The sequence below is a fragment of the Lissotriton helveticus genome, chromosome 3_2 (genome assembly GCF_964261635.1).
Source record: "Lissotriton helveticus chromosome 3_2, aLisHel1.1, whole genome shotgun sequence".
Taxonomy (NCBI): domain Eukaryota; kingdom Metazoa; phylum Chordata; class Amphibia; order Caudata; family Salamandridae; genus Lissotriton; species Lissotriton helveticus.
Window position 1 is genome coordinate 81,351,417 of NC_136062.1, and position 144,179 is coordinate 81,495,595.

Genomic DNA, 144,179 nt, shown 5'->3' on the forward strand with positions numbered 1-144,179 from the left:
CCAATATAACTTGAGTCAAGGGCCAAAGGGACACGGCCCAGCCCAGCCTCTTCTGGTCGCAGACGGGCACGCCCGGGCGCGTCTCACACTCTGGGAGCCTGCCAGTGTTTTTATGCACCCCCGGGTGCTCTGGTGCTTTGCTGACACCTCCAGGCACAAAGGCACTTGGGGGTTGCAGTCCGCGGTCCCCGCGGCGTGGCAGAGTGCTGCTGTAAAGGCTCCTGCACTACAGGAGCCTGCCAGTGTTTTTATATGCCCCCGGGCGCTCTGGTGCTTTGCTGGTGCCTCCGGGCGAAAAGGCACTTGGCGGTTGTAGTCCCTGGTCCCCGCGGCGGTGGCAAAGTGCTGCTGTAGAGGCTCCCCTTGTCACGTAATTGAATCGATGTCATAAGTTGTACAAATCAAAGTTTGTTGACATAAAAAGTTTATTATTGTAAATTTGTATGCTGAATATAAGTGGTATCTGTGATAAATTAACTCTGCACTGTTAATACAATGATGAATGCTAAACATCCATCTAAGTTGTGTAAATGTCTGGTGTTTAACCTGCTAGGCCTTGGACTGGTCAATTTCACATTTCTAACCTCTAAAGTGTTATGTTGATTTGTTGGTACACTTCATGTATAGTTCCTAATTTTTACATTTCAGGGCATTCTCTTACCTGCTTTATTAAGTAATTTTGTATGAAATTGAAACTGTTTGTGTAAAGAATTACTACACCGCTAAAATGTATTACCATGAAATTGATGATTTCCTTTTCCCTTTTAGGATGTAACATTTTTGGCTTACAACTCATTGTATGTGTAATCCACACGTTTACAATGTATTCACATTTTTACATCCATAATAGGTCCAAAAGACAGAGAACAATTCCCACCATTTGCCACTCAGGAAACCTACCCTCCAGCCCATAATCAAGCATCCAGGGATGACTACACTCTTACAAGTCTGGATGAAGAGGAGAAGCCTGGTCATTTGGTCTGCCTGGGCCAGTGAGTCTCTGTTAGACTTGGCATATTTTGGCGTGTTTTGCCTGTCTTTTTGCTTTCTGATCTCCTGGTTTTTACTCTGTTTTTGCTGGTTTAGTGTCTCTGCACACTTTCTCACTGCTGTACAGTGTTAAATTGCAAAAGCCCCAGTTGTAAATTATGTTATGGATTGGTGTTTCCATGATTGGCATATTTGACATACTGGTGAGGTCCTAGCAAAGGGTACTGAGAGTGCCAGGGCTGGTAAATCAAATGCTTGCAGCACTGGTTCTGCCACCCACAGATATAGCCCTGAAAGGGTAACTCAGACCTGCCACCGCTGAGTCTGTGCGCAGTTTGTAACTGCAGTGCACCCACCTGCCAGGCCCCAGCCTTCCCTTTTTCTACATGTCAGTCACCCCTAAGGTAGGCCCAAAGGACACCTGTGCTACGCAAACAAATGATGGATGGAATGCTAAATGAATCATACATTCACCCCCAGTCAAGAGATCTGGGTTAAATCCATCATTCTTTTGCTCACTTTGCCACCCCAGTTTAGACCCAGCCATATGCAAATCAGTCTTGACCCTGTGCCTCATGGGAGCAGTCCAGACCGAACTGCCAAGCCATGTCCTCCCTGGACCGGAAACAAGCACCCTGGGACCGGTTACAGGGTATTACCCTTCATCAGCCAGGCTAGCTTGAATCCAGTGGCACAGTGAGCAAGGGACTCACGTCTGGGCATACCCATCCCACTTAGGGCGAAAAGTGCTATGCAAGCAAATGACGGACGGAATCCTGAATGAATCATACATTCATCCCCAGTCAAGAGATCTGGGTTAAATCCATTGTTCTTTTGCTCAGCAAGCCACCCCAGTTTAGACCCAGCCATATGCAAATCAGTCTTGACCCTGTGCCTCTTGGGAACAGTCCAGAGTGAACTGCCAAGCCTGGTCCTCACTGGACCGGAAACAAGCATCCTGGGACCGGTTTCAGGATATTACCGTTCATCAGCCAGGCTAGCTTTTATCCAGTGGCACAGTGAGCAAGGGACCCACGTCTGGGCATACCCTTCCCAATTAGGGCAAAAAGTGCTACGCAAACAAATGATGGACGGAATGCTGAATGAATCATACATTCACCCCAGTCAAGAGATCTGGGTTAAATCCATTGACAGGGTGCTGTCTGTGTATGTTGAAGGTAGGACATGTACTGGTGTGTGTGACATGCCCTGGTGGTGAATTACAGTGTATTTCGTTGTTCACCATTACAAGTTGGCCTGTTCCCATTGGACAGAATGGGGAGTTTGGTCATATCATCTTATAAACATAGTTACGCCTGGGAACAAGGTAGAAAATTAAAGTTTAGTATGTCTGGACTCAGAAAGTTACAATGCAGCTTTTAGTAAAGGTGATTTTTACATTCTGTGTTTGAAAATACCACTTTTAGAAAGTAGATATTTTCCTGCTTATCCATCCGTTGTTCCTCTGCTAGGATGTGTATTGACTGTCTGGCTTTGGAGTGACAGGGCTTGGGGAGGCGCATTCTCTCAGAAGGCCACCTGGGGGGGTTGATGTGTGTCCTGCCTTTCCTGAATGAGTCAGGACTAAGGCCTCTCCCCTATTACGGAACCTACATTGGCTCCCTATAAAAGAGAGGGTAGAGTTTAAGAGTCTATGCACGGCCCATAAGGCAATTTATGGCCATGCTCCTGTATATGTCAGAGACCGGTTGGAAGTGTATAGTCCAAATAGGAAACTTAGATCCTCTGATTCTCAGCTGCTGGCCTGCCCTCAGTACAAACTGGTAACCAAGGGAGGGAGAACATTCTCTGTGTTGGTCCCTCAACTATGGAACAAGCTGCCTGAGGGACTGCGCAGAGAGGTGAATCTCCTGCGGTTCAGAAAGTGTCTAAAGACATTACTGTTTGGGAGGGCCCTGGTCGCAATGTAGGCTGGCTGCTGTACTACCTTCTTGTGGGACACATAGTTATTGTATGAATTCCATCGATTTCCGAGCGCCTAGAGACCTGTAGGTGATTGGCGCGATACAAATCCAATATAACAATAACAATAACAAGTCAGGGCTGTTGTGAATAGGCCTGAGCTGCATTCAGAGTAGTGGGAGAAGTTTTCACTAGCACCTGAATTTGCCTGGTCTGCATTTAGAGTAGTGGGAGGAGATTTCCCTTGCACCTAAATAGGCCCTGTCTGCCTTGGACAATGCTGTCCCCACCCCCTGCCAGGAAGCTGGGCGAGAGGACAGAACCGGTTTGGACTAAGCACAGGCACTCTCGGCCTGAGAGGACAAAGGATTTTGAGGTATAAATATTGATGTCCAGACCCCAGAACTTCAGAACTCTTTTGGACCAAGGAGACTGACAAGAAGAAGAAGAAGAGCCGGCGAAGCTGTGAGGAGGAACTACCACTTTGCTGTGTGCTTTGCTGTGTTGGGCTGCATTGGCTGCTTCTGTCTTGGGCAGGGAAATGACTGGACTTTCTGCAATCTCTTTTTGTGACTTTCTCCAAGGGCTAGAGGTAGAGTTTTCCCCCTGTTCAAGAAGTCTCAGGACAGCAAAGACTTCAAGTTCATCTGCCCTCAGCACCGGGGACTGTGTGTTTTGTGCTGCAACAGAAGAAAAAGCAACCTTCTGCCGTCTACGACACCGCTGTCAATGGCGATGTCAACTCTGTGTCCTGAAGGCACTGCCGCAATGCCGCACCACAACCCTGGTCTCACCAACGCCACCTTCTAATGCCGCAGTCGAGCCGCTGCTTGCACCGCGACCTGTGGGCACCGCACTCCGCACCACCTTGCTTGACATCGTCGCCTTGGTATCCCCGCCGCCGACGCTCCATGCCGACATCAACGCCGCTGCTTGCACCGTAGTTCAAGAGCACCGCTCGTAAGTTACACGGAGCACCATCTTCATCACACACTGCAGCCTTGGCCTACCGACGCCAGTGCCATCGACTCCAGTTCATCAGCTGATGACAGCGCTTCAGCAACGACGCCGCTGTTACTTCCACTGTGACCTACCAACACTGCGACGAGCACCGCATCACTTTGCACCCCAGCCCTGGTCTCTCTGACGCTGCTGGATGACCATCACGAGCTGCTGCCTGCACTGCGACAAGAGGGCACTGCACGCCGCACCGCTACACTTCGGACCACAGCACCTAATGCCTGCTGATGCCAGGGAACCTGACTTCAACTGCGAGGACTTCGATCTACAACTCTTGTGACTTCAAGGGCCCGACGACTCCTGCACCGACCTCCGGAACCGACGCCTACGGACACCGTGCTATTGGAGCTCAAAGAGAGGTCGCCGATGCCCTGCATTTCTAAAGGTATCGTTTTGCGGGACTGCCCAACACCGTACCTGGCCCGCGAGGCCACTTTTAGCCAGTTCACAACGCTGTGATAACTCCAGGTGGAGCTACTGACTTCAAGGAACATTGGGGCATATTACCAACGATTAGCGATATTTATCGCTAACGAGGCTTAGCAACGAATTTTTTAACGCTAAGCATCGCCGGAAATTATCGCAAAGATAACTTGCTATTAGCAAGGTTTATCTCAGAAGTGATAAAAATCCTCGCGCTAACTGCCAAATGAGAGATTATCGCTGGAAAACCAACGATAATCTCTCGAAGTTTGGAGTTAGCTTGATGATAGGGGCTCACAAACTTAGCCATGATATCCACCTTCCATAGGATATCATGGCTAAGTCAGGAAAATACCAGGTGTAAAAAAAGCAGTGCTAACCGCAGTTAGCACTGCTTTTTTTTACAGGGTTAGCGAAATCCTTGATAATAGGAGAAATGTCGCTTAACAACATTTCTCCTATTATTTTTCTCTGGAACGCCCCCTTTGCATCTCATTAGAGATGCAAGGGGAAGCGTAGAGAAAAAGGGTGCTAACATGCGAATTTGCATGTTAGCACCCTGTTGCTGATAGGGAGATAATTTTATCTCCGCTTTCTTGGCTTTTAAAGCCAAAAAAGCGGAGATAAATCCCTTGATAATATGCCCCTTTTTTAAAGTTTATTGGGATAACTGAAGATTTCTAAAGACTGTATTATGGATTTTTTTGTTTTTGGTCTTTTCTTAAGTATATAAAAATATTGGATATTTTTCTAAACTGGTGTGGTGTCCTTTTGTAGTGCTTAAACTGTGTTACTGTTGGTTATGTGCAAAAGCTATACACAATGCCCCTAAGATAAGCCTGACTGCTCGTGCCAAGCTACCAAGGGGGTGAGCAGGGGTTATTTTAGGAGTGTAACTCCCTTATCCTGACCAGAAGAAAGGGTCTCTACTTGGACAAAGGTGCAAACCCTTGTCAACTAGAGACCCCCATTTTTAACAGTCTCACTTCGTGCAAACCTACAACTCCCACCCCAGCTGTTACACCTCAGCTCACTGATACTGCCACTTCCTATGTCCATTGCAACACCACGCTGATCTTGTGCCCCCTGTACCCCTAGTCCTGGTTGCTGTTGAGACAACACCACCATCTATAGTTCAGCCAGGAAACAGTGGGATGAGGCACACTGGGTCAAGGCCACAGGGTAGTGCGGGTAGGGGTCGTGGGAGGGACACTGCGGGCCAGCATAGTGAGGCCACTGGGTTGACTGTCATCTAGGCCACCCTCAACCGAGTCTTGGGATCCCCCCAACAGTCCCAAGACATAATGGGCCAGGTACTCACCGAGCCCCGGGACATGAAGCAGTTACAGAGGGAGCACAATATACAGATGGAGAATCTCAACTACAATTTGGGCTCCCTGACTAGGGTTCTGCATGACATTCACAGACATATGTGCCGGGCTTTTCCAGCAACATCTACCCCTTTCTGTGGTCCTATAACATCTGGTCAAAGTACATTTGCCGCAGCCACGGAAAGGGAGGCCGTGCCACAAGTAGAAACAATGGCATCCACCCCAGTCCCTACAACTGTGGATCCCTCCCACAGAAGGGGACAGTCATCCAGACTAACAGCAGGGCAAGATGGCAAGACCTTTAGCACCACCAGCAATAGACGCTGAACCTACTTTCCTCTGGTGCTTGAGTACCATTCACTATTTGGAATATTTTCTGGACACATTTACCTTTCTGATGCCAGTTGTATTTTGGACATTATACTTCAAACAATTTGGCTCTTCAAGAATGTTTTCATTCAGCATGAATGTAAGAATTAATTTATTTTTTGGTTTGCTTTTTCATTCTCATCTTGTTTTAGTTCATTAGATTTTGTTTAATAAAATCATGACTCACAAAGTCAAAGACTTGTGTTGCATTTATCAATTCAATTAATTGATTTGTTTCCTCCATCATACATTTACAATTTCAAAAAGCAAATGATTAAGTAATCATAAATGGATAGCAAGTAGGTAATGTTTCTCCCAAGTTCTCAACCATGGCAACAAAATTCAAATATCAATAACTCATCAACTGGTAATTTATCACATTTGTTAAAGGTTTGTTTGTCAACATGTTCACTAGCATCACAATCCATACATGACACAAATACTCAGTACTATTTTCACATCCCCAATACTAGACCATGACAATATGTAAGTAGGGGATAGAACAAAAACATCCCAATTCAATAGGCAAATCATTATTCAATAATAATAGCAATGGTCAAAATCATGCAGGACTACATTTGGTAGACACTGTATCATTCCAATACACTGTACCAGTATCTGGGAGAATGTCTCAACCAATTTTTCAGTGGTGCGCTACAGGAGTATGTCCTACAATAATGAGACCCATCAACAGCTTCATATACATTACACTGAATGAGGGTTTAGGCAATGTGAAGGGGTTTTAGTATGCTTTGGCTCCACTACCACAGATGGTTTGAGCAACTGATAGCACACATGTTTACTTAGTGGCAACACACGATAGTATATGAATCCAATGCAATTTTCAAAACTTCCATACAATAACTGTGCAAGTTGTCTTGATACAAGATATATAACCCAATGTCTGGGTCTGTCTTTCCCAGGATGAACTCATGGTACCTTTGTACTTCAAAACAGCACCATATAACTGCAAATGTCACAACTTTGAAATGTCTAATTGAATATTGACATGGTGAAGATACCTAAAACAGATTAAAACAAAAAGATGACTTATGAAACATAATAAAATAGACACATTACAAAGTAATCTTTTTGAGGCTACATTTTCAAAAACACAATCAGAGACAAACAATGAAATTGAACACAAAAGTCAGTGTGCCGAATCTTTGATCAACAAAGATCTGTGGCCTTGCTTTCCCTAAACTTGCCCTTCCTAAAAAATGTCCAGCACATACTTTTTTTCCTCCTTACATCAATAGTTGGTTTAACAGTTAATATGATGATATGTAAGGAGATACTTATTCTCATGTGAAGAAGTTGTCACTGACATCCTGATGTAAATCAACTACTTCCTCCTCATCACTATCATTTTCATTTGGCATTTCAGGATCCTCACCCAGTGGCTCTGCAGGGTCACCATCCTCTGCGATGCAAGGGATGTTCTGTCGCAGGGCTATGTTGTGCAGCATGCAGCAGACAATGGTGATTTGGCACACCTTATCAGGTGAGTAGTGGAGGGCTCCACCAGTCTTGTCCAGACAGTAAATCTGGACTTTCAGACACCCTAAAGCTTGTGCCACCGGCCTCTGTGTTCTTCCATGGGTCTCATTGAATCGTACTTCCCCTGGTGTTTTTGGATTCCTCAGCAGTGCTAACAACCATGGTTGGTTAGGATAAACTGAGTCTCCTAAATGGAAAAAACGTAATGAGCCAAGATAAGTAACACCATTTCAGATCATTCACCTTGAAATTACCCAAACAATATTATGTTAGATTGTACTTATCAACAAGCCAGGCCCTCTCACGTCCAAGTTGTGACAGTTGCAGGGGTATGCTGCTTTTCCATAGTACAAAGGAATCATGGGCTACTCCAGGGAAACTAGCACAGGCACTTGCGATGTACAAATCAGCTAAGTAGACAACTTGCACAATGACTGAATAGAAGCGATACTGATTCTGATAGACTTGTTTCCTGGCATATGGTGGCACTAAGGCAATATGTGTGCCATCAATTGCTTCAACCACGTGTGGTAGGTGACCCAAACCAAACCATAGTGATCGCCCTTCACATTAACAAAATCCTCATGTTGTGGAAACTGGATGAAGCTGGTGATGTCTCTCAACATTGACCAAAGAAGGTCTTGTAGCACATCACTGAAAGTTGTTTGTGATATTCCAGCAGATACTGCCACAGTGTATTGGAATAACCCAGTGGCCACAAAATGAAGTACTTCCATGAGTTTGACAATTGGTGTAATAGATGTGGGATTTCTGCTGCGAGGCAGAAGATCTGGCTCCAGCTGATGACATAACTCAAGTATATCTTTTCTATTCAATCTGAACTTTTTGACAATGTCCCCTTCTTCCATGGTGGCAAAGTCTGGAAATGGCGGTACACTTGGTTCTGCAATCTCCTACTCTCCCATGGTTAAATGTATGCATTGAAAGAATTGTGAAAAGTTTTAGACATTTTTCACAGAAATTATTAATACAAATGTAATGGTGTGCTAAAAATATATATGGTTTCACTACATATTTTTAATCTAACATTTTGTTTGGCATATTTAATTTCACAAATGTCATTTTTTAGCTGTCAATATTTTAAATATGAAAGAATGTGTAAATAAAACATTCAGAATGTATTATTTACACATTCTTTTTTAAAAAACAATTTCAACCAAAATACCATCAGCGGTAGTGTAAACAACACCGTGCAAATATCACATTTAACCACAGTAATGCTCTACATATAAATGTTTTTTTTAAATACATGAGTGTCCTTCAAAGTTTGAATATGTAAATAAACTAGCCACCATTTTGAGTGGAGGTATCTCACTAAACAGTCACAAACACACTATTTGACGTTCTAAAATGGCAGACGTCTGACCTTGCCATCAGGACATTTATAATCAGACGTCAGCGGTGGAAGTTGACCGTGTAGTGGGTTTAAACTGCATGATGGACATAGCCATAGGCAACGTACGATGGCCAATTGACAACCGCACACATTACGTACATGTACGCGGCGGTTTAAAAAAGCTCACTTGCCTCCTAACACTGTCATCAACATCATCTCCAATTTTGCTGCTTTTTGTGACCTCTAGGTGCAACAATGCCATGTTTTGCAGGTGAGAGGGCCCCTGCATTCTTGCCAGAGGAGATGGAGTTGCTGTCAAAGGAGTTCTTGTCCCTGCATGGCCAGCTCTATGACTCACCAGAGGAACAAGTACATGTTTGAAATGTATATGTGAATCTGTCTAACTGTTTTATTTCCATGAACACAGGCTACAATGTCCCTTTGGGTTCCCTAGTCAAATGTAGTGGTTGATGAGAAGTGTCATATATTGTGTTCCTTACATAGGACAATGATGTTGGGGATTTGTTAACACTTTACAATGTGAAAAAACAACAACAGTAGTATGTGTTGTGTGTTTAATGCTCTAGATTGTATTTGGTGTGCATGTAGAGATATATCCATGTATATTGTAATTGTAATTGTATTTATATATTGCTTCCTACCCCTGACGAGGCGTCAAATCACTTTTTGGCGAGTAGCTCGCTACTCTGAGCCAGAAAGGATTAGAGATTAAATATGACTTAAATTGAGTGGTGCACATGTGAGTCTGTTAGTTGGATGGAGTGTGATAATGGAGAGTATGAAGAGGGAAGAGTCTAGAAAGTGTTTGTTTGGGAGATCATAGTAGTAAGATGAGGTTTGGGATGCCTAAAGGAGAGATGGAGGAGGGAAGTCTCTCTACAAAGTGATTAGGTAGATCACAGTAGTAAAACAAGGTTTGGGTTGAGTCAAAAAGGGATTCATGATTGAACAATTTAGAGTGATTTGTTTTGTGAGATCACAATAGCAAATTGAGGCTAGGAGTGAGACAAGGAGGGGTAGAGGAGGCAAGAGCCCAGAAGGGGTTATTTTGGGGATCATAGTAGTAGAATGAGGTTTGGGATGAGTCAAGAAGTGGAGGTGGATGATATATTGAGAGAGGTAGGATGAGACAGAGAAGTGCATTTGAGAGAGTGAATGTTTTTTCTGTTTTTATAATTTTTTCTACATTAGGAATAAAGCAACAAACACACAGTTTCATGATCACACAAAAAGGGTATACATGTATAAGGAAGACAACACATAGAGATTCAAAGTCGTATTGCATAAACTCAGACCTCCAAGTGCTGCACTTGAAGCTAATTCATCTATGCATTTTTATAACATTGTTTTAAATTAGTTTTATTTTAATTGTATCGTTTCCTCAACACCTCAACAGTGAAGCACCTGCAGACAAAATATCCACGAAAATATTTGCATACTGTGACAGACAAACAGAACAGAGACCCACAAGCATCCAATAAAACAACTCATATGAAAACTATGCAGTGGCCCACAAACACATCAAGCATAGAATTATCGATTGTCAAGCAGACCCAAAGAACATCTATATATTTCAAAAACTATAGCCATTATACACATTTGCACAAAAAAATACACAGATTTAGATACATATATATATAATCAAATGCCGTATGTCTCAAAGACTTGTGCACCTGTAAGTCAGATGTATCCAGTGCCTAGTCTTTTGACAATGTCTTCATCAAGATGAATGATCTGTGGAGGCCAAATGACACCTCCATAATATAGTCTACGCGAGGAGACGTGGCCTTCTTATTGCAAGATATTGCTGGCCCGGGCTTCGGCAGTGGCTAAGCTTAATATTGCATGGAGTTGGGGAGCCATCTCTCCCTCGCTGGATAGAGGACTGGGAAGTGGATCTTGATAGGTGTCAGCAAGTGGAGCACACAGTCCATCTCAGCAGGGGTTGCTTTGTAAATGGGAATAGGTGTGGGGGATGGCAGAGCTACAGGGGTATTTGCCTGGCCATGGAGTTGTGGATGTTAAAGTTGTACCATCCTTGTGACCTAGTTATGTTTGGTGGGAACTGGCCATGGATTACTTACTGACTATATATAGAGTTAGTGCTTTTGGCCTGATGTCTTACACTATTGTGTTCTGTCTTGTCTAAATCAGTACTGCCGATTGGGCACCTGTTGAATAAAAAAGAGTTTGCAAAATAAAAACTAACAATAGATAGTAATTCTCTCCTGAATCTTTAGGGAGAAAGTGCACTATTGGCAAAAAGATGTCACAAGAAATCAAACAAAGATTGTGTCTGAGAAAGAGAAATGATGTGGGAAAAGGCGGGCCAATCAGTGATTTCCCAGCCAAATTTCCACTTATATTCAGGGATACTCACTGTGAAGAACATCTTGCTATTGCATACATGCCATAAGCTAGGTAGGGCAGACAACCAAGAGATGGCATCTACCAATGTTACTGGGTTGAACATTGCTATGAGAAGCAAGAATAATTTGCTTACCTGTACCATTAGTTCTCCACCATGAGCACCGTTACTACATTCCTAAAAATTAAAGATCTGTTCATACCCGCGGTGGACTTGTGGGTTTGGGATGTTTCGGAGTGGTCATTGGCTGAGGAAATACTTCTCTGATGTAGACGTGCAGATGGCAAATTGCAAACAGACCTGGAAGTATGGGGTGATTTGTGCAACAATTTTCTGGGTGTGCAGGGTACAGACAGCGACTCATCTTTATCTATTGGAGATGGACTAGTACACACTGTGCAGAATGTCTCGGGAATGCATTGTACCCTGATTTATGTCCAATGTGTTACTATTATTATGTACTGCATTACAACTGGATTTGTAACTCTGGTGTGCACAAAATGTACTGCTCAAGTTATCTACATGCAACCCATTTTTGACAATGCTAGCGTTGTTGCTTGTTCTTGGTAAAATGATAAATGAAGTTTAAACATCAACAAAAACTGAACAAACAGGCGTGAGAGAATTCAGTCTGTGATGCATGATTTACAAATAGGTGATGTTGCAGATACGTTTTCCTAGCACAGAAAGAGTAGGAACCTCTGGTTGTCATAAAGAGAGCACAGGGTGTTCCCGCCTCATCTAATGAGGCCTTTAGTGCAGGCTCTCTCTTGGCCTATGTCCAGGTACTCAATGAGATCATTTTTGTTACACAAGGGAACCCAAGGAAGCAATATGCTAGGGACCTTGGGGAATTATATCTTTTTACAGGACAATGGTCCCTAGACAGGAGGAATTTTTAAAAGGATAAATATAGACTAGATAGGCACTATATTCATTGTCCAGCCAGACAGTTTTATTTTCTGATAAACAATTTATACAAAAGAATCTAGTGTGATAACAGCAGGACACCAGCCGATGTCCAACTAACACACTTAGGAAAAGGACAAACAAAGAATATTGGAGGCAATTTAGACAGTCTGTGTAGTACAATACACAGTCAGACAATATTAATTGCACACTATTGCTAGCGTCAAATAGCACAATTCGTACACATATAGTGTGACAAGGTCGACGACGTTTCGAACCTATAGCTTATTCTAGGTTCATCTTCAGGACATCAAATGTATGCCTACTTATTTAAAAAGTCACAATCAACTTTTTAGCCCTTACTATGGGCGACAATTGCCACAGCATATATTAATACAACAAAGCAAAAGAAAAAAGGGGGAACAAACAAAATACACAGATTAGGGCATTTCTTCAATAAGAGACATGATCACACAATCAAAGTATAACAGATGTTGGTTACACCAAATATGACCCGTATAGAACCAAAACATTCAGATGTGCCAGATTCAATTCAACATTCAAAATTGTGAGCATTAATCAAGAGTAAGATAAAAATTACAATTGGGTCAAAGGACAACAAGTGACATAACGGCGCAAATTGTGCCCAGTGAGATTCGGTTGCCATAGTGATGTGACCCCAAGCGGAAAAGGAGAAGTGGCCAGCAAGTGATTTCTAGAGAAGTTATCCCTACACCATAAAAGCCAGCACCTAAAAATAATAAAATCAGATGCAGCATGGGAGTGAGTGTACCTGCAAGGCTGGTATGAAGGCCAAATGCCTGGGTATTATGGAAATGGTACACCTAAACCATAAAAGTCAGTGATTAGCAAGAGATTAGCAAGAAATAAAACAATAGCCACACCGCTAATGAGAAGAATGCAAAAGCCGATTTCCGCTTACCGAATGTACAGCAGGACTACCGCAACTAATTGGAAGAAATGCTGGAAAGAAACCAATACCGTAATTACTGAGTCGTAATTACAAGAATTAATGGAAGTACGGATGGGTCGGGAAGGGACTGACTAAACAGCGGCACGCTCTTACCGTCAAGTTGCTTAGAACGGGCCGTCAATGCGATCCGCGATCCAGGGGAAATTGCCCACACTGCCATGAAGACCGATAACCAGGAAGTAAGGGTAGCGGGGTCATGTGACCACAAATTGTCCATTCTCGCGCCTGTATTTTAGAACAGTCAGTGAGCATAGGCATATAGTAGTATTGCAGACACCAAGCATTCATCCAGCCAATTGTTAAATACGTGCGGCCATATTACAACTCGCACGTTCTTACGATGGTTAGTATTCAGTGATTAATTAAGGCCACATACTGTAAGAACTACAATAAGGGAATTTACATCAGACCAGTGCATCGAAGTTAAAGCCCGGCGGCGGCCAAGTGGTGACAGGAAGTCCAACCAATACTAATGGGGCAGACATTTTGGAAGGGTCGAGAATTAAGACAAATTACATACACAAGAACGTGTCAATAAAAATGTGGAAAAAATTAAATAGTGCACACCTCGTAATAGTGTACAATAAAACCATTAGCAATTAGTTCATTCATATAAAACCAATCAGTTAATTAAGCACAAAAATGTACGGTTCTTTCAGGATGATGGACAAAGTGCAACATATAGCTTTTGGTGAGGACTAGGACTACATAATTACCATCAATCAATTCCTTAGTTGAAACACAGTTTTAGAGCAAAGAACAATAATAATACAAATAATAATACCGAACCAGTATATACAGAATCCAGCATTATTACAAGATTGTGCAGCACACAATATTCCAATGTTTTCCAATGTGTAATTCATAATAATGAAGTCCAGTCCTCGGCCCGGTTGAGCCCATTATGAATACTTTTGGTTTTGAGTATCCAGTGGAGTTCTTCCTTGTTTAGAAGTTGTTGCACATTGGCCCCTCTTGGAGGTATTTTGATTATGGTGATGATAGTCCATTTGAAATCCAATTCTGTGTGAGCTTGTGCATTAAAATGGTCAACCAGTGGCGCGTTGGGCGTCTTTCAATGCTGTTTGCAGACGGTAAAGCAGCATGCTATGTTCAACAACGAGGTCACCACTCGAAAGAGATTACTCAATTGGTATAAGTTAGGTCTACTCTCTAAAGATGAGTTTAGATTTCTGAATGTTGAAAATCCCATTGTTCCATTCTTGTATTTTCTTCCTAAAATACATAAGTTGACATCCCCTGTACCTGGGCGCCCGATCGTCTCGGCTATTGGTAGTATCAATGAAACGATTTCCAAATATGTTGACTTTTTTCGACAACCCCATATGATTTCTTTACCCTCGTATCTTAGAGATACCACAGATTTTCTAAACAAGGTGAAAAATGTATGCTGGCATTCTGACTTTATATTTCTGGTTATGGACATTGAGTCATTGTATACCTCGATTAATCATTCACAGGGGTTGCATGCTGCAGAGTATTATTTGAATAAACGTGACATCAGGTTTCGGGGACACAACACAATGTTGTTGGAAATGATACGGATTTGTTTGACCTCAAACTATTTCAAATTCCAAGGCAATATTTACCAACAACTGCACGGTGTAGCAATGCGTTCGTGCTTCTCCCCCAGCTACTCATGTTTACATGCTGGCTGGTGGGAGGAGCGCGTGCTCAGAGTCACACACGCCAGATGGCTGCCACACATTTCCCACTACTGGCGCTACATTGACGATGTGTGTATTTTTTGGAATGGGACTGTAGCGGAGGCTTTGTCTTTTGTCAATGAAATCAATACTAATGACTTAAACTTAAAATTCACAGCATCTATTAACAATGAGGTAGCAGAATTTTTGGATGTACAATTGTATGTGGAGAACGCTGAGTTAAAAACTAAACTTTTCCGAAAATCCACCGCAGGAAATTCCATACTGCATGCCCATAGTGCGCATCCTATCCACACTATTAATAGCATCCCTTACGGCGAATTCATCCGAATTCGTCGTATTTGTAGTGATGAAACAGCTGCCAAAACTTGCTTAGATTCCTCTGTACAGAGATTTCTCAGGAGGGGATACTCCAAGAAAATATTGGAGCAGGCCCTTGCTAAAGCGAAGTCTCTTGACAGAAACACTCTGTTAGAACCCAAATCTACCAATTTGGTTCATCGAACTGATTGCTCTGTTAGACTAATTACCACCTTTAGTTCGCTGGAGAGAGCAATCAGACGGATCATTTGTTCTGAATGGCCGATTGTCCTCACTGATAATATTTTTAGTCCAATTCTTCCAAATCTGCCATCTATTACATTTAGAAGAGCACCCTCAATGCGTGATGCACTAGACAGACCAATGCCGGAAGTTCTGCCTAAAAAATCTTGGCTCCATAAGACTGTTTTTTTTAAATGCACTTCTTGTCGTGCATGTACTTTTGCTTGTAATTCAACACACTACACATCAGCTTTTAGTGACATCAAAATTCCGATAAAAGAACATTTGACTTGCAGGTCAGACTTTGCGGTCTATAAACTCAAATGCACCTGCAATTTGGAATATATTGGGAGCACCAAGCTCCCTGTGCATAAACGTATTTTACAGCACATACGTGCAATTGTGAACAGTAACAGTGACTATCCTGTCGCAAGACACTTTAAGGCTGTTCATAATAACCGGTTGAAAGATCTAGAGTATACTGTCTTATGCTCAATACCAGTCCCCGGCCGGGGCGGTGATCGTGAGCATCTGTTAAGACAAAAAGAATCACATTTCATTCTTCTACTCGACACCAGAGCTCCCAATGGTCTAAATCTTACAGAAGATTTAAATGTCTTTCTATAATTCATCTAACTTCATCAACAAGAGAGTAAGGGCCGGAAGAAAACACTCTCATGCCCCTCATAAATCCATATATCAAACAACAAGAGAGTGTTAAAACGAGTAACAAACACAGTAGGTAAACAAATTTCTGTTCAGGACGCTACTAAACCCCAGAAAAGGTAGTTGTTTGCAGTAGGAAAAATAGAGTGCACGTGCTCAAAGATCTAGCTAAAAGAACCCTCAGGCTCCAATGGAACATTGGTAGCCAGTTGTCTTCATTGGGTCCTCTTCAGTAGCTAGAGAAATGAAAGTGAGTTAAAAAGAGTGTGGACCACTTCTCAAAATTACTTTAATAAGAGGGTGGCTCTAACTCTCTCTAGTATTTTTTACTATTTCTTCTCCTTCACTTGTTGAATTGGACTAAATGGTTCATTGAACAAACCTTTTTCTAGTCCAGAAAAATTATCACGTTTTTCACTCACTGTTTTTAAGAGAGTTAGAGCCACCCTCTTATTAAAGTAATTTTGAGAAGTGGTCCACACTCTTTTTAACTCACTTTCATTTCTCTAGCTACTGAAGAGGACCCAATGAAGACAACTGGCTACCAATGTTCCATTGGAGCCTGAGGGTTCTTTTAGCTAGATCTTTGAGCACGTGCACTCTATTTTTCCTACTGCAAACAACTACCTTTTCTGGGGTTTAGTAGCGTCCTGAACAGAAATTTGTTTACCTACTGTGTTTGTTACTCGTTTTAACACTCTCTTGTTGTTTGATATATAATTCATCTAAGACTATAATCTATGGGCACCTTAATCAAATCTGTGTTAAAAATACTTCTTTAAAAACCGCAATAGGTCGCTTGTTTATGAAATTCATAACTGTTATTCTATTTTTATGACTTTTGTTATCGTGGTTTTAAATTGGGTTCTTTTATCTATTTCCATTCTAAAATTTGAATTGTTTGATGCAATCAACTGCACTCCTTCTTTACAGTGTTCAAAACTATGCAATTCATTGTAAATCTATAAAATTGACAACATGAAGGTTCCTTTTTTCTGAGATTCTCTGCTGCTATTCTCGATGATTGTTTTTTAATAACACTTTGGTTATTCATGATTTAGCACGTTTAAACTACGTTCTTTTAATATATGTATTTTTTGTTTAATTGTAGGCCATATGTTTGCAACATGATTTTCTACTGCCAAACTACAATATCTATTCTAAAGAAAATTCCCCTTTGGACTACATTGAATTTGGATAATAATTAAAGTTATTGATGATGGACATTTCTAATGTAGATAAGATTTGAACATTTATTAATTTTTTGCTCATTTTTTGGCACCTTAGTATAATGTATTTTGATTAAGACACTTGTCGGTTATATCTTCTATTTTTATTTTTATATGAGTCATGAATTTTGTGTGGAGATACTATACATAATGTTGTTTAAATGAAATTAATTCAGGATGGACGTTTCCGATTGTGGATAAAACTTAGACACTTGTCGATTTTTGGCCTATTCTTTGCACTTGACTCTATAATGAATTTTGATTAAGGCACTTGCCGATCATTTTGTACATCTATAGGTGCTATGAGAGAGAGAAATTAACTTTTTTCTGTATATAATGTACATATTTGAACCAAATTCACTTTCTAAATGTCTTTTGATATTAAGTTAACAATTGTTTAACACTTAAGTACATAAGGGAGAAATGTTTTAGGCATTATAGTACTGTGACTGATGCAATATGGCGTTTATTTTAGTCTTTTCTTTAATTCTATTCCTGCACTTTCTTTTTCTAAATCGAATCACCTGTGCACTTATTATAAATTGTGGTTACTTTCCGGTGCGCGTTATGTGAACAAGCTCCTTTTAGGAGTGAAACGCGTCATGGACGACACCATGTCTTTTTATTTCATCTGTGTGGAATAAATACTTACTTTTCACTGGAAAACATCGTTGCAGCTTTTTTTGCCTAATTTAAAGAAACGTCACGGCAAGAGGTCCTTACCTGATGTATTTCACCGTGGATTGGTGAAACAGGAACATTGTTGTATATATATATATATATATATATATATATATATATATATATATAGATATATATCTATATATATCTATATATATATATATATATATATATATATATATATATATAGATATATATATATATATATATGCCAGGGAAGGTCCTTTCATTGAAAAGAACGGAGAAACACCACGGGGTACTGTGAGAAGGAGCTTTATTACTTGAGAAAGGGCATGACGCGTTTCGGCATTTTGCCTTTATCAAATGCCAGCTCTCACCCCAACTTAGCAGCAGTCCATTTGAATACCCCCAGTCGCTCCGCCTTTCATGGTCATCCTGATTGGTCAGCTGGAGTCACGTACAGACCTGTAGTTTATGTGGTAAACCACAGATCCCAGCATGCACTGCCACTGCATGCGAGGTAAGTGTTCCTCCCAACAACGGTGTAGTCCGTAATTATCAGGTTTTTACAGGAGCGCTGTTAGGGGCTGTAGCTATCAGGCTAATTTAAACGAAGCTTCCCTCCCGAGTCCCCAAAACGCCTCAAACCACACGAGTCCGCTCCTGGAAGTGGCCTGGAAAACTCGAATGCAGTGAATGAGATTCCTTTGTGAAGTCACAAACCGCAATCTGCAGCGGCCAAGTAACGAGGGCGGGTGTGGTTGGTCAGAGATTTTCACTACCGTGAAAGAAAAAAGTTGCAGAAGCTGTCCGGTTTGCTCTTTCCCTTTGCTGAGACGGGTTTCTCCCATGCGCGCCCGGGACTTGCGCGCAGAAAAGGCCAGGGAAGGTCCTTTCATTGAAAAGAACGGAGAAACACCATGGGGTACTGTGAGAAGGAGCTTTATTACTCGAGCAAGGGCATGATGCGTTTCGGCATTTTGCCTTTATCAAATGCCAGCTCTCACCCCAACATAGCAGCTGTCCATTTGAATACCCCCAGTCGCTCCGCCTTTCATGGTCATCCTGATTGGTCAGCTGGAGTCACGTACAGACCTGTAGTTTAGGTGGTAAACCACAGATCCCAGCATGCACTGCCACTGCATGCGAGGTAAGTGTTCCTCCCAACAACGGTGTAGTCCGTAATTATCAGGTTTTTACAAGAGCGCTGTTAAGGGCTGTAGCTGTCAGGGTAATTGAAACAAATCTTCCCTCCCGAGTCCCCAAAACGCCTCAAACCACACGAGTCCGCTCCTGGAAGTGGCCTGGAAAACTCGAATGCAGTGAATGAGATTCCTTTGTGAAGTCACAAACCGCAATCTGCAGCGGCCAAGTATATATATATATATATATATATATATATATATATATATATATATATATATATATATATATTACCTACTGGCGATAGCCAGTAGGTATATATAGTTAGGATTTTTTTCCTATGGGATTTTTGAAAATTCTATGTCGAATAACTTTGGCGTTTGAGGACAGAATTGGCTGAAATTTTCAGGAAAATGGAACATTTTGTTTCTGAGCAGCCCCTGAAAATTTGGGGGGGTTTCGTCAAGGGGGGGCCGAGAAAAAAGGGGGGTCCCAAAACGTGTTTTTCCCATGCAATTTTCCATAGGGCGGTTGGCCTCACTTTTAGCCTGAACGGCTCAATGGATTTACACCAAACTTGGCAAAATTGTAGGGACTGGTAGCTCGATGTGCCTTTGCTATGTCTCAAGATATAGGCTCCAGTGGTTTTTACGAAAATTAACTTTGAAAAATATATATTGGGCTACATTGGGCTATATATATGTTGGAGCCCAAATGTAGCCCAATGTAGCCCAATGTAGCCCAATGTAGCCCAAAGATGGCCACCAGAGACAAAAAAAACAAATGTAGCCCAAATATCAGCCAGATGTAGCCCAACTATAGCCCAATGACAGAATGTCCCAGAGTGTTCTAAAGAACAACTAGAGTGCTAACAGTCCTACTTATTACAAAGGTATGGCACACCTGAAGCCATCTTGATTGGAATAAAGTGGTAACTCTTAAAACATTTAATTTAAAAATGAACAAAATGAGGGGGTTCATTTTGCCATAGAAAGTATGATTAGCGAATATATGACGAAATCCCGCATACCATCAGTCCGCAAAAAAAATCCCGCATGTACTATTAGGCCGCAAATTAAAATAACGAAAACTTTTAGAACGAATATGCCTTTAGCATACACTAAACAACTAAACTACCCTAAACCCTAAAACACTACCCCCAGCATGACCCTACACTACACAAACAGTACAACACTACCCTAAACCCTAAAACACTACCCCCAGCATGACCCTACACTACACAAACACTACAACACTACCCTAAACCCTAAAACACTACCCCCAGCATGACCCTACACTACGCAAGCACTACAACACTACCCAAAACCCTAAAACACTACACCCCAGCATGACCCTACACTACGCAAACACTACAACACTACCCTAAACCCTAAACACTACCCCCAGCATGACCCTACACTACACAAACACTACAACACAACCCTAAACCCTAAAACACTACCCCCAGCATGACCCTACACTACGCAAACACTACAACACAACCCTAAACCCTAAAACACTACCCCCAGCATGACCCTACACTACGCAAACACTACAACACTACCCTAAACCCTAAAACACTACCCCCAGCATGACCCTACACTACGCAAACACTACAACACTACCCAAAACCCTAAAACACTACACCCCAGCATGACCCTACACTACGCAAACACTACAACACTACCCTAAACCCTAAAACACTACCCCCAGCATGACCCTACACTACGCAAACACTACAACACTACCCAAAACCCTAAAACACTACACCCCAGCATGACCCTACACTATGCAAACACTACAACACTACCCTAAACCCTAAAACACTACCCCCAGCATGACCCTACACTACGCAAACACTACAACACTACCCTAAACCCTAAAACACTACCCCCAGCATGACCCTACACTACGCAAACACTACAACACTACCCTAAACCCTAAAACACTACCCCCAGCATGACCCTACACTACGCAAACACTACAACACTACCCTAAACCCTAAAACACTACCCCCAGCATGACCCTACACTACGCAAACACTACAACACTACCCAAAACCCTAAAACACTACCCCCAGCATGACCCTACACTACAACACTGCCCAAAACCCTAAAACACTACACCCCAGCATGACCCTACACTACGCAAACACTACAACACTACCCAAAACCCTAAAACACTACACCCCAGCATGACCCTACACTACGCAAACACTACAACACTACCCAAAACCCTAAAACACTACCCCCAGCATGACCCTACACTACGCAAACACTACAACACTACCCTAAACCCTAAAATACTACACCCCAGCATGACCCTACACTACGCAAACACTACAACACTACCCAAAACCCTAAAACACTACCCCCAGCATGACCCTACACTACGCAAACACTACAACACTATCCTAAACCCTAAAACACTACGCCCAGCATGACCCTACACTACGCAAACACTACCCTAAACCCTAAAACACTAGCCCCAGCATGACCCTACACTACGCAAACACTACAACACTACCCTAAACCCTAAAACACTACCCCCAGCATGACCCTACACTACGCAAACACTACAACACTACCCTAAACCCTAAAACACTACCCCCAGCATGACCCTACACTACGCAAACACTACAACACTACCCTAAACCCTAAAACACTACCCCCAGCATGACCCTACACTACGCAAACACTACAACACTACCCTAAACCCTAAAACACTACCCCCAGCATGACCCTACACTACGCAAACACTACAACACTACCCTAAACCCTAAAACACTACCCCCAGCATGACCCTACACTACGCAAACACTACAACACTACCCAAAACCCTAAAACACTACCCCCAGCATGACCCTACACTACGCAAACACTACAACACTACCCAAAACCCTAAAACACTACCCCCCAGCATGACCCTACACTACGCAAACACTACAACACTACCCAAAACCCTAAAACACTACCCCCAGCATGACCCTACACTACGCAAACACTACAACACTACCCAAAACCCTAAAACACTACCCCCAGCATGACCCTACACTACACAAACACTACAACACTACCCAAAACCCTTAAACACTACACCCCAGCATGACCCTACACTACGCAAACACTACAACACTACCCAAAACCCTAAAACACTACACCCCAGCATGACCCTACACTACGCAAACACTACAACACTACCCAAAACCCTAAAACACTACCCCCAGCATGACCCTACACTACGCAAACACTACAACACTACCCTAAACCCTAAAATACTACACCCCAGCATGACCCTACACTACGCAAACACTACAACACTACCCAAAACCCTAAAACACTACCCCCAGCATGACCCTACACTACGCAAACACTACAACACTATCCTAAACCCTAAAACACTACGCCCAGCATGACCCTACACTACGCAAACACTACAACACTACCCTAAACCCTAAAACACTACCCCCAGCATGACCCTACACTACGCAAACACTACAACACAACCCTAAACCCTAAAACACTACCCCCAGCCTGACCCTACACTAAACAACCACCACAACTCTACACTACACTAACACAACACTACACTACACAACACTACACTACACTACACAATCACTAACCCACGAAAAAATTAACACAAACCCACTTACCTCTCTCGTCATCGTGGTTTTCACAACGCAAATGCATTTACCATACATGCCTTTAAAACGTAATTCTTTGTAAAGGCATGCGCGATAAATGCACATGCGTTTTGAAAAAATGCGGGATAATGGTATGCGAGGTCAATGACCTTGCGGGATAATGGTATGCGGACTGAAAGTCTGCGGGATAAAAAATGCGGGAAAATGTCTGCAAACCATGATTAGCAGCAGACTTCCCTGGTGAGCACTAGCTTTACTACAGTGATCTAATGAGCAACTAGAGTGCTAACATTCAGAATTTATGGCAAATGTGTGACACATCTGAATGCCTTCTTGATAGAACCAAAGTAAACAAGCATTGAAAATGCAATAGATCTCGCCCTCGTTTAAGTTAAAGCCATTCTGTTTGTAATGAGGTGGCTTTTTAGCTTTGCTTTTATTAGTGTTTTTAAAACTTTCATGTAAATAACATGCATATGTATGCATATATGTATATGTATGCATGCATTTATATTTATATAGATATGCAGATTATATATGTTTATATATGTATATAACCTACTGGCGATAGCCAGTGGGTATATATAGTTAGGATTTTTTCTCTATGGGATTTCTGAAAATTCTATGTCTAATAACTTTGGCGTTTGTGGACGGAATTGGCTGACATTTTCAGGAAAATGCCACATTTTGTTTCTGAGCAGCCCCTGAAAATTCGGGGGGGTTTCATCAAGGGGGGTGGAGTTCTGGACTTTTTGGTTCCGTCCAGAGGTGTCAGGGAAAACACCCGAAGACCCCGGAGTTCAACCTGTCTCGGTGCACAAACAAACAGAAACACGGGCTTCTCGATGGTGGCGTCAAAGACCAAAGGTTTATTACTGCAGGGACACAGAAGTCACAGAAACTGCACACGGGCAGTGTCTAGGAGCCTGTTCAATTTGTACAAAGAGGGTTGTTCCTTATATACTAAATATTCTGCTCGGGGCAAATTCTTTACATGTTACCACAGTTCTAAACATTCGTGTCTTAAACAATAAATATTTGGCGTTGCACAGGAATCGTCAACAGTATCTGATGTCAAAACATTACGAATGAGGGGTTCCCACTATTCCATCATAATCCCATGTCAATTTCTCATTCAAGACCCGGACCGCCTCATCGTAAATTTCGTTACCTCCCCCTAATAAAGGCCCAGAAGGAAAGGAGCAGAGCCAGGTGCAGAAGATAGAAAGACAGGATAAGAGATGTTTGTGGGTCGTAAATGGGCACGGTTACCAGCTTCGGCCGCCTAATCACGATCAGGCCAACGAACACAAGAACCAGTATAGCAGGACTGGCCTCAGGCTGGGGAGGCAGTTCTTGCCGAGTCATGCTGCCACAGCGTTGCTGGCCTAAGGTGCACGTGTCCCTTGCAAGGTGAATCGCCGGCTAAAGCCTACGTGTCCTTAGATGAAAAGGAGGTCATTGCGTGTCCATTGACTATGTGAGGGCAAGGAATACAAAATGGCTTCCGTGTTCTAAGATGGATGCCATGGGTAGAACAGAAATGTGTTTGTAACTGGAGTGCTCTTGCTCGTAGCATAGCGAAAACACCAGGATATACTAAATGGATCATTTGCGGTTCACTGATACCAAAATTATGTATTTACGACAATGTTACAAACACGAGTAAAATCGTCACGGAACCTCAGGGGGCCGAGAAAAAAGGGGGGTCCCAAAACGCGTTTTTCCCATTCATTTTTCCATAGGGCGGTTGGACTCACTTTTAGCTCGAACGGCTGAATAGATTTACATGAAACTTGGCAAAATTGTAGATATGGTTTGCCCGACGTGCCTTTGCTATGTCTCAACATATGTGCTCCAGTGGATTTTGAGAAATTAACGTTTAAAAAAATATATATATCTGTGACAGCGCTCCGGTTAGCGCCCCGGTTCGCGTACCTGGCGCGTAACGGAACTTCGCGAAGCGAAGCTGATTGGCTCTCCGGTGTCTGTCAACATTCTAAACAGTCCAGAGCGGCCGCCATCTTGTCTCTCGGTACGATCGAGAGACAAGATGTGGTGAAAAACGAAGGGGGAAATGAAGGAAAGGGGGCAAGGTAGACCACTCCTGACCCCCTAGGATTGATGAGGGGGATATTAAAGTGCCCCGCGGGGCAAAAAATTAAAAAAAAATTTTTTTGCGATTTTACGCCGTAGAGGCGCGTCCCGGTACCCGAACCGGGCAGCTCACCGGGCAGCTAACCGGGCAGCTAACCGGCAGCGTAGCTGTCAACATTGTAAACAGTCCGGAGCGGCCGCCATCTTGTCTCTCGGTAGGTTCGAGAGACAAGATGTGGTGAAAAAAGAAGGGGGAAATGAAGGAAAGGGGGCAAGGTAAACCCCTCCTGACCCCCTAGGATTGATGAGGGGGATATTAAAGTCCCCCGCGATTTTTCGCGGTAGAGGCGCTTCCCGGTACGCGAACCGGGCAGCTAACCGGCAGCGTAGCGGGAGTCCGCCATCTTGTGTTTTTGGAGCGTCCGGGTCGCGTACCGGGTAGCGTCCCGGTAAGCGTAACAAGGGGAAAACCAAGAGAAACGGTAAAAAAAAAATTAAGGGAATAGATTTCCAGCAAACTTGGCAAAATTGTAGGGACTGTTTGTTTGATGTGCCTTTGCAAGGCCTCAAGATATGTGCACGTGTGGATTTTGTCTAATTAAGGTTAAAAAAAATATATATATCTGTAAGTGTGCTCCGGCACGCTTACGTTACGGGTTTTGTTTGCGCTGCAGAGCCGATACGTCACGGTTATGCGACGCGTCATGAGGCGTCTCACGTGGCTACGTGATACGTCACGTAATAAAGAATATATTTTACAGCTATAGATATTAGCTTTTAAAAAACCAATGAAATTCACTGAAAAAACCATAGGTTATAGACCATATATAGTTAGGAATTTGCATTTACAAAACCTTGAAAATTCACTGAAAAAACCATAGGTTAGAGACCATATATAGTTAGCTGGACATTTTATTGACATAAAACCAATGAAATTCCATATATAGTTAGTTGCACTAACTATATATCGCGCACCCGCAATCCACTGCTGATGATGTCACATATTACATCATTCATGACATGGTCAGTGACATCACTGATGACATCACTGATGACATCTCAAATGACATCTCAAATGACATCACTGATGACATCATGACACACCAATACCAGTTACTACATACGCACTCACTGATTCCTACGTCTACACACACATTCACTCATTCACCCATACAATCACTCATACATACAGTCACTCATTATTACAACACTATCATATGCACTCATACACCTATGCAGACACTCACACACTGCCACTCATCCATGGAGTTACTCACACACCTAGTCAGTCCTGTAAAGGATCAATCACACTTCCATTTCCTCATCTATACAGTTAAACACAGAACACCATACTTCAGTGACATCACTGATGACATCACTGATGACATCTCAAATGACATCACTGATGACATCTCAAATGACATCACTGATGACATCATGACACACCAATACCAGTTACTACATACGCACTCACTGATTCCTACGTCTACACACACATTCACTCATTCACCCATACAATCACTCATACATACAGTCACTCATTATTACAACACTATCATATGCACTCATACACCTAGTCAGTCCTGTGAAGAATCAATCACACTTCGATTTCCTCATCTATACAGTTAAACACAGAACACCATACTTTTCACACATATACTAACACATACTTACTCTCTTATACAATCACTGATACAAGTACACATTGATATGCACAGAGTCACACACCTCCCAGCCAGCCACACACACACTCAGTCTTCCATACATCCACTCATTCTTCAATATGTAAAACATATTTAAACTTTACAAAAACACACAGACACTAGATGATGTCATCAGTGATGTCATTTGAGATGTCATCAGTGATGTCATCAGTGATGTCATTTGAGATGTCATCAGTGATGTCATCAGTGATGTCACTGACCATGTCATGAATGATGTAATATGTGACATCATCAGCAGTGGATTGCGGGTGCGCGATATATAGTTAGTGCAACTAACTATATATGGAATTTCATTGGTTTTATGTCAATAAAATGTCCAGCTAACTATATATGGTCTCTAAGCTATGGTTTTTTCAGTGAATATATATATATATATTCACGCTCCAAGATTGTCCACCTTATGAGTAGCACGCGAGCAGCAGCTTTATTTATGTGTAGGTGAGGACGGGGATCCGCTCGTAGACGCCGCTCCGTAATGGATCTGCCCGACGCGTTTCGAAGCTCCATCTGCTTCTCTTCAGGGGCTTTAACGGAAGCGGTGTGCGCACCCGTTACACTTCTCCAATTTCATATAACTCACCCGCCAATGGGAGGCTCCAATGAGACTTCTGGGAAGTGTAGTGCGGAAAGCACACAATCAAGTCCTGTATGGACTCCACGAGTGGGCCCGTCCTCGATCCCATGTACGGCTGCTACTTCACTGCCGTGACCCCCACGTTAACGGGGTGGTGCATACTCTGCGGCTGGACTGCCGCATATAGATTCACGCTCCAAGGTTGTCCACCTTATGAGTAGCATGCGAGCAGCAGCTTTATTTATGTGTAGGTGAGGACGGGGATCCGCTCGTAGACGCCGCTCCGTAATGGATCTGCCCGACGCGTTTCGAAGCTCCATCTGCTTCTCTTCAGGGGCTTTAACGGAAGCGGTGTGCGCACCCGTTACACTTCTCCAATTTCATATAACTCACCCGCCAATGGGAGGCCCAGTGTGGGCCCTTTGCGGACTTTCAAAGGGGTGTGGCTCCAGGTTCTGTCGTGTAGTGTGCGGTGTCAAGATGTATGTCTGGTAGGTGTGAGTGATGAACAAAAACAATACTAATACGAAACACAAATCAAAACTGTTGACAACGTTCCTGGCCCTCTCTTCCCAACTTCCCCCAACCCTATACTTCTGGAACTAAAGCATCTGTCGCCCTATAAACTAGCAAGTAACAGGCTAAACTAGAATACTTACTCCCATGAGTTGCATGGAGGACCCCTCCTCTTATGTCAGAAAGTACATACAGTATTGGCAGATTACTCTGATTTTATATTTCAGTGGTATATGAATGCCTGGACTCGATGGAATGAGTCCTCTTGGGTTTGCTGTTTTGCACTCCGATAGTGTTCATATCGCTGGGCTACAGGAAAAGTAAGAGACTATAGGTGCCAAGTCCAGAGTTCTAGGAGGGCTGCGATCAAGGGACAAATTGTCAATGGATCCTGTCCGCTGCCGAAGTGGGGAGCCTGTCGGCTGATGGTGTCTGCGGGTTCCCGAGCAGCTAAGCTCGGTGATTAAGAGGCTTTTTTGCGGCCTCCACGGCCTTTGCGTGACTGCATACTTCTCCTGCGCTGTTTAAGAGGTAACGGTCATGGGGCCCAAGACCCGGAAGGCACGGGCAGAGAGTTGGGACGGACCCCGAGGTGTCGCTCCTCAGTCAGCCAGGTCCAGGCAGATTGTGGAGATTCAAAGAAGAGCACTCTGTCCTGAAAGACAACACGGAGACGGGCTAGGAAAAGCAGTCTATATTGAAGAGTGTGCAGCTTCTGTTTGACATATGTGCAGGGTCGTCTCTGGGTCTGAACATCCTTAGTATAGTCCGGAAAGACCATTATATTGTGGTTTTGAAAGGTCGGAGTGCCCAAGATCTGCGCCTCTCTCAGGACGGCATCTCTGTACCTGAAGTTGAGGACCCTGGCGATGATAGACCAGTGTGGAGTGCCAAGAGGTGACTTCGGTGTGAGGGAGAGGTGGGTTCGCTCGATGGCAAAGCAGGCCGACAGTGCGTTGTTGGGCATCCACGATACTATCCATTTCTCAACGAAGGTTTCCATTTGACCCTGCTCAATCCCCTCCGGAAAACCCACCATGCGAAGATTGTTGCACCATGACCGATTTTCGGCATCCTCAGCTCGTCTGTGCAGGGCTTTGGTGTGGGTCTGCAGGTGGGCCATCTGTTCTTTTAGTTGGTGAACATCATCTTTGACTGTGGAGAGGTGGGATGCCACCTCTGAGATGTGGGCCGTGGAATTGCACAGGTCCTGACGGATGAGGGCCATGTGTACTAAGACCTCGCTGATCTTACACTCCACCGAGGCCTGGGACGTGCTGATCGCTTGTAGGATCGCCGTAAGGCAGCTTCCAGGGAGGGAAGGGCCCCAGCAGAACCCTCCATAGGGCCAGTCTCGACCGTGGTGAATTAACCCATTTTGGTTTGCGTTTGTGCGGAGAGCGCATTGGGGCCTCGATCCTTCCCCATAGTGGTTGGTGAAGGATTCGTCAACAGGAAGGGTGATGGTGAGTCTTGAGAAGAGTTCGGGAAGCCAGGGGATTGGGGGTCAGCCCTCGTTCCATTCTTAAGAAGCCGCAAAGAGTGGAATTAGGCCTGATGCTTCATGTTCAGGCAGCAGAGTTTTGCATTCCCTGTGTAGTCCCTGCTCCCGTAGGCAACAGCAACTAGAATGAGCCCAGGGGGAGGAAGTCAGCCCATCGCCCGCCAACAAGCGTGCTGGGTCAGGGATGCCTCTACGTGGATTTAAGTGGTCCCGCTTGAGTCCCAAGGTGGGAGCAGAGCCGGACCTTCAAAATGGGGCCAACCTCAGATCTGCCAGACGGCGGTGGTATGGGTCCACAGCGGGGTATCAGGATACAGTGGCGTCCACCTTGCAGTAGGGTAAGCCCAGGGGGGTCGTCCGTGGATCAAGAATGGGTGGAAGATACGTCTCTTGAAGTCACCTCATGGACACCTCTCCCAGAAAAAAGCCCAGGGACCCAGCTCACTTCAGTGGCCCCTCAGGGAGTCAGTGTCTCTAGTCCGGGTAGTGGGTGTTTTAAAGCCTGGAGGCCCCTTCGATAGTCAGTCACTGCGGACCTGTGAGTGGTGTCTCATTGCAGGAGGAGGAGGAATGCAGCCGTTATCGCATTAGAAGGCTGTGAGAGGCAGGGCTTGACTTGTGGGCCGCGCCTGTAGGGACAGCCAATCCAGGATTGCCACAGATCCCTCAGACCGTCCTAGGCCTCAACCATTTCCCACAGAAACAGGAGGTGTTGGGTTGAAAAACAGCCAGCGCATCCTCCAGGCCAGCTGGACAAATGAAGGAGGTGAGACAGGAGGAGGTGTGGTTCAATGGAGGTGAAACATCTCCCAGGGTCCCGCTCAGTCTCAGCCCAAGGCCTCAAGCGAGGGCAGGTCTAGAGGGCCGCAGCGTTCAGAAGCCCTCAGAGAGCCCCAGTCCCGGGAAATCAGGCAGCCAAGAAGGGTAATTCCTGGGGTTGGAGGCCCCTGCAGGATCACAAGTCCCGGAGTTGCCGGAAACAGGGGGCACTCACCTTCACCCGGGAAGGTTGATGAAATGCAGAGCCTGGCTTGTGGGTCGGTGGGCCAAATCAGGCCCAGGCAGGTCACTGTCACCTCAGGGCCGCTCCGCCAGCATCGCAGGCGTGGCACAGGGTTGCATTGTGTCGTCGCTCTGCGGGTGGATCTCCACGGATGAGTTGGCAGTTTTCCCCCCTTGAGGCCTAGGATTCGGATCTTTTCCCCACCGTGGGCCAATGCGTTGGCTCCGGGAGGAGGAAGAGGCCGCCAGATGTCCGGAGGTCAGGCGTGGATCCTCTCGGTGTCAGGGATTGTCTGGAATCTTCAGGTAGTTATCTCTCTGCCCCGGTCACTTTACTGTGGGTTACTTCCACCCTCCTGGGGGCCTCTAGGATGCTGGGCCAGATCCGCCATGTTGTGTGGCCACGCTGCAGTCTGCAAGGTGAGATGGCGGTGATCTGCGATAGGCGGATGCCACAGGGTCTTTCCTTACCTCAAGGTGAGGTAGCCGTCGCAGGAGAAGGGTATTGTTCTCCGGGGATAGAAATGGGTCGCCGATGGCTGCGGGATTCGGAGCGGATGACAGAGGGTTCCGGAGCACTCTTAGAGTGCGACTGCCATCTTGACACTCCAAGCCACACCCCCGGAAGTTAAATATTTTTATTTTCAAAAGCCAACTTACAACTATTCCACACCTGCAAAAGCTGTAGATGGCAATTTTATACTAGATTACTACAGTTGTTTCTGAATGTATGTAATAAACAAAAAGTGAATCCATTACTATTTCTATTTTTTTGTGTCTCTGAGACATAAGTAACATTTCTGTTACAGTGCTATGTCATCATTTAGAACATTTACAGTTCAAGATAATCATATGGTAGTAGTCATCATGAAAAACTGGGGAAAAGCAAATCTATTTGATTGTGAAAAAAAACATGAATGCTGTGCATGTCCAACTGTTCTCATATCTATCTAAATAATGTGATATATGTGAAAACATAGAAGACATCAATAATTATAGTAGATTACTAAAAATGCCCTCAACCATGTCAGGCCACATAGTAACATATCTACTTAGTTATGTATATGCAACTCAAAAGTACCTTTGTAGCTTTATGACAAAGGTAACTTTGCAAGTTAGAATTCTTCTTGTAAACTAAGAAGTTAACTGCCTTGTAAATGTTTTTGGTAGTCTGTGAGTATTCTGTCCAACATGTATTGTTCTTTAAGTAGACTGTGTAGAGTCCTGATGCTTCAGTCTCTCCATGATGAAAAGTTATAACACTAGCAGTGTAAGTGTGTCCTGCAATACACAAATAGATGTTTTTGTTATTGAGAGTACATATTTGTATCATCAAAATGGGATCTTTGGTTACCATTGTTAAAGTAAGTGTGGAGATAAGTTCTGATTTACAGTTTGGACGTAAGTTTTTTTGAACAGCTTTACATATTAAATTCTTAAATGCAATTGATTTGCAATCCTATAATGGTTGATAAAACATCTCTTGCGGGGTCCCCCACGGCTCCGCACTGTCCCCTCTCCTCTTTAATATATACCTACAGCCTCTGGTGGCAGCGCTAGCCAAAATGGACTGCCGAGTATTCAACTATGCGGATGACACCCCACTCATCATGAGGATCGATAAAAAACCAACCCCTGGAGCGATTTGTTCTGGCCCCAAGAGTTGGGGGCCACTCCCAGCCCAGCACCCGTTGTGAAAAGCTTGGGCGTTAAGAACGACTCTGCGGTCTCTATGACCAATCAAGTCAATTCTGTGGTCGGAACATGTACAGGTCTTCTAAGACAGCTGAGGAAACTGGTTCCTCTTCTCTCAGTCTCGTCATTGAAAACTATTGTATCAGCTACTATTGTCTCGAGACTTGACTACGGCAACGTGCTTTATGTCGGGCTCCCCCAGAAACTCACTAACAAATTGCAGGTGGTGCTGAATGATGCAGCCAGGCTGATCTTCAGGCTGCCCAGAAGAACTCACGCCACTTCCTTGCTGCGCAAGTTGCTCTAGCTGCCTATCAAGCAAAGAGCGAAGTTTAAGGGACTGTGCATTACCCACAAAGCTCTACATGGACAAGCCCCATGGTACATAAAAGAACGCCACTCAAATATGTGCTAGGGCGCGCGCTGCGCTCAGCAGAAGCCGGCCGGCTGAGATGCCCACGATGTAACACCACATCCAAAGGGGGGCGAACGTTCTTGGTCCTTCTGCCACAACTTTGGAACCAGTTTTCCGTCACTCTCCGTAAAGAACCCAGTCTTCTTCACTTTCGGAAACAGCTAAAAACTATTATTTTTAGGGAAGCATTAGATACGGCCTAGGACCTTTCGGTACCATAGAGACAATTCCGCCTTTACTTCTTCCAAAGCGCTAAGAGACCTGCCAGTATCAACACGCTATACAAGAGCAAATTAACATGACATATTCAAACCTTTCAAATTCTGTAACAGTGGAGTGTGATTGTAGGCAATGGAAGCATTCATATTCCTCAAGAGTAGCTTAGACCAAAGAGGTTGGGACTCGGGTGAATCCCATTAGCTATTATTTCTAGAACAGCCATACAGAACTTTTGAGCATCTTGTTGTTCATTAATAGAAAATCTGAAACTCACCTCTACACACATGTACCACATCCGTAATGCCAACCATAGAGTAGCATATGTGGTTGTCTGACAGAATTTGTTGATAAAGATTTATCAAGTTGTTTCAGAAATGACGATCTACATGCTAGTTTATTTTTTCTTTGACAGATGGTAAGTAGAAAAGGAGATTAACAATGACATTTCTATAGCAATTGATACCATTGTGATTTTGAAACGGAAATTTCCATTTCTTTCGCTTATTTTTTTAGGTTATTCCAATCCATCTATGTAATTCTAGTTTGATCTAATTTTTCTTTGAAAAGACATTCTAAGGATGGTCATCATTGAAGATCCTGCTGGGAATATGGCGGCCAGCTAGGAAGCCGGTCGCGGGTCGAGCTCCACTGACCTTATTTCGTACCTGAACTCCAGCTGGTGTGATGAAGTTCGGTAGCTGCAGTTAGTCGGCGTTGTGGTTTTGTACCTTTTGGAGTGCTGTTTCATCTGCCTTAGCCGGGTTTTCCTCCGGTCAGCTCCGCACAGTGAGTCATCCGTACTACGTTTCGAGGCAGCCTGTCGCGGTAGTCCAGTGGATTCTTGGGGCGGTCCGCGGCTGCGAGCTGCGGGGGCGGGTCTGCGCGGTGCTACTCGCTCCAGGTCCACTCCTGAAGCTGGAGGTGGAGATCGTAAGCTGGAGAAGCTTGTTGACTCCCGTCCGGGGGCAGTGACACGGTCCTGGATTTCTCTCACCCGCCAGTCAGTCTTTCTTTTTTCTTTTTTTCCAGACTCAGCGAGGCTAACGAGCGGTGAGCATTTTCACTACGTACAGACTATTGGGAATCTCACTGTTGGGACTGTTGGGAAGCTGGGAAGTTTTGGCTTTGGACTGCCCCTGAGCAAGGTACAGGAGTTTCTTTACCTGGGGTTTGTAGTTTAAAGTGTAGTTACCCCCCTTATTATGCCTGGTAGTTGTTTGACCCCGCTCTCTTATTCTTTCTGCCCCCTGGTACCGGATGTGTGGTGGACCAGCCTTTGCCCTTCTTAGAGCGGCTGGAGTGCTTGGTGCACCTCGCCGAGCCCGGCCCCGCTCGTCCAAGTTGACCCCTTTCATACCGGATTGGCCCAGGAAGGGCTTGCACACACTATGCATGTTGTCTATCAGTAAGTGCGCAGAGGACAAACTGGTCCCATACGGAGGTGTGCTCTGGGCCCCTGGCTATTTGGAAACGTTGTTGCCTGGACATATGCCACCATCCCATTGAGGTAAAGGCAGATGAACTAAGGTATGACTCAGTCTCCAGGAGCAGATGTAGGTCTAAGGAGTTATTCTCTGCAGTGTGGGGGAAAGAAACAGCCAGATAAAGGAGACCCCCGTGTGCAACAGAATGTAATCCGTAGTCTTGGTACTAGTTTAACTTTTGACAGTGAGACTCTCTCAGGAAAAAGATACAAACTAAGTTCTAGCACTATTTTAGGGAAGGAACTCCCTCCATGGGGGCGTGGCTTGGCCAGCTGCAAGATGGTTGCACTTTAAGTGAGCTCTGCAGGCCAAACTAATAATCCGACATCATCCTGCAGACGACAGCACTGACACTGCCAACAACTAGTGTTTCCCGATCGGGCATTACCTGATGTGTCAATTGGTACCTCTCCTGTTCCCTGGCGACCTGTGCTGGCCGAGATCTGCTGCCCGTTCGCCATGCTGGGCCCACTCCTAAAGGTAGGCCCGGCCCATCTCTTCCTGAAATCTGGCTGGACGCTTGGGGGATTCACACCGCCTGGAGGACGCCAGAGTTCCGCTGCGGCTGTTCGTGACGGGGTTGGGGGTCCGCGAGCTGACCGCCCAGTCCGAACGTTATGCGACTCCAGCGCCATAGCACTCCCCTTCTGGCGCCTTCCCTGCTGCCACTGGAGCCTGGTGACGGGAGCGGTGTACCCCCGCGCATCCCCACCGCGACAGCCTCGGATCGGCGCGTGCTCCTGGCCACTACCCTGCCGAGCGGTGCGGGGCGCCCTGAGAGTGCCCGCGTCCCGGCCGCCACTTCCAGCCGCACGATGAGCCTTGGTCTCGCCTCCCACGGCACCTGGTATCGGACGCCCACCCTGCTCCTTGGCTTTGCCGGTCCCTGGACCCCAGCGACGGCTGCTTCCAACTTATGGCTGGACGTTGACTGCCGTGGACTGGGATGGGTTTCCTATGGGTGATCTGCTTACAGCCGCTGAGTTCGGCAGGAAGCCCTGAACCTTCACCCACTCCCTTCTGCCACTCTCCGAAGCCCGCCACGTCTTCGCAGCATCACCTTCGCCTCCTGTGCCCGGTGCTACCACCGTTCTTCAGACATGCCTGTCCCTGGGCCGCGGCGGCTGCTGCCCCCTCCTTGTAGGCTTGCTCTTCCCCACAGTCCGGACCTGCTTTGGCCCCGGGGCCTGACTTGCACAAGCTGACTTGGGCTCTGGCCAGGCCCCTGGTCGGCCATTTTGCACTCTGTAATTTCACCCTTGCAGTGCTACATTGCAGCGTTTCCTGGCACGTTTGGGAAATCTGACGGCTCTCCTCACCTCGGGCATCCTGGCGGTGGCGGCTCCTTGATCATTGCCTGGGCCTTAATTGGCGCACAGACTTCTCACCTGCATTCACGCTGCAGCCTGTCGCCGGCCCAGCCCTGCCGCCTTCGGCCCAGTGGAACCGACCCCACGCTGTGCAACTGACCTCCTCCATTGTGGCCCCGTGGGCTCCCTTGATATCCTCTCTGCCTCTGGACTAAGGTGCCTTGCTATTCCTGTGTCTCTCTGCTGTACTGCCACCCAAGTGCCCGTGCCATCGACTACTCCCCTTTGATGCCCTACTGCACTCACTACCTGTAGAGGTCAGCCGCAGTGGTTTCCTGGTGCTGGAGTTTCTGCTCTCTTCTACTTTGACATGCGGTGGTGGGGTGGCCCACCCGCTGTGTCCTTGGCCGCTGCCCCTCTTGTCTGCTATTCCGCCCTTTGGTTCCCTGGTGACACCTTCCGCCTGAGTCTGACAACCATGGGGAGGACTGATCCTAAGCTGCCCAAAATCGCCTTTGACCAGCGCAGATCGACTCGCCAGAACCGTGTGGCACCGGACGGACGGGGGCGACCCTGCGGCTAACATGACCTCAAGGCGATTATGCTTGATGTTAAGTCCGCGATCACCAGAATCGCTGCCCAGCTCGACCAACTCTCTGCACACCTGGACTCGGTCAAGGCACGTGTGGACTCTCACGACAATCGCACCCTTCACGCTGCGTCTAGGATATCTCACAGTGACACGATCATCAGAAATTATTGCAGATGGACAAAATGCTGGACATTATCCGAAATAAAAACAAGGATTTGGAGGCGCGTTCACGTCGGAGTAATCTCCGCATTACGGGAGTTCCAGAATCCACCAATATATCCTGTATGGAGGGTTTCGTGGAGCAGCTTGTCAGGGAACTTTTCGGTGACTTTCTCCTCCTTTGTCTTTATTGTGGAACGCGCCCATCGTTCTCTCGGTCCACGTCCTGGTCCCGGATTACCTCCTCGACCCATCATTGCAAAAATTTTAAATTTCAGAGATTGGGACGCCATCCTTCGTGCAGCACATGACAAGGGCAAAATTAATCATCAAGGACATCCACTCTCATTTTACTCTGACTATACTCTAGCTGTCCAAGCTGCTCACCGCAAATTCCTCCCAGCTAAGCGGATCCTCCAAAAACATGATGTTGCTTACTCATTGGCCTACCCAGCAAAACTGAGAGTCCAACAGGGTGCAAAAACGCTCATGTTTCCTGACCCCAGAGACGCCCTTGAATTTGCCAGGAAACTTGATAAATCGTCCCGCTCTTCACCATCTGGCTCTCAGCTCCCTACAGTCGACCACCTCAGTGATAATGATTGAGCTGTTGTGATTTATTGGTTAATTCTGACCTGAATGCTGTCTGTTGTCCTCACAGCTTGGCCACCCTGCTTTACTGCAGGGGAGTATGCTGAGCTCTGATGGTGCCCTCACAGGATAATTCCCTTTCCTAACGTTGTTTTTCTTCTTCCAAGTTGCGGGTTCCTGGTGTGAGTAGGGGAGGTATCTCAGCCTGATTAGGGGTTTGGAGTGGGTGTGGGGGTGGCGGGTTTTTTGGTAACGTTTTTGGGTCGCAAGGGTGGGGTGGTTGGGAGGATCGGGTTTTTTTGGGAATGTGGTCAACTGCACTTTGTCTGTTACTGACTTGCCAGACACTGGTTTCCAGATTGCATTTGGTGCAGCGGGTTGGGTTGGGTTGTTGTGGGGGGTTTTGTAGGTTTTCCTATTATTTTATGGGGACTTTTTTGTTTCTGTAACCTCATCTGCCGTCTCTCATCAGAATGCATCATTTCACCATTAAACATGTTAAATGCACCATGACTGTTCATGACATCCTCCTCTTCCTGAATGGTACTGCTTTTCCTCCCCTTTTTATTATCTGCACACTGGAGGTTCCCCCTATGGCTGGGCCTTTCGAGAATTGCAGGCTACCGGCTGGTCCCACTATATGCTTCAGATGTCTGCCCCGTTCTCCTCCTGGTCAGGCCTTGCTTGCCCCAGCGCATTCACCGGCTCTTTCTGCTGTCTGGCCTCTTGCTCGGCGTCCCATGTTTCCCTAGTTATAGAATTACATGACTGACACCATATGTTGGACCTGGAATATCGGTGGTCTAAATGATCACTGTAAAGCCAGGCTCATTCATTCTCACTTGCATCGGCACAAGGTTGACATTTGCCTCTTGTAGGAAACCCACCTGCTGCCTGTGACTTCCACCAGACTCCAGTCGGGGCACTAGGGTGAATCGCACTCTTCTTTTTATTCCTCTTACTCTAGGGGTGTGTCCATTTTGATACTCTGGGGGCTCCCCTGGCACACTACTCAGGTTCTTAAGGATCCTGATGGATGGTATGTGATTTTGCATGGTTCCCTACTGTCCCAACCCATGACGATTTCTGCTGTGTACGTCCCTAATTCGGACAACACCGATCTCTTCACTCATATATGGCACCTCATCTCTTCCCTGGGCCCGGCTGCCCTTCTCTGGGGGGACGAGGGGATTTTAATGTTACACTTTCTGCTGTTTTATTTATTTATTTTAGTAGTTTTGTATAGCGCTCGCTGGACCAAAGGGTATTAGAGCGCATCACAGCATATACAATAATGAACAGATATGTGATACAGGGGAGTGGGGGATCATGGGGGTTAGGGCAGGCGGGGGACTGGCATATGGCCGCATGGTAGACGAGCACAGGGTAGGATCTGATATTCATCCATACATAATCGGTAATCGAAAAGTTTATTCATAGAAGGATTTCTTGAACTGCGCCAGAAGGTAGGATCTGATAATCTGATAATCAAAAAGTTTATACACAAAAGGATTTCTTGAACTGCGTCAGAAGGTAGGATCTGATGATAAACCATACATAATCGGCAATCAAAATGTTTATACACAGAAGGATTTCTTGAGCTGTGACCATGTTGTCAGTCTCGAGTATTAGTAAAGATGGAGTGTCGGTTGGAGGACTATCCAGGGTCTGTGAGTTCCCTTGAGGGCGGTTGAGGAAGAGGGCTTGAGTAGGCTCTCGACGTTTTGGACACGAGGGGATTGTTCTGATGTGGGGTGGGATGGAGTTACAGATCTTATGTGCTTTTCCAGCAAACGATTTGGCTGTGGTTCTGTGCTTGCGAGTTTTTGGCTGGATGAGCAGTAGAGAGCTGGAGCTCCTGAGGTTTCTGGACTGGCCTGCCCTTTTGAGTTTGGTGGCCAGATATTCTGGTTTACCTGTATGCAGGGCTTTGTGCGTGAGGCAGGCTGTTCTAAAGCTGGCTCGCAACTCCACTGGGAGCCATCTGAGTTCTCTGAGGGCTGGAGAGATGTGCTCGAATTTCTTAGTTCCAGGTGACCATTCTTGCTGCTGCGTTGAGTGTAGTCTTCAAGGGGGCAAGGTGGGCTTTTGCTGTCCCCGTCAAGGTAGCGATCCTGTAGTCTATTCTGGAGAGGACTAATGCTTGGGTGGCTTGTTGGAGGTCCTTGGGTGGGAGGAAGGGTTTTATTTTGCATAGTAATTTTAGGTTGAGAAAGGCACTTTTTTGCGGATCTTGCGATGTGTTTCTTCATGTACAGTTTTGGGTCTAGGGTGATCCCTAGAGATTTCACTGAGTCTGCCAAGAAGAGGTTACCATTGAGGGCATCATTGGCTTTGAGCCATTCTTTGATTTGTGGGTTATCATCTTTGTTGGACATGATTAGTATTTCTGGTTTTTCTTGGTTCAGTTTCAAGTGCTTCGGTCCATAATCACTGACGACTCGTTATCTGATGCCTGGCGTCAGATGTGACCCGAGGCCCGTGAGGGTACTTGCGTCACCGGTGCTTGGGGCTGATGGTCCTGTATTGATTTTTGGATTACATCGTTGGATGTCCTGTCTTGGCTAACCTCCGCTACTCATATGGCACGCACTTTCTCAGATCATGCGCCAGTCCAGGTTTGTCTTTGTCTTCCTCTCTCCCCACGGCATGCTTTCACATGGCAGCTTCCTCCAAACGCTCTCCCACGATTCCGTCTTCCCTGACGAGATCCAAACAGAGATTACCAACTACTTTGATTTAAATGTCGGGTCTGTGGACTCAGCGTCCATCCTATGGGAAGGCTTTAAGCCAGTAATATGTGGCGAGTGTATGTCTAAACAAGCTGGTGTCCTTCGTTCCATCCGCGCTACATTGGACAAACTAGAATTGGAGATTAACGCTTTGGACACCGCTTATGCGGCCCACCCCAGGTCGGAGACCCTGGCGCGTTTGCGTGAAAAGCATACTGAATTTGCTGAGGAGGCCGATAGGGAACTCTCCCTTCTTGGCAGAGAGGCCCGAGCTCATCGCTTTGGAGAGGGCGATAGGCCTGGTGAGACCCTGGCCAACCTCTTGCGCCCCCGTGCTGCGTCGTATGTTGCAGCTCTCCGAGATGGTGGCCCCACTAGAACCACCTCCCCGGATGAAATCAAGACCCGGTTTATGGATTACTATTCGCAACTCAACACCGCCCTCTCCCCTCCCTCTCGTGAGGCCTTGAAACAATATTTTGATACCCTTGAGTTCGTTTGGCTAGAGGACTACCATCGTAAATTCTTAGATGAGCCCTTCTCTAAGGACGAGATACTCGCTGCAATAAATAGTTTACCTAGTGATAAGGCCCCAGGTCTTGACGGCCTACCTGCCTCGTTTTATAAGACTTCTGCTTCGCTTCTTGTGCCACATCGGGCGGCCATGTATAACGATTCCTTTGACAATGGCCTTTTCCCGCAGTCCCTCCGCGAGGCGATGATAAAGCTACTACTCAAGCCGGACAAACAAGCTGACTGCCGCGACTCTTCTCGCCCCCTTTCTCTAATTAATATAGATAATACGATTTTTGCAAAGCTTTTGGTTCCCATCTCCTCCTTATGCCCCTCATCGCCCTTCCCGATCAGTTCAGTTTCATCCCTGGCCCTGCCACCTCGCATAACCTTCAGACTTTTTTTTCAGTCCTTCATCAAATTAACCCTAGCCTCCCCGCTGTGGCCGCCCTGCTCGATGCCACCAAGGCATTTGATACACTGGAGAGTCCTTTTCTATTTTTTCTTCTACCGCGCCTTGGTTTTAGTAACATTTTCATCCGTAATATATCTCTCCTCTACACTCGCCCCTCCGCTCGTCTTTGGATCAATGGTCAGGAATCAGTTCCTATTCTGATTGAACGCAGCACCTGGCAGGGATGCCCGCTCTCCCCTATGCTCTTTGCCATTGCGATGGAGCCTCTCGCGGCCAGACTCCGGCAACATCACACTCAGAAGGGTATCGGCTTTTCTGTCCATGCCCTCTTGGTCTCCATGTATGCCGATGATATTACGTTGTACGTCCGGCACCCCCAAGACAACCTCAGCCCCCTGGTGCATGAAATAATACGAATTTGTGGGTGGTCCGGCATACAGGTGAACTGGAGCAAGTCGATGTTGTTCCCTCTCACTGATGTGATCAAGCCATTCATACCAGATTTTCCTTTTATATGGGCCTCTGGCCCCACCCGTTAACTTGGTGTTTGGCTGAGCAGGGACTTAGATGGCCTCTGGAGGGCTAACTTTGTGCGTGAGGTGGACTGACTCGAGTCTAGAATACCTCATTGGAACCAACTCCCTTTGTCCGTAGCTGGTCGCATAGCAATTGCCAAGATGCTGGTCCTCCTGAAATTCCTTTATCTCTTTCTGAATATCCCCATACCACTCACCGCCCATTTCTTTAGTAGAATTTGTTCTCTGATCATTTCTCCGGTCTGGGCTGGCAAACAGCCCAGGACTGCATATGACATCCTCACTCTCCCCAAGTCGGTTGGCGGCATGGGCGCTCCCAATTTTAAACTTTATGCCAGTTATTTACATTACTGAATTCACCCCACCCCTTATCAGCCGCACGTTGCAGTTGAAGCCGACCTTGCAACTCCTTGGCCGCTGACCACCGCCCTGTTTGCACCGGCGAGTCGCCCACATGCTGAGGTGGACACGATCGAGACCCTGTGCTGGGCCGGGTCGGGACTGTGTCGTCTTTACAATGCTCCGATGCTATCGGCTAAATCTTTGCCGATTATACGTCATCCTACTTTCGCTCCTCTCCAACCAACTGGCATGTCTAAACATGCCGACCGCTTGGGGCTGACAACCTTGTCGTTTCTTTACCCCGGAAACACGTTTTATTCTCTTCCTGTTTCCTCTGGTCCGATGGACACATTGCTATTTGTAAGGAGCTGCCTCCAACGTTCCCCCAACCTCCACCTACAATGCCTGCTCTTGACTTTATATATACATCCCCTACTCACCGCAAGTTGGTAACTAAACTCTACGCCCTTCCGATGTCGACCACCTCCATCTCCACTGATCATGCACGTGCGGCATGAGGTATAGACTTGGGCATGGACATTTCTCAAGCTGATTGGCTTTATTGTTGCAACTAGAAGAAGAAACTATCTCTCAATTATCGTCTTCAGCTCATACATTTCAAATATCTGCATAGGCTATACCGCACCCCTGTTCAGCTACATAAATTGGGACTCATACCTAATGATAGATGCATGTGTTGCTCTGCCCCACCCGCAGATTTTACTCATCTTGCGTGGTTGTGCCCTAAGGTGTCGGATTTCTGGCTGGCAGTTTGTGCCGCCATCTCTGAGATTACCTCTGCTTAGGTTCAGCCCGACACGCCACGGTGCCTGCTGGGCTTTAAGTTTTGCCCGGATGCCTCTTGCTGCCTGATCGCGATGCTGCACGTCCTTGCTCAGCGTAGGGTGGCCATGTGTTAGGGTCGCCGCCCAAGTTCACCCATTGGCTTGAAGATGACTCGAGATGTCAGACCTAGTAATCTGAATTCTGGGACGTTTTGCCTGCGAGATCCCGCCCACCTGACATATGGGGTCCCCTAGTGACATATCTACATTCCCGTCCACATCTGAGCCGAACAGCCTCTCCCGCGCTCCCTGCCGGTACCCCGCCCACGGCAGCCGCTGGCACTGGTCAGTAATTGCCTCCCTCCTTGTCCTCATCGCACCCCCCCCCCCCGACTGAGCCTGCTCCTTTTCCTACAATGCTGTCACCACCCCATTTAGCTATATGATGCTCATTGTGCCATAGCCATGTTGTACAGTATAATGCTTCTGTCTGATTGAGATTTCACTATGTTTATTGTATTCTGTGAATAGTCTGCTATGTACGATGCTCTGATCTGATGTAAAAGTGTATTTTGATTATGCTGAATTTGTCAATAAATGGTCTTGAAGAAAAGAAAAAAAAAGGATCTCCCTCCTCACCAAACTATACTCCCTAGTCAAGTTTTAGAAGCCGTTCCAAGCGAGCACAGACTTAGGAAACTGCCGGATAAGGCAGGGAAACTGACCCCCATAAGGTGAGGAAGAAGAAATCTAACCTGCCTCCAGCAAGGTTGACTCCATCACTCAGGACCTACTTTAAATTGAACATGCAGAATAATAGGGAAACTGTAAAGCAGGGAGTATCCTCGGCACAGAACATTACGCCAGCAGATTCTGCCATCACACTGTCAAATAGATTCTCTATTCTTTCTGAGCAAGCTCTCTAGCTGAGGTAAACCCGCAGCAGGATGGTCCCTATACAGGGAACGAAACCACAGACAGGGTGCAGGTGATAACAACACAGGGCTCGGATTCAATTCAGGAGATGTTGACCCAGCTCTCCCTGGAGATCACGGAACGTTTTTCCATTTCAGTAGTAAAACAGAAAAGGATACAAGATACATGTACTAATCTAGAGGAGAGCATCTCTGCACTAACATATCATATGGAGGAGCTAGAGAATAAAATAGGAGAGCTTAGAATGGAGGTTAAGGGGAACACTCTAGAAGTGAGTAGGCTAAAGGAAAAGGAGAAAGACCACTCGGAAAGACTGGAGAGACTTGAAATAATTCCAGAAGGAACAATATCAGGATTCTGGATCTAGCAGAAGGAATGGAAGGGTATAGCATTAAGACCTTTGTTATAGAGATCCTGACTAAAGCATTCACCCAGGTTGCCTCAGCATCCATCTGGGAGTCTGACATTCAACGGGTCCATAGAGACCCATTTAATCTAAATCCAGGACGGAAGAAGCCCAGGAAAATCTTGGTGCATATTCAATCATATACTCTCAAGGAACAATTACTTGGGGCTACTCTGAAGGTCAAAACTATCCAGATAAAAGGCGCATCTTGCAGAATAAGATCAGATATCTTTCATATCACAGAGGATAGAAGGTGGGAATTAGGCAAATGGATAGATTTCTTAAAAGTGCTAAGCGCGCAAGTCCAGTTACGGTTTCGGGCACTTCTGAAGGTCATGTTGGATAATAAGATGTACAATTTTAGATCACCAGAAGAAGTGGACAGTTTTTTGACTCATAAGAAATCAGCAGCTAGCTGAAATTGAAGTATATGGTTCGTGAAGGGAGTTAAGTTGGTATATCTTTCTTACATTTAGTTTTTTCTTTTTTTGAGGTTAGTGGGGTCTGGCCCAAAAAGGCAAATTATTATTTGCCAATGAATGGTCAGGGAGGGTTCCCAAGGGCGGGGAGGGAGGGCAGGGGTGTCTTTCATGTGGGCAGGTGGGGACCATTGGGAAAAAATAAAAAATAAAAAATTCCAAATAGGACCTCATGTGACTTAATGTTTACCTGCAGAAGTAGTTTGGGGTAGAACCAGGAATATGAAAGTGGGTAGATCTGGGTTAGGGGGAGGTGAGTCCCTTGAGATTTTATATTGGAATGTGAATGGTCTGAGAGTCAAGAGAAGGTAACACTTGGTCTTGCAACATCTTAAGGATAATCCAGCCAATATTCTCATGCTTCAAGAGACACATTTGCTGCTATCAGAATGCAAGGCTTTGTTTCGGAAGCTAAGATGGGTTGAGAGGGTTGTAGCCTCCGACCAACAATGTTGTTCAAAGGGAGTGGTTATAATCTTTAAAACAAACGCAGGAGTGGAGCATATTAAGTCAAAGATAGATGACTGAGGACGGTGGGTAATAGCTGAGGAGAGGTACCAAGGTACCAGATATACTTTAGCTAATTATTATGGTCCCAATAAGGACGATACTGATCCACTGAATAATCTATGTTTAGCCTTGGCAGATTTTGAAGCTCCCCTGATCCTAGGTGGTGACTTCAACGTCTTGCTTAATAATAAACTAGATAGATCTTCCCCTAGAACACAGATTGTGGTACCACGTGTTAAAGCTTATTTAGCCAGAATGCTAAACAATTTCAATCTCTGTGATGTTTGGCAGAAAGAAAATGGGTGAGATGAGGGAATATTCTTTTTATAGTAAATAAAATCGTCATTATTCCAGAATTGATTATATATTTATTGATCTCTCGGAGTTAAAAACAGTAAGGTTAATAGAATATCTACCGATGCACATTTCGGATGATGGTGCTATTGCCTTAAAGTTAGAACTTCCCTCTTAGCCGATCTTGAGGAGGTAAACCTTTCTTAGGAGATTTATTTTGCAACCTTTGACCCCCGATACACTAAAGAGAGAAACTGCTACCTTCTTTCATTATAACCTAGATTCGGCCCCACTGTATATAGTGTGGGATGCCTTTAATGCCTGGCTGAGGTGAACATTAAAGGGTGCGGTTGCACGTTGGGCTAGATCGGAAAAAAATTAGATCATAGATTTAGGGAAAGAACTAGCACTTGCAGAGTCAGCTTTAAAAAGGGGGCAGGTGGCTGATGGGGAGAAAGAAACTCTACTAGCAAGGGTCGAAGATCTACAGTTGAAGTTTAGGCTCAAAACTGAAGCAATTATGCACCAAAAGTGGGAAGCAAGTAAAATGAGAGATTTTGACCAGGGTGAGAACTGTAGTAAACTACTCACCATGAAAAGTAGAGTTGATAGATCCCGTAATTACATCAGTAAGATTGTGGTTGGGTGCAAAATGGTGCAGGAAAAGAGGGATATTGAATAAGATTTTGTGGAATTCTTTCAAGGCTTATATAGCGAGGAGTTAATGGTCGAGGATTAGGTTATAGATCAGTGGCTTTCTGAGAAACAACTACCAAAATTGAATTTGGCTAACCAAAAAATACTCACCCAAGATATAGATGGAAGTGAAATGCTTGCAGTTTTAAATAAAGCTAAGAAAGGGAAGCATCAGGACCCGATGAAATCCCAATAGAGGTCTATACGTCAATATCTGATGAAATTATTCAGATCTGGCTGAGACTGTTTAATGAAATTCTTCTCTGCCGGATTCATGGAGTGAGGCTATTATCACCCTTATTTTGAAGCTTGGGAAGGACCCAACTCAGTGTCAATCCTATTGCCCCATATCATTACTAAACTGTGATTATAAAATCTTTGCAGGCATATTGAATGCTCGGTTCAGTAAGATAGTGTACTGTCAATAATCCAGCAAGATCAAAAAGGTTTCCTCCCGGGCAGGCAGATGCTGGACTTGGTTTACTCCCTAATAGGCTGGGTCGATCTGGCAACAACGCAAGGGGTTCCTCTCTCTATCATTACTATCGGCGCAGCAAAAGCCTTCGACCAAGTCAATTGGCATTACCTAAATAATACCTTGAAGGCTTTTGGTTTCGGAGACATTTTTAGGGAAGTCACTAAAAAAATATATAAAAACCCACAGGCCCAGATCTTGGTTAATGGAAGTCTTACTGCGGCAGTAACAATTCAGCGAGGCACGAGGCAAGGGTGTCCATTTTCCCCTATTCTTTTTGATCTGTATACCGAGACATTGGCCCAAAGTTTAAGGCAGAATGATAACATTTCCCCCTTTATAGTTCATGGGTTTACTAGGAAGGTAGCATTGTATGCGGACAACCTCATTTTATTGTCCTCAAACGTTAACCCCACGTTATCTGAGTTATTGGTTGAAGTTCAGGCTTTTGGCAAAATGTCTGGATATCAAGTCAATAGTGCCAAGTCTGAGATTATGGCTTGGAATATTCCAGCTTAGGGGTTGAGGCTTGCTAAGGAACTAAGATACCTGGAAGTAATAATAACTCAGGACATAGGAAAGATCCCTTAAATAAACCTAGAGAAAGTTTCTAAGGAGGTGGAGATTTTATTGATGAGATGGCAGAGTTTGCCTTTATCCCATTATGGGCGAGTCAATCTGATTAAAATGTGTGTCCTGCCCAAGTATGCCTACCTTTTAAACAATATACCCTTGGAATTTGATAAAAGTGATCTTCTTAAAATGCAGGGTAGGATCTCCTCATTTATCTGGGCAGCTAAAGGGATCAGGCTGTCCTGGAAGAAACTAAGGCGGAAATTATCACAGGGAGGTATGGGTCTGCCGGATCTTCAGTTGTATTGCTGGGCATACCAATTAAAAGACTGCAGAATGTTACTTTTAAAGCCAGACAGCTCCCTGATTGGCAGTATGTACAAAGCTATGCTTTTAGACCTAGATGAGGTAGACTTCATGTACAAATTTGGTGCCCCCAAATATTTTAAAAAGGTTAGGATGAAGACTGTATCTCTGGCGGCTAAGGTATGGTCAGAGTGCTGGGTTTTTCTGGGACTGTCCTATTACAGTGAATGGGCTCCAGTGTGGAACTCCCCAGGAACCCCAGAATGCCTCTTAGACGCTTTAGCTCAGCCATTAAAGGAGGCCGGAGTCTCACATTGGAAGGACATAGCAGTAAATGCTACCCCTGTGAAGTCTGGAGGATCCTTACTAGTGGAACTCTCTCCAGATGTAAGTACTATCAAATCTCCTCATGGTGTAAGAGCCAATGATGGTCTACCCCTGAGGATACCACCATGGAAGATGAGTTACAAGACCCAACTGTTAAAAAAAGGAAGTAGGACTGTGGTACCACTACCTTCTTGCTTCAGTGGATAGAAAAATGGAGAGTCCATATCTGGTCTGGGAGAGGTCCTTGCCAAATGAAGATCTGGAAAGTTTATGGCAAGTATCCTTAGATATTTTATACCCATTGATTAAATCTTCTGCACCCAGGAAGAATCACTTTTTCACACTCCACAGGATATACTGGTCTCCTTTAAAGCTCGCCAAAATAAGGGGAAATGTAGAAGCAATGTGTATGAGATGCGGAGTCCTGAAAGCGGATGACGTTCACATTTTTGTGGCTTGCCCCTTGATTCAAGAATTTTGGGGCAGTGTGGGTAAGACCTTGTCTGATGTTCTTGGCACAGAGATTGAGGTAAGCCCTTCTCTTATCCTTTTTGGTATTGTACTGAAGCCCGAAGGGGTGCTGGGGCTTTCGGGGTTACAAAGTAAATTGGTATTCTACTTGGTTCTTTTAGCAAGAAGGGAGATTTTTAAGTTATGGCGCCAAGCTGTTCCCCCAACATGGAGAGCTTGGTGAAATGCGATACGATATTTCAGATATTTGGACCAAAAGGTTAATCTGAATAGAGATAGATCAGATCTGGGGTTATTATGGAATCTAATAGATTGTACAGATGCTGTTAAAACTATTTTATACTATCCGATGATTATACCTCTTGGTCAGCTCAAAATGTGTGGTTGCGGCTGGGCTTCGCATAAATAACATCAGCTGAGTCTGGACCCCTTAGATAAGAGCAACAGGGATGGAACAGATCGAGAGGTTGTTCCATCTACGGAGGTCATATGAGGATAACAAAAAAAAAATAGAAAAGACATTTTAGGTTTTATCAAAATGGGATATGAGCCAAGATGATGAGCATATCTGTAAATTATTGCATTTGCTGACGCAGCTAATGTCTGCATTGGTTCTTGTTTCATCAAAATCGGTCATATATAGTCAAGTTATTTTTTAACACGAGATAGAACAACATATGTTATTCCCTCTTTGAATACTGTAGAGTCAATGTTAATTAGTATATAATCTAAGCTTAGTCCTAATGATTTTCTGTATTGTTACCACATAAGCCACATAAAGAGGAAACTTATCTCTACAAATATGTAAATCATTCAAAATTTAGAATTTGTTGCACGTCAAGAGATCTGTTTTTGCTGTTTAATGTGGTAAATTTGACCACAATAAGTTCAATGTCTTGTTTCTTTTCAGACATCACTGCATCCAACACAAATCCCATGGCTCCATTTACTAGTCGTTCTTCTACATATAAATTACGATGCAAAATAACACAACAATTTTTACATATCTGTAAATCTTTCTCTAATACCACTGTCTGTGAAACTGATATTGACATGTTTTACAATTTTGTAGCTAAAGGTTTGCTTATAGGTGTGTTTTGTCTGTGATACTCTACTTTATCTTTACAAGGAAGATGTGCAATTTCTTCCTTTTCCAGATGTAGCATTTCATAATTTAACTGAGCACATTCTTCAACAGTTGGCATTAAAGAAACCTCAGGTTGCGATTGTAAAAGAAGATAACTTAAGCAGGGGAATGAAGGTTAGAAAATAATCTATTTATATATCGTTCCATATCATAATCTTTGTTTCGTTTGTCACAATGCCAAGACGAGTGACTTTCAATATTTGGGCACATTATTCATCATTAGCTTGCCTCTTATTCTGTGTTAGTTCTCTAAAACCAAATCATGTGAAAGCCAACCAAATGTTGACATCGCCTACACCTCCCAAACATCTGCGAGTTTGCTGCTTTAAAAGTTTGCTGAAAATCGGTTCACTATTTACAGGTGTTCACTGTAACAAGTCTCCAAAAACAAGACATGTTTTCCACCAAACAGAACATCACTACTTACTGCATACACAAATGAACAACTGCCAACATCAAGTATGAAACCATACTCATTTCATCTACGATGAAGATTTTAATTTTTTTATGACTCTTCAAAGTTCTTGGCATGTAGCAGTATTTAATTTGAAGTATTCCAATGTGTTATCATGCTCCACAGGTAGTAAGAGTAGATGATGTAAGGCAATCCCTTTGATGTTGTGTGCTGCTATGCCAGTATAAGCAGTAACTACACAGTTTGAGGCAGTAACTTTATGCATACAAGCATTTTTAATAAAAAAGCATTTTCCAGTCCCTGCTTGGCTACTCACATATTGTAATGTTGGTTCATAAGTATCAAATTCACATAATACATTTTCATGTTGCAGTCTATGATCTACTATCTGTATTAAGTCTTTGTATATTTGTAGTTGTTCATTGTTTATTTTAGATACTAAGTAATCCAAATTATGTGTGTCCTAAATTGGTAAATTCTACTTTACCATTAAAGAGGATTTATCATTACAATTCCATAGGTAATAAACATGACCGTTCTACCTCCTTCCAATTGGGAAGTACACTGATTAGCTGTAACAAGGAATCCCAAATGTTAACTAATGGGAGGGGTAGTCCACACAGTAGTGAAAAACTAGTTTGGGAGTTTTTCACTACCAGGACATGTAAAACTTAAAGGTACATGTCCTACCTTTTAATTACATAGTGCATTGATTTAAGGGCTACCCAGAGCCTACCTTAGGGGTGACGAATATATCTAAGGGAATCTTTCCCTCCACCTGGAAGAGTGCTTCGCTGTACCATTAATAAAAAGCCAGCTCTAAACCCTTTAGACCCGAACAGCTACATTCCCATATCATGGCTATCCCTACCAGCCAAAATGGTAGAAAAAATCATGAACAAACAATTGTCTAACCACATTTTGCATAATAACTTACTAGATTCTACTCAATTTGGATTCCACAGTGGCCACAGTAGAGAGTCAGCACAGATTAAAGCCACAGAGTAGATTAAAATGGTCCCTTGATCACGAGGTACAGCAGCTCTTATCCACCTAGATCTGTCAACAACCTTTGATACTGCTAATCACAGGCTGCTGACAGATCGGTTGGTCGTGATTGCCGTTACCGGGGTAGCCGTGACCTGCAAAAATAATTTTCCAGGACAGAGACCAGTCAGTGGCACTGGATGATTTGGTGTCCAAGCCTTTCTCACTTCCATGTGGGGTCCCCAGAGGTCTTTGCTCAGTCTGACCTTGCTTAATATCTATGCCACCCCCTTAGCAGAAGTAATTAGATCACATGTATTCTCTTTTGCATCCTATGTTGACGACACTCAAACTGGCCAGGGACGGAAATGAAACAAGATCTAGATTTCATGATTGTATTGTGGCTGCAAGTGTCTGGATGAGTAGGAACTGTTTGAAACTAAACTCAGGAAAAACTGAGGTTTTGCTATTTGGGGCCAGATGTATCAACATACCCTTTTGCGATTTCTTAGTAGCGATTTTTAAGGAATCGCTATTTAGAAATCGCAAAATGGTATGTATGTAGAAATTCGCTATTTTTTTGCGATTTCTTAAAATTACTTAATTGCGATTAGCAAATTGCTAATCGCAATTAAGGAATAATGTCCCATTCATTTTTATGGGCCAGGAGACCCATAGGAATGAATGTGAAATTATTCTCAATTTGCGATTCGCAATTTTCTAATCGCAAATTGAGAATAATTTCAAGGGTGCAGGGGTGTCCAAAGGACACCCTGGTGCACCCCTGAAATAAGCATGGGTGCACATGTGGTGCACATCCATGCCCTAAGGGCATGTATGTGCATCACATGGCACTTTGAAAAATGCTAAAATTGGCATTTTTCAAGAAATTCGCAAATTACCACCAACTTGAAGTTGGTGGTAATTTGCGATTCCTTAGGGACGATAGAATTTTTTTTTGCATCATACATTGCATTTAAGGAATCGCAAATTTTGCGATTCCTTAAATGCAATCGCAAAATAAGGAATCGCAAATTTTGCGATTCCTTATTTTGCACCACATTTTGCTTAATACATTCCATTTAGCAAATTCGCATTCGCAAAGGCCGAAATTCTGTGAATTTCGGCCTTTGCGAATGCAAATTTGCTTGATACATATGGCCCTAGGTTCTCAACCATCCTTTTGGAGGCCACAGGATTTGGGTGTTCTGCCGACACCAGTTACGAAGGCACGGACTTTAGGGGTAGTAATTGATAACAAACGCACTTTTATTGATCAAATAAATGCATTGACATACTCTTCATTTCATAACTTAGGGAGCATAAAAAAGATTTTACCTTTTATCCTTCTAGATCTTCAAAACACGGTAGTCAATTCATTAGTACTTACTAAGATAAACTACTGTAATTGACTGTATCTAAATTTGCATCAGTACTTATTGAATAGTCTGCACACTCTCCAAAATGCTGCAGCACAACGATTATTAAAGATCCCAACATATCAGCTAGTGTCAAAATTGATCAGGAAGTTAAACTGGTTGCGAGTATGACAGAGAATTACTTTAAAAGGTTTTTGCACCATCTGCAAAGCATTACACAACCAAGGTCAAGTGTTTCTTAAAAATAGTTTCAGCTGGTACGTCCCAGGGAGAACACTTCGATCTGCAACAGCTAAATGTGCGGTAGTCCCCAGGTTTAAAAGAAATTCTAGGGGTGGATGTTTTGAAACTGGAGCAGCAAAGGCTTGGAATTCTCTTGCCTTTCAAATTAGAACCATGCCCAATTTATTGATGATTGGGAAGGTTCTGAAAATCTGGTTGTTCAATGCAAATGAGTTTAATTTTTCCGTTTAGTTACTTCTTGATAGTTTCAAAGCTAGTGCCTAGATGCCTTAGGGTAATCGAACGCTTTCATAAATTCCACTAACATAAAAATATAAGGGGAATTTTAGTATTGCCAAGTCGACGTGGCAGTCTAAAATGCATGCACATGTTCTGCAATGGCAGACTTGAGACATGTTTTAAAGGGTTACTTAAGTTGTTGGTCTGTTGTAATGCTTGTGGTCTTCTAAGATTGTTATGTGTTATTTGGTGATTTGCCAGAATCCGCATATCTTACAGCTAATATTAAATTGTCGACTCTTCCTTTCTGTAGAATTGGCCATGGGAATGCAAAGCAATATCTTGACTAATTATATTCATATATTTTCTTATACAGTATTTACTGCACTTGACTGAGATTGAAAGCGTTAAACTTGCTAAAAAAGGTTACTGTTTCGGTCTTTTTTTGGAATGCCACAAGTGACATAACGTTCAATAAGATTTAGAACTGATTCATCACAGTCGTATCCAAACATAGGTGCATGTTTCATCCTCAGAAGCACATGAATGCGTGGTGCACCTCTCGTTTGATACTCTTTTCGCCAAATAAATTCAAGCACTTCTCTAATAGAATTTTTTTTATGGTTAAGTAGTGAAGCATAGTTTGAAATTTGTGGTTGAAATATATGCAAACATTTGCAGGATCCAAAGAACATAATTAAGTGGGTGATTTACAGTTAATGTCTGGAACATTAGCATTTGCTTCAAGAATAAATTGATAAGAAAAGTATGGTTCTGTGCTTGATGTATGTCTCCAAGTTCCCTGAAAAATGTTGGAAAAGTGTAGTCTTGTTAAATTTTTTCTATCGAAGGTTTTGTATTTTATACTTTGAAATTAAATGATCCAGGGTTTTCTCGTCATTCATTATAAAAATGAAGGGTTTTCTTTTCACTGAAATTTCCATTTCTTTCGCTTTCATTTTTTTTTTAGGTTGGTCCAATTCATCTATGTAATTCTAGTTTGATCTAACTTTTCTTTGAAAAGACATTCTATGTTTTATCAACATGGGATACAGGCCAAGATGAGGAGCATATGTGTAAATTATTGCATTCGCTGATGCAGCTACCATCTGCATTAATTCTTGTTTCATCAAAATCGGTCATATATAGTCAAGTTATTTTTTTAACACGAGATAGAGCAACATATGTGTTAGACCTGTCAGCCCTTTGGGTGGTCCCTCCTACCTTTTGTTTTTATGTCCCCTTTCTGCCTCCTACATCTTTTTTCCCCCCTTTTTGTCCATCATATATTTTTTTGTTTTGTTTGGTGATGTCAGTAGGGCTTTGGGCGTCTCAGTAATTTTTACACCTGAAGGGGCACAGGTGTTCTTTTAAAATGGAGGTGGTAGTGAGGTGAACAATTACAAAATGGTGACTGCCAACTGTCAGATAATTTTACCTCAGGGACTGGCCCATAGACTATTGAGAGTGATCTAGAACCTTCTGGCCCATTCTAGTGACCAGGGTCCAGGGGTATATAAGGCCAGAACCTGGGCGGCCATTTTGGTGGTGGTGGTGGTGGTGGTGAAACCTAGAGCTAGCTGGAGTTCAGGCTGTGGTATCAGGGGAATAGGGCGCTTAGGGCTGACTTCTCCTAGGGGTTGCTTCCCTGCTGCTAACCTTGCCCTCTACTTCAAGACCTGACCCTGCCACGCTTTCATCTTGAAGGACTTTGTCCTGTTGATCGTCAACATCAAGGAAGGAGAACTTAACCTATCCTCCTCAAACTTGATCGGAGTAACTGTGGGGCCCAAGCCACTTTATATCAGCTGCACCGCTGCCCGCAAGAGTGTGAACTGACCAGTGGGCCGGCAAAGAAACCAAACCCCCATCATCTCCCTGTGTCCGTCCCAACGACAGTGCCCCTATAGGGGTGATAACCCGGGAAACCTGCCCCGACTTACCAGTGGTGAGGTAAAACGCTTCCTGTGGTTTTATCTCCAGTGCAGAACTACGGAGAGTCGGCCGTGTTGTAAGGGAGGGGGTAGCGTGACTCGCAGCATCCTTAGAGCCCCACAAGAAGAGATAGTCATCAGTGGGAGAGGAGACTCTGTACGGTGGTGAGAAGAGGGAAGCGAACTGGTAGCAGTTCGGCTGCCTGTGACAGCGGAGACTTCGCTGAGAGGGCGGCGCTGCCAGGAAGTGTTTCCCCCGCGGCGCAGGACCAGAGGAGATTGTGAAGGTTTCTCTGAAGGGGCGGCGCCGAGCCTCAGACACTCCTCTCTTGCGCAGCCTCATTAACCCGCGGCTGCTCTGTGGTGAAGAGCGGGCGCATCGGAGGCTAGAGGAGAGCCTTGCGTCGTGGATCAATAGAAGTGTCTCTCTCCCAGTGCAGGCCCAGTAGGTGTTACGGCCTTGCCTGAGGAAAGGGAGGTGTGCGCTTCCAACGTAGCCTGCCGGCTGCCCCAGAATATAGAACCTGAGTCAAGTCACTACAAGTAAGCCGGGATCTGGGGGCTGGGGAAGGATATTAAAGCGGAGGCAACGCCACGAGATTTAGTGAAGGAACCCTACTATGGAAGCTTGAAGGAAACGGATAAATAGACCAGGGGAGCCTGAATGGAAAAGACTGTCTCCCTGGGACTAGTGAGCTGTAATTCGTAGTACTATTGCTGGCACTCACTCAAGTAGACCTGTTGTTAGAACCTCACGGGGGATATACACAAATGATTGATCTTGCTGAAGTTTACTGCATATTCTCATCTGCTTAGGGGTAAATCAAACCAACAATTGTCAATGTAAATTCTGTTCTTACTGTATGGGGAGTGTCAAATGTTCTCCAGGGCTTAAGATTGTTACTCATGCTCCCCTGAATTGAAGTGGGTGTGTACTCACGGCTAAGTGGTAATTTGGGTCGCAAAAGTGCTAACCAGAGTTTAAAGCAATTGTAGGAATACCTGAAGTCTTGTCAATGGAGAATAAGGTTCTTGAACCAAATGCGATAATGGAATCATAATAATTCTGGAGATCAAATGTGGAAGTGCTTGTTTAACTAAAACAACCCCCGTCTGATGGAGGGGAGATCCTATAAAGAGTTTTTTTTATATAAAGCATTCCGTATTTTTCTAATCTGGTGTAGTGTCATTTTTAGTGGATGGGCGCTGAGTTGCTGTGTAAAGTGTGACGCAAACATAACACAAGGGCCTTTGGGATAAGTCTTTCCACTCTGTGCTAGGCTACCCTATGTGGACTGGTAACCCCAGGTCCAACAATATGCTATTCCGTCTTTGAATACTGTAGAGTCAATGTTAATTAGTGCATAATTTAGAGTCAATGTTAATTAGTGCATAATCTAAGCTTAGTCCTAATGATTTTCTGTATTGTTACAGCGTAAGCCACAAAAAGAGGAAACTGTTCTCTACAAATATGTAAATCATTCAGAATTTAGAATCTTGCTGCACGCCAAGAGATCTGTTTTTGCTGTTAATTTGACCACAATAAGTTCAATTTCTTGTTTCTTTACAGACATCACTACATCCAATACAAATCCCATGGCTCCATTTACTAGTCGTTCTTCTACATATAAATTTCGATGAAAATGACACAATTTTTACATGTCTGTAAATCTTTCTCTAAAACCACTGTCTGTGAAACTGATATTGACATGTTTTACAATTTTGTAGCTAAAGTTTTGCTTATAGGTATATTTTGTCTGAGATTCTCTAATTTATCTTCACAAGGAAGATGTGCAATGTCTTCCTTTTCCAGATGTAGCATTTCTATTCTGTGCAAAACGGAAAACATGGATGGCCATTCCACATAATCAAATACCTTTGCTGCGTCAAGTAGTGCTGCAGCTGCCGGCACATCTGGATGTAGTTTTTTTTATTTTTTTTCATTTTATTTTTTATTGCTTTTATGACATAAGAAAAAACATGAACGGTACATTTTCTCAGCATTCAAATACAGATGTACGATACAGTCTCATAAATGACATCCAGCTGGAAGGAAGCGACATGATCAGGTCTACAATAATACATGTAGTGCAATACTTCAAGGGTGGTAACACATGAGCCCAGAGACGATCAATCATTGTATATTATAAAAATGATAAACAATAGTACGGTAACGTACACATAGCATCATGTCTCGAGTGGGTCCAATCCTCAGTACATACCCCCGGGGCAACCTCTCTGTACCCGACATAAGACACAACAAATGAGTAGAAGGGGCCTCCAAGTGTCAGGCCTAATACATCTGGATCTACATATGTAACCCCTTCTAAACGTTATTAAGCTCAGCAGTTGCTTGGTCTTCGGCACTTTTTTGTAAATAAACCTGTAATGGGCCCCAAATATCCTTGGGCCTACTACTAATAGGTTGTAGCTCAGCATAGACCGCAATTTGATCTTGACAGTAAATAACGTCTTTCAACCAGTCCTTACATTTTGGAGCCCTCCCCCTACCCCATCTACATGCAATCTTTCGTTTCGCCAGCAGTAAAACAAGATCAAGAAATTTCCTAGTGGGCCGGTGAGTATGCAGTGTGTACCGTAGGAGCATAATGAGGGGGTCCTTATCCAAGTGCCCCTCAATCATAACTTGCAGTGCAGCGTGTACCTGGGTCCAGTATTCATATACCCCTGGACATTCCCAAGCCAAGTGAAAGAAACCAGCCCCCTCTGCGTGGCATCTTTCGCATTTGTCATTATCAGAAAGGCGGAATCGTAGCTTCCTGGCAGGCGTGTAATAAAACCTCTGCAAGAATTTGTAATGAATTATCTTAAGTCCACAACTAGATGAGATGTTGGCAGTAATGCCACAACAGTAGGTCCATTGCTCGTCCGAGATCTCACTACCCAAATCAGTGCTCCATAACTGACAAACATTGTTCTCCACACTAGTGCGTTGTAGTCTGATAGCATTGTACAGTTTAGAAACTAGATGACTACCGCCCGTCGGCGTTAACATAGTTTGAAGTGGCATCACTATTTCCGGCTCATCCGGATAGTGCGGTAAGATCTCTTTCAGTGCTTGCCTTAATCTTATGTAATAAAAAACCTCTAAAGGTGTATGGTGCATCTCTTGAAACATATGCTCTTGTGTACGAAATTGCCCATTGAAAAACAGGTCTCCCCATGTGGCAATCTTGAGGTGCCTGCACAGCAAGCAGAAGCCTGTTTCCTGCAATAGAGCTATCCGAGGGTGATAGGCAAGCGGCATGCGTGGCGAATACAACAGATCAACATTTAATACCCTGGCTACTCTCCTCCAGGCGTCAATGGTGCAAGTCACCGTAGTATACGGAGTCTCAAGTACATCTATAGAGCCATGAATCAGGCCATGGAGCGGAAGAGGCTTTGCTATCCAATCTTCTACCGCTAATTGCGGCATGAACGGCGTCGGGTGGATCCGGTGATAAGCGTATTGTGCCTGTGCACTCATATAATATATTTCAAAGTCTGGGACATCAAACCCTCCTTTGCTATACGGTTGTGTGATGACGGACCACCTCAACCGCGGTTGTTTGCCACCCCAAAACAATCGGAGGAGTTCCGAACGCAATCTTTTAAAGAAATATGCACCCGGGAAATAAGGAATGTTCTGAAATAGATATAAAAAACGTGGCAGTATGACCATCTTGATGAGAGATGCTCTACCCGCCATAGACAACGGCATCGTCATCCAACATGTAATATTATCTGCCACTTTGGTAATAGCAGTTCCATAGTTCAATCTGAGAGTCTCCTCCCGGTCCAGAGTCACTATAATTCCAAGGTAGCGCAGATCTGAGTCACACCACTCAATCGGGTAATCCAGCGGAAATCGTGTAACCGCTGGCGTGAGTGGAAAGAACAGCGATTTTTTCCAATTAATATGTATACCTGAAAGGCGCCCAAACACCAAGAATTCCTGCAAGATAGGGTTAAGGTTTGCTTGGGGGTTCACGACATACAGGGTCACATCATCCGCATATAGTGACACTCCTATTTGTCGTTGAAAACATTTAAAGGCACTTTCCTTATGTAATTGCCGAATGCGACACGCCAATGGCTAAATCGCTATCGCAAAAAGCAAGGGGGATAGAGGGCACGCCTGCCTAGTGCCCCTTGTGATGGACATCTGCTTAGATAATTCTCCGTTAATTACCACCCTCGCCACAGGTTCAGTATAAAGCAATTTTATCCATTCTATAAACATCTTAGGGAATCCCATCCTATGTAATATGGCGAAGAGGTAGTTCCATTCGACCGAGTCAAACGCTTTAGTAGCATCGAGGAATATTGCAGCTTCCGGCAACTCTGGAGCTATTGTGTGGATTAAAGAAAAAAGAGTGCGTAAGTTATGGTTGGTGGACCTACCAGGGACAAAACCGTCTTGATCCGGCAACACAATTTTCTGCATTATAAGGGTTAAGCGCGTTGCGAGGACTTTTGCCAGTATTTTAGCATCACAATTAATAAGTGAAAGCGGACGATAGGAATCGCACTCCGTAGGGTCTTTGCCAGGTTTCAAGAGCGAAGTTATCACCACCTCCCGCATTGAGCGAGGCAGCACGCCCATCTCTAATGATTCCTCAAATACTTCTTTCAATACTGGTGCTGGAAGCGTGGCTCAGTGGTTAGAGGCGGCAGACCCGGAAGCTGAGATCGACCGTGGACCAGGGTTCGATTCCCCGCCTCGGCGGGTCTCTGGCTCAAAATTCCACGGACTCGACAATTCTTGCTCTGGTGCCTACTCAACTCACGGGGTAACACTCTGCGACTCTGGGCAATAGCTTGCTTAATCTCCACTACGGCCCCTCACGGCGGGATGCCTGGCTTTCACCTTGTGGCCACCCTGCCGGGGTTTCTCACAGGGGAATACCAGGACGGGTTCCCTAAGCAAGCGCCGGGACGCTTACGGGCAGCTGTGCGCTTTACAAGTCCAGCACATTTACATTATGTCAATGTAGCATTTGTAGAACTCGACAGGAAGACCGTCGAGTCCGGTTGCTTTACCATTACTTACGGACATTATTGCGTCCCTTATCTCATCCACTTCTAGTGGGGCACCGAGGAATGATCTGTGGTGATCACTCAGCCAGCACAATGCTATGTCATCTAAGAAATCCCCGTAATTCTCCTCTCCTATTTGTTGAGTGGTATACAACTGTCCATAGTGCTCCAAAAAAGATCCTGTATCCCTCTAGCATCCTGACATCTCCCACCATCTTCGGTGTGTATTTCCAAAATGTGTGTACTACATTGTGGGTGTCTCGTGAGTGTTGCTAATACCTTACCCGGCCTACCCCCTTCACAATACTGTCTCGCAGTCCAGTTTTTTCCCTTAAGCTTTGCTTCCCTGGCAGCCTCCTCTTCATACAGTGACAATTTATCTCTAAACATTTTATGTAAGTCCGCATCTGCGCTTTGCGCCATCTGTAGTTCAAGCCCCTTCAGGTCCATCTCCAGCTTTCTGATAGTATTCTGTATGTCTCTCAGTACACCACAACTCTTAGCTATGCAGCACCCCCTCACCGTGACCCTACAAGCCTCCCAAATCACTTCCACACTATCAACAGATCCCTTTTCCTAGGAAAGAATGCCTCAATCTCCTCACCAAGCTCAGTCTTAAAAACCTGATCCAGTAGTGCCGTAGGTATAAGCCGCCATTGAGGTCGTATTCTACTATACAGCAACCTGAAGCAACACCGGGCAGTGATCCGAATAAGTTCTAGCCAGATGTGTAACTTTACCCAAATCTACAACCAATCCTCGGGACAGTAGAAAATAATCAAGACGAGCCCAGGTATTGGCATATGTCGTAAAATGTGTGCCTTCTTTGCGCATGGGGTGCGCAAACCGCCAGCCATCTATCAATCCACCCTCGTCTATAATTCCAGTCAATACATCCCTGGCATTCCTGTTATAGTGCGCATTTCCATTCGATCTGTCCATGCCCGGTTTTAATGCCACATTAAAATCTCACCCCCAGAGGACGTGCATTGATCCAATGCTGACAACCTTTTCCCACTGTGTAGTGAAAAAATCAGGTGTATCCACATTTGGAGCATAGCAATTAACAACAGTAATCTTGTCGGTGCCAAGTCTGCCCCACAATACCACATAACGACCATCTGCGTCTACCATATCCCCAAGGGCCTGAAAACGGACCGAGTTCCTAATGAGCACCACCGTACCTTTGGCATATGACGAATATGAAGAAAATCTCCTAATCGAGGCCCATCTAGCTGCGAAAGTGGGACTGGAGTGTGGGTGTAAATGCGTCTCCTGTAGCATGGCTATGTGCACACCATGCCTGTTCAAATATGCCAACACATTTCTACATTTTCTGGCGTCATTCAATCCTCGCACATTCCAGGACATCACCGATACCTTCCCCCCATGTTCATCATTCATTATCGTTAATGATCGTATCAAAGCAAAATATTCGCCTAAGGCCTAGCACATAGTCGCTTCCAGCATCAAACACCTGCATAGAGACATGTATCCGCACTTCCACCCACTCAACTGTGTAACTGCCCCCCCGCCCCCCATCCTCCCACTGACAACCCCCAACCTTGTCAGAGCGCCCCCCCCAGTGCCCACCCCCCCATTCCAACAGTCCCCGATCCTTTCCCATTCAGAAAACAACAGAAACCACAACTCAGTGGAGGCCCACCATACTGTAAGCTCCCCCGCCCCCTCCCCATCCCCCCCACTCAGTCAGCCCCAACCTTCCAATAGATTGCATCCCCCCCCCCCAGACCACAACTCCATACAACAGTTTAGCAACTCCCAATCAACTGATCGTAGTAATGGGGATCACCCGTTGGGGGACAGAACTAGTTGGCAACACAACCACCTCCCCTCTCCAAGCCCTATGACCCAGTATATTCCCAGGCCCTATGAGAGAGGGGAAGGTGGGGGCCTGGTTTACATTACCACCGGTATAACCGGAGCCTGCTAGCTGGAATAATCTTCCGAATATCCGACTCTTATCAACATAGACACATCCTTGCCCATCAGCTGTGTGCCCCCTTCGCGGGGGGGGGGGTACCCCCCGGTCAGTCAGCAGAATCTCAGGATTCATCATCATCCTCAGGATGCTGCGCTCCACCCTCTGCACCTCGCTCCGTCGGCCCACGCTTCGCCTGCTTCAGAGATCGTAGATAATCCTCCACCTGTTGCGGATTATTGAAGAATCTCTGTTTCCCTTGATGGGTAATCCGTAGCTTGGCAGGGTATAACAAGGCAATTTGCACCGTCCTCAGCTTCCTCTTCACTTCCAAGAATTTGCGCCGTTCCTCCTGGACCATTTGAGTGAAATCTGGGTATATAGAAAAGGACACTCCATCATAGCTCAGTGTTTGTTTAGTGCGGGCCGCCCGCAATGCCACATCTCGATCTCTCTCTATAGTTCAGTAAGCGTGCAATAATCGACCTGGGCGGCACGCCAGGCTTCGGCACCGGTCCTAGTGAGCGGTGGGCTCGCTCCACTATAAATTGAGTAGAGAATACATCAGCACCAATCGCAGATTTCAGTAGTTTCTCCACATACTCCTCCATACGCCCAGTATTTGTGGACTCCGGCACATCCGTTATGCGTATATTATTGCGCCTACTGCGAGCCTCCAAATCCTCGTTCTTCGCCGCTATGACCCGCAGTAGGTTCTCCATCCTCTGTAGCTGTGTCGTGTGTCCTGTAGTGACATCAGTATTTTCAGAAATCTGACGCTCCGTCTCGACAATGCGTTCTTCATGTTGGTCCATTTTATGCACTATAGCGTCCATTCGGGAGGACATTCTGTCCACCTTGTCCACTACCGTGGCAAAGCCTTGCCTGATTTCCTGTAAGAGCTGCTGGTTATTCAGCTCCGCAGTCGAGGACCCATCAGGCGCCTGGTCAACCCTCTGTGATTGTGCATTGTCCTGACTTGATGTCGAACCCTTTTAAGAATTGTCAAATGTGAGTTTAGGTTGACGGGAGTCCGGACGTCCCATGTCTGCAACCTGACACGTAATAGGCACACAGTAGGCTCCTCGTCCAATCAGCGCAGACCGTGCACTATAGTCACCTCAGAACCCCTACTGGCTAGCGGGCAGCACGATGCAAAGCACTACCCGCGTTCTGCCAACGTCAGAGCCAGCAAGTTCAACTGTAGGGGAAAAAGAGCGAAGAAAAATCGAGTCCGCTGTAAATCCCGGGGCCACAGTTCTGCGCAGCGTGACACAGGTCGAATTTGCCACCTAGGTTGTAAATACGCAAAGGATCTGCGTGTCCCCATGCATTAATCCGTGTAGTCTTCACCACTGCGCCTTGATCATGACCCACCTCAGGCTGGGAGGATGTGAGCACCAATCCACTGCGACCGAACGCCACTGCACATTCCACTATGGCACTCAGCTTAGTGCAATCAATCCATTAGTATCAACATCATGCCACCCACTTGGAGGATCAACCATCAACTTCCTTGTCCTAGTTCGTGGAAAGCAGGTCAGCCCCGCAGCAGTGCAGAAACATGCAGAGTATCGGTGCTCCAGCCAGCGCGCCACATCCACCAGTATACCACCTCTATTGCCAGTCTTATACTGCGCAGCCTGTACCTCTCCGCTGCACAAGCTGGCCCGCAAGGATCTCCGAGGTGCCTCACACCAGGTGGCCTTATATTGGGATCGCCTCCCGGCGCCGTGCACGTCAGCTCACACCCGCGCTTCAGGACCAAAATGGCGCCTTCGGGTCCACCTCAGTATTTCAATTGCGCGTCTCAGCAGGCATCAAGGGCGCCTTCCGCCCAGCGCACACATCGCATCAGCTCCGGGTAGGTGTATAACTAGGAGCGCTGCTCCGGGGCTCCTGGCAGCCCCCAATCGCCGATAGTCTCTACCTCCCACAAGGAGATTGCAGTGTGGGACGGCCCACCACCCACGTGTGCAGCCGCGGTGTTTCCCAGCCGCAATCCCACATCTGGATGTAGTTGATGGAATAGTGCGAAAATAGTTCGCAGTTTGTGTGTTGTTGACCGTGCTGAGATAAATCCAGATTGGTTCGGGAAGACCAACTTCTGCATTAGGGATTGGAGTCGTAATTCTATTATTTTTGCTAATATTTTGGCATCCAGGTTAATGAGAGATAGTGGCCGGTAGGAGTCACATTGAGACGGGCCCTTCTCTGGTTTCAGTAGCGTTATTAAAAGTGCCTCCCATAGTGCTGGCGGTAAGGCCCACTCTTCATATGCCTCTGAGTACATTGCCGTCAAATGGGGTATGAGTAGGTATATATAGGTATATTCTTTATAAAATTCACCTGGTAGGCCGTCGGTCACTGGGGCTTTGTTATTTGGGAGGAAGCTAATAGCTTCTTTTAGAAGAAGGGAGAAGTGTGGCTCAGTGGTTAGAGGCGGCAGACCCGGAAGCTGAGATCGTCCGTGGACCAGGGTTCGATTCCCCGCCTCAGCGGGTCTCGGGCTCTAAAATTCCACGGACTCGATAATTCTCGCTCTGGTGCCTACTCGACTCACGGGGTCACACTCTGCGACTCTGGGCAATAGCTTGCTTAATATCCACTACGGCCCCTCGCGGCGGGATGCCTGGCTTTCACCTTGTGGATACCCTGCCGGGGTATCTTACAGGGGAATACCAGGACGGATTCCCTAAGCAAGCGCTTAGATACCGTGTCAGTGATTTGCGCTATATAAATACATGTACATTTACATACAGTTCGTCTTCAGTTATGGGATGACTGACGTTTTCTCTATGCTCATCTGAGAGCCAAGCTATGGCTATATATTGTTTAGGTACTCATTTATCTCTTCCTCTGAGGTGGACGCCTGTGTAGAATATAGCCGCGAGTAGTATTCCGAAAAACAATCTGTAATAGAGGGTGAGTCATGATGTGTTGTACCCTGCGCGTCCACTATTTGTGTAATATGTGAAGGGGTTGTGTTGTTTGAGTCCTCCCCCTGCTTGAGTGCGGCCTGGGTGTCCCCCCTCTCCATAGTTTCGAGCCGTGTATCTGCATGCGAGATATTTTACCTTGCTGTCTGCAAATTCCTAATACGTATTCAATTTGTGCATATTATTTTTCTAGTGCCTTTATATGCAACTCTACTTTATTTAATTGCTGCTGTATGTCTCTCAATATCCCTGCGTGTTTACCTATGCACAAACCCATAGTTGTCACCTTGAAGGCTTCCCATAGCACTCAGGCACTGTCGACTGTTCCTGCATTATGTACAAAATATTCTGCAATTGCCTGTATGAGCTCCATTCGGAACACCTGGTCGAGCATTGCAGATGTAGTCGCATTGCAGAACTGTCTAGGAGTGTGTGTGGGGAGCGCGATCACCAGGCGGACCAGTGCATGATCTGATAGTGTCTTGGGCAGGTGCTCTACTGACTTCGTCCATGTGCTGAGTGTGCGGGTAGCTACCCAATAGTCTATTCTAGACCATGTGTTATGGGTTGTGGAAACACAGGTTCCCTCTCTGCGCCCAGAGTTTCGCAGTCCCCACGTATCTACCATCCCTCATTCTTTCATACCTTCTCTGAGCGCTCTGGAAGCTTGTTTGCCGTAATTGTCATTGCCCAAGGACCTATCTATTGTTGGATCTAAGCATGTATTGAAGTCATCTCCCCAGAGTATCTCTGCAGGTTCTAGTGTCCGTAGTTTCGCCCAGATTTTTGCAAAAAAAGCAGGATTATCCGTGTTCGGACCATATGTGTCAACTAGAGTTAGTGTGATGCCCCCAAAGTTCCCCTGGACTATGGTGTAACGTCCCTGGCTATCTGTGACTGAATGTAATAGTGTAAATGGGATGCTGCACTTGACTAGTATTACTACTCCTCTAGTGTAGTTCAAGTAAGAGGAAGTTATCCTGGTGGACACCCAGTGCGCACCCATTCATGCTTCTGAATATTGAGTTAGATGGGTTTCTTGTATACAGGCTACATCTACCCCATGCCTGTCGAGATAGGCGAAGACCTTCCGAATTTTCTGCGGATTATTGAGGCCTCGTACATTCCATGTCAGTAATATTAATGGTCTATTATTGTGCATCACTGGGTCTTACGTTTGCTATAATATCAGATTGCATGGTTTTTGTTGAAAGGACCCAGTTGTTACGATGATTTAGTTGTCTGCGTTCGTGCCTTCGACCATTGTTTTTCCCTTTTTTCCCCTTGCCTCCCCCTCCCACTCAGTTGCCCCAATTGCAGCAGAGACATTTCCCATGTACTGGAACCCCTACCCCTCCCAACTGTTCCCAACTAACTTCAAAAACTTGGTGTTGTGTACACATGTGGGTAGAGCCGCCAGCCGACGATGGAGTACTCTGGGAGCCGCAGTGGCCTATATTTGCGTCCGTCTAATAACATTCAATGCTGTCTCTTTGAACTACAAAGATTCCGTTCTGATCTCTATATCCTCAGCTATTGTCCTAGGGTTTACCTTGTATCCATGCGCGTATGAATATCGTTTAAATAAACATTTATTCTGCAGTTACACTCCCGTTATCTGGTGTCATCTTAGTTGCGGTTGTCGCCTAAGACCCAGTTCAGTTCTTTAGGCATTGTCCTCCGGGCTCGATATCTGGTCCTGCTCGTCCACTCCACCTCTCTGTGAGTTCCGTCGTGGTCCCTGCTGTCCTCTTCGCTGCCGTTATTGCATCAGGTTTTTAGGATCATTGAAAATTTTGCTCTTGTCATTGTCCTTGATCCTGAGTCGGGCGGACAGAGCATAGAGTATGGTATTTTTAGGTCTTGCATCTTTTTCTTAGCCATCATAAATTTTGTTCTTGCCTCCAGAACCTGAGGTATAAAATCAAGGTAGATAGAGCCCTCTGCGTTCTCGTGCCTCGAAGTCTGTATTTCCCTTGCACAGCGCAGCGAGCGCAGCGTCATGGTCTCTATAATTTAGCAACTTTTATATGATGCCCTGTGGTCTGACCCCCGGTCGCGGGTAGGGTGCCAGGGATCTGTGCACTCATTCTACTATAAACACCTCCAAGAAGGTCTCTCTGTCCAGCAAGTCTATTAATAACTTTTCAACGTATCATTCCATGTTGCCTGTGTTCATCGTTTCTACAATCCCCATGATTCTTGGTTTATTGCAGGGGGTCTCACCTCCAGATCTTCACTTGGAGTGTTGTCAGTGCTTTTTCCATTTTCTCACACTTGGCATTGAGCTGTTGTTGGGTATCTTCCGTGTCCGAGACTCTGCGCTTCACTGCATCGATGCATTCTGCATGTTTATCCAGACGCTCCGACATCCGGTCTACCCTGTATGTCAACGCATCTATCTTCTCATCAATGGTAGAGAGTGTGGTCTGTATTGCCGTTAGAATTTGTTTTAGGTCACCACTCACCTCCACATCTGGGACTGAGGCGGCGGTGTTCACGGCTTCCTGCACTTCTGTGTGCGACCCCATCGTTTTACATTGGTCGAAGTGCAGCTTGGATTGTAGTTTGTATGATTTCCCCATAGTTGTGGGATGTTGGTCCAGGTAGATTTTGTCTGGAGTTTACACCTCTAAACTGTGGCAGAGCAAGAGTTCACAGTCGCACTCATTGTGTCCTTTACATTTCTCCCCTGTGCTCTCCTTTTCTGTGTATTCCTAGTTTTAGTTATGTGGCCTTATGGGCCTGGTGCCTGCGTTATGTCATGCTCCTTCTCTTCCCCCCCTCTCAGCCACGGCCCACCAGCTCCCCTAGGCCTCCACGGTCTGTGTTTTATTGTATTTTGAACTCCTGGGATGATTGTTCGAAGGGGTGGAGAGGGTGTGGGGGCAACTATGTCTCTCCTGGCGGCGGGCTGGGCACCTTTCTCTCTTTGTTTCCCTCTGTTTCTTTAATATTGGCTTGGCAGGGTGATAGTTTCTTGATTTCTCAACGCCCCGGCGGACTACCTCTGTGCTGCGTCTGCACTCGCCTCTACAATCTACCAGGGTGGCATCCCTGCATTTATTCGTCGCTGCCTCACTCCCTTTGCTGCCAAATACCTCATTAATGTCGGGATTCTGTGCTCAGAGATCAGAGGTATCATCTGGAGTCCATACTATGGGATCAGTGCCTGCTGTTCTTAATTAGTGCCAGTGGTTGCAGGTGGTGGGTGCTGGCTTTATTTGTGGGGAATGCAACTTATTTTTTATTAACCGTTTTAGCCCAGAGCAAGGGTGATAAAGTCAGAAAAGGGAGAAAGACAGAAGTAACGCAAGGTAAGAAAACAGAGACAAGGGGATAAAGCAGGGATGCAAAAGAACCCACAAGTGAGTTAAACAGACAGGAACTACTGGGTGGTGGAAGGGAAAGACATTAGGTGGAATCAATAAGAGGCAGCATTTGTAGTGGGCAACCCCAGCATGTGGGAGAGCTGGCAGCAGGTTTCTACAGGAACTGTTATTTGTTTGTTTGTTTTTGCAGTTTATATAGCGCGAACTCGACCAGAAGGTATCAGGGCGCATTACATGATCACCAATTGCATTACAGACGGACACATTCATTTTGAGATTAAGTGAGTTGTCCAGAATCACAGGAGACTCCGGACAGACTCAACCTGGATGGATCCCCAGCTTCTAAGCCGACTGCTCTAGCCGTTAAGCCACATGGCCTCTCTGGTCCTGTGCACTAATCTTTTTACAGATCTAGACCCTAGGGTGTGAGTGGAGATGGTCAAATGCTTTCCCCATTTGTGAACCAGAGATGTGGGTTGGCATTCTTTAGTTAAAGTTATGTAGGTAGGCTGTTACTTTGACTCTTAACCTGCCAGCTAATAACATATAGATCGGGGGGACTGGAGGGGTGGGGGACTATGGAGAGAATAGCAGCAAATGTAACAGAGGTACCAGGAAAGCAGAAATGGTCAGACAAGACAGGTGGAGTGAGCGATGAGGATGGAGTAACCCCTGCAGTGCCTGTGCTCAGGCCATTCTACCTGACCCCCAAGCAAACCCTGTCTTTGATATTCAGCATGCATTTACAACTGGCAGCCAACACATGGAGGTATAAACTGACTGGGGGTTATTCACATTTGTTAACACATACCCCTAAGACACAAGGCAGACCAGAGAAAGATGCCCGTTCCTCGCCATTTGCCCATGGGCCCAGCACCTGAAGGAAGAACTGTGAAAGAGAGAAGGGTTCGAGCTCCCACTAATCTCAAATACTAGTCCGGGTACAGAGCCCAACAGAGGGATGAGCTGTCTTGGACTGATTAACTTGTGCAGGCCAGTTGGCACGTCATGTCTAATCAAAGAAAGCAGTCACAGATTCCCATAGAACCAAAGTACTAGCCGGCCAGCTGCTTACTCTCCACGAAGTCACCCCTCCTCAGTCCTCCCTTGACCAGTACAGCCATCGCCAAACAGGGACGGGCAAAAAATAACACGAGTACAAAGTAGCCCACAGTTTAGAACTGTGATATTTACATTCTTTACCGAAATATTTTCGGATGCTCTTTTTTTAGCCCATCCCTTAAAGCAAAATTTTCAGACAGTCCAGTCAGTGCAAGTCCCACATATCTGCCCACACAAGACAGGACGCGCAGCTCTACTGGAAATTCCACCGCTCCCACCTAGGAGTTTTATGTATATTTACAAGAATCACCAGGCAAGCAGGGGAGTGCAAAACATAACACGAAAGGAGAGAGAGCTGCTGAGGACATCACCCACATGAGCTTTGCTTTAGGCCAATAATGCTTGAATCGACTGATAAAAATGAACAAAATACGTACGCTTTGAAATGAAAAGGTCGCGGCCAGCATGACTGGAAATGGGGTCGTTGGGGGGGGAAGGAGGTGAGAGTGGTATAATCAAAATAAAATAAAATTCACCATCCCCGGGTGCCCCGCCGCCTCAGCTCTTGGCTGGGTCCCGACTCCCGCCGTCCCACGTTTTCCTGCTGCTTTCCTCAGGAAGCAGCCACCCACAAGCAGCCTCACTCCCCTCCGTCAATCACAATACTGCAATGTGAGTGTTGTGATTGGTGCAGTGCAGGCAGACAGCACCCCAGCTGGGTGCCTAATGGGAGGCTCTTTTCTCTATGTAGGCTGCCTGCAGCCTACATAGAGAAAAGGGAGAGTGCGCATGCCTGCTTTGGTTGGCAATGGGGCCGACCAAATAGTCAAGGCCCACAACAGTGGGCTTGCCGTGCCTCCCCTGCTTTAGAGCACACCCGCCCACCCACCCTCCCACAACCAGGCACTTCTGCTTTCTCGCAGTGCAAGAAGCAGAAACATAAAATGGTAGTTTTACCATTTTATGTTTCTGCTTCTCACGCTGTGAGAAAGCAGTGGGGCAATGCCCCCACACTCCAATGGAGGAGCCGCCACTGACCAATATCCAAGGAATTCCTTTCTCTGCGAATCCCAACTATATCCCAGCAATACTGGGTAGGTATAGTTAGGACCAGTTTTCAATAGGAAAGCTACTAACTTTGGAACTGTTTGACGAATCTTCTTGAAACTTTCCCAAAAAAGTACATCCACCTCAGCTCCTTCCTGGAAAAAGGGTTGGTGCCATTAAATTTTCCACAGCATACTGCAAAACCGGTTTAACAGAATTACACCAAATTTGTCAGAAAGCTAGATCTTGTTCCAGAAAGCATGCAAGCAGTGATTTTGTGTGAATCTGTTTCCGCGTCTTTTGAGAGGTTCCTTGTCATGCACTGCTAATTACTTCACATAGTACATCACGTGTACATTTGTACCCATTCAAGGAGCATTTCTGTGGATGCAGATTTACTACTTTATTGGTAAATTAGTCACTATATATATTTTTAATTTCCACAGAATGAACAAGTTAAAACCTTGGTGAGAAAAAACAACACAGACATAGCCGGCCCAACTCCCAAGACAAGAATGTATTTATTTGGTGAGGGTGTCACACCCAAACACCCCCCTGAACCTACTCTTGTAATGACCTTTCAGAGTCCATGGTTTTATGTGAAAATTATGTACAGAAATACACTATTTGACAACATTTTTTACTAACTTTTCGAGGAGGAGAACCCTCCCAAGCCCGCAGAGAAGAATTTAGGCTGGCTGGTTTCGTCTCTGGAATTCAGTGCATTTATTAGAACTCACCACTTTCAAAGATCACCAGCCGACTCTGTAATGTCTTGTATCACAAGGGTTCGGTTTCTGATGACCATTTGATTTTGAGCCTGCTCATAACTAGGGAAATAACAGAGAGGGATCCACAGAAGGTTTTTGCTGATCTGCTGAAACAAGGCGGTATCCAGGGATCATTGTTTCAACAGGTTTCCCTCTATGCGACCAATAGGTCGGAGCTGCAAATGCATCATCAGATGTTTTTTCATTGATTGCTGTTTTTCAGGTCTAGTTTCAGTAAGTCGGAACCTCTTGACATAGCTTAGGACCATTTGAAATGATTTCACTCCAGAAGGAATGAAACTGCGGGCCATTGGCAGATTTTATTAAAACAAAACTTTTTCCAAATTGACTTGGCATTTGTCAGAACAAATACAATAATGCACACTTGTCTTCAATCTTTATTTATGTTACGCGTCTGGTGAAAAATATGTATTTTATATGTTTAAAGATTCGTATTTTGAACAGCGGTGACTAATCATCACAGAGCAAAGCAGAGGATGTGCTGTGTTCTGTTAAATAAGAGGAGATGTGTCCTCACGGTCCGAGCTGCTGGATTTGAAATTAGGGAACCACATTCAAGTCACAGCTCGGCTCAGCGTCCTGTGATTCTGGGCAAATCGCTCAATTTCCCCGAGACAATAACAAATAATACATATGACCTTGTGTAATGTTTTCTAGGGCTCATCCAATTCGCCCTGATGACTGTTGGCCAATGTCGCCCAATATAAAACTGCAAGTAGAATATATTGAATGCTTGTTAAGATGGTATCTGCCAAACAGGAAAGAATCAACAGCTCCAGAGAGAGAGCGTTTCCAAAACATTGAGGGTGTAAGCTTTTATTTCATGGAAATTGAAAGCCACTACAGAAAATGTCATGGTGGGAAGTGGAAAGTTTCCCAGTGCTTAAATCATTGTGCATGTAGTGGTCTTCACAGAGTGCAATAGAGTGCTGTCACAAGAGTGGGATACAGAGAAGAGGATTATGAGAGGCGCTTGAGGGGGTAGAATTCTCTTCAATTGCCGTCTGATGTCAGTAAGTATTTGTTACATGAGAATTGCATTATAATGCAAATCTGTTTCAGTAGTACTTCTTGCTGTAACTCTACTGTCGTGTAGTCTAGGGGCACGATCGTCAGGAACCACAAGGGACAACACTTGGAGGGTGCAACACTTCTTTATTATACAGGTACGCTCTGCATGGCTCGACACGTCCGTCCTCGTCGTCGTCCTCCTATGTACTGACCACTTCCTGCCCGTCCACAGGAAGTCATGTCCAGTGCCCTGGTCACTGCCCTGTGACCCACAGGGTCCTAGTGTCCTACGTCAGTGGTCACTACACCTCCCCCCTTGTTATCAACAACGTCTTTGTCATACGTACAAATTCTTGGTACATTATCCCGAGAGTAAAAGGGGAAGAAAGTTAGATAGTAGATAGATGAAGAGAGGGAGAGAGAGAGAGAGAGAGAGAGAGAGAGAGAGAGTGAGAGAGAGAGAGAGAGCCTCTACATTTCTTCCAATAGTCTTCTTGTCTTCTTGCACTCTCTTCTTGGTCTTTGTTCTCTGTTCAGTTCTTGTCCTCCGTTCAGGGATGGTGTCTCTCTGCTTGTTCCTTGCTCTCTTTCCTCCACCTTTTGTGATGTTGTCACTTGCTCTTTTTCTTCCACCTTTGGTGATGTAGTCACTTGGTCTTCCTCTTTCACTTTGAGCTCCTTGAAGTGGGAACTGTTTCTTGTTATTCTTTGACGGTCCGAGGCTGCAGTTACCATTGACCCTCTTACGTCAGTCACAACCAACGGATCTTTTGAAAATGGGCTGTCTGACTTCCTTTGCTGTTTCTGCCTCACTACCACTAGATCTCCTGCATTTAGCTGGTGGTCAGATGCATTTCTCCTTTTGTCAGCATACTCTTTCATCTTCTTTTTCGCTTGTTGGTCTCTTTCTGCGATGTCGCTTCTGTTCGGGCTTGCCGTTGTCTCTATTTGTGGTAACCTTGTTTTGCTTGATCTTCCTAGCACCAACTCCGCTGGGCATCTACCGGTGGAGCTGTGAGGGGTGTTCCTATAGTCTCTTAGCACTTGACAAAGTGCTTGTCCAATGGATATCTGCGTCAATTTTGCTCGCTGGATGGCTTTCTTGATAGTCCCCATGAATCGTTCTGCCATTCCGTTGGCCTGTGGCCACAAAGGAGTTATTTTCCGATGCTTGATCCCCAGGTATTCCATGAATCTGCTAAATTCCTCTCCAGAGAATGGAGGGCCATTGTCTGTTTTCAGTGTTTGTGGTGAGCCCCAGGCGGCAAATATGTCATCTAGTACTGGTAACGTTGCACTTGCTGATGTTGACGATACTTCTCTCACTATTGGAAACCTTGAAAATTCGTCAATGATCACTAGCATGTATTTTCCAGTCTCTAAGGGCCCATAAAAGTCTGCTGCCAACTCTGTCCATACTGCTGGTGGCAATTCCGACATCTTCAATGGTGTGGGCTTGGCAGGTGGTCCTGTTACTTGACAGGTATGACAGTGTGATACCTCTTCCTCCACCATGTTGTCCAATCTGGGGACCACACTTTTTCTCTTAACATTCTCTTTGTCGCTACGATGCCTCGATGCGATTCATGAGCTAGCTCAACTGTTCTCCTTCTCAGTCAACCTGGTATTACAATTCTTGAGCCCCTCATCAGGACTCCATTTTCTGTTTCAGACAGCTCTTCGCTTATTTTTTGGAATGCCAGTAGTTCTTCTTTGTTGACTCCTTCTTCTGTAAGGGTGTTACTGTTAATGTGTCTCCATCTCTGCTGCCGCACCACCGCTCCGATTGCCTTCATTGTTGTGTCTCCTTTTGTTTCTCGCTCTAGTTCTTCACTTGTTATTGAGGCCGGAGTGTTCTGTCTCACGATGAAGTTTAGATAGTCTTCTGCCATTGTGGTGCCACCCTTTTGATGGGGAAGAGGGTGTCGTGACATGTAGTCCGCTGGGTTTTGGTCTTTTCCCGGTTTGTGGACAATCTTGAAGTTGTAGTCCATCAGCCTGATCCCCCATCTTTCTATTCTTGGTGGTATTTTGGCGTTTGGGTTTCCGTATATGGTCACAAGTGCTTGGTGATCCGTTACTATCGTGAATGGTTTCCCATATATGAACATGTGATAGTGTTCACATGCCCATACTACTGCCAGACTCTCCTTTTCTGGTTGAGAGTATGCTCTCTCAATGTCCGACAGACTCTTACTTCCGTACGCTACTATCTGTCGAGGTGAGTCATTTCCAGGCTTGTGTTGTGCTAGTATTGCGCCAAGACACCCCGGACTGGCGTCTACTGTCAATTCAGTGCATAAACTCGGGTCGAAATATGCTAGGTGGTCTACAGCAGTTACGGACGCTCGTATCTCTTCAAACGCCTTTTGGCACTCTGTGGTCCATTCAAATGTTTGACCCTGCTTCGTTAATTCTCTCAGTGGCGTGCTCACTGTCGCGAAGTCCCTTATGTACCGCGCGCAGTACCTGGCAAGGCCGAGGAATGAGCGCACATCAGCGACATCCTTTGGTTCTTTTGTTTTTTCCAGGGTGTCTATTTTGCTGCGATCTGGTCTCATCCCTCTTTTCGAAAAGATGTGCCCAAAGAACACTAGCTCTTCTCTTCCCAGTTCACATTTCTTCTCATTTACTGTTAGACCCACCTCTATGAGCTGTGAACACACTTCCCTCAAGGCCTTATCGTGCTCTTCATCTGATTTGCCAAAAACCAAGATATCATCACTGTAGTTCAGACTGTTTTTGATCGGTCTAATGATCTGCCTGATCGTTTCTTGAAATATTTCCGCTGCTGACGATATTCCAAAGCTTAGTCTTTTGTAGCGAAATAGTCCCAGGTGCGTTGAGAAAGTCGTTATGTATCTGGATTGCTGGTCCAACTCCAGTTGGTGGTATCCCTTGCAGAGGTCTAGCTTGGAGAATTTTCTCATTCCCGTCAGGCAGCTTATCATGTCGTCTAGATGCGGCCCTGGATGTCGTTCTCGTTCAATAGCTGTGTTAGGAATTCTCATGTCCACACATATTCTTATTTGTGTGGTGTCCTTTTTTGGTACGGCCACTATCGGGGACACCCATGGTGTTGGCCCTTCCGCTGGTTCAATGATGTCCTGCTCTAGTAGTGCCTTTATTTCTTCCTCCACCTGAGGTTGTAGATGGATGGGCACCCTTCGGTGGTGCTGGGCGATTGGCCTGACTGATTCATTTATGTGCAAAGTTATTTGCCGTCCTTTCAGCTTCCCGAGTCCCGTCGTTAACTGTGGGTATTCTTGTAATATGGTGTCTTTGTCCGACATGTGATACATCATCTTTAGTAGGCCCATCAGTTTTGCTGTTACATTGCTTAAGAGACATGGTGCGGGAATGTCGCCTCGTAGCACGTGTATTTCCTCTGTGACGGTCTTGCCCTTGTGCGTCATGGTGTCCCTGAATTTTCCCATGTTCGTCACTGGCTTCTGTGCACCCCAGGTGAATACTCTTACATTTGATGGCTGTAGCGGTGGTTTCTTCTTCATTTTGTCGTATTCCGTCGCGCACATGATGTTGCACGTGGCCCCACTGTCTAGCACAAATTCTGCTTGGTGAGGTCCTACATCGATGGTCACCCAATCCGTTTTCTTTATTGACTTCCTATCCACCAATCTGATGTGCTCTTCTTTATATCCTTGGTCTGTGGACATGAGGTATAGGCGTTCTACCTTCTCTGTTCTTTCTTCTTCGTCTTCTTCTGACTCCAGTGACGAGCTCCTGGTAGTCGCTTCCATGTGCCGCACGTGCCTGTTTGTAGTCGTTCTTGGCCTCCCTGGTCTTTCTCGTTCATTTTTGAATTTTGTTCCTTGGCACATGGTGGCAAAATGGTTGCTTCTGTTGCATTTCCTGCAGGTTTGGCCAAATGCTGGGCATGGTCCTCGGTGTGGAAATTCCAGGCCACATCTGTAGCATTGGGAACCTTGCCTTTTTGTCGCTTGTTCCTTCGATCCTCTCTTCCAGTTCCCCGACTTGCCTGTGTCTGTCATTCTATGTACTTGTTCTCCTCTTCGGTCCATCTGTTTTGCTTGGACCAATGCCCTTGCTTCTGCTCTTGCCAAATCTAGAATCTTTTCCAGAGTGATGGGTTCTTTTAGTAGCCTTGTGCGAAATTCTGTGTCGCGACAGCCTTCAATTAGTTTGAGGCGCAGGGCCTGTTCATTGTCATAGTTTTCGAACTCGCAATGGGCCACTAGCTTTCTCATCCTTGTTGCAAAATCTTCCATTGACTCTTCCGGCTGTTGAAATGCCATGTTGAAGTTATATCTTTCAAAATCAACGTTCCTTTGAGGGTCGAACTTGGTCGTTAGACATTTTATCAATTTGTCGTACGCACTTGTTTCACTCTTTGGCAGTGTTATGAGGAGGTCCTCCACCTCATCCCCCACTAGATTTAGAAATAGTCCCAGTTTCTTTCCTTCTACTACGTCGGTCGCCTCCATGTATCGCTCAAATTTCACAATCCACTTTTCCCCAACGTATTCCCACTTGTGGTTCAGATACACTGAAAGGCAGCGGTGTGCGATATTGTGCACTCTGCTTTGTCTCCGGCATGTTTGTTCTTTTCCTGCATTGCCTTTATGCTTATTTGCTTCCGTTCTTTTGTTATTTTGTCTTGTTCTGTCTCTTATTTCCTTTCTTTGTTTTGGTTGCCTTTGTACTTATTTATTTCTGTGCTGTTGCTATTTTATTCTTAGTTTTGTCACTTAACAGTGTTAACAGTGTTGTCTTTTATTTCTATCTGTTTCTTGCTGTGGCACTCTTTCTTCTTATTATCTTTTCTTTCTTTGCCTTTGGTGCCTTTGTGCTTATTTATCACAGTGCAGTTATTACTTCATCCTTGTTGGTGCCTTTTATTTTCAGCTCTTTCTGGCTGTGGCACTGTTTCCTTTTATTCTTTCCGATTTGCCTGCCCTTATGATGGCTGCCCTTTTGTTCCCTCTGTATTTCTTTCTGTGTCTGTGGCCGCCCGTGCTCCCGCGAGATTTGGCGATCGAAATCTCACTCTTGCCTGACTTTAAGATGGCCGCCGCATTGCCGTCGCGCTCCTATTGGCTGTCCTGCCTGGTTGGAAGATGGCCGCCGAGATTTCCTTGTTCTCGCGGGACTACGCGCTCAGTTTTCGAGCGCGATCACTTCGCGCTTCGGTCTGGCACCGGCGCTGCTCCTGGGCAGTTCTCCTGGGCAGTTCTTACCGCAATCCTGGGCAATTCCCGTAGGACGCAGATCGCGGTGGGCACCCGTGTAGCTCCTGGCGTCTCCGGTCTCCGTGGCGCAGTCTTGAACTTGCCGCGGTCGCGTGGTGCAGCCGTCCCCCGCCTTCGTCGCCAGATGTCGTGTAGTCTAGGGGCATGATCGTCAGGAACCACAAGGGACAACACTTGGAGGGTGCAACACTTCTTTATTATACAGGTACGCTCTGCATGGCTCGACACGTCCGTCCTCGTCGTCGTCCTCCTATGTACTGACCACTTCCTGCCCGTCCACAGGAAGTCATGTCCAGTGCCCTGGTCACTGCCCTGTGACCCACAGGGTCCAAGTGTCCTACGTCAGTGGTCACTACATCTACTGCAGCACATAGCGCTGGTGTCTATTGAAATTAGAGTCTGGAACATACGGGGGCAGATTTATAAACCCCCTGCGCCACCAGTAAGTCACTTTTTGTGACGTACTGGTGGCACATTTTACTGCTCCATATTTACAAGGACAGGAAAAGCCACCCTGCATTACTATTTCTGTCCTTGTAAATATGGCCCCTTTACACGCTGCACTTTGCGTGAAAGGGGAGGCATAGGGAGGCGCAACGAGGAGAAATTTTAGCATTTCTCCTCTTGTTTTCCCCTTTCAATGCGTGCTGCATTCTGCAGCATGCATTGGAAGAGGAAAATGCCTGTAGTGATTGCACAAAACCAATCTCCCCATGACGCAGGTATCCTTGCACCATGGTGGAAGGTTGCCTGCGGCGGCGCATGGCAGCAGTTTGTGTGGCAGCGCAGGGGAGAGCAGAGGAATGTGACACATTGTTGAAATATGTCGCATTCTGTGCTTTGGAAGTGCTGCAGCGTGGTGCAGCCAAAGGGCTTGCTTTGCCGCGCTGCGGCACTTCCTCGTAAATCTGCCCCACAAGGGCTTATTAATGAGAACCCTGCACCAGTTTTGCATCACCTAAAGTGGTACATGCATGGCGCAGGGCTCGTATAAAGTTTTATGAAGCCACCCAAAGCCTTCCAGCTTGCCTTTTAGTGGCCTCATAAATCATGAGTAAGCCAATGCTGCGTAAATCGCTACATCGCCTTACTCCATGCCAGCGTTGTGTTCCACGGGTGTTGCAGTGTTTCTCACGCAACGCCCATAGAATCTGACGCGCCCCCAGATTTACAAAAACATATAAACCTGGGGAAGCGCCAAATCCATGCACCTCCGAAGTGAGACGTTAACGTGGAGAAATAACTGCATTTCTCCTCGTTTTTATTTATTTCCATGTGTGCTGCACTCTGCTATTGCGAACTATTGCTGTGGTATGTTCATGAAGTCTACTGATCAGGGTAATAATTGCTCCATCAATCCCCATTTCTGACATTATGGGCCATAATTGACTACGATTCACTGTGTCAAAAGCACAGGTTAATTCCATAAAAGCTAAGTGGACACATCCATTAAGGGCCTTCGTGTACTTTTGGTCAATTAATGCCAGATTAAGAGATTGCTCCACGGTTCCGAGCCCTGGTCGGAATCCAAATTGGTAGACTCAAACTAAAAAGGTTGCGGGAACCTGCTTTGGTCTGTTGCTCAGACTCAAATCCATCCTGGGTTTCTTTGATGCCCCTACCAGGGAGATCATCATCCAGGCTCTGAATATGTCAAGACTCGACTACTCCAGTTCATTGTATCTGGGAGTTAACAAGTCTGAAATACAGAGGCTACCGAGAGTCCAGAATGTGGCCGGAAGATCTCTCCTCGGTCTCCTGAATCCATCCTTGCCTCGACTTTATCTATTTTGCATTCAATTGCACCTATTACAGATGTCAAATTGCTCTTAATCGAGTTGCTTTGTACGTCTCCCTTCTCCATTACTGAATCTGAATGATTCCCCTTTCTCTTTCCCATTTTAGGATTACAATAGTTTACAGGGGGTTACAGTAAAGTTGCCTTTCAAGGGGTCCTCCGATAGTGTAGATATCCACTTCACCAAGGCGTTTACAGTCCCAGTATACCTGCAGCCAATATAACTTGAGTCAAGGGCCAAAGGGACACGGCCCAGCCCAGCCTCTTCTGGTCGCAGATGGGCACGCCCGGGCGCGTCTCACACTCTGGGAGCCTGCCAGTGTTTTTATGCACCCCCGGGTGCTCTGGTGCTTTGCTGACACCTCCAGGCACAAAGGCACTTGGGGGTTGCAGTCCGCGGTCCCCGCGGCAGTGGCAGAGTGCTGCTGTAAAGGCTCCCGCGCTACAGGAGCCTGCCAGTGTTTTTATATGCCCCCGGGCGCTCTGGTGCTTTGCTGGTGCCTCCGGGCGAAAAGGCACTTGGCGGTTGTAGTCCCTGGTCCCCGCGGCGGTGGCAAAGTGCTGCTGTAGAGGCTCCCCTTGTCATGTAATTGAATCGATGTCATAAGTTGCACAAATCAAAGTTTGTTGACATAAAAAGTTTATTATTGTAAATTTGTATGCTGAATATAAGTGGTATCTGTGATAAATTAACTCTGCACTGTTAATACAATGATGAATGCTAAACATCCATCTAAGTTGTGTAAATGTCTGGTGTTTAACCTGCTAGGCCTTGGACTGGTCAATTTCACATTTCTAACCTCTAAAGTGTTATGTTGATTTGTTGGTACACTTCATGTATAGTTCCTAATTTTTACATTTCAGGGCATTCTCTTACCTGCTTTATTAAGTAATTTTGTATGAAATTGAAACTGTTTGTGTAAAGAATTACTACACCGCTAAAATGTATTACCATGAAATTGATGATTTCCTTTTCCCTTTTAGGATGTAACATTTTTGGCTTACAACTCATTGTATGTGTAATCCACACGTTTACAATGTATTCACATTTTTACATCCATAATAGGTCCAAAAGACAGAGAACAATTCCCACCATTTGCCACTCAGGAAACCTACCCTCCAGCCCATAATCAAGCATCCAGGGATGACTACACTCTTACAAGTCTGGATGAAGAGGAGAAGCCTGGTCATTTGGTCTGCCTGGGCCAGTGAGTCTCTGTTAGACTTGGCATATTTTGGCGTGTTTTGCCTGTCTTTTTGCTTTCTGATCTCCTGGTTTTTACTCTGTTTTTGCTGGTTTAGTGTCTCTGCACACTTTCTCACTGCTGTACAGTGTTAAATTGCAAAAGCCCCAGTTGTAAATTATGTTATGGATTGGTGTTTCCATGATTGGCATATTTGACATACTGGTGAGGTCCTAGCAAAGGGTACTGAGAGTGCCAGGGCTGGTAAATCAAATGCTTTCAGCACTGGTTCTGCCACCCACAGATATAGCCCTGAAAGGGTAACTCAGACCTGCCACCGCAGAGTCTGTGCGCAGTTTGTAACTGCAGTGCACCCACCTGCCAGGCCCCAGCCTTCCCTTTTTCTACATGTCAGTCACCCCTAAGGTAGGCCCAAAGGACACCTGTGCTACGCAAACAAATGATGGATGGAATGCTAAATGAATCATACATTCACCCCCAGTCAAGAGATCTGGGTTAAATCCATCATTCTTTTGCTCACTTTGCCACCCCAGTTTAGACCCAGCCATATGCAAATCAGTCTTGACCCTGTGCCTCATGGGAGCAGTCCAGACTGAACTGCCAAGCCATGTCCTCCCTGGACCGGAAACAAGCACCCTGGGACCGGTTACAGGGTATTACCCTTCATCAGCCAGGCTAGCTTGAATCCAGTGGCACAGTGAGCAAGGGACTCACGTCTGGGCATACCCATCCCACTAGGGCGAAAAGTGCTATGCAAGCAAATGATGGACGGAATCCTGAATGAATCATACATTCATCCCCAGTCAAGAGATCTGGGTTAAATCCATTGTTCTTTTGCTCAGCAAGCCACCCCAGTTTAGACCCAGCCATATGCAAATCAGTCTTGACCCTGTGCCTCTTGGGAACAGTCCAGAGTGAACTGCCAAGCCTGGTCCTCACTGGACCGGAAACAAGCATCCTGGGACCGGTTTCAGGATATTACCGTTCATCAGCCAGGCTAGCTTGAATCCAGTGGCACAGTGAGCAAGGGACCCACGTCTGGGCATACCCTTCCCAATTAGGGCAAAAAGTGCTACGCAAACAAATGATGGACGGAATGCTGAATGAATCATACATTCACCCCAGTCAAGAGATCTGGGTTAAATCCATTGACAGGGTGCTGTCTGTGTATGTTGAAGGTAGGACATGTACTGGTGTGTGTGACATGCCCTGGTGGTGAATTACAGTGTATTTCGTTGTTCACCATTACAAGTTGGCCTGTTCCCATTGGACAGAATGGGGAGTTTGGTCATATCATCTTATAAACATAGTTACGCCTGGGAACAAGGTAGAAAATTAAAGTTTAGTATGTCTGGACTCAGAAAGTTACAATGCAGCTTTTAGTAAAGGTGATTTTTACATTCTGTGTTTGAAAATACCACTTTTAGAAAGTAGATATTTTCCTGCTTATCCATCCATTGTTCCTCTGCTAGGATGTGTATTGACTGTCTGGCTTTGGAGTGACAGGGCTTGGGGAGGCGCATTCTCTCAGAAGGCCACCTGGGGGGGTTGATGTGTGTCCTGCCTTTCCTGAATGAGTCAGGACTAAGGCCTCTCCCCTATTACGGAACCTACATTGGCTCCCTATAAAAGAGAGGGTAGAGTTTAAGAGTCTATGCACGGCCCATAAGGCAATTTATGGCCATGCTCCTGTATATGTCAGAGACCGGTTGGAAGTGTATAGTCCAAATAGGAAACTTAGATCCTCTGATTCTCAGCTGCTGACCTGCCCTCAGTACAAACTGGTAACCAAGGGAGGGAGAACATTCTCTGTGTTGGTCCCTCAACTATGGAACAAGCTGCCTGAGGGACTGCGCAGAGAGGTGAATCTCCTGCGGTTCAGAAAGTGTCTAAAGACATTACTGTTTGGGAGGGCCCTGGTCGCAATGTAGGCTGGCTGCTGTACTACCTTCTTGTGGGACACATAGTTATTGTATGAATTCCATCGATTTCCGAGCGCCTAGAGACCTGTAGGTGATTGGCGCGATACAAATCCAATATAACAATAACAATAACAAGTCAGGGCTGTTGTGAATAGGCCTGAGCTGCATTCAGAGTAGTGGGAGAAGTTTTCACTAGCACCTGAATTTGCCTGGTCTGCATTTAGAGTAGTGGGAGGAGATTTTCCTTGCACCTAAATAGGCCCTGTCTGCCTTGGACAATGCTGTCCCCACCCCCTGCCAGGAAGCTGGGCGAGAGGACAGAACTGGTTTGGACTAAGCACAGGCACTCTCGGCCTGAGAGGACAAAGGATTTTGAGGTATAAATATTGATGTCCAGACCCCAGAACTTCAGAACTCTTTTGGACCAAGGAGACTGACAAGAAGAAGAAGAAGAGCCGGAGAAGCTGTGAGGAGGAACTACCACTTTGCTGTGTGCTTTGCTGTGTTGGGCTGCATTGGCTGCTTCTGTCTTGGGCAGGGAAATGACTGGACTTTCTGCAATCTCTTTTTGTGACTTTCTCCAAGGGCTAGAGGTAGAGTTTTCCCCCTGTTCAAGAAGTCTCAGGACAGCAAAGACTTCAAGTTCATCTGCCCTCAGCACCGGGGACTGTGTGTTTTGTGCTGCAACAGAAGAAAAAGCAACCTTCTGCCGTCTACGACACCGCTGTCAATCGCGATGTCAACTCTGTGTCCTGAAGGCACTGCCGCAATGCCGCACCACAACCCTGGTCTCACCAACGCCACCTTCTAATGCCGCAGTCGAGCCGCTGCTTGCACCGCGACCTGTGGGCCCCGCACTCCGCACCACCTTGCTTGACATCGTCGCCTTGGTATCCCCGCCGCCGACGCTCCACGCCGACATCAACGCCGCTGCTTGCACCGTAGTTCAACAGCACCGCTCGTAAGTTACACGGAGCACCATCTTCATCACACACTGCAGCCTTGGCCTACCGACGCCAGTGCCATCGACTCCAGTTCATCAGCTGATGACAGCGCTTCAGCAACGACGCCGCTGTTGCTTCCACTGTGACCTACCAACACTGCGACGAGCACCGCATCACTTCGCACCCCAGCCCTGGTCTCTCTGACGCTGCTGGATGACCATCACGAGCCGCTGCCTGCACTGCGACAAGAGGGCACTGCACGCCGCACCGCTACACTTCGGACCACAGCACCTAATGCCTGCTGATGCCAGGGAACCTGACTTCAACTGCGAGGACTTCGATCTACAACTCTTGTGACTTCAAGGGCCCGACGACTCCTGCACCGACCTCCGGAACCGACGCCTACGGACACCGTGCTATTGGAGCTCAAAGAGAGGTCGCCGATGCCCTGCATTTCTAAAGGTATCGTTTTGCGGGACTGCCCAACACCGTACCTGGCCCGCGAGGCCACTTTTAGCCAGTTCACAACGCTGTGATAACTCCAGGTGGAGCTACTGACTTCAAGGAACATTGGGGCATATTACCAACGATTAGCGATATTTATCGCTAACGAGGCTTAGCAACGAATTTTTTAACGCTAAGCATCGCCGGAAATTATCGCAAAGATAACTTGCTATTAGCAAGGTTTATCTCAGAAGTGATAAAAATCCTCGCGCTAACTGCCAAATGAGAGATTATCGCTGGAAAACCAACGATAATCTCTCGAAGTTTGGAGTTAGCTTGATGATAGGGGCTCACAAACTTAGCCATGATATCCACCTTCCATAGGATATCATGGCTAAGTCAGGAAAATACCAGGTGTAAAAAAAGCAGTGCTAACCGCAGTTAGCACTGCTTTTTTTTACAGGGTTAGCGAAATCCTTGATAATAGGAGAAATGTCGCTTAACAACATTTCTCCTATTATTTTTCTCTGGAACGCCCCCTTTGCATCTCATAGGAGATGCAAGGGGAAGCGTAGAGAAAAAGGGTGCTAACATGCGAATTTGCATGTTAGCACCCTGTTGCTGATAGGGAGATAATTTTATCTCCGCTTTCTTGGCTTTTAAAGCCAAAAGAGCGGAGATAAATCCCTTGATAATATGCCCCTTTTTTTTAAAGTTTATTGGGATAACTGAAGATTTCTAAAGACTGTATTATGGATTTTTTTGTTTTTGGTCTTTTCTTAAGTATATAAAAATATTGGATATTTTTCTAAACTGGTGTGGTGTCCTTTTGTAGTGCTTAAACTGTGTTACTGTTGGTTATGTGCAAAAGCTATACACAATGCCTCTAAGATAAGCCTGACTGCTCGTGCCAAGCTACCAAGGGGGTGAGCAGGGGTTATTTTAGGAGTGTAACTCCCTTATCCTGACCAGAAGAAAGGGTCTCTACTTGGACAAAGGTGCAAACCCTTGTCAACTAGAGACCCCCATTTTTAACAGTCTCACTTCGTGCAAACCTACAACTCCCACCCCAGCTGTTACACCTCAGCTCACTGATACTGCCACTTCCTATGTCCATTGCAACACCACGCTGATCTTGTGCCCCCTGTACCCCTAGTCCTGGTTGCTGTTGAGACAACACCACCAACTATAGTTCAGCCAGGAAACAGTGGGATGAGGCACACTGGGTCAAGGCCACAGGGTAGTGCGGGTAGGGGTCGTGGGAGGGACACTGCGGGCCAGCATAGTGAGGCCACTGGGTTGACTGTCATCTAGGCCACCCTCAACCGAGTCTTGGGATCCCCCCAACAGTCCCAAGACATAATGGGCCAGGTACTCACCGAGCCCCGGGACATGAAGCAGTTACAGAGGGAGCACAATATACAGATGGAGAATCTCAACTACAATTTGGGCTCCCTGACTAGGGTTCTGCATGACATTCACAGACATATGTGCCGGGCTTTTCCAGCAACATCTACCCCTTTCTGTGGTCCTATAACATCTGGTCAAAGTACATTTGCCGCAGCCACGGAAAGGGAGGCCGTGCCACAAGTAGAAACAATGGCATCCACCCCAGTCCCTACAACTGTGGATCCCTCCCACAGAAGGGGACAGTCATCCAGACTAACAGCAGGGCAAGATGGCAAGACCTTTAGCACCACCAGCAATAGACGCTGAACCTACTTTCCTCTGGTGCTTGAGTACCATTCACTATTTGGAATATTTTCTGGACACATTTACCTTTCTGATGCCAGTTGTATTTTGGACATTATACTTCAAACAATTTGGCTCTTCAAGAATGTTTTCATTCAGCATGAATGTAAGAATTAATTTATTTTTTGGTTTGCTTTTTCATTCTCATCTTGTTTTAGTTCATTAGATTTTGTTTAATAAAATCATGACTCACAAAGTCAAAGACTTGTGTTGCATTTATCAATTCAATTAATTGATTTGTTTCCTCCATCATACATTTACAATTTCAAAAAGCAAATGATTAAGTAATCATAAATGGATAGCAAGTAGGTAATGTTTCTCCCAAGTTCTCAACCATGGCAACAAAATTCAAATATCAATAACTCATCAACTGGTAATTTATCACATTTGTTAAAGGTTTGTTTGTCAACATGTTCACTAGCATCACAATCCATACATGACACAAATACTCAGTACTATTTTCACATCCCCAATACTAGACCATGACAATATGTAAGTAGGGGATAGAACAAAAACATCCCAATTCAATAGGCAAATCATTATTCAATAATAATAGCAATGGTCAAAATCATGCAGGACTACATTTGGTAGACACTGTATCATTCCAATACACTGTACCAGTATCTGGGAGAATGTCTCAACCAATTTTTCAGTGGTGCGCTACAGGAGTATGTCCTACAATAATGAGACCCATCAACAGCTTCATATACATTACACTGAATGAGGGTTTAGGCAATGTGAAGGGGTTTTAGTATGCTTTGGCTCCACTACCACAGATGGTTTGAGCAACTGATAGCACACATGTTTACTTAGTGGCAACACACGATAGTATATGAATCCAATGCAATTTTCAAAACTTCCATACAATATCTGTGCAAGTTGTCTTGATACAAGATATATAACCCAACGTCTGGGTCTGTCTTTCCCAGGATGAACTCATGGTACCTTTGTACTTCAAAACAGCACCATATACCTGCAAATGTCACAACTTTGAAATGTCTAATTGAATATTGACATGGTGAAGATACCTAAAACAGATTAAAACAAAAAGATGACTTATGAAACATAATAAAATAGACACATTACAAAGTAATCTTTTTGAGGCTACATTTTCAAAAACACAATCAGAGACAAACAATGAAATTGAACACAAAAGTCAGTGTGCCGAATCTTTGATCAACAAAGATCTGTGGCCTTGCTTTCCCTAAACTTGCCCTTCCTAAAAAATGTCCAGCACATACTTTTTTTCCTCCTTACATCAATAGTTGGTTTAACAGTTAATATGATGATATGTAAGGAGATACTTATTCTCATGTGAAGAAGTTGTCACTGACATCCTGATGTAAATCAACTACTTCCTCCTCATCACTATCATTTTCATTTGGCATTTCAGGATCCTCACCCAGTGGCTCTGCAGGGTCACCATCCTCTGTGATGCAAGGGATGTTCTGTCGCAGGGCTATGTTGTGCAGCATGCAGCAGACAATGGTGATTTGGCACACCTTATCAGGTGAGTAGTGGAGGGCTCCACCAGTCTTGTCCAGACAGTAAATCTGGACTTTCAGACACCCTAAAGCTTGTGCCACCGGCCTCTGTGTTCTTCCATGGGTCTCATTGAATCGTACTTCCCCTGGTGTTTTTGGATTCCTCAGCAGTGCTAACAACCATGGTTGGTTAGGATAAACTGAGTCTCCTAAATGGAAAAAACGTAATGAGCCAAGATAAGTAACACCATTTCAGATCATTCACCTTGAAATTACCCAAACAATATTATGTTAGATTGTACTTATCAACAAGCCAGGCCCTCTCACGTCCAAGTTGTGACAGTTGCAGGGGTATGCTGCTTTTCCATAGTGCAAAGGAATCATGGGCTACTCCAGGGAAACTAGCACAGGCACTTGCGATGTACAAATCAGCTAAGTAGACAACTTGCACAATGACTGAATAGAAGCGATACTGATTCCGATAGGCTTGTTTCCTGGCATATGGTGGCACTAAGGCAATATGTGTGCCATCAATTGCTTCAACCACGTGTGGTAGGTGACCCAAACCAAACCATAGTGATCGCCCTTCACATTAACAAAATCCTCATGTTGTGGAAACTGGATGAAGCTGGTGATGTCTCTCAACATTGACCAAAGAAGGTCTTGTAGCACATCACTGAAAGTTGTTTGTGATATTCCAGCAGATACTGCCACAGTGTATTGGAATAACCCAGTGGCCACAAAATGAAGTACTTCCATGAGTTTGACAATTGGTGTAATAGATGTGGGATTTCTGCTGCGAGGCAGAAGATCTGGCTCCAGCTGATGACATAACTCAAGTATATCTTTTCTATTCAATCTGAACTTTTTGACAATGTCCCCTTCTTCCATGGTGGCAAAGTCTGGAAATGGCGGTACACTTGGTTCTGCAATCTCCTACTCTCCCATGGTTAAATGTATGCATTGAAAGAATTGTGAAAAGTTTTAGACATTTTTCACAGAAATTATTAATACAAATGTAATGGTGTGCTAAAAATATATATGGTTTCACTACATATTTTTAATCTAACATTTTGTTTGGCATTTTTATTTCACAAATGTCATTTTTTAGCTGTCAATATTTTAAATATGAAAGAATGTGTAAATAAAACATTCAGAATGTATTATTTACACATTCTTTTTTAAAAAACAATTTCAACCAAAATACCATCAGCGGTAGTGTAAACAACACCGTGCAAATATCACATTTAACCACAGTAATGCTCTACATATAAATGTTTTTTTTAAATACATGAGTGTCCTTCAAAGTTTGAATATGTAAATAAACTAGCCACCATTTTGAGTGGAGGTATCTCACTAAACAGTCACAAACACACTATTTGACGTTCTAAAATGGCAGACGTCTGACCTCGCCATCAGGACATTTGTAATCAGACGTCAGCGGTGGAAGTTGACCGTGTAGTGGGTTTTCAACTGCATGATGGACATAGCCATAGGCAACGTACGATGGCCAATTGACAACCGCACACATTACGTACATGTACGCGGCGGTTTAAAAAAGCTCACTTGCCTCCTAACACTGTCATCAACATCATCTCCAATTTTGCTGCTTTTTGTGACCTCTAGGTGCAACAATGCCATGTTTTGCAGGTGAGAGGGCCCCTGCATTCTTGCCAGAGGAGATGGAGTTGCTGTCAAAGGAGTTCTTGTCCCTGCATGGCCAGCTCTATGACTCACCAGAGGAACAAGTACATGTTTGAAATGTATATGTGAATCTGTCTAACTGTTTTATTTCCATGAACACAGGCTACAATGTCCCTTTGGGTTCCCTAGTGAAATGTAGTGGTTGATGAGAAGTGTCATATATTGTGTTCCTTACATAGGACAATGATGTTGGGGATTTGTTAACACTTTACAATGTGAAAAAACAACAACAGTAGTATGTGTTGTGTGTTTAATGCTCTAGATTGTATTTGGTGTGCATGTAGAGATATATCCATGTATATTGTAATTGTAATTGTATTTATATATTGCTTCCTACCCCTGACGAGGCCTCAAATCACTTTTTGGCGAGTAGCTCGCTACTCTGAGCCAGAAAGGATTAGAGATTAAATATGACTTAAATTGAGTGGTGCACATGTGAGTCTGTTAGTTGGATGGAGTAGGATAATGGAGAGTATGAAGAGGGAAGAGTCTAGAACGTGTTTGTTTGGGAGATCATAGTAGTAAGATGAGGTTTGGGATGCCTAAAGGAGAGATGGAGGAGGGAAGTCTCTCTACAAAGTGATTAGGTAGATCACAGTAGTAAAACAAGGTTTGGGTTGAGTCAAAAAGGGATTCATGATTGAACAATTTAGAGTGATTTGTTTTGTGAGATCACAATAGCAAATTGAGGCTAGGAGTGAGACAAGGAGGGGTAGAGGAGGCAAGAGCCCAGAAGGGGTTATTTTGGGGATCATAGTAGTAGAATGAGGTTTGGGATGAGTCAAGAAGTGGAGGTGGATGATATATTGAGAGAGGTAGGATGAGACAGAGAAGTGCATTTGAGAGAGTGAATGTTTTTTCTGTTTTTATAATTTTTTCTACATTAGGAATAAAGCAACAAACACACAGTTTCATGATCACACAGAAAGGGTATACATGTATAAGGAAGACAACACATAGAGATTCAAAGTCGTATTGCATAAACTCAGACCTCCAAGTGCTGCACTTGAAGCTAATTCATCTATGCATTTTTATAACATTGTTTTAAATTAGTTTTATTTTAATTGTATCGTTTCCTCAACACCTCAACAGTGAAGCACCTGCAGACAAAATATCCACGAAAATATTTGCATACTGTGACAGACAAACAGAACAGAGACCCACAAGCATCCAATAAAACAACTCATATGAAAACTATGCAGTGGCCCACAAACACATCAAGCATAGAATTATCGATTGTCAAGCAGACCCAAAGAACATCTATATATTTCAAAAACTATAGCCATTATACACATTTGCACAAAAAAATACACAGATTTAGATACATATATATATAATCAAATGCCGTATGTCTCAAAGACTTGTGCACCTGTAAGTCAGATGTATCCAGTGCCTAGTCTTTTGACAATGTCTTCATCAAGATGAATGATCTGTGGAGGCCAAATGACACCTCCATAATATAGTCTAGGCGAGGAGACGTGGCCTTCTTATTGCAAGATATTGCTGGCCCGGGCTTCGGCAGTGGCTAAGCTTAATATTGCATGGAGTTGGGGAGCCATCTCTCCCTCGCTGGATAGAGGACTGGGAAGCGGATCTTGATAGGTGTCAGCAAGTGGAGCACACAGTCCATCTCAGCAGGGGTTGCTTTGTAAATGGGAATAGGTGTGGGGGATGGCAGAGCTACAGGGGTATTTGCCTGGCCATGGAGTTGTGGATGTTAAAGTTGTACCATCCTTGTGACCTAGTTATGTTTGGTGGGAACTGGCCATGGATTACTTACTGACTATATATAGAGTTAGTGCTTTTGGCCTGATGTCTTACACTATTGTGTTCTGTCTTGTCTAAATCAGTACTGCCGATTGGGCACCTGTTGAATAAAAAAGAGTTTGCAAAATAAAAACTAACAATAGATAGTAATTCTCTCCTGAATCTTTAGGGAGAAAGTGCACTATTGGCAAAAAGATGTCACAAGAAATCAAACAAAGATTTTGTCTGAGAAAGAGAAATGATGTGGGAAAAGGCGGGCCAATCAGTGATTTCCCAGCCAAATTTCCACTTATATTCAGGGATACTCACTGTGAAGAACATCTTGCTATTGCATACATGCCATAAGCTAGGTAGGGCAGACAACCAAGAGATGGCATCTACCAATATTACTGGGTTGAACATTGCTATGAGAAGCAAGAATAATTTGCTTACCTGTACCATTAGTTCTCCACCATGAGCACCGTTACTACATTCCTAAAAATTAAAGATCTGTTCATACCCGCGGTGGACTTGTGGGTTTGGGATGTTTCGGAGTGGTCATTGGCTGAGGAAATACTTCTCTGATGTAGACGTGCAGATGGCAAATTGCAAACAGACCTGGAAGTATGGGGTGATTTGTGCAACAATTTTCTGGGTGTGCAGGGTACAGACAGCGACTCATCTTTATCTATTGGAGATTGACTAGTACACACTGTGCAGAATGTCTCGGGAATGCATTGTACCCTGATTTATGTCCAATGTGTTACTATTATTATGTACTGCATTACAACTGGATTTGTAACTCTGGTGTGCACAAAATGTACTGCTCAAGTTATCTACATGCAACCCATTTTTGACAATGCTAGCGTTGTTGCTTGTTCTTGGTAAAATGATAAATGAAGTTTAAACATCAACAAAAACTGAACAAACCGGCGTGAGAGAATTCAGTCTGTGATGCATGATTTACAAATAGGTGATGTTGCAGATACGTTTTCCTAGCACAGAAAGAGTAGGAACCTCTGGTTGTCATAAAGAGAGCACAGGGTGTTCCCGCCTCATCTAATGAGGCCTTTAGTGCAGGCTCTCTCTTGGCCTATGTCCAGGTACTCAATGAGATCATTTTTGTTACACAAGGGAACCCAAGGAAGCAATAAGCTAGGGACCTTGGGGAATTATATCTTTTTACAGGACAATGGTCCCTAGACAGGAGGAATTTTTAAAAGGATAAATATAGACTAGATAGGCACTATATTCATTGTCCAGCCAGACAGTTTTATTTTCTGATAAACAATTTATACAAAAGAATCTAGTGTGATAACAGCAGGACACCAGCCGATGTCCAACTAACACACTTAGGAAAAGGACAAACAAAGAATATTGGAGGCAATTTAGACAGTCTGTGTAGTACAATACACAGTCAGACAATATTAATTGCACACTATTGCTAGCGTCAAATAGCACAATTCGTACACATATAGTGTGACAAGGTCGATGACGTTTCGAACCTATAGCTTATTCTAGGTTCATCTTCAGGACATCAAATGTATGCCTACTTATTTAAAAAGTCACAATCAACTTTTTAGCCCTTACTATGGGCGACAATTGCCACAGCATATATTAATACAACAAAGCAAAAGAAAAAAGGGGGAACAAACAAAATACACAGATTAGGGCATTTCTTCAATAAGAGACATGATCACACAATCAAAGTATAACAGATGTTGGTTACACCAAATATGACCCGTATAGAACCAAAACATTCAGATGTGCCAGATTCAATTCAACATTCAAAATTGTGAGCATTAATCAAGAGTAAGATAAAAATTACAATTGGGTCAAAGGACAACAAGTGACATAACGGCGCAAATTGTGCCCAGTGAGATTCGGTTGCCATAGTGATGTGACCCCAAGCGGAAAAGGAGAAGTGGCCAGCAAGTGATTTCTAGAGAAGTTATCCCTACACCATAAAAGCCAGCACCTAAAAATAATAAAATCAGATGCAGCATGGGAGTGAGTGTACCTGCAAGGCTGGTATGAAGGCCAAATGCCTGGGTATTATGGAAATGGTACACCTAAACCATAAAAGTCAGTGATTAGCAAGAGATTAGCAAGAAATAAAACAATAGCCACACCGCTAATGAGAAGAATGCAAAAGCCGATTTCCGCTTACCGAATGTACAGCAGGACTACCGCAACTAATTGGAAGAAATGCTGGAAAGAAACCAATACCGTAATTACTGAGTCGTAATTACAAGAATTAATGGAAGTACGGATGGGTCGGGAAGGGACTGACTAAACAGCGGCACGCTCTTACCGTCAAGTTGCTTAGAACGGGCCGTCAATGCGATCCGCGATCCAGGGGAAATTGCCCACACTGCCATGAAGACCGATAACCAGGAAGTAAGGGTAGTGGGGTCATGTGACCACAAATTGTCCATTCTCGCGCCTGTATTTTAGAACAGTCAGTGAGCATAGGCATATAGTAGTATTGCAGACACCAAGCATTCATCCAGCCAATTGTTAAATACGTGCGGCCATATTACAACTCGCACGTTCTTACGATGGTTAGTATTCAGTGATTAATTAAGGCCACATACTCTAAGAACTACAATAAGGGAATTTACATCAGACCAGTGCATCGAAGTTAAAGCCCGGCGGCGGCCAAGTGGTGACAGGAAGTCCAACCAATACTAATGGGGCAGACATTTTGGAAGGGTCGAGAATTAAGACAGATTACATACACAAGAACGTGTCAATAAAAATGTGGAAAATTAAATAGTGCACACCTCGTAATAGTGTACAATAAAACCATTAGCAATTAGTTCATTCATATAAAACCTATCAGTTAATTAAGCACAAAAATGTACGGTTCTTTCAGGATGATGGACAAAGTGCAACATATAGCTTTTGGTGAGGACTAGGACTACATAATTACCATCAATCAATTCCTTAGTTGAAACACAGTTTTAGAGCAAAGAACAATAATAATACAAATAATAATACCGAACAAGTATATACAGAATCCAGCATTATTACAAGATTGCGCAGCACACAATATTCCAATGTTTTCCAATGTGTAATTCATAATAATGAAGTCCAGTCCTCGGACCGGTTGAGCCCATTATGAATACTTTTGGTTTTGAGTATCCAGTGGAGTTCTTCCTTGTTTAGAAGTTGTTGCACATTGGCCCCTCTTGGAGGTATTTTGATTATGGTGATGATAGTCCATTTGAAATCCAATTCTGTGTGAGCTTGTGCATTAAATGGTCAACCAGTGGCGCGTTGGGCGTCTTTCAATGCTGTTTGCAGACGGTAAAGCAGCATGCTATGTTCAACAACGAGGTCACCACTCGAAAGAGATTACTCAATTGGTATAAGTTAGGTCTACTCTCTAAAGATGAGTTTAGATTTCTGAATGTTGAAAATCCCATTGTTCCATTCTTGTATTTTCTTCCTAAAATACATAAGTTGACATCCCCTGTACCTGGGCGCCCGATCGTCTCGGCTATTGGTAGTATCAATGAAACGATTTCCAAATATGTTGACTTTTTTCGACAACCCCATATGATTTCTTTACCCTCGTATCTTAGAGATACCACAGATTTTCTAAACAAGGTGAAAAATGTATGCTGGCATTCTGACTTTATATTTCAGGTTATGGACATTGAGTCATTGTATACCTCGATTAATCATTCACAGGGGTTGCATGCTGCAGAGTATTATTTGAATAAACGTGACATCAGGTTTCGGGGACACAACACAATGTTGTTGGAAATGATACGGATTTGTTTGACCTCAAACTATTTCAAATTCCAAGGCAATATTTACCAACAACTGCACGGTGTAGCAATGCGTTCGTGCTTCTCCCCCAGCTACTCATGTTTACATGCTGGCTGGTGGGAGGAGCGCATGCTCAGAGTCACACACGCCAGATGGCTGCCACACATTTCCCACTACTGGCGCTACATTGACGATGTGTGTATTTTTTGGAATGGGACTGTAGCGGAGGCTTTGTCTTTTGTCAATGAAATCAATACTAATGACTTAAACTTAAAATTCACAGCATCTATTAACAATGAGGTAGCAGAATTTTTGGATGTACAATTGTATGTGGAGAACGCTGAGTTAAAAACTAAACTTTTCCGAAAATCCACCGCAGGAAATTCCATACTGCATGCCCATAGTGCGCATCCTATCCACACTATTAATAGCATCCCTTACGGCGAATTCATCCGAATTCGTCGTATTTGTAGTGATGAAACAGCTGCCAAAACTTGCTTAGATTCCTCTGTACAGAGATTTCTCAGGAGGGGATACTCCAAGAAAATATTGGAGCAGGCCCTTGCTAAAGCGAAGTCTCTTGACAGAAACACTCTGTTAGAACCCAAATCTACCAATTTGGTTCATCGAACTGATTGCTCTGTTAGACTAATTACCACCTTTAGTTCGCTGGAGAGAGCAATCAGACGGATCATTTGTTCTGAATGGCCGATTGTCCTCACTGATAATATTTTTAGTCCAATTCTTCCAAATCTGCCATCTATTACATTTAGAAGAGCACCCTCAATGCGTGATGCACTAGACAGACCAATGCCGGAAGTTCTGCCTAAAAAATCTTGGCTCCATAAGACTGTTTTTTTTAAATGCACTTCTTGTCGTGCATGTACTTTTGCTTGTAATTCAACACACTACACATCAGCTTTTAGCGACATCAAAATTCCGATAAAAGAACATTTGACTTGCAGGTCAGACTTTGCGGTCTATAAACTCAAATGCACCTGCAATTTGGAATATATTGGGAGCACCAAGCTCCCTGTGCATAAACGTATTTTACAGCACATACGTGCAATTGTGAACAGTAACAGTGACTATCCTGTCGCAAGACACTTTAAGGCTGTTCATAATAACCGGTTGAAAGATCTAGAGTATACTGTCTTATGCTCAATACCAGTCCCCGGCCGGGGCGGTGATTGTGAGCATCTGTTAAGACAAAAAGAATCACATTTCATTCTTCTACTCGACACCAGAGCTCCCAATGGTCTAAATCTTACAGAAGATTTAAATGTCTTTCTATAATTCATCTAAGACTATAATCTATGGGCACCTTAATCAAATCTGTGTTAAAAATACTTCTTTAAAAACCGCAATAGGTCGCTTGTATATGAAATTCATAACTGTTATTCTATTTTTATGACTTTTGTTATCGTGGTTTTAAATTGGGTTCTTTTATCTATTTCCATTCTAAAATTTGAATTGTTTGATGCAATCAACTGCACTCCTTCTTTACAGTGTTCAAAACTATGCAATTCATTGTAAATCTATAAAATTGACAACATGAAGGTTCCTTTTTTCTGAGATTCTCTGCTGCTATTCTCGATGATTGTTTTTTAATAACACTTTGGTTATTCATGATTTAGCACGTTTAAACTACGTTCTTTTAATATATGTATTTTTTGTTTAATTGTAGGCCATATGTTTGCAACATGATTTTCTACTGCCAAACTACAATATCTATTCTAAAGAAAATTCCCCTTTGGACTACATTGAATTTGGATAATAATTAAAGTTATTGATGATGGACATTTCTAATGTAGATAAGATTTGAACATTTATTAATTTTTTGCTCATTTTTTGGCACCTTAGTATAATGTATTTTGATTAAGACACTTGTCGGTTATATCTTCTATTTTTATTTTTATATGAGTCATGAATTTTGTGTGGAGATACTATACATAATGTTGTTTAAATGAAATTAATTCAGGATGGACGTTTCCGATTGTGGATAAAACTTAGACACTTGTCGATTTTTGGCCTATTCTTTGCACTTGACTCTATAATGAATTTTGATTAAGGCACTTGCCGATCATTTTGTACATCTATAGGTGCTATGAGAGAGAGAAATTAACTTTTTTCTGTATATAATGTACATATTTGAACCAAATTCACTTTCTAAATGTCTTTTGATATTAAGTTAACAATTGTTTAACACTTTAGTACATAAGGGAGAAATGTTTTAGGCATTATAGTACTGTGACTGATGCAATATGGCGTTTATTTTAGTCTTTTCTTTATTTCTATTCCTGCACTTTCTTTTTCTAAATCGAATCACCTGTGCACTTATTATAAATTGTGGTTACTTTCCGGTGCGCGTTATGTGAACAAGCTCCTTTTAGGAGTGAAACGCGTCATGGACGACACCATGTCTTTTTATTTCATCTGTGTGGAATAAATACTTACTTTTCACTGGAAAACATCGTTGCAGCTTTTTTTGCCTAATTTAAAGAAACGTCACGGCAAGAGGTCCTTACCTGATGTATTTCACCGTGGATTGGTGAAACAGGAACATTGTTGTGTGTATATATATATATATATATATATCTATATATATATCTATATATATATATATATATATATATATATATATATATATATATATGTATATATATATATAGATATATATATATATATATATATATATATCTATATATATGCCAGGGAAGGTCCTTTCATTGAAAAGAACGGAGAAACACCACGGGGTACTGTGAGAAGGAGCTTTATTACTTGAGCAAGGGCATGACGCGTTTCGGCATTTTGCCTTTATCAAATGCCAGCTCTCACCCCAACTTAGCAGCAGTCCATTTGAATACCCCCAGTCGCTCCGCCTTTCATGGTCATCCTGATTGGTCAGCTGGAGTCACGTACAGACCTGTAGTTTATGTGGTAAACCACAGATCCCAGCATGCACTGCCACTGCATGCGAGGTAAGTGTTCCTCCCAACAACGGTGTAGTCCGTAATTATCAGGTTTTTACAGGAGCGCTGTTAGGGGCTGTAGCTATCAGGCTAATTTAAACGAAGCTTCCCTCCCGAGTCCCCAAAACGCCTCAAACCACACGAGTCCGCTCCTGGAAGTGGCCTGGAAAACTCGAATGCAGGGAATGAGATTCCTTTGTGAAGTCACAAACCGCAATCTGCAGCGGCCAAGTAACGAGGGCGGGTGTGGTTGGTCAGAGATTTTCACTACCGTGAAAGAAAAAAGTTGCAGAAGCTGTCCGGTTTGCTGAGACGGGTTTCTCCCATGCGCGCCCAGGACTTGCGCGCAGAAAAGGCCAGGGTAGGTCCTTTCATTGAAAAGAACGGAGAAACACCATGGGGTACTGTGAGAAGGAGCTTTATTACTCGAGCAAGGGCATGATGCGTTTCGGCATTTTGCCTTTATCAAATGCCAGCTCTCACCCCAACATAGCAGCTGTCCATTTGAATACCCCCAGTCGCTCCGCCTTTCATGGTCATCCTGATTGGTCAGCTGGAGTCACGTACAGACCTGTAGTTTAGGTGGTAAACCACAGATCCCAGCATGCACTGCCACTGCATGCGAGGTAAGTGTTCCTCCCAACAACGGTGTAGTCCGTAATTATCAGGTTTTTACAAGAGCGCTGTTAAGGGCTGTAGCTGTCAGGGTAATTGAAACAAATCTTCCCTCCCGAGTCCCCAAAACGCCTCAAACCACACGAGTCCGCTCCTGGAAGTGGCCTGGAAAACTCGAATGCAGTGAATGAGATTCCTTTGTGAAGTCACAAACCGCAATCTGCAGCGGCCAAATATATATATATATATATATATATATATATATATATATATATATATATATATATATATATATATATATATATATATATATATATATATATATATATATGCTCCAAGATTGTCCACCTTATGAGTAGCACGCGAGCAGCAGCTTTAATTATGTGTAGGTGAGGACGGGGATCCGCTCGTAGACGCCGCTCCGTAATGGATCTGCCCGACGCATTTCGAAGCTCCATCTGCTTCTCTTCAGGGGCTTTAACGGAAGCGGTGTGCGCACCCGTTACACTTCTCCAATTTCATATAACTCACCCGCCAATGGGAGGCTCCAATGAGACTTCTGGGAAGTGTAGTGCGGAAAGCACACAATCAAGTCCTGTATGGACTCCACGAGTGGGCCCGTCCTCGATCCCATGTACAAGAAGCAGATGGAGCTTCGAAACGCGTCGGGCAGATCCATTACGGAGCGGCGTCTACGAGCGGATCCCCGTCCTCACCTACACATAAATAAAGCTGCTGCTCGCGTGCTACTCATAAGGTGGACAACCTTGGAGCGTGAATATATATATATATACAAATATATCCAAAACAAACACCAGTTCCCTTAGAGAAACCAAACACCGACACCGACCGAACGTTTATTCGCTAAGTTGCTGTCCTGTTGGGCGTTTCGACAGGATCCCCTGTCTGTTCACACTCCTCTATGCATATATATATATATATGTATGTGTGTTTTCTGTACAAACCACATCAAAATGATGTTTGCTATGTGTATCATCCCACAAACCACTCAGCCTACATTAGGGGGCTCCAAATAGTTGATTGGGAGCTACCAGTAGCTGCCAGACCCCTTCACAGTAGCACACCGCCTTGAGGTCAGTTAATAGATGGGCACATGGTCAATTTTTCATATCAGAGGTAATGGAATGCCGTGTTAATTTGAAATTATGATCATCAGGCTGCAGATAGCAGGGCCTGACAATGAGCAGTGATCAGTCAGAAACATGGGCCACACTGGGGCTGAGTCACAGCGTTAAACAACTGAAGCATAGGTATGAGTTATATCTGTCATAAAAATATTTCCTTGTCAACTCAAATTTGGAGGTGTGCGCACGATTATGCCCCAGAATGCTTTTAAATAGATGAGAATTGAAATAGAGAGTTGCCTAATTTCTTGAGCTAACGCTTAATTTAATTTTACTCCCATTTCAAAGGATTTAATTTCCAAACTGCAAGCCCCATACTCCCAGTGACCAGTAAACGACAAACGGCGTGTCCTTTCTACAAGTACATACTACACGTACTCTGTCACAGGTACAATTATATGCCATTCATGTGTACACATGTTTATACATCCCCAAAGAGCACGCTCTCCCTGAAACACATGGCAGCTCTTTCATAGTACCCTCAGTCATCGTATGTAGTTCAAACCATAGTATCTGACTGTATGGACTTTAGGCATCAAGTCAATGAAGCTGGCCATGGGGGTGTCTGGTAACAATGCAGAACTTGTTTAGCCTTCAGCAGTTCACAATATTTTGCACTGACCAAAAGTAGTTCACAGCACAGAAAATGTAGGTGCTCCCTTGGGTAGATGATGTCACTGCCCTGGATTTGGGAGTTTAGAGCATGACAAGGAATGAGGTATTTAACAGGGTTCTACAGAAGTGTGTACTAAAATATTTGTTCTGATCAGCATGTGAAAATACACAAGTTGTATGGTAACTGATGAGCCATGCTTGTGATAGATGTAGTAGAATTGTGTTACATCAATACAGACAAACAAAAAGTCACAAAACCATATATTTTTTTTTTAATTTCTTGTATCCACACGGGCCAATGCCAATCAGAAGTGGGATATCTGGAAAGCCACCACCAGGATGTTGCAGACCCGGGGGGATCTACAAGCTGTGCAGGCTCCATTGCAGGAAGAGGTGGGAGGACCTACGACGCTGGACCAGAATATCAGCCCAAGTCCATCTCAGGCAGTCATCCTCTGCACCCTGACCCTCCTAATGGCCCACATTTTTGCTGTTTGCCTATCCACAGCTTGATGGGCAGTTGAGAGCCCAACATCAGCATGAAGGGGGTAAATTCTTATTTGAGTTTCACATGTTACATGACTTGTTACAGCCAGGATTTTTCCCATCAACATTAAGGTTGACCCACGTCCAAAGCACAAGGAGAGTTCTTGAAGGTGTGCGCTTTGCACAATGGGTATGATGATGCGCTTTGTGTATTAATTTATTGGAAAGGTTCCCACCTGATTCCTGCTCACTACCAAAGGGCTGTTCTGAGCAGGCACATGGCTGCCTAAACAACACATATACATCAGGTTGTTTGATGTCTTGAGGGAAAGTTGTACTAAACAGGCCACTAGTCTTTGTTGTGTCAGGTGTGATGCTCTTCAACTATTGTGGATAATGTAATTGTACACCAATTACATGTGACATAGCTTACAATGCACTTATGATATAGTGGGTGTTCCATACGTCACATTGGTATGTTGGGATTTTACACAAACAAGAGTGAGCATGTGAGGCAGCATCACTAGTCACATCAGAATTAATGGCTACATTTTGGAGTCTACACATATTCCGATTGTGTTTAGCATCAGATAGACTGTTTTATACATGTTTAAAGTGACAGATTTGCATGATGTCTTACTCCTTTACAAATGTGTATGTAAGCCAGTGTGTTTTTGTACAAATACTTGTGATAGGCATACACTTATTGTAGAAATACAAACAGGAATGTATACACAATAGTAACAGAGTAACACATACTCCAAACCCTTTTTTTAATGTCCTTTGTTATGGCCAAATGAGAACTCAATGATGGAGAAAAATTGGATACTTGAAGGAATTTTGTCAGATTGCATGTTCAGTCACATATATGTTGGATTATCCCACGTTGAAGATTTAAAATCAGGCCCAACTTGTGACTAGTTTGTAAAATAGTGAAATGCATCGAGGTTTGAATTGAATTTGAATCTTTGACGTAGGTTTCATATCTGAATCATTGTATGTCATATTTATTGTGATGTGTTACCACTTTTTGCCTAAGGTGAAAGCTGCTATATCTTATTCAACAGTTTCATAAAGGTGAGACAACCTAGAAATAATTTATGATATTTTGGAGTCAGATATGAATAAGTAGCTGCTCTGTACTAAAGCGGATTAGAAATGTATTAAGCCCTATGTATATTCCTACGCTATTTGAGTAATTTTTAATCCACAATAAGAATATGTCTAACTTTCTTCAAAAGCTTATGTAAATACATAGTGCGTGATTCATTGCTAACCTACTTCAGGACTGAAACCATATAATATGCTGTACATTTGTACTATACTTGAATTACTCGAGGTAAGTGTTACCATTGTGAAATGGCCAAACAAAGGAGACAGGATTTCTGTTTCTACAGATATTGGTACAACATTGCAGTATTTGTTGACACACCTGGATTCATATTTTACTTGTGGTGTATGTCATTAATGCAGCTTTTTCGACCTGGTACACAAAGTGTCTAAAGGTATGTTCAGTGTGTACTCTTCTTTGTGACTTACAAAAATATGAAATGTCCCTAGAAAAACATAAAATGTCCCTAAACACGCTATAATTCAACGTTAGAATGGTGTACTCTGACAACTATTATCAGGCCACCAACCTGCAACACAATCTAAAGCAGTAACAGTACGTCAGTGGAGCACAGTAAAACAACCCAAAAAAACAATGTTATATTAAAAAAATATAGTATTTTTATTTTGACAATTGTAAAAAGTGGGATTAACCTCCACAGTTTAAAAACAATATACAGTACATATTCAGAAAACAGAAGGTCGACGCAGCGTTTTGGTGAGTTTTCGATATATTATTCTCTTTCCATGTGTTCTGCATTGTGAAGCACACATGTAAAGAGAAAAAAGCCTCCCAGGGCCTTCCTGCACAAAAACAATCCTGCCAAAAAGACACGCACCCTTGCACCATGGTGTAAGGGTGCCTGCATTGGCACTAGGCTGCTGAAATGGCACAAGCGCAGGGGGAATGGACAGGAATGCACCATGTTGGATAAATACCGCGCACTGCTGCTCTTTCAGTTTGATGTAGGCAGTGCAGCAAGGTGACTTACACTGCCGTACGCCAAAACCCCATAACGAGGCACTATATTAATTATGGTGGGCAATGGGTATTACTGAATTTCTGAACATTACAACTGACCATTTTGTTGTGGCACAATCTTGAATCTGGTTGAGTACCAGCATGGTTTATGCTTTTAGGATACAGTGTCGTTTAGGTATGGCGTTTGATACTGCTTTAGCTGTGTGAGGTAGACTATAGTGTTTTTTTTATCAATATATATAATATGCATACAAGTGCACACATTATGAGTGGTGCACTCATTTGCAATATATACAGGAATTATGAGTTCCGTACATATAGAAGTTAGCAGTTTGGCTGCTAACACTGCACTCCTGCAGTTTCCCCTTGATAAATTTCAGCACAAAAAACACCTAATAATGACCGGGACATGGAAATTTTGGAGTGTTATACACCAAAATCCACCCGTCAGTGTCATGTATTGGAGACAAACTCATGACTGGATATCATCTGGTCCGATAAATATTAAACCAGAGACTAGGCCACTAGTAATTAGGGCTCATTAGGGTTCTTCATCTGCTGGGGTATTCATCTGCCATCAGCATTTTACTTCCATCCAATACAGCATACAGCATGGGCCAATGGGTCAGACCACTTCAGCCATTAGCGTTCCTCACTGTGAGTGAAGGCATTTTGCTTTTGCACATGTGTACTTCCTCAAAAACATAGTCCCCTTCTACAGGGAGGGCAGAGGGTCATTTGGGAAAACAAAAATGATATAACTTTCTGTAATCATACTGTATTTTTTGGGGATTGTGGTAAGAAAAAGGTTGTACTTTTCCTAAACTGGCTGCACTTTTTTCATACAGCTCACAGCACCTATGGAAGCACAATGTTGCGCTATAACCATGTCGGAGCCTACCTGCTAACTTCTTGTTTCCTTCTCTGGCAATACGCTGCATACATGGAGCATGGGGTCCTTACAAGTGAATCAGTGGGCACCTGCAAAAAGGTGTCTCAGTGGCAGGGGTTATGCAGCTCGAGCTGCCCTGAAGAGACTTGAGGCATGCGTTGTATATGTGGAATCTTGAGATATTGTACATATATAAACACAAACAAGCATTTGCAATCCAATCGGTCTCGCATTTGTGAAAATTAGAGCTATTGCCGTTTTAAATGATAACGTTTTTTACTTACGGTTTGTCTGCAGTGGAGTGATTATTTAAAAAACGAAAGTAAGAGCTATTGGCATTGTAAATGTAAATATTTTTTTTACCTATGTATTGTGGAGTGGATGTATGTGGTATGCAGTGGCACCATGTAGATAGTAATTATGTGCTATTGAGTGTTTTGGAATTATGTGGAGTGGGATTGTGTGTTTTAGAGACTAAATATGTGGTATGGTATTTTAAATTGTGGAGTGTTATGTAGTGGAGTTTATGTTCTATGCTGTTGAATTTTGTGGTGTAATGTGGAATTAAGTGGTGTGGATTGTATGTATGTGGTGTGTTATGTAATTGTGTTGTTGATTTGTACCATGTGGTTTCTTGTTGAATTATGTGGTGTGGAATGGAAATGTGTTGAGTTGATTTGTCGGGAACTGTGTGCCACTTAGTGAAATGTTGCTGATTGGCATTATTTTAGCTTGGTGTGGAGTTTGTTTGTGTAGCAGTTCTGACTGGTCTGTTCGCATGGGGAGCTGGGCCAAGACTCATTTGCATATGGCTGGGTCCAAACTGGGGTGGCATGATGAGCAGAAGAACGGTGGATTAAACCCAGATCTTTGTGACTGGGGGTGAATGTTTGCATTGTTCAGCATTCTGTCCATCATTTGTTCTTTTTGCTTTTGCCGCCCTAAGTGGGAAGGGTATGCCCAAACATGGTTCTCGTGCTCACTGCACCACTGGATTCAAGCTAGCCTGGCTGATGAGGGGTGATGCCCCGAAACCTGTCCCAGTATGCTTGTTTCCATTCTAGGAAGGACCTGGCTTGACAGTTCGGGCTGGACTGTTCCAATGAGGAGCAGAGTCAGGACTGCTCTGCATATAGCTGGGTCCAAACTGGGATGGCATGGTGAGCAAAAAGTGATGGATTAACCCCAGATCTTTGTGACTGGGGGTGAATGTTTGCATTGTTTTGCCTTCCAACCATCATTTGTTCCTTTTGCGATTATAATTATATGGGATGGTGTGGAGTGTGTTTATGTGGATTGTTGCTATGTGGTATACAATGGGTTTTATGTGTGGTGTATTTATGAAAGACTGGGTTCGACCTCATGTTCACAGCTTCTAATCCCTGCGGGCCCACTCAACCTTACATTCATCTGAGGTCGATGAAATGAGTACCATTGAGTTGGGTAACAAATACATCTGTTATTCAGCGCCTTGAGACCCTTGGGTGATAAGTGCGCTTTACAAATACACATGTTATGTTATGTTATAGGCTGGGTGAAGAAACAGGGTGGAGATATACAAAAGGAGACAGGGCGAGAGTAAGGAGAGAAGAGGAGGGGAAGTGGCATGCCCAGCGCTTCCTGGGGAAGGGCCCAACCTGTACTGAGCAAAGCTCACAAGTTACAGCCCAACTTCATTTTGACTGTGTTCCAAGTCTAGTGAAGGGGAGGGAAATAAAGCACTGCATGAAAAAAAGACAACACTACAGAAGAGAGACACCCAGTACTGCGTAAGAGTGATTATAGTACTGTATGAGTAAGTGAGAACAAAGCATCAACAAATGAGATGATCGCTCAGGAGAGTGACAGTACAGTACAAGAGAGAGATCTACGCTGCGCAGGAGCAACCGTGCACTGCATGAGACACCTTGCACTGCATGAAAGTGTTCTGCACTGCCATACAAACAAAAAACAAGCATTGACAAAGCCAATAGGTTTGACCTATGTGAGATTAATTGCATTTGTCAGTGTATTTTAGACATGTTGCACAGATGAGGTGGCAGCTGTTCAGCCTGGCTTAAAGAAAAGTAAAAAGTGCTTTGATGCGGCCAGCATTGGCTACATAATAGTTCTAATATTTTCTGTAGGTTCAGCCACTTTGCACAGCAACCCATGCTGCTGTTCAACATGTGTAAAAAATCATTTAAATGGTCAATACATCTTGCATAAACGAAACCTATTGGCTTTGCCAATGCTTGTATTTTTTCTAGCTAATCCTTAATCAATGCCAAATATGAAACCTTCAAGGCGTATCGTAGAACAATAACTGTGTCCTCAATCTTAGCAGGGGGCACAATTTAGTGACTACTGGGGAAATGTTTTCATAAGAGACCGGAAGTTAAGCAATCTTTGCAATCTACAGACACGTGTCCCAGAAATACAAGGTTACATCTTACTTTGAGCAGCACACAAGATATGCTGGCTCATTTCATTTCAGTATGCTTTATTTCGACCGAGAGTGGTATAAAAGTAGTACAATACAGATGATAAAAAGAGAAAAAAAAAGATTTAAAATTGAGTGATTGATATAGGAAATCATTACATAAGTCATGGTGTCGGACGAATACAAATGGAACTTTATACAGCATAAAATAAGCGCAAAGGCAATCTAATAAAAATGCATTTGTGTATAAAATGTGTTAAAACCAGATACCATGAACGGTTATGTAAATAAAACACAATGAAGAAAGTGTATGCTGGTTTATAAAAAAGAAGGGATTCATTTTTATACAGTTAAAGAAATATTTATTTTTACTTAGTATCTTTTTGCACGCCTGTTATTTGGGCCACTGCTACAGGTGGCAGAAGGCTCTTCTATAAGATTTCGGGGCAAAATAAACAAATAAAATAATAATTACAGAGTGACTTTCTACTTGCCTTAACTAATCTACTTGCATTTCAATAATTAATGGAACACTACACAGAGTGATTTTGCAGCTTTAACATACCTGAGTCACAGGACCATGAGCTGACAATGGATGGTACCGGATTATATAATGATGGTGATGGGTTACCAAAGCATATTACATTTGTACTGGTTTTCATGGAGTTTTTATTTTATACTGCTATATTTCTAATACCGTGAGACTCCCACCAAGCCAAAGGGGAAGATGCAATCATGTGAATCTATGAAAGATATCAATACTGGAGAACCACAGTGTACAGGTAAGTAACTTGTTTTTTCTCACACAAGTTCTGTAATGCACCTTGCGGTCACTTCAGACCGCATTATCAATGGAGCAGTTCTAATGTAGATTTCCAACAAGAAGTTCCTCGCTGAGGGTACTGAATCAGAAAAACAGATTAGATAAATAAAACAATGAGTAAAAACCACATTACACCCGCCGCAGTTGAATGATTGGGATGGCTGGGGGGGGGGGGCATATGGAAATGGATGTTGGCTGGTGGGGTGGAATGACTTAAGGAGAACAAATTTGCAAAGAATCAATGGAATCTTCACAATGTACACTGGGCTTCCTGGGGGTTCACCGTGACGGGCAGGGGCATGAGAGTAGCATAAAAAGAGTACAGCTCAGAAACTGAGGCAATGGCGTCACTCCGAAATAAAATCAGATATAAAATCCGCTAGTGCACAATGCAGCAGTCATACACTATTATAAGATTCGGGGACCATGTCCCGAAAAGCAGCTTTCTTAAGGTCAAGCAAGGTGTATTTATTTCTATTGCTACATTTGCAGTTACCCAATGGTTAAATTATGCCTACCTACCAAAGGAGTTCTCCCAAACAACTGTTCAAGAATGCCCGCATAATGAAACTGTACGTAGGCGGTGTGCCTCAGCCTTAAATGGAAGGGAGGTATAGGCTGTGCTAGAAATGAGGGTCTCTAATTGGCAGAGGTATGTACCTTTTCCCAAGCAGCTTCTAGTTAGGGTAAGGGGCACACACACTTTAGATAACCCTTTGCTCAACCCTTGGTAGCTTGGCAGGAGCAGGCAGGTTCATCCCAAAGGCAATGAGTAAAGTAGCTGTATTCCAGACACAGTAACACAACACAAATGGACACCACACCAGTTTAGAAAAATAAAATATCTTTATCTAAGCCAAACAAGATCAAAATGAAAAAAATCCAACATACACCTCAAAATAGCACTTAAAAACAGTTGCGCGCAGAAAAAGCACTGGTATAAACAAATAGCTTCACCTGGGTCTATTATGACGCCGTGACAGTCATAAATCCAAAGTACGGTGCCAACAGCGAGGTGCGCAGTGTCGGGCACGGAGTCACATGGTCCCCCAAACAACAGTACGATGGAAAACAAGGTCTATGGACAATACACTGCATCATGGAGTTGAGGCGTTGGTGCTGAGGTCAAGGCCGGTTCCCTGGTTGCCACAGGGGAGGTGAGGCGTTGTGTCCATGAGGAGGCGGCATGTCGAGTGCAGGACAAGGGAAGATGGTGGCAACGCAGATGAGTCATCGGTTCTGGAGAGGCGATGCAAAGTTGAAGAGTTCATGAAGTCACCCTTGTCGGTTATCGGCTCTGTGATAACTGTACTGTTCTACTTGCTTCGGTGGAATCCCCATGCGTAATGTTGTATGAGGATTCCATGCTGCAAATTCGGTGAGTGACAGTTGGTGATGTTTTGCTTGCTTATGGTGGTTTTCAAGCTACCTCCATTATACACACAATAAACTTGTCTTCTTACCTCACGTGTGTGGCGTTCATTTACCACATAGATTTGGCAACGAGTGGGAAGAGGAGGTAGCGTTCACCCTTCTCTCCATTTTCGGAAACTTCAAAGTAAGGACTCCTTTCTTCTGTGGATGTGGTTTGGATCCCGTTTCTGAAGACGATGTCGGAGGAGATTTGATTTTTAGGAAAACATTTGAAGAGCATGAAAAACGTTTGGTAAGAGTACAAGATAAAGGTTTAACTTTAAAATTTACAAAATGCAAGTTTAGACAGAAAAAAGTAGAGCGTCTGGGCCATGAAATTTCTAGTGAAGGTATTAGGCCCCAACTTAGCCATGTGCAGAGCATTTCTGAAGATCCTGCTCCTGTGACTAAGGAGCAATTATTGTCCTTTCTTGGTTTGACTGAGTTTTATGGCAAATTTGTTCAAGATTAGTCTACAAAGGTGCATCCTTTAAGACAGTTGTTAAAGAAAAATGTACAATTTGTTTGTGGTAAAGACCAACAACTAGCATTTGCTCTTCTCAAGAAGGAAATTGCATGTCCTCCTTTTTTTAAAACCATATGTTGTTTGCAAAGAGTGCATTGTGTCTGTGGATGCCAGTAGTGCGGGATTGGGTGCAGTACTCATGCAAAAAGATCGTTCTGGTGAATAGGTTGTGTCGTATGCCTCAAGAATGCTGCGAGATTCAAAGTGTAACTACTCTACTATTGAGAAGCTTAGCAGGGAACTGGCTTCATTTTACAAAATCAATGAGGAACTTATGTTTTTGCATTGCATTGTTATGAGAGGAGACTTAATTGTTCCGCACCGGAAACTCAGGGATTTGATTTGTGCCTTGGCCCATGAGGGTCATATGGGAATGTCCACCACTAAAAGGAGGATAAAAGAATTTTACTGGTGGCCGGGTGTTGATGGCATGGTTGACAAATGGATCAGGGAGTGTTCTCCTTGTGCTAGGAGCAACAAATCTGTCAAGCCTTTGTCTGTCAATGTTTCTCCTACTGAATTTGCCCAGGGCCCCTGGAGTAAATTAGGGATTGACATTTTGGTTTCCTTTGGAACACATTTGGGTAAGGATATGTATGCATTCGTAGTGGTGGATTCTTTTTTTAAATGGCCTGAATTAAAGATTGTGGACAAAATTACATCTGTGCAGGTCATTGAGTTTCTTGATGACATTTTTTGTCGTGAAAGATTACGTGAGGTGCTAATTTCTGACAATGGTCCACAATTTGTCAGTAAGGAACTAGAGTCTTTTATTGAAAGGTGTGGTGTGGTACACAAAAGGGTGTCTAATTATCACTCTCAGGCCAATGGTCAGGTAGAACGCTTCATTAGGGTCATCAAAGAATCCATTCAATTAGCTGTTAAGAGCAGTGGAGGAAAGCTTTAAGGGTGACTTTGTTGACTTATCTCACAGCACCAAATTTGGTGGTTTATCAGGCAGGAAGTTGTGTAGGTGATCTGGTCCTGTGAGAGTTACTGAAGTTTAAAGTAAAGCTGTGAGAGTAGAAGGTGGAAAGATATGGAATTTTAGATGTATTTCGGTATGGCGACCCCAGGTCAAAGAGTCAGCTAATGTGAGTAGGAGTGATGATTGCATTGGGGTATCGATTTTTTATACAGTAATCTCAATGGAGATAGTAAATGGGATTTGCTGGTCCTGGTGAGATGAATTATGGTCGGAATCTTGATCAGAATGTTGAGGGTTCCAGTGACTTTTCTGATAAAAGTAACAGTACACCTATTTACTCCACGCATTTAGGTAATCAAGCGATATAGTGTGATAGTCAACCTGTAAGTGCTGAACATGGGGTGGAGATAAGAAGAAATTCACGTGATACGAATTTGCCCATGAAACAGAAATATTTGTTTCACTTTTAATCTGTACCACTGTGCATTGATTGCATATTTATGCATATGTTTTTGTTTGTTCTCTATAATTTTTTGTACATTTTTTTTGTCTTTGAGGGGAGAAGGTGTGTAATGTTCTACTTGTTTAGGTGGAATCCTCATGCGTAATGTTGCATGAGGATTCTGTGCTGCAAATTCTCTGGGTGACAGTTGGTGGTGTTTTGCTTGCTTACGGTGGTTGTAAAGCTACCTCCTTTATACACACATTAAAATTGTGTCTTCTTACCTCACTTGTGCAGTGCTATAATGAGATGCAAGCACTGGCAGTGATGGCGTTGGTGTGAGTGCTGCAACAGGAAAGCCAATTACTGCAGGCGTCGGTAGGCGCCGAAGGGCATCATAGCTACGGTGCAGGCAGAGCTGTGCATCGTGTACTTCATGAGCGGTGCCTCCGGCCGTAGTGCAGGTTGAGGTGTCACTGGTGGCGTCAGAGTTGTGTTTCTTGCTTTCCTAAAGTTCCTCCCAGTTCCCAACAGCTGGAATAACCTCCAGAGGCACAGCACTGGAACAGGCACCTCATGGCAGGTCAGAACTACCAGCAGTGAAGTTCAGGGGAGCTGGTGGTGTAGTCCTTGTGTCCCTGAGACTTCAGAACAGGAGTCCAGCACACACAATCCCTTGGAGCTTCTTCTCCAAGCATGTTCTCAGCAAAGTTCCAGTCTTTATCCTTTTCCTTGGCAGAAGCAGCAACTGCTGGCCAACCTAGCAAAGCACATAGCAAAGGGGCAGTCCTCCTCCTTACAGCTCTCCAGCTCTTCTCCTTGGCAAAAAGTTCCTTTTGAGTCCAGAACTGATCTAATTCTTTGGGGTTTAAGGCCTACTACATATTCCCCATTTTGTCATTGTTCCCTATGTAGCATGGGTCCCTGAGCCCAGAACAAACCAGCCATGTCCTCTCTAGGACAACATCACTATAGGAGGTGGAGACAGCATTGTGCAGAGTAGACACTGCCTATTCAGGTGCAAGTGAAACCCCTCCTACCATTCTAAATGCAGCCAAGGTCTATTCAGCTGAGCTCTGAGTCGCTCAGGAAAGGCAGGAAACACCTCTACCTACCCACCCCCAGTGGCTGTCTAGAGTGAATGCAGATCCCCAGACCCTGTCACTCCAGAACCAGAACACAGAATGGTTAAATAAGAAATGGCTACTTTCTAAAAGTGGCATTTTCAAACACACAATTTAAAAACCATATCCCTAAAAAGAGAGCCTAAACTCCACTTCTCTAGCGTGTCCCAACGGAAAGTTATACTTGTAGGATGTTACAAAGTAACTCCAATGTTAGCCTACAGAACAGATATCCTTTCAATAGTGAAACACTAAATACACAGTAGTTCACTATCATGACATGTCACATACACCAGTACATGTCCTGCCTTTCACACACACTGCACCCTGCCCATGGAGGTACCTAGAGAGAGGGGAAGGTTAGGGCACGGAGAGTGCACGTACTTGTCAGGTCGACATGGCATTTGAAAAATGCACGTGCAGACACTGCCGTGGCAGGTCTTGAGTTACATTTGGAAGGTCACTTGTGTGGGTGGCACAATCAGTGCTGCAGTCCCACTAGTGCAAAAACAACAGGTGATGGACAGAATGCAGAACAATGTCATACATTCACCCCAGTACAGAGATCTTGGCCTAAATCCATCGTTTTTTTTCTCACCATGCCATTCCAGTTTGAACCCAGCTATATGCAAATCAGTCTTGAGCCTGTGCCCCATGGGAACAGTCCAGCCCGAACTGCCAAGCCAGGTCCTCCCTGGACTGGAAACAAGCATCCAAGGACCGGTTTCGGACTTTCAGCCCTCATCAGCCTGGATAGCTTGATTCCAGTGGCATGGAGAGCACGGGACTCACGTCTGAGCATACCCGTCCCACTCGGGGTGACTAATGCAAAAACAACAGGTGATGGACAGAATGCAGAACAATGTCATACATTCACCCCAGTACAGAGATCTGGGCCTAAATCCATCGTTTTTTTGCTCACCATGCCATTCCAGTTTGAACCCAGCTATATGCAAATCAGTCTTGACCCTGTGCCCCTTGGGAACAGTCCAGCCCGAACTGCCAAGCCAGGTCCTCCCTGGACTGGAAACAAGCATCCAAGGACCGGTTTCGGACTTTCAGCCCTCATCAGCCTGGATAGCTTGATTCCAGTGGCATGGAGAGCACGGGACTCACTTCTGAGCATACCCGTCCCACTCGGGGTGACTAATGCAAAAACAACAAGTGATGGACAGAATGCAGAACAATGTCATACATTCACCCCAGTACAGAGATCTGGGCCTAAATCCATGGTTTTTTTGCTCACCATGCCATTCCAGTTTGAACCCAGCTATATGCAAATCAGTCTTGATCCTGTGACCCATGGGAACAGTCCAGCCCGAACTGCCAAGCCAGGTCCTCCCTGGACTGGAAACAAGCGTTCCAAGGACCGGTTTCGGACTTTCAGCCCTCATCAGCCTGGATAGCTTGATTCCAGTGGCATGGAGAGCACGGGACTCACGTCTGAGCATACCCGTCCCACTCGGGGTGACTAATGCAAAAACAACAGGTGATGGACAGAATGCAGAACAATGTCATACATTCACCCCAGTACAGAGATCTGGGCCTAAATCCATCGTTTTTTTGCTCACCATGCCATTCCAGTTTGAACCCAGCTATATGCAAATCAGTCTTGACCCTGTGCCCCATGGGAACAGTCCAGCCCGAACTGCCAAGCCATGTCCTCCCTGGACTGGAAACAAGCATCCAAGGACCGGTTTCGGACTTTCAGCCCTCATCAGCCTGGATAACTTGATTCCAGTGGCATGGAGAGCACGGGACTCACGTCTGAGCATACCCGTCCCACTCGGGGTGACTAATGCAAAAACAACAGGTGATGGACAGAATGCAGAACAATGTCATACATTCACCCCAGTACAGAGATCTGGGCCTAAATCCATCGTTTTTTTGCTCACCATGCCATTCCAGTTTGAACCCAGCTATATGCAAATCAGTCTTGACCCTGTGCCCCATGGGAACAGTCCAGCCCGAACTGCCAAGCCAGGTCCTCCCTGGACTGGAAACAAGCATCCAAGGACCGGTTTCGGACTTTCAGCCCTCATCAGCCTGGATAGCTTGATTCCAGTGGCATGGAGAGCACGGGACTCACGTCTGAGCATACCCGTCCCACTCGGGGTGACTAATGCAAAAACAACAGGTGATGGACAGAATGCAGAACAATGTCATACATTCACCCCAGTACAGAGATCTGGGCCTAAATCCATCGTTTTTTTGCTCACCATGCCATTCCAGTTTGAACCCAGCTATATGCAAATCAGTCTTGACCCTGTGCCCCATGGGAACAGTCCAGCCCGAACTGCCAAGCCAGGTCCTCCCTGGACTGGAAACAAGCATCCAAGGACCGGTTTCGGACTTTCAGCCCTCATCAGCCTGGATAGCTTGATTCCAGTGGCATGGAGAGCACGGGACTCACGTCTGAGCATACCCGTCCCACTCGGGGTGACTAATGCAAAAACAACAGGTGATGGACAGAATGCAGAACAATGTCATACTTTCACCCCAGTACAGAGATCTGGGCCTAAATCCATCGTTTTTTTGCTCACCATGCCATTCCAGTTTGAACCCAGCTATATGCAAATCAGTCTTGACCCTGTGCCCCATGGGAACAGTCCAGCCCGAACTGCCAAGCCAGGTCCTCCCTGGACTGGAAACAAGCATCCAAGGACCGGTTTCGGACTTTCAGCCCTCATCAGCCTGGATAGCTTGATTCCAGTGGCATGGAGAGCACGGGACTCACGTCTGAGCGTACCCGTCCCACTCGGGGTGACTAATGCAAAAACAACAGGTGATGGACAGAATGCAGAACAATGTCATACATTCACCCCAGTACAGAGATCTGGGCCTAAATCCATCGTTTTTCTGCTCACCATGCCATTCCAGTTGGAACCCAGCTATATGCAAATCAGTCTTGACCCTGTGCCCCATGGGAACAGTCCAGCCCGAACTGCCAAGCCAGGTCCTCCCTGGACTGGAAACAAGCATCCAAGGACCGGTTTCGGACTTTCAGCCCTCATCAGCCTGGATAGCTTGATTCCAGTGGCATGGAGAGCACGGGACTCACGTCTGAGCATACCCGTCCCACTCGGGGTGACTAATGCAAAAACAACAGGTGATGGACAGAATGCAGAACAATGTCATACATTCACCCCAGTACAGGGATCTGGGCCTAAATCCATCGTTTTTTTGCTCACCATGCCATTCCAGTTTGAACCCAGCTATATGCAAATCAGTCTTGACCCTGTGCCCCATGAGAACAGTCCAGCCCGAACTGCCAAGCCAGGTACTCCCTGGACTGGAAACAAGCATCCAAGGACCGGTTTCGGACTTTCAGCCCTCATCAGCCTGGATAGCTTGATTCCAGTGGCATGGAGAGCACGGGACTCACGTCGGAGCATACCCGTCCCACTCGGGGTGACTAATGCAAAAACAACAGGTGATGGACAGAATGCAGAACAATGTCATACATTCACCCCAGTGCTCAGACTAAAGGATGGTACTGCTGGATGTCCAACAAGAGTGGGCGACAGTATAGAGACCACTCTACTAAGATATTTTGGGGAAGTGTATACAGAGGACCTAAGTACAACAAGAGAGGAGGTACTAGATTGGTTAGACCAAAAACTCCCTAATAAAGTATTCAAGTTTTTAAAAGACGTCATCAATGGTGCAATAACTGAGGAAGAAATAAAAAATGCCATCAAAACAGGGAAATCGAGTAAGGCAGCAGGCCCTGACGGTCTTCTTATGGAGGTCTATAAAAAGTTAGGAAAATATCTAATGCCGGTTTTCGGTAGGCTGCTCTCAGCAGTATTTGAAAACGGAGAAGAGATTCCCCCCTCATGGAATGAAGCTACTGTTACCCTGATCCTTAACCCCTTCAGTGCTAATGACAAGGGTAACTCGTCATGGAGTTTCCATTGATTTCAATGGAAAGTCAATGGGAAGAGGTGGATGTACCTTAGCATCCAAGTGGTTAAACCTGATAAACCACCAGACTGTTGTGATTCTTACAGGCCCATCTCACTGTTAAACTCGGATTACAAGATCTATTTGAAAATACTAGCAGGTAGATTGAATGGGGTGGTGGGAGCACTCCTTCACGAAGATCAGAAAGGTTTTGTGTGAGGTAGAAGTATTAAAGATCTAACATATAGTCTTATTGGTGCAATTGACTTAGCCTCCATAGATAAAGAGCCATTAGCTGTCATCACAGTGGACGCGACCAGGGCGTTTGATCGCATAAACTGGTGTTATTTGCAGGAAATTTTGAGATTATCAAACCTGGGGAAAACTTTTGTAGGGCAATAAAGCAGTTATATAAAGTCCCCTCAGCTAAAATATTTATTAACGGGAATTTATCTAAGAACTTTAACATCTGTAGGGGGACAAGACAGGGATGCCCACTATCCTCACTACTTTTTAATCTTTATATTGAACCCTTAGCGGAGAAAATCAGGAAGCATGAGAATATAATTCCCTTTCAAGCTAGGGGTTGGCAAAAGAAAGTGGGATTATATGCAGATGACCTGGTGATGTATCCATCAAATCTCAGTCTTGCATTACCAATAGTTTACGAGTTGGCTGCGGGTTTTGGGAAGATCCCAGGCTATGGGACAAATCAAGGCAAAATGGTCATAATGGTCTGGAATATGACTACTCAACTGAGTTGTGTTAAAAAGGAAATGAGGTATCTGGGCATCAGAATTGTTCAGATAGTAGAACAAATTCCTGGAACCAACTTTCAGAAGATTAATAAGGAAATTGGGAAACTTCTGCTGGGGTGGTCCCACCTGCCATTATCCATCTACTGAAGAGTTAATATTATTAAAATGACAATCCTCCCAAAAATCACTTTCCTATTTCAGAACATTGCTATGGCAGATTTATCTTACTATGCCTGGGTTTTCCTATTAAAAAGGGGGTAAGGTCTGTTAAAGCACCAGATGGTTCGGAAATCGGAAAGATGTATACAGCAATGCTAAAAGATGTAAAAGGGGGAGAATATGGTTTTATTAATAAATACGGAGCCCCGCGCTATTTCAAAAAGATACGTATGAAAACCCTGCAGGGCTTAGCAATAACGTGTTATAAAGTCAGGAGAGAACTAAAAATCAACTATTATAGTGGGATGGCGCCTATCTTTGACTCTCCGGGATCTCCAGAGTGGTCAACGGATTTTTTGGTGCATCCATTAAAAGACGCAGGAATAACTACCCGGAGCAAACTGATGAAGAATTGAGCCTTAATATCTTGCGAAGAGGGTCAAGTATTAGTCAGCGGTCGATTATCAAGATTCAAGTATCTTCAAATGATGAGTTGGAGTCTCACAGATGGTCTTGGAGCAGGACTGCCTAATAAATTGGAAACAAGCTTGGTAGCCTGTGTAACTCAGAAAAAAGAGGTGGCGAACGGGTATTGGCTGTTAATGGAGATAGCAGATGGAGATTTCACCTTGCCAACAGTGCTGTGGGAGAAGAGCTTGCCAGGAGAGCAGATCGAAGGTTTATGGCAAGTATCTTGTGACATGTTATACTCCACAGTATGACCCGCAAATTTAAGGAGGAACCACCTCTTTTGTCTCCACAGGGACTATTGGACGCCGTACAAACTATCTAAACTGGGGAATGGAGTTGTGCCAAGATGCCCTAAATGTTGTAAAGAGAAAGTTGATGATACCCATATGTTTGTAGAATGTCCGGTGATTCAAGGTTTCTGGCTGGATGTGAGTAATACAATTCTTTTAATACTTGGTGAAACGCTCCAGGTAAGCAAATTTTTGTTTTTTTTGGGCTTCCCGATAATTATGAATCTTTGATAAAAACTACCAAAAAACTGATATATTTTCTAATACTACTCGCTCGTAGGGAAATATGCAAAAATTGGGTCAGAGCTACTCCTCCTAATCAAATAGAATGGTGGGCCTCAATAAAATACACCAATGCGTTGGATAGAGTACGTAAATGTAAGCGGAATGATTTCTGGCTTCCATACGAGAACTGGAAACAATCATTTATACAATAGTCCAATGGTTAGGCCTCTATTCTATATTGCTTAAATACTCTGGTGGTGGCTTACAGATGACTTGGCGAAATAGTCACCCATTGTTGAGTAAAGAAGGCAAGGTGTAGAGTGTACCATCCTGGTAAATAAGATCACTGGTTGGCGCCATCTCTGGGGTGATCATGGAGTAAAACTCTTGTATACCTGGGCAATGAGGAAAGAAAAAACACTTCACACAGGTGTTGCAGTGTTCCTCTCAGCTGGAGCTGAGCACAGCAATGGTTCCAGGTAGGCGGTACTTAATTCCTCCAGCCGGGACAGTACCTGGTTGACCAGTCTCTGGAATGTGGCTGGGGTGTTTTTCAACTCAAAGGGCATGACACAGAACTGGTAGTGCCCCTCTGGCATTGAGAATACAGACCTTTCTTGTACCCCATCAGTTAAGGCAGTCTACTAGTACCCAGAAATTAGATCAAACGTGCTGCAGTACTGGGCAGCTCCCAATGAATCAATGAACTCATCAGCCCTGGGGATGGGGTGCGCATCAGTCCTGGTGACGGCATTGAGCCCACAGTAGTCCACACAGAACAGCAGTTCAGGAGTGGCACCGGGTGCAGCAGCTTTCGGTACCAAGACCACTTGGCTAGCCCAGGGGCTGCTGGAGGGCTCTATCACCCCTAACACCAACATCTTGGAGATTTCTTCCTTGATTCAAGCTCTGACCTTGTCAGCCAACCTGTAAATCGTGTGTTTTACAGGTAAACTGTCTCCAGTGTCCACATCATGGACACACCAATTGGTGATTCCTGGGGTCAGGGAGAACAGGGAGGCAAATTGTTCCAGTACCTGGCAGCAATCCCTCTGCTGCTCTGGGTTTAGGGTGGAAGAGAGGTTCACACCATCCACTGACCCATCATGCTCCTTGGCAGACAGAAGGTCAGGAAGATGTTTACTCTCTTCTTCCATTCCATCATCTGTAGCCAGGAGCATAGTCACTTCAGACCACTCAAAGTGAGGTTTGAGATGGTTCATGTGCAGGATCCTTAAAAGGTTCCTACGGGTCTGCAAGTTCACCAAGTAGGTGACTTCACTCTTGCAATCCACCACTTCAAATGGCCCAGTTGACGTGTCTTGGAGAGCACAGGGCTCCACTAGTGCCATCACCTACACTTTTTGGCTGGGCTGGAACTCCACCAGAGTGCATTCAGGCCATACCAACATTTCATCTCCCTTGGCGGGCTTCTAGGTTTGCCTGAGTAAGCTTCCTGAAGCGCTGAGTCTGGTTCTTGAAGGCCAGCATACAGCTGAATACAACCTGGGTAGTCTTACCTGGAGTTTTCTCTCAGCTCTTCTTCACTAGACTAAGATGCCCTCTCACAGGGTGCCCATACAGCTATTTAAAGGGACTGAACCCTAAGGATTTCTACGGTATTTTTCTGTAGGCAAAGAACAGGCATGATACGAAGATGTCTCACTTACGTCTCATGGGTACTTACGTCTCATGGGTTTTGTAAGACCCTTTATCATGCCGTTCAGGGTTCGGTTAAATCTCTCAACCAACCCATTTCCTTGGGGATTTTCAGGTGTGCTGAATTTGCATATTACACTGCACTCCTCCCACAAATAAATCATATCCCTAGATATGAACTTTGTACCCTAGATATGAACTTTGTACCTCAGTCAGATTCCACCTCTCTGGGGAAGATCCCTATCAATGCATGGCTCACCAAAGGGGCCGTGATTGCACTGAGAGAGAGGGACAGCTTCCGGGTACCGGGTGGCATGGTCCACCAAGACCAAGCTATGTTAGTTGCATAAGGCTGTCTTGGGTTCCAGTGGCCACACAATATCAATGAACATCCGCTCAAAAGGGGTGCTCTGCATGGGAAAACAAAAACAGTGGCCGAGCAGGTTGAATCGATACACCAATTGCACCACCTAGTGAAATCAATTGCTAGGTTGGACAACCATTTGTGTTGAATTAATTCTTATTTTATAGAATTTTTTAGAAAAAGTTTTTGGCATCAAAATACCACACAATATTTACATAAATACATGAATACATTCCATCAACTGGGAAAACATGTCAAACAGAAAAGGTTAAACAAACAAATTTGTCACAAGAAAATTCACATTGGACAACTGTGCTATGCCTCAACTAGATCAACTGATGAGGCACCAGTCCTGAATAAAAATAAACAAGTGGACAAGTAGATTGGTACACTGGCCTACTTGTTAACACCAACACAAGATACACAATGCAGTTCATCACGGGGTGCTACGACTAGGAATGACACATAACCTGCTGGATCAGTTACAAGTGTGTTAGTTAATTCCTATCAAGCCCCATCTATTTTGTATCTTGGATGTCAGAACGTCGACGCGTTTCGAACCCAATGTGATTCTGCGGGTTCTCCTCAGGACTTGGACTGGGGGATCGCTGTCACTGTGAAATGATAATTAAAAAGGGATGTCAGTGCGGAAACTACCTCTAGGGACCTCTTCTCTCAGACTCACACACTCTGAAAGTAAAGGTACCTTGTTGAAGAGGGGTTCAGGTTGCTCCCTGTGAACAGATAAGGCAAAAGGATGTCTGTTTAGAATATTGCACCACTCCCCCCATAGACTAGGCTCGTGCCCCCATGGCCGTAACATACCTCGTTGGGTGCGCATACAATGCGAAAGGCGGGTGCCGGTACACGTGAGTTTATCACTGTTCAAATTTCTTTAGACTTTTTTAGCTGCAGGAGAGAGGGACCTTGCATTAACGCCCGTGAACTGTGCGTCTCACTTACTAAACCGTAAGGTTTAAGATGGTAAATCGTACCTTCGTGTTGGGGCCAAGTTCGCGTGTGCAGGCGGCAGCCGCCGCACGGTCTTGTCAGCTGTTGATGAGAAGAATACGCGTGAGAGGTTAGGGATCTGTTGTTAAGCCCACCCCCTCCCTTTGTGTACGCTGTGCCTAGCAAATAACTTACTTGGCAGCGGAGTTCTCAACGCTTCGGTCCGGCACCCATCTACTTCTAAACAACAGACACTGAACCCCAGGGGGCGTGTCCAGTTGTATTTAAGCAGACTGAAGTCCCGGTGTCTATTGGGAAACGTAGTTTTATCGGCTTTGTCTTTCGTTTGGAAAAAGGCTGTATTCCAAGACGTGGTACTCAGATTTAGGAGGGCTGGCGGCCCTAAGTCTATGGCGGCGTGGTAAATAGGTGCATCTTTTAACAGGGGTTGTCTTTTACTTTTTGTCTGATTTCACGAAGTGCGGTCACATCGGCAGCAGCAAGCACAGACAGGTACGCGTTGCAGAAATACAGGGTTGCAAATAATTTACTACAGATTGCTGAATTCATTTAGGTCATTGAGTCCTGACATGGCGCTATCGAATTTCAAAATGAGGTAGGCCTCTTTTTGAGCCAATCGTGCGTCCGGGTCCCCCCCGGCCCCCACGATGTTCCTGATGCTGGCCAAGATTGTCCATTTGAGATCAATCACCGAATGTCCTTCTTTTAAAAAATGAGACACTAGTGGTGCTGTGAGCACCTTGTTATTGATCCGTGATCTGTGTTGGATTATGCGTTGACGCACTTCTTGTGTGGTTTTGCCTATATATACTTTCCCACAAGGGCAGGTGATGGCGTAGACTGCATATTTCGTTTTGCAGTTCGTGAAGTCGTCATGCCGCCAGTGTTTTCTACCGTCTGTGAAGTGTGTTCCTTCCATCGTGAGGCTGCATACCGAACAGGTTCCGCACTTATGATGTCCTCTTACTGGGCCCATGTCAAACAGAGTGGTTTGTGTTTCTCTCTTGGCTACAGGCCGAGTGGGAGAGATCTGCTGTCCCAGGCTGCGGTTCTTCTTTAGCGCGAACAGTGGTTTGCCAATCTTAGGGATGACTTCTTCGACTAGGTGCCAATTGTTCCGGATGATCTTCTGCACCGGGGTTGTGTGGGGTCCAAAAGTGGATACACACACCATCCGCTCTGTAGGTGTTTTTTCTCTCTTCTGAAGGAGATATTCCCTGGGTGTCCATCTTGCCCTTTTCAAGGAGTGTTTCAGGAGCTTGCCAGGGTATCCTCTTTCTTTCAACTTGTTGGCGAGTGCTTCACCATGAGTGACAAAGTCTTCTGTCCGGGAGCAATTCCTCCGCACCCTAAGGAATTGACCATAGGGGAGGTTGTTCTTGAGGCTCTTTGGATGGTAACTTGTGTAGTGTAGGGAGTTGTTCTTGTCAGTTTTCTTCTGGTACAGTGACGACATCAAGCCTTGCGGTGTGGATTTAATCTCGACATCCAGGAACGGCATGCTTTTGCAGTCATATGCCAGACTGAATTTGATATCCGGACTTCTGTTGTTCAACCAGTCATGGAATTCTTCTAGAGACTGTGGTGTACCATTCCAGATACACCACACGTCATCTATATACCTGAACCATTGCCCAATATAGGATCTATACGGGTTGTTATTGTACACAAATTTCTCTTCGTACTGGGCCATGTATAGTATTGCCATTTCCGGTGCGAAGGGACAGCCCATTGCTGATCCCTTGATCTGCAAAAACATTTCTTCCTCAAACACGAAAAAGTTCTTTTTTAGGGCAAGAGATGCAAATTTGACAATCAACTCAGTGGGTACCCTGTGAGGACGAGGTCTGGTGTCTAAATACATTTCAATGACGTCCACTCCATCTTGCTGCGGAATTTGAGTGTATAGGGACGTAACGTCCATTGTCACCAGAAGTTGTGAACTGGGGTCAAATTCCAGGCCTTCCACCTTGTTTATGAATTCCATCATATCGCGAAGATAAGACGGTACTTGGGTAACAAATTCCTTCAGGAAACGTCAACAAACTTGGAGATTGGCTCCAGCACTGAGTCACATCCCGACACTATGGGTCGGCCTGGTGGTGTGGTTGGATCTTTGTGCACTTTGGGAAGAAAGTACAAATGAGGAGCCCGGGGGAATCGTTTGACCAGGAATTCTGCTTCCTTTGGACCAAGTATTCCCATCTCCTTCACCAAAGTGAAACTGGAGGTGATTGAATTTTTTAGAAAAATCAGACTCAGATGGTTCTTCAAGGATGCTGCAAATCAGCCACAAATTGAGGTCTCTGGTCTCAGAAATAAATCATCAGCGCTAAAGAAGAACCGCAGCCTGGGACAGCAGATCTCTCCCACTCGGCCTGTAGCCAAGAGAGAAACACAAACCACTCTGTTTGACATGGGCCCAGTAAGAGGACATCATAAGTGCGGAACCTGTTCGGTATGCAGCCTCACGATGGAAGGAACACACTTCACAGACGGTAGAAAACACTGGCGGCATGACGACTTCACGAACTGCAAAACGAAATATGCAGTCTACGCCATCACCTGCCCTTGTGGGAAAGTATATATAGGCAAAACCACACAAGAAGTGCGTCAACGCATAATCCAACACAGATCACGGATCAATAACAAGGTGCTCACAGCACGACTAGTGTCTCATTTTTTAAAAGAAGGACATTCGGTGAGTGATCTCAAATGGACAATCTTGGCCAGCATCAGGAACATCGTGGGGGCCGGGGGGGACCCGGACGCACGATTGGCTCAAAAAGAGGCCTACCTCATTTTGAAATTCGATATCGCCATGTCAGGACTCAATGACCTAAATGAATTCAGCAATCTGTAGTAAATTATTTGCAACCCTGTATTTCTGCAACGCGTACCTGTCTGTGCTTGCTGCTGCCGATGTGACCGCACTTCGTGAAATCAGACAAAAAGTAAAAGACAACCCCTGTTAAAAGATGCACCTATTTACCACGCCGCCATAGACTTAGGGCCGCCAGCCCTCCTAAATCTGAGTACCACGTCTTGGAATACAGCCTTTTTCCAAACGAAAGACAAAGCCGATAAAACTACGTTTCCCAATAGACACCGGGACTTCAGTCTGCTTAAATACAACTGGACACGCCCCCTGGGGTTCCGTGTCTGTTGTTTAGAAGTAGATGGGTGCCGGACCGAAGCGTTGAGAACTCCGCTGCCAAGTAAGTTATTTGCTAGGCACAACGTACACAAAGGGAGGGGGTGGGCTTAACAACAGATCCCTAACCTCGCACGCGTATTCTTCTCATCAACAGCTGACAAGACCGTGCGGCGGTTGCCGCCTGCACACGCGAACTTGTCCCCAACACGAAGGTACGATTTACCATCTTAAACCTTACGGTTTAGTAAGTGAGACGCACAGTTCACGGGCGTTAATGCAAGGTCCCTCTCTCCTGCAGCTAAAAAAGTCTAAAGAAATTTGAACAGTGATAAACTCACGTGTACCGGCACCCGCCTTTCGCATTGTATGCGCACCCAACGAGGTATGTTACGGCCATGGGGGCACGAGCCTAGTCTATGGGGGGAGTGGTGCAATATTCTAAACAGACATCCTTTTGCCTTATCTGTTCACAGGGAGCAACCTGAACCCCTCTTCAACAAGGTACCTTTACTTTGAGAGTGTGTGAGTCTGAGAGAAGAGGTCCCTAGAGGTAGTTTCCGCACTGACATCCCTTTTTAATTATCATTTCACAGCGACAGCGATCCCCCAGTCCAAGTCCTGAGGAGAACCCGCAGAATCACATTGGGTTCGAAACGCGTCGACGTTCTGACATCCAAGATACAAAATAGATGGGGCTTGATAGGAATTAACTAACACACTTGTAACTGATCCAGCAGGTTATGTGTCATTCCTAGTCGTAGCACCCCGTGATGAACTGCATTGTGTATCTTGTGTTGGTGTTAACAAGTAGGCCAGTGTACCAATCTACTTGTCCACTTGTTTATTTTTATTCAGGACTGGTGCCTCATCAGTTGATCTAGTTGAGGCATAGCACAGTTGTCCAATGTGAATTTTCTTGTGACAAATTTGTTTGTTTAACCTTTTTCTGTTTGACATGTTTTCCCAGTTGATGGAATGTATTCATGTATTTATGTAAATATTGTGTGGTATTTTGATGCCAAAAACTTTTTCTAAAAAATTCTATAAAATAAGAATTAATTCAACACAAATGGTTGTCCAACCTAGCAATTGATTTCACTAGGTGGTGCAATTGGTGTATCGATTCAACCTGCTCGGCCACTGTTTTTGTTTACCTCATAGCTGCGGTCCAGGCCGGACAGTGACAGGACCCAAGCCTTTCCTTGTTTTTCCTGCATGGGAAAAGACTGGAGGGGAGCCTTTCATTTCACCCCACTTTTGCCACTTATCTGGCAAGTTTGACATGACCTACAATAAGTGTTAGTGTGCCTTCACATCTGGAGCCAAAAGAGGTGTTTGGCAAACCTGTTAAAGTTCTTGATGCACTTCAAATGTCTTGGCAAAGGCACATCATGAGCTATTCCCAGTAGGAAGGCCCTGAAGCGCTGGAGTACTACCAGCACACAGGCTAACCCAGGTTCAGCAACTTTAAGCTCACTGAAAAGGATAACATTCCCCCAATAAATCCAATGTGATCCAGTCTGATCACCTGCTGCCTGTTCTACAGCCTACTGCCGCATATCAACAAGAGTAGGGCACTCTGTCTGCGCCTTGCAGAATTTCTCCCTAGTGGGACTAATTAGTCAGCTCAGGTAGGTCTCCCAGCTCAGCCTCTTGCTTGCCTGTAGGTTCCAGGGCATCCCCCTCAAGGTCTGCCTCCTCCAGGACAATGGGAACTTTTGCGCCGGGTTTCCCGTGCCCCCTTCCCCTCCTCTTTCTGGGTCACTGTTTTAGGCTCCAGGTTCTCTTGATTACCCTTACTGGCTACCATTGACTGAGTGATCAGACATACCCACTCAGGCAGACGCAGCATCTCCAAGGGCCCGGCGTTCCACCTCCTTCCAAGGAGAACTCTCCAGGGCATTGCCAAGCAGACATTCAACAGGCATGGGTGAACTCACAATGACCTTCAAAGGACCTGAGACCCCCACTCAAAGGGAACCTGCGCCACATTATACAGGCGCTCAGAGTTGTCTACAGCAACTACAGGGTAAAGTACATTGGGGATTACCTGCTTCTCAGACACCCACTAACATCTCTCAGATGTCACTCTGGCTCCTGTGTCGCTCAGAGCTTACACGCTCCTCTCATTGATGGTCACCCCCTGCAGCTACTTCATAGTGTTATCCAGCGGGCAGGTGCCCTGGACCATCTCTCGATCTCCTAATGAGATAAGGGTCATCCCAGCTGGCTCCCCCCCTCTCTAGGAACCAACTCCTCCCCCAACACTACACTAACTAACGCTGGTGAAGGGGGACCAGTGGGTGCCGGTGTTGCCTTGGGGCACCTGGGATCCCCCCCACATGTGACTCTCCTAACCACATACGTAGCACTTGTGGGACCCCTTTCATCTGCCTTCCCTCAAGGGGCCTTGTCTTCTCACCACTTGGGGGACAGGAATCTTTACCTTAGGAACTATTGTGGGGCCCTTTAGAGAACTCCTTTTGGGTACCCTTGTACCCCTCCACTCTTCTGCTGGGGACCCTACCCATCCATCGCTGGGTTTCCCACATAACCCTTGTGGACCCGCTCATACTAGTCCAGCGGTCCGCATCTTGAGCAAGCTTCATGGGGTCAGTCAGCTTACTATCCATCAGATGCTGGTACAACTCTGGAACACAAAGGCTACTCAAATGCTCCCAAACCATCAGATTGTACAACCCCTGGTAATCAATTACCTTGCTGCCCTTTATACAACCATCCACTGCTCTGCAAAAAAAAGGTTCACACACTCAACCCAAGTATTAGACTCAAGCTTCTTAAAAGGCCTAGGGGCATATTATCAAGAACTGCCACTAAAGGGGCGATAATGGGCTTGATAATATGTCATTGTGAATTCCCATAGCAACCCAGGTTAACACCAGAACCTGGGCTGCTGTGGGAATTCACAAGGGCCTATTATCAAGCCCATTATCCCTGCTTTAGCAGCAGTTTCCTGCCGATAAAGCGGCGATAATTTTATTGCCTGTTCTTGATATTATGGCCCCTAAACTTTTCCCTGTACTACTAAGGTGTAAGCCCATACCTGAGGCATAGGTGAGAGAACCTGTCTCCTCCAAAGGTGTAAAGGTGTCCCTACCATTGGCCTCAAAGTGTTTCTACAGACCGGCCCCCCTCCCCCAATGTTTCTCAGGGACCTCATTCATACGCAGTGCAGTCTCATAAGATGCAAAACAGGCATAAATATCCTTCACCGTCTGAGAATTCTGCACTAGGTCTTTGTTAATGTAGACCTTACCCCCAACCTGGGGGTAAGCTGCCACCATTTGCACTGGACTCGGCATGTTTGGACTTGATGTCCAGCTCTCTCATCCTCAATTCATGTGCCAATAGCAACTTCCTTTCTTCCAAGGCAAAGGTAGCTTCCTTGTCTTTTTCCATTTCCAGTTTACTCTTCGGGAGCTTCAGCAATTCCAATTCATGATTTCTGACCCTTTGCCTCTTCTCCATTTCCTCTGGAGACAATTTCTAGCCTCTTACCAGGCACTCAAGGCCTTCTGCAGCTCCTCTTTTCTAGAGGCGCTCCTCATGGGGCATCTAAAGCTTTTACAAAATGGTCTGAGTTGATCCACTTTGTATGTAAGCAACATTCCAATATCAAACTTCAATTCTGCAACATCTTCCGCTGGTTTACCATTTAAAGACATGGGGGCATATTTACAAACCCTTATCGCCACAGGAACGTCACTTTTAGTGAAGTTCCAGTGGCGATATGGGCTTTGCCTTATTCACAAGGCAGCATTAACGCTGCGTTGTAAATAAGGCCCCCTTTCACGCTATACTTAGCGTGAAAGGGCGGGCAATATGTGTTGTTGTGGGCATTCCTCCGCAACACCCATTGATTTTGACGCTGGCCCATATTTACACAGGTGGCTTAAATATGGGGCAGCGCCAAAATTAAGATCAGGGAAAACTTGGTCTTAACCTGGCAAAACAAGGAGAAATGCTTTACTTCTCCTCGTTGTTGCTGTTTCTATGTGTGCGGCATTGTGCAGCACACATAGAAACAGCACAACACCATTTATTTTTTAATGTGCAAGAAGGAGTCCCTTCCTGCACATAAACAATCATTAAAAAATAATTGTAAGCTGCAACTTCTATGTGTGCTGTACGGATCTCAAACAACAGTACCCTGCCCATGGGGATACCTTGGGACTACCTACGAGGTGTCTTACATGTAGGAGATGGGAAGGTTAGGGCCAGGTAGACATAGCAGTTGAAAACTGTGTGCGTAGACACTGCAGTGGCAGGTCTGAGTTACATTTGGAAGGCGACTTGTGTGGGTGGCACAATCAGTGCTGCAGGCCCACTAGTAGCATTTGATTTACCAACATCACTACATTCCCATGACTCTCAGTCATAGACAGAAATTTGGCCACATTTTCCAGTGGAGCTTTAATTAGAAATGCAATTCCTACACAAAATAGCGGTTAAAGACTTGCTTTTATGATATTAGAGAAAGAATTAGCCAATTAGATGCATGTAATTATAAATTTCACTGTGAAGGATGGCTTGCAGCCAGAAGGTGCCTAGGTCTATATTCAGGATGCATATGCATACAAGCATGTCTATTAAAATCCAGGTGTACTGATTAAGTTACGAATGCACAGATATTTAAAGTACCCCACTGGCTGGTAAACATGAGGTGGTAATACAGTATGGAATTACTATTCCAACCAATAGCTATCACAAGTAGAAACCCATAATGAAGAATAGAATGCAGGTTCCACCATCATCGAGCCCTTAAGGGGATTTGTGGATATTTCACTGCGGGACAAACAGCGGCACACACGGTACACCAGTGTTGCCACATGTTGATTTCTGTTTTTTAGGTCGAGACTATGCAGTGTATGTGCTGCGAGGGATGCTGTATTCAGTCTATGGTTTTTCAACATGGCCTGCACTTCTGGGGCCGTATTACTGATGACTGCACCTGCGCTAATTGACACTGTGCACCAGAGTATGCATCCGACTGCATTACAGAGGATCGGTCTGTAATGCCTTTGTGATGTTGGTGCAGACTTTGAACTCTGTGTTTATGTGCGTTTGCATCTGTGCGCATATTGTATTAGTGCACAGACGCAAACGCACATAAACACAGACATACTCTGGCGTGCAGCGACAATTAGCGCTGGTGCAGTCATCTGTAATACGGCCCTGTTGGTTGGTTGGCCTGCCTTTCGAAATTCCTTTACTCTGGTTAGTCAATAGTGCCCATTTGTCCCGCCTTTGGGTGCTAGGTTCCCACCAATTGTGTCTTTTGGTTGGCCAGCTCTGGCCTTCTGTTGCCTCCATGCTCACATCCCCTCACTTCTGTCATTGTTGCCGTCCTTCCTGCGCGCTGCTTTTTAAAGAGAGTTTCCTTGCATTTCTTTTTGTTGGCCATGTGTTTCCTCCTTGCTCGAACCCCCTGCCTCCTGTTATGCTATTTGCTGAAGAAACACAATGCAGCGCTTTTTAGGTCGAGGGACCGTTAAGCTGCGAAGCAGCTTCCGGTCGGGAGAATTAATGTCCTCTAGTGGGGCTTCAGAACCCGCCTCCCTGCTCTGTCTCTCCACCATTGGCTGGCTTCCTAAAAGGAGGCCAGCCATTGGAGGAGAGAGCCGTCCCTCCAAAGAAGCCCCGTCTTTTTCGGATTTGGGGGGAGTCATTTTTGCTGTTCTTTAGACAGTGACGTCGTCCGTCACTCAGAACAGCAAAACACGCCCCAAATCCGAAAAATGCCGTAAGCTTTGTGGGCGCCATTGTTGCCCAGCCAGCGCCGAGTAAGGAGGCCTCCGTTGGAGGCCCTTAAGTCGGCAGTCGTTCCAGCAGCGTATTGGACGCTCACGCATCCTTTTGTCCCATATTTCTACCGGTGACTGCAGGCAGCCCTGGTGCGGTGCTCAGCGAGAGGCGGACTCAGTGTATCGGCAACCGGGAGAGAAGCAAGGACACGCAGCTGCCCTCCGCCGCCCTCCTCCAAATGAACGGTCCCCCCCTCGGATGTAAGCAGCAGATTCCGGGGACAGAGACACCCAGAGTTGGGAGAGAGCGCACCGCGACAGTCCGGAACCAGGGGACTCGGGCATCGTCTTCTACCGGCTACCTTTCTCGCACGGCGGAGCCCGGTGACTGCAGGCAGCCCTGGTGCGGTGCTCAGCGAGAGGCGGACTCAGTGTATCGGCAACCGGGAGAGAAGCAAGGACACGCAGCTGCCCTCCGCCGCCCTCCTCCAAATGAACGGTCCCCCCCTCGGATGTAAGCAGCAGAGTCCGGGGGACAGAGACACCCAGAGTTGGGAGAGAGCGCACCGCGACAGTCCGGAACCAGGGAATCGGGCATCGCCTTCTACCGGCTACCTTTCTCGCACGGCGGAGCCCCCGGACGACCCCAGCTCCCACCCGCAGACCCGCTTCGACAGGCCCAGCGCCTGCCCATCAGGGTGCTCAAGATGCTGAGCGCTCATGGGGGTCACCTGCTGCACCCAGAGTACCTACAGCCGCTGTCCGCCACCCCGATCAGCCCTATAGAGGTAAGAGTCGCAAGAACTGGAAACGATACCACCTCTTAGGCGCACCTATCACGGGCAGCCCCAACCACGTTTGATCCCCAAACAACCGTACCATGTATGTCCTAACCTGCTTCTACCCGACATCTTGCCACCCTACCCCCTTCTGTGGCCCTGATCTACCCTGTTGAGTTGTGGATCATACTTGTTCGACAGCTTACTCTATAGTACCGCCTTGCCGGGCTATGGTAACCCCTCTGCACACTTACCTACCTAATCATGTTCTGAGCTCCTCAACATCAGTGCACCCCAAGAAGTCCCTATGCCATCTGCATGGACAGGACCTGCCACCCAATGTACTTCACACCCTACAGCACTGACGCCTACTGCACTTTCAACTATCACACCCCGTCACCTGTATTCCACTATGACAGAGGTCTTCCTTTTTTGTGCGCCCTACAAATATTCGGCTGAGATCACCCTCCAGCACTCCAAACCGTGGCTGATTTTAGTGAACCGCTGACATAACTCCCACGCGCGTGCCCCGCTCCTAGTCGGAGGTGTAGATGGCAAGAACCCGTGGTTAATGTATCGCCCCCTATACAGCGTCACTGCGCTACCTACATTCCCCCCTGTGGCCGCTTGTGGTTTATCGGAGCAGTCCACAGTGACAGGCAAACCTCTCCCGCGCCCTCTCTGCCTTTGCCTGTGCCCCCAATGGGCCTTGCCCGTGTCCCTTGCGCATTCTGTGTACAGATACTGAGGCCTCTATGCGCCGTGTGGCTCTGGCCACCTCTAGTTGTGGAGGTGAAGGCAGAATCTGCTTTACCCGGGCCACAGGGTACTTCGGAGGTCCCTTTATTCCTGTGACAGAGGAGGGGGCACGAAGCACACCAGAGTACCTTTATCAGTAGGCAAACCGCAAGAAGGCCCCCCCCCAAACACATGCTTATCTCCACCGTGCCTACCTCGCAGTTATCTTCTTCTCCTAGTCTATTACCGCCCACCCCAAACCCTTCACTCCAAGGGGCATCCTCACACCTTCTTAGGGTGTGGTCCGTTCTCCCTTCTAGCACCCCGGCCCTGCTGGCTGGAATGCTGCAGCAGCGCACACGCTTTGTATGTAAACGCTTTCTTTAAACTATTTCCACCCTCCTTACAACACATTCCGGAATATGGCAGTATCTCGCATTCTTCCCGTTAGGGCATTTTTGAAACATGGGATTTAGCACCCAGGGCAAGCAGCAAGATAGACAACTTTGGTTTCTGGTGAACATCCACCAATCTATCCTTCGCCAGAGGGGACCAAAAAGAGTCTATCCCCAGACAATTAAAAATATTAACCTACAAAACTCCTTTCGTTATTGCCAACAGTTATATGTATTACCAATCTACCAGGCGGAGGGCTGCTTTATCTGTGCCACGAGGATATTTTTAAGGGTACCTTCTGCGGGGGGGGAGGGGGGGGGGTTTGGGTTAACTCTAAAAGCATGTCTTCCTTTGTGGCTGTGGTGTCTAATGTACGGGGTTATGGTCAAACCCTTTGGACCAGAGGCTGAGTGAGTTACAGCAGCTCTGGGCACACCCAGGAAGGGACGAGTGTACCACTTCACTTCGAACCCTTGAAGGTGCGGGCAGTAACTTGCTGGAGGACACTTGTGGGGTTTATGAGAGCACATCTCCAAAATGCATTAGTGGTTTTGCCCAGGACTCTTTTAGAATCCCTTCTGTAGTGTGTATTAAAACAATGCATGGTATGAAGGTGAAAGTGTGCCGAAGCGCCTTCAGAAGCTTCATAGCTCTTACACTACCTCAATCCTTCTCTATCTCACTACGTCACAACATCACTCATTGTTTCTATCTCACAACCACCAAAAATCACTCTCCATCACTAACTCACTCTTTCACTACCTCACTCTCTCTGTCTCACTACCTCACTCTATCTACCTCACTCTCTCTCACTACCTCACTCTCTCTTTCTATCTCACTAAGTCACTTTCACTCTCTTTCACTACCTCACTCTCTCTCTATCTCACTACCTCACAAACTCACTCACTGTTTCTATCTCACTACCTCAGAACATCCCTCTACCTCACTCTTTCACTACCTCACTTTCTCTGTCTCTCACTATCTCACTCTCTATCTACCTATCTCTCACTACATAACGCTCTACTCCACTCTATCTCACTACCTCACTATCTCACAACTTCTCTCTCAAAACATCACTACCTCACTCTCTCACTCTCTAGCTCACAACCTCACAACGTCACTCTCTTTCTCTAACTCACTACCTCAATCACTCTCTATCTCGCTACCTCACTAACTCACTTTCACTCTCTTTCACTATCTCTTTCTCTATCTCACTACATCACAACATCACTCTATGCTTATATCTCACTACCTCACAACATCCCTCTCCCTCACTACCTCACTCTTTACTACCTCACTCTCTATCTCACTACCTCACTCTCTATCTACCTCACTTTCTATTTCAATACCTCACTCTCTCTCTATTTCAATACCTCACTCGCTCTCTATTTCAATACCTCACTCGCTCTCTCTATCTCACTACCTCACTCTCTCTCTGCTAATGCAATAGGTATCACATATGCAAAAAACAAAGCTAATGCCAATACAAATGACAATGCCATTTATTTAGGGATACAAAAAAGATTAAAAAAATAATGAGCAATTCCAATAGCTCTACCTATAATATTGCCGAGACCATCGCATTGTAAATGCTTGTTACTTAATTGGAGGCTATCATTTAACACGTAAAATAACAGTGGTAAGTATAGCTCAATTACTGTGTGGACTTCTTTGAGTTGCTTTTATTTGTTCTCATGTTTTGTTCAGTCTGCTACCATAAAGGAAAAAGTAAACTGTTTCTGTGGTGGTACTTATGCCCAACTCTTCATGCTGAAACCAGCCTGAACACAGAGACGTCACTGAAGGAACTCGGCCTCTTGGAAAATAGTGGTCGTCATTTGCTGAGAGGAAAGTACATACAGAATGCTTCTTCACTCTTAACCTAAATAGTTTCACGTTATTGTCTTTGTAAACCTTATTCCACATCTGGCTGGTGCGACAATACAATGTACACAGATCATAATGTCACAGCGATGACACATGACTTCCTCCTCCAGGCTGGCCAACCCTGTCTGACTCCAAACCACGTCATTCTAGTTACTAAGAACAGAAAATGCTCTGGCAGCTGGCCCACCTCTGGACGTCCGCCCTGCAGCGCTGTTCGTGTCTGCGTCACTGGAAACAGAACTAGTTGCGAACAGCCACCGTAAGAGAAGTTATCAAATCTGCAAATCCACTCCTCCTTTCAAAAATGTTGCTCACACCCCTCCTTAAAATCCTGCCGCAAATTCAGCAGACATTCTGTTTTATCGACCTGCCACCGTCATAAAAAAAGGAAAATAGTCAAGAATTAGTTGAGTCAGTTTTCTTCGACCTTCTGTGTCCTCTCACGTGTTCCATCTGGTAAAAAAACTCGTACAATACGTAAGCGGAATTCGAATAGTCTGATGTTTAGAAGTTCCAGGAAAATGCTACATGCAACATCATTGACACTCTACACGACGTAAGAACGTAACAACTTCTCAGAAGTAATGGTATGTTTCCGACCCGATTATGCGAGGGATTTATCCCTTCTTGGCACAGGTATAATAATACATGCCAACCCTCCCGATTCAGGCGTGAGACTACCGATTTGAAGGCTAGTCTCCCGCCTCCCGATTCCTGCAAGCAAAAACCCGATTCCTCGGGGTTTGTTGACAGGGCGTTTGTGTGAAGTGCTAATTTTTCCAGCAATAGTCAAAGTGGCCATGCAGGGGCTCTCGATGGGGTGAAAAAACAACAAAGGGTCATTAACAAGGCAATAGTCTTTTGAAGACCTGTGAAGTAGGGGGGGGGCGTGTGTGTGCACAGGAAGCTGTTTTCGGCTGGGGTGTCACACAGGGGCGGGGGGGGGGAGGGGGGGACAACACTTGCATCACCCTCTCAGCCTGCCATTGCGCTCCATGCTTGTAAAAGGTAAGAAAAAAAACGTACATTTGTGTTTCAAATGTCCAATCCTGCAGCAGCACACTTCCAAAGCCCATACACGCCAGTAACCCGATTTGAAGCCCCATTCTCCCGATTTTAAAAAAAAAATCTCCCTCTTTGCTCTTCTGAAATGTTGGCATGTATGATAATATAACACCTACCCGAGTATACATAAATATGTCGCAAAAACAGCGCTGAAGACTCCACAAAATCTTTCTAAATGTAATAAGCTTTTGTTGACATTTAGGACGGCAGGCGACCGGTTCCAGATGAAAATGTCTCGCGGGGAAGTACAGACGCAGCTGCCAGACGTTTTCTTCTCGAACTGGTTCGCTTCTTGTCCCTCGAGTTACTTCTGGGCGGAAGTTATCCCCTGCTGTTGAATTTCCAACCGAAACACCGACAAGTGCATTTTGCGAAAGTTTGCGTATTTACGCGTAGTTTTTACCCACCACCACTCATATCCCCTTCAAATTATTTAAAAAGTAATGTCAGCAAAAGATGCTACAAAAGTGTATCAATACGAGCCGCATTGTTTATGTCTGATAAATTGAATAATATGATACTGTTATCCAGGCGCGCAACACCCTCGGGCGGGGGCGGAGACAGCTTCGCGGGCTGGCGAGCATTTAATTGCAGCCGCACCCGAGTACTTAACAGGTCAGTAAAAGACCATTTACTTGTTAATGAGGCTTTTGTTGTGTGTTCACCCCTTCTTACAGCCACTCTGTCTAGGTTGGAAGTATGAGCTCCCCCGAAATATTTTTCAGCCCCCCCACCCGCCGAAATGTGGCTCTAGTTGCCCGCCTGCTGTTATCCATCAAGAAACAATGATAAGCAGGTGGCTGGGCTCATTAGTTAAAAGCATGTTGTCAGTAGTGCTGCATTCAATAGTCCAATTAGCCGATGCTTTGGTCCAGGAAAGAACTTGCTCTCGTGACCTCTAACCAGTACCTTTCTGAGAATGAGGCATTCTGTGGGTAAATATGGAACCACAGAGCTCATGCGCAGCTCTTCGGCACAACAGCCAGCAGGGCATGGCTTGCCCAAGTATGCCAGCCATGAGATTGTGCAGGAGCGTTTGCTAATGTGTCAGCAGCCCGGGTATTGTTACAGCTGGATGCTTGTTACAATGCTGTCTTCTAAAAATAAATAGCCCACTGGGATACAAAAAATACGCACCCACACGGATCATTAGCAACATTCAAGGTGAATATGGTTTAAATGTTCTGTAATAATACTAAAAAGAGCTATGTAACCACTTACATTTGGTGGCAGGCAAGGGTAAAATGGCAAAGTACAAATACTCCATAAATTGATAACCTTTATAGTAGTTTCTGTGCAATATTGTATAGGTATTAATGCAAACAGAATTCCTCTGTATATTTACCTAGGGATGAAAGTCTGCAGCTGGCTGTTTAAGATAGGCTAGCAAGCAATTTTTCAATTTGGTTCTGCAGTTTCCTTAATTTTTTTATTTTTGGATGTGTTTGAGTAGCCCCACGTTGCAGATGCCACCCAAACTCATACTCCAGAGCTTCTATGCGATATCCTTGATGTCTTCTAGGAAAGAGTGAACCCTAAAAAAACTCCACCACCCTCTCCCCTCGATGGGGAAATCTCTCACAAGCCCTTTAATGTTGGGTGCTGTCTTCTAGTGGAGCAGGGATGACCTGGTCAACTGGTCCTCTATTAATAAGCTGTAAAATAGCTACTATAATCAAAAAGCACCAACCATGGCTATCTGGTCTCGCAATCTGGTCAAAGTCAAAAAGTTCAGGCTCACCGCGCTGGAGCGTGGGTCAGATACAGTCCCAGATTAGTCTCACTGTAGTTTTTCCTTCTCAATTTTTGTCCTAAGAGTCCCGTTTGCACTGGAGAGGGTCACAGGAATCAATGAGAGTGTCGCGCGTGGTGGTCGGCGTGGCCCAAGCAGCAGGCCAGGAGGCGCAGATGGGCAGGCTGGTGCTCTGCATTTGCGGCCCTTCGCAGGCAATCTGAGCTTGTTATGCAAAGAGATTGGCTAGGGTTGGATTTTGGTTTGAGCGGCTCCTCTGGAGAAAGGTTGCGAGTGGACAGACTGCTCCCTTGCACCGAAAGGGATTGCCAATCTTGGAAGTAGGTTACCCCCGTCCTCAACAGGTTGCATTATAAGAAGCTCCTGCAAGTCCTGCTCTGATCCATTCACATCATCCTCTTCTTCCTGGTCATCTATTGTGACTGGTAATTGGTGAAAATCTGCCCATGCCTTTTGGTGTTTCCCCATCTTGGAACTCATTTTAATGGGTAGCCTCCTCTCAGTTCAAGAAGTCTGTATTCGATTAATACATCTTAAAAGACAAACATTACAATATACACAGGAATATAAAATCTATAAAAAACTAAATAAAATCATCTAAGACCATATTAAATCACTTAAACAGGCTTCTTATGAACAGATATAAAACTTTGCAATAAATCACATAATTTACCACAATATCACAAGTCTTTTTGAGCTACATAAAAGCTGGGAATCTTTGAGTAGAGTTAAACACTTAGTATGGATTTAATAAACCTTGTTCTTAAAATCCAGGCCCAGCCTATATATTTAGCAACACCCGTTACAATTAATGGAGACAGGTTTGTAGCCTCCTCTCCTGGCAATACTCTTTGAGCTGAGACACAGTGTGGCTCTCCAGGATGACAAGCTCAAACTCTAACTTTGCCGGTGAGGTCACACACACAATCAGTCAGGCAGGAGTGAATTTACAAAAAACTGCCAATAAGGGAGAATTTAAAAGTCCCAAATTTGTCCTGCTGAAGTTTTACATTCTCATGTTTTGTGCCAAAGATGCACGCTTACACTGGTGAGGTGCATGGGGAGCAATCAGACTGTCGCAGTTGGTGGTCAGTGTGACCGGAGGCGGAGTGCGTTGGATAAATGCTGTTTGCTGTGATTTTCCAGTACCAGGTGCTTGTCTGCACTGTGCAATCATCGCAAACAGCACCATGCACAGTGCAAGCGGGTGCTGCTTCCTTTCTGCCGCTCAAGTAGATTTTTACTCGAGCAGCAGCTTTCTCAACGCAATCGAACAGTTTCTCAACACGAGCGGTCGCAAGCATACGCGACCACTCTTAATGAGAAATCTGACCGCCTGCATTGAGAAATCTCGCTGGGAGGTTGATTTTCCAGGCTCACCAACTTGATGTGGACGATCGCAAACAATGACAAATCTCGCCGGGAGGTGGACATTGACAAACACGCGCAAGGAAAAAAACTCCGCCCGCCATGTGGAGTGGAGATTTTTGGAGCTCTGCGAGCTCTACGTAATGTGGAGTGCGGAAATCTCCGCAAACTCCGTGAGCGGAGCGGAATTCATCGCCCAGAATTAGTTGAAATGTGCAGGGGTCCATCACCCAGCCGGCTGTTCAGCCACATATTTATTTATGCTCTTATTTACATCTTATCTCCGCCTTCCCCAAATGTTCTTTTGGGGATGGAGGCGATGGGACATATGCTAAGATTTTAAGCTTGGTTCCCACCAACATTGTTCTCAGTCACCCTGAACCTCTAGCCTGCTATCACTTATAAATAGTGAAAATAAGATGTCAAGCTGCCTATGGCAGCATTAGGAGTTAAGTATGACTGATGATGTGAACAGTGAAAGTGAATGTTAAGGCTTTTCCGTATCTTTAAAATTTCTTGTCTTTTCATTTTTTTTTGTTGCTTTCGCAAGTACTACACCATCATCTATGATAACTTCACGTTAGTTTTTTCAGGGAATTTCATAGTTCTTTGTTGGTGGTGTCTAAGTTTTTTTGTCCCCCTCCCTGAAATTCATAGCCTAGTGTGGAGGGTGTGGCACGTTTATTAGATGGAACCTGTCAGGTTACTGCAGTAGGCACGAGATTTGATGTTGGTGACCCACTTGAACAAACCATGAGGATAGATGATTTGCACTATGATAATCTTTATTAGGACATATTAATAAGAATGTTATTTTGTTTTGACAACTGTATTTTGTAAATATTGGTAATTTCATAAATTGTTTATCAAGAGAAGTTATGATAAAGACAATAGTCTGACATTCACAATGAAAGGCATATGTAAAAGTCAATATATATTTAACGGTAGATTGTTAATACGCTTTATTAAAGCCTACAGATAGGTTTGTTTTCCAAGGAATCTCACAGATTACCATGGTAGGCAAGGGTTTTGGTGCTGGATACCCCCTCTGACAAACCGTTGGGATACAATATTATCACTGTAAGAATCCTTGTTAAGCCCTCTTAGAAGACTTAGGGCCAGATGTAGGTGGCCAATTACCGGTCGGTAACGGCCGAATTCGGCCGTTACCGACCGGTAATTGGATTTTGAGATGTAGGAGCATGCTTTACAGAATCGGTATTTTACCGAATCTGTATTTACAGATTCGGTAAAATTACCGAATCGGTAAATACAGACTCGGTAAAAATACCGAGTCTGTAAAAGCATATGTAGGTAGCACATCTTTGAGTGCCGCAGGCCTTTCAGATTCGGTATTTTACCACCCAATCCAATTGGGTGGTAAAATACCGAATCCAGGTGTGCATGCACATGTGTGCATGCACACCTGTGCCATGTGACACACAGACATGCCCTTAGGGCATGTCTGTGTGCCACATGGCGCACATGCCTATTTTTGGGGTGCCAGATGGGGTCAAAGTGACACCCCCTGCACCCTTGCAAAAATCGGTATTTACCGATTCTGTAATTACAGAATCGGTATTGCCCATTCAATGGGCAATACCGATTCGGTATTTACGGAATCGGTAAATACCGAATCTTAATGATTCGGTATTTACCGACCCTGAAATACCTACATCTCCCCCCCTCTATTTTATCACCTCTTAAATACCGATTCGGTATGAATCGGTATTTAAGAGGTGGTAAATTAAAATTACCTACATCTGGCCCTTAGTATTTTGCGTTTCCAACAGTCATTGTGTACTCTATGAAATTCTATGACTTGATGCTTGATGGCTGCCTTGTGGGAAAGTTTACATTCAGTACAGGGAGTCTCACTTAATTAGTGTGATAAGTCGGCGTAGTTCGCGAAGCAGCGCTACGCGAAGTGCACTTCGCACTACGTGAACTTCACGTAGCACTACGCGAGCTGCGTAGTAGCATGTTCGCACTGTGCAAGATGCGTTTTCAATGATTGCACAGTGCGGACAAGCATCCGGCACTGTGCAATCATTGAAATCAGCATCTTGCACAGTGCAAGCTGTAGTTTTCTGCTGCTCGAGTAGATTTTTACTTGATCGGCAGTTCTCTCAAAGCAGACTGGTAGTTCCTCAACGCGAGCGGTCGCAAGCTTGCGCGACCACTCGCAATGAGAAACCTGACCTCCCTGCATTGAGAATCTCTCCGGGATGTCATTTTGCATGCTCGCGGTCGCGAATATGACGTTGAGGAACACGAACAAGCAAAAAATGACCGCTGCACTACGCTATGCTGCGCTACGCGTTTTCACACTGTGCTACGTGCAGCTTGCATAGTGCGAAGTGGTGCAAACTTCGCTAACTACGCGAGCGTAGCGTAGTGCTTCGCCCAGGGTTACTACAGGCCTGGTTGGTTCCCTAGGAAAAATAATTTTGGTGCCATAGGTCGATATGGTTGATATGAAAAGTTATGATAAACCCATTAAGCCTGACTTACTGATCGAGAAAAGCATATGTTACAATCAATAGGAATTTAAGGGTGGATTTCTATTTCTCTGTATTTAAACAAGCCTTGAGGTAGTCATTTTGTTACATGAAATGCCACAGATTACCTTTGCAGGGTCTACAACCTTTACCCCGTGGTCAAAACACAGCGGTGCCATTATGACATGTCTTTTACAACGCAAGTCGTTACCGCGACTTGCGCTGGAGGGCCCTCTAGACTAAGGAATAGTAGATTTACTATTCCAACACCTTCCCTACTGTACGTAGGCTGGAGTTGGAATAGTAAATCTTACTATTCCTAAGTCCAGCACCCTACAGCGCAAGTCGTGGTAAAGACTTGCGTTGTAAAAGATGCGTTGTGATGTACCGCGATCATTTTGATCGCGTTGTAACATCGTACATCCCCTTGCAGGGAATGATATTGGTGTTGACTACTGTCTATGGTAAATGCTGCAGGGAGAAGATTTGCACTGTAATAATTCTTTCTAGAATCTCTTAGCCGTCTTCCAAGATCCTGTAATAAATAAAATAATTAAATAATACATACATTCTTTTATATCAGAATATATCCATATGCATGCCTTTGAGTCTGCTCTGTTCTGGCATTGGTCTGTCTGTGTGTCGCTTGCACTGTGCTTCCATCCATGACAGCGAACAGCATGGAGTAATGGCTCAGTCAGCAAGTTATTGGCTCTTTTGTCCTGTGAATGACAGCATTTTCTGATTACATGTGCACACCCACCTGAAAATGAATGTGCTCAGGTATCAGGGCTGATTGGCTAGTCCTTTAGTATTGCATTTTTTCCTTTTAGAATTCTCCTTTCATTTCTTTGCTTCTCCTCTTTTTATTTTAATATTTCTTAAGAGGATACCAGAGATCGTCTGACAGAGCTAACGGGTCGCCTGTTTGATGCTCATTTCATCGGCAGTATTTTTTTTAATATTTGGTTTTATATAGTCATGGTTTTAACAGGGCTTCTTTCAAGGCCAAAAGATCAAGGTTTTGTCAAGTAACAACTACCAGTACCTTACTTTTACCTCTGTTCAGTCAGAGGTACTGTTCCTTCTTCTAGACGTACATTTGGTCTGGCTACCAACTCTGTTTCCTACTTGGTGGGGAACCAACATGCTGTGCACAGTGGTAAGGGTAGCAAGCCTATATTGATCAGCAAAGATGACAGAAGAAATCCTTTCATCATCTTGAGAGATTTAATTTTCATGGCTGATTTTATTTGGAAGTGCATACATTAGTCTGTTACATGAATATGAATTAATTCCAGAACGGTTGGATACCCCGAGAGCATTGTGGGCATTCGAGAATCAATGCTGGTCTCTGGTCCTTATCTATGTTGACAAGGGACACCCCCGCGCCGCACGGCCACCAGCTGCTGCGTGTGTGCCCCATCGCCTTGCCCTCTGCCTCGCTGCCTCGCTGCCGGCTGCCGGCTGACTCCGCTGCTGTTTGTTTTTCTTTGTTTTGACCATCATTTGTGCCTGTATTTTTCTTACTTTTGTGCCGTATTGTTTTGACCATCATTTGTGCCTGTATTTTTCTCTTACTTTTGTGCGTACTTAGCGTTCTGACCTCATTTGTGCCTGTACTGTTTTGGTATTTGTTGCCCGTGTTAGCGTTTTCCTTCCTGGTTTCCCGCCTATCTCGCCGCCCTCCGTCTCCCCTCCCCGCTCCCGCCACCACCGCTGACCCCGGCCCTTTTTTCCTTCTGTTCCCTCCCCGCTCCCGCCTCCCAGCTGCTCCGCCCACCCGCGCACTTGGCCTTATATGGCGACCGTGCGACGCAGGTGAGTGTGACCCACTTGTGGGACACCCCCGCGCCGCACGGCCACCAGCTGCTGCGTGTGTGCCCCATCGCCTTGCCCTCTGCCTCGCTGCCTCGCTGCCGGCTGCCGGCTGACTCCGCTGCTGTTTGTTTTTCTTTGTTTTGACCATCATTTGTGCCTGTATTTTTCTTACTTTTGTGCCGTATTGTTTTGACCATCATTTGTGCCTGTATTTTTCTCTTACTTTTGTGCGTACTTAGCGTTCTGACCTCATTTGTGCCTGTACTGTTTTGGTATTTGTTGCCCGTGTTAGCGTTTTCCTTCCTGGTTTCCCGCCTATCTCGCCGCCCTCCGTCTCCCCTCCCCGCTCCCCGCTCCCGCCACCACCGCTGACCCCGCCCCTTTTTTCCTTCTGTTCCCTCCCCGCTCCCGCCTCCCAGCTGCTCCGCCCACCCGCGCACTTGGCCTTATATGGCGACCGTGCGACGCAGGTGAGTGTGACCCACTTGTGGGACACCCCCGCGCCGCACGGCCACCAGCTGCTGCGTGTGTGCCCCATCGCCTTGCCCTCTGCCTCGCTGCCTCGCTGCCGGCTGCCGGCTGACTCCGCTGCTGTTTGTTTTTCTTTGTTTTGACCATCATTTGTGCCTGTATTTTTCTTACTTTTGTGCCGTATTGTTTTGACCATCATTTGTGCCTGTATTTTCTCTTACTTTTGTGCGTACTTAGCGTTCTGACCTCATTTGTGCCTGTACTGTTTTGGTATTTGTTGCCCGTGTTAGCGTTTTCCTTCCTGGTTTCCCGCCTATCTCGCCGCCCTCCGTCTCCCCTCCCCGCTCCCCGCTCCCGCCACCACCGCTGACCCCGGCCCTTTTTTCCTTCTGTTCCCTCCCCGCTCCCGCCTCCCAGCTGCTCCGCCCACCCGCGCACTTCGCCTTATATGGCGACCGTGCGAACGCGCAGCGTTGACGCGCAGCGGGCGCGCCGATTGTGCGCCGAAGGCGCGCCAAAGGTAAGCCCGTCTGCGCCCGTCCGCGACCGAATCGCGACCAGCGCCAGGACCCCTGGCCCCCACCGACGGAAGCCGACCGGACGAACCTACAACGCCGCCGATCTCATCGCACTCAACACCGGCCGCATCCCAGGATGTCATCGAGCCGCCCCAAAGCACACCCACGGACCCTTCAGCTGCCACGCCTGCAAGTTCACCTGCATCCGGACTCACCCTGCACCAGCACTCGCCAAGCCGAACATCAGCAGCAACCACCTCAAGTGCATCCTGCTCAACACCCGCTCCGTCCACAGACACGCCGTAGAACTCTGGAACCTCCTCGACACCACCGCCCCTGACGTTGCCTTCCTCACCGAGACCTGGATGAACGCCTCCTCAGCCCCAGACATCGCCATCGCCATCCCGTAGGGCTACAAGATCATCCGGAGGGACCGCACCGCCAACCTGACGGGAGGAGGCATTGCCATCATCCACAGAGACACCATCCGCATCACGACCAACACCGACGACACCCTAACCACCGCTGAACACCTGCACTTCCAGATCCACACCAACCTGAAGACCACCCTCAGAGGCACCCTGATCTACCGACCCCCGGGCCCACGCACACGATTCAGCGAGGACATCGCCGACTTCGTCAGCCCGCATGCCCTCCCCTCCGCCGACTACATCCTCCTGGGGGACCTCAACTTCCACCTGGAGAACAACAGCGACCGCAACACCATCAGCCTGCTCGACAACCTCGCCAACCTCGGACTCAAGCAACTGGTGACCACCCCCACCCACCTCGCCGGACACACACTCGACGCCGTCTTCTCATCCAGCAAAGACGTCACCTTCAGCCACGCAACAGGACTCCACTGGACGGACCACAGCTGCGTCCACTTCAGCTTCAAAAGAACGACGATCCACCACCACCAGCAACAGGTTGCCCGAAGAAGCTGGAACAAGATCACAGCCGACCAGCTCACCGCTTCCCTGAGCCAGCACCCCCCCGCCAGCTCAGCGAACCCCAGCCAGGCCGCCGACAACCTCACGAAGTGGATCAACAACGGCGCGGACGAACTCGCCCCTCTGAGAACCCCGCCCAGCAGGCCCTGCAGCAGAAAAACACCATGGTTCACCGACGAACTCAAGAGCTCCAAGAAGAACTGCCGAGCCCTCGAGAAAGTCTGGAGAAGGGAACCAACGACGGACAACATGACCACCCTCAAGCTCGCCACCCGGAAACACCACCAACTGATCCGCGCCACCAAGAAAAATACATACAAGGACCGGCTGGACAACAACGCACACAACTGCAAGGAACTCTTCAACATCGTGAAAGAGCTCTCCAACCCCAACGCCGGAAACAATGACATCACCCCGTCGCAAGACCTCTGCAACTCCCTCGCGTCCTACTTCCACAACAAGATCGCGGACATACACAACAGCTTCAGCAACCAACCAACGCAAGCCACAACCGCAACAACGCCACCCACCACCACCCTCCGCACCTGGACTCCGATCAGCACCGAAGACACCATCCGCACAATGAACTCCATCCATTCCGGATCTCCGACTGACCCCTGCCCTCACCACGTCTTCAACAAGGCCGACGCTGTCATCGCACCCCACCTGCGGGACATCATCAACACCTCCTTCGACTCCGCCACCTTCCCTGAGAGCTGGAAGCACGCCGAACTCAGCGCTCTTCTCAAGAAACCCACAGCAGACCCCACCGACCTCAAGAACTACCGTCCCATCTCGCTCCTCCCGTTCCCGGCCAAAGTCATCGAGAAGACCGTCAACAAACAGCTGGCCGCCTTCCTCGAGACGAATGGATCCCTCGACCCCTCACAGTCTGGCTTCCGAGCGAACCACAGCACCGAGACCGCCCTCATCGCTGCCACCGATGACATACGAACTCTGATGGACAACGGAGAAACAGCGGCCCTCATCCTCCTGGACCTCTCCGCGGCTTTCGACACTGTCTGCCACCGCACCCTAGTACAGCGCCTCGGCAACATCGGAATCCAGGACAAGGCACTGGAATGGATCACCTCCTTCCTCGACGGAAGAACACAGAGAGTCCGCCTACCACCGTACAAGTCAGAGGCCACCAAAGTCATCTGCGGCGTCCCTCAAGGATCCTCACTGAGCCCCACCCTCTTCAACGTCTACATGAGCCCCCTCGCGGCCATCGCACGCCAACACAACCTCAACATAATCTCCTACACCGACGACACCCAGCTGATCCTCTCCCTGACCAACGACCCCGCCACCGCCAGAGCCAACCTGCACGAAGGGATGAGAGAGGTAGCCGAATGGATGACGACCAGCCGCCTGAAACTGAACTCGGACAAGACGGAGGTCCTCATCCTGGGCTCCTCGCCCTCCGCCTGGGACGACTCCTGGTGGCCCCCCGCCCTGGGCACCGCACCCAAACCGACGGACCACGCACGCAACCTGGGCTTCATCCTGGACTCCTCCCTCTCCATGACCAGACAAGTAAACGCCGTCTCCTCGTCTTGCTTCAACATCCTGCGCATGCTACGTAAGATCTTCCGGTGGATCCCCACCGAGACGAGGAAGACGGTCACCCAGGCCCTCGTCACCAGCCGACTGGACTACGGCAACGCCCTCTACGCCGGAACCACCGCCAAGCTCCAGAAGAGACTCCAGCGGATCCAGAACGCCTCGGCCAGACTCATCCTCGACATCCCCAGACGCAGCCACATCTCCGGACACCTGAGAGATCTGCATTGGCTCCCGGTCAACAAGAGAATCACCTTCCGTCTCCTCACCCACGCGCACAAAGCCCTACACGACCAAGGCCCGAGCTACCTCAACAACCGGATCAACTTCTACACTCCCAAGCGCCTCCTCAGATCAACCAGCCACGCCCTCGCCGCCGTCCCCCGCATCCGAAGAGCGACAACAGGAGGAAGGTCCTTCTCCTACCTGGCCGCCAAGACCTGGAACTCACTCCCAACCGACCTGCGCCTGACCCAAGACCACCTCTCCTTCAGGAAGAAGCTCAAGACCTGGCTGTTCGAGCAGTAACGGCACCCCCCCCCCCCAACCCAGCGCCTTGAGACCCTACGGGTGAGTAGTGCGCTCTATAAATGACCTGATTGATTGATTGAAGGACGTTCTCATTCAGATTTTTAACATATCCGGAGTCCATCAGTTATATTGTTTTCCACAATTTTCTGAAGTTGTTTTATGACATCCTGTTTTGCTTAGAGAAGGTAGACGCGATATGAGTTGTTAGGTAGCATGACACGTGGGACTTCCTTTTAAAAGGTCACAGACGTGAGGGACAGTAACATCCCACTTACTATTTGCGGGGCTTTTATTCCAGCAGTTTGAATAAAGAAAGGAAGGAGTGAAGTGAAATCTCATATAAGATTTTTTGGGATGATGATGCAGTGTATGACGTTACATTCCGGATGTTTTCTAAAATGGTGGGATAATGATCTCCACTACAGTGCTGCAGTGAAGAAAAATGAATCTCCGATGATTGTGCAGAATAATAAAAGGACCTAAAATGCATTTCAGATGAGAATGATGCTTGAAAAAAGAGTGAGTTGTATATGGACGGTAGCCTCAGGGTGGGTGTTTGGGGTGAGACACCCTGAAATACATGCATTCTTGGGCTGGGGCCCTGAGTTGGGTTTGCTTCATTTTTGTTGTGTTTTTTCATCCTCACTTCACTAAGAGATCATTTTTACTT